Source organism: Phyllobates terribilis, unplaced genomic scaffold, assembly GCF_046119375.1.
Source record: "Phyllobates terribilis strain yellow unplaced genomic scaffold, ASM4611937v1 Scaffold_5__5_contigs__length_657084704, whole genome shotgun sequence".
Lineage (NCBI taxonomy): Eukaryota > Metazoa > Chordata > Amphibia > Anura > Dendrobatidae > Phyllobates > Phyllobates terribilis.
In genome coordinates this window covers 538,196,141-538,340,319 of record NW_027362765.1, presented here as the reverse complement: position 1 = coordinate 538,340,319, position 144,179 = coordinate 538,196,141, and positions in this window count along the sequence as shown.

The following is a 144,179-nucleotide window of genomic DNA, read 5'->3' as shown; positions in this document are numbered from 1 at the left end:
CTCTTAAAGGTGAATTTATACATGTAACACAGGGTTATTGGTATATAAATATGTAAATTGACTTTATCCCATAAAGGGGTGCATTCAATTGCTGTGTTAATATTTAATATCTTCTTTATAGATCCATGAAGTACAATTCCAAGAATATTGTCCATCTACTATATTCACATTTCATACCGCACGTAATTAAGCTGGTAGAAATATCTGTGGAAAAAATGGACGGAGAAGCACCCTTCTCACTCAGACTTCAGAAGACATTGTCTTTTTATTCTCACTCTCTTTCAACCTCAAATCAGGTCATTTAAAGGAGTTTCTAAGAATTACAAAATTCTTTCATTTACTCATACCAGGCAGACACTTAGTATATATAGAACTAGAAGCGAAAGACCATCATCTTAATCAGGAGATTCAGGACTATTTTATCCGCATTAGATAATGGCAGCTTAAACCATACTAATATCTTGTCTTACTTTGCTAAATAACCATATAGTGTTAAGTGATACAATACTTGTTTCCCCAATATGAAAATTATCCCTGAATTTTCCAAGTTATCTTTTTCTAGTAAAATCTGTAAATCTCCCGATGCATGTCTAATGTTTTAATAAATTGGTAATAAAACCCATTTACTGTAGTTGATATCCAAACCAGAGTGCACTCTGAAAGCCCTAATCATATTCATGGTCCCCAGGAGGCATTTCCCAGTCTCTGTCAAAACTATAGAGTATTATCTGCAATGAGACTTTTTGGGGGGTGGTGTGGAGGCAAATTAATTTAGTTACTAAATCCCTATCAATTTAGTCCCATAATTTAAGCTATTTTCTTATATACTTGTTTTAAAAATTCCCTACCGTTCCGTAACTACACTATCTAACAACTAATGTATTTTTTTTTCTATTTCTGGCCTGGTTACGATTCATTTGAGTATTACCAGTACATGCTGGGATGCTCAAACGAAGCATCATCAGGGGACAAAGGCTGCATTCACTGTAGCTAGAAAAAATGCCTAATCTAATTGTGGTACATCTACTGCAGTGCTGAAGCACATTGAAAATGGGAGTGGTAGTCTCAGTCTATGAATAATAATCCAAAGATTCAAGTGCTAGGGAGGTGCTGGACCTGCAGAGTCAGTGTGACTGAATTGATTGATCTGGGATGTACTATGGTAACAGCACCTTAATAGCAGCATTTTTTTCTTCCTCACACACTGAGACAAGGAGGGCAGTTGAATACCCCTCTGTTCTAATTTTGCTACTAAACAAAAATCCTTAAACTAAAGTTTGTGTGTCACAGATAATGTTCCTCTTGGATTGTGATTGTGTGTCACTTGGACATTAATAAGGTTGTGTTAGCGCTGAAGAGCTCAAAGAGGTCCAATGCAAAAGTAGGAAACCTCCGAGTGATATACATGCATTTTCCGGGCAATCAGAGGCTTTTGTGAAATGCAACTCACAGCTAATTTATTTGCAGTGAATACAATTTTGAGGGGTAATTTGGTGAAGCTGGAGAATTCCAATTTCAAATAATTTGCTCATCTCTAGAAATCAGTAGACAGCAGATTCCACAAAATCTTTCCCTATAAAAATGAGTAATGCAATGTGGCCACAATATTACACTGCAGCTCATAGAAGACATAAGGCTCTCAATGCAGAATTCTGATGATTTCCAGGGTAATAGAAACACCACCAATGTCACCAGTAATGATGGGTGACATAGGCTCTGCCTGTACCCGGGTTTTACTATATTTTATATTAATAGTTACCTGGCCTCGTGACCACAACAACCTCCATCAGGTGTGCCTCCTCTAGCATGTCCCGACGTCTCCGGACCTCATGCAAGCAACTGTAACACAGAGAAATTTCTTTATATAAACTGATACAGAAGATAATATTCAGTTACTAACCAGAATATGCCCCTTCACCTTCCCCACTACAAAGGGTAAGATATAAAATTACAGAGTATACCAGTCCTAGTATATATTACATCATAACCCAGCACCAGGCAGCTACTGATTATATCACAGCCCACACAGCCCTGTAGTATTGCCTGGATGCTGTGGTTACTGCTCCCCCTGTAGGTCAGACAGTAGAGTGTATTTTTATTTATTTATTTTATTAACTTATATAGCGCCATTAATTCCTCAGCACTTTACAGCTTAATTCCTCATCACTGTCCCCATTAGAGCTCACAATCTATATTCCTTGTGTCTTTGGAATATAAGAGGAAACCCAGACTACCCAGAGAAAACCCACACAAACACAGGGAGGATATACAAACTCCTTGTAGCTGTTGTCCTTGGTGGGATTTGAACCCAGGACCCCAGCGCTGCAAGACTACAGTGCTAACCCCTGAGCCACCCTGCTGCCCATTTATATGAAAAGAGAATAATGTGATATGCAGAGGAGAATATGGAAACTCACCAGCAGATCCAGATCCCGACCAAGAAGGTAAACATTATCATGAGACACACGGGCTGAGCATAGCGACGAATGACTGGTAATAAAGAAACAAGATGCCGGTTATTAATTACTATCACAAACAGAATATTCTAGAAGACATTGTCAGGATAAGGGACATCACATTATATACAGTATATATATATATATATATATATATATATATATATATACTGTATATGTATATATATATATATATATATATATATATATATATATACAGCGGGTACGGAAAGTATTCAGACCCCTTTAAATTTCTCACTATTTGTTTCATTGCAGCCATTTGGTAAATTCTAAAAAGTTCATTTCTTTTTCTCATTAAAGTACACTCTGCACCCCATCTTGATTAAAAAGAAAACAGAAATGTTAGCAGAAGACAGAAATGTAGATATTTTTGCAAATTTTTTAAAATTTATTAAAAAAGAAAAACTGAAATATAACATGGTCATAAGTATTCAGACCCTTTGCTCAGTATTGAGTAGAAGCCCCCTTTTGAGCTAGTACAGCCATGAGTCTTATTGGGAATGATGCCACAAGTTTTTCACACCTGGATTTGAGGATCCTCTGCCATTGTTCCTTGCAGATCCTCTCCAGTTCCGTCAGGTTGGATGGTGAACGTTGGTGGACAGCCATTTTCAGGTCTCTCCAGAGATGCTCAATTGAGTTTAGGTCAGGGATTTGGCTGGGCCAGTCAAGAATGGTCATAGAGTTGTTCTGAAGCCACTCCTTTGTTATTTTAGCTGCGTGCTTAGGGTCATTGTCTTGTTGGAAGGTGAACTTTCAACCAAGTCTGAGGTCCAGAGCACTCGGAAAGAGGTTTTCATCCAGGATATCTCTGTACTTGGCCCCATTCATGTTTCCTTCATGCAACCAGTCGTCCTGTACCTGCAGCTGAAAAACACCCCCATAGCATGATGCTGCCATCACCATGTTTCACTGTTGGGATTGTATTAGGCAGGTGATGAGCAGTGCCTGGTTTTCTCCACACATACCGCTTAGAATTATCACCAACAAGTTCTATCTTCATCTCATCTGACCAGAAAATCTTATTTCTCATAGTCTGGGAGTCCTTCATGTGTTTTTGAGCAAACTCTATGCAGGCTTTCATATGTCTTGCACTGAGGAGAGGTTTCCGTCAGGCCACTCTGCCATAAAGGCCCAATTGGTGGAGGGCTGCAGTTATAGTTGACTTTGTGCAACTTTCTCCAATCTCCCTACTGCATCTCTGGAGCTCAGCCACAGTGATCTTGGGGTTCTTCTTTACCTCTCTCACCAAGGCTCTTCTCCCACGATTGCTCAGTTTGGCTGGATGGCCAGGTCTAGGAAGACATCTGGTGGTCCCAAACTTCTTCCATGTAAGGATTATGGAGGCCACTGTGCTCTTAGGAACCTTGAGTAATGCAGAAATTCTTTTGTAACCTTGGCCAGATCTGTGTCTCCTATAAATTTAATTACACACAACTTGACTCCAGTGAAGGAGTAGAACCATCTCAAGGAGGATCACAAGGAAATGGACAGCACGTGACTTAAATATGAGTGTCTGAGCAAAGGGTCTGAATAATTATGACCATGTGATATTTCAGTTTTTCTTTTTTAATAAATTTGCAAAAATTTCTACATTTCTGTTTTTTTTCAGTCAAGATGGGATGCAGAATGTACTTTAATGAGAAAAAAATTAACTTTTTAGAATTTACCAAAAGTCTGCAATGAAACAAAGAGTGAAAAATTTAAAGGGGTCTGAATACTTTCCGAACCCACTGTATATAACTGCAGGCAGGACCTGGTATAGGATGATGGGAGTAGAATTAGGAGATGAAGAAACTGACTACTCACTGTTATTATCGTCGCTGATTCTCAAGTTCAGTCTGGGGAATATGGCAGCCAATGATCTCTGGGAAACCGCTGTTCATAAGAGAAAGAAGGAAAATGAAGTCATGAAACCCATGATAGCAGCAAGTGACCCCAATACTGTAACATGAGGGGGATAGAAGACTCTTTATAACTGAACCTTAGAAACTCACAGAGTCCCCACTGATAATGTCCATTACCTGCTTATATCATTGGAACTTCGTCAGCTAGAGATGAGCAAATCAATAAAAATATAGAAGAAGTCTCTGCATTTCTATATTGTCCAAAATTAACCCTCAAAAGATTTGGCGCCCCAACACATAGAACACTGGGCCCAGCGTTGTGATGTCACGCAGCATCAGAACTCTATAGTGTAGGGGCGGGGCTGCTGAACGCTGCTGATGTCATCAGAGACACCACCTGCCTGATGGACAGTATATCGGAATATAATATGTACAGTGGGATTCTACCTCCATTTACCTCTATGAAAAGCCATATAAACATTAAATACATTGTATAATCAGCTGAGAGTAAATGTTCTCCTATAAATAATATTCAGGATCTAAATATGTTCAAAATGTCTCACTGATTAATATCCTCATATATCTTTATAATGATCGAAGCTGAGTTTTCTGATACGGAGCTCACCATGACTGCATAGCCATAGAGGTAAATGTCACAATTCTGTCTGCCACCACTAGAGAAGATGGGAACTACTACAAACCTGTATACACTCAAATCAATAGTAGTCAGTATTCAGTGAGCTCCCTTTAGTGGTGGTTTCAGACATTCACATTTTTTTATATAAAGGGAATTATTAGATTATAGAATAATAGCTAATTTCTTTGTACTGCAGCACCATTCCTGCCCATGGGCCGTGTCTGGTATTGCAGTTCAATGACTTTCAAGTGAATGACGATAAAATACACTATCACATACATCTGTTCTATAACCAAAACCGATGTACATATAAGAAAAAAATACAACATATAATCCTCATTTATCAATGTCTCTTACCCTCTGGTGTTTCATCAGGCCTCCCTTCTACACAATAGAAAATAATTGTGAACAGCACTAGAGCAACGCTCTGCAAATCCATTTTCTCCAACATCAAACCCTCAAAAGACTCCATTGTCCTTCAGCGCATAGAACACTGAACTCAGCATTGTGATGTCACACAGCATCAGAACTGCCAGCTGTGCTGATGTCATCAGTGATGTCGTCTGAATAAGGAGCAGTAGATGGAGCAATGATATTTAGAGGGAACATGTCATATGGTTTATACGTCCTGAACTGCCGCCAGTAGGGTATAAGTCATGAGACAGGCATCACCAATGTGTTACTATAATCCTAAATGCCCCAACAGATTGTAGAATAAAGACTTTTGAAGCTTTGTCGCTGGCTATGCATATTCACTTGCTGCACCTGGGAGGTGCTGGGGACAGGAACAGTCTCTCTTCCCAACCGGGGAATGCTATCCTGTAACCAGTCTGATTCATAGGCTGATCATTTACCAACTGTACATCATTCTTCTCCTAGTGCTTGTCACCGAGTGGATCCTTTTGGCTACACTGTATTAACCCCTTCGCAACCCTGGGATTTTCCGTTTTTGCATTTTCGTTTTTTGCTCCCCTTGTTCTCAGAGCCATAGCGTTTTTAGTTTTTGGTCAATATGGCCGTGTGAGGTCTTATTTTTTGCGGGACGAGTTCTACTTTTGAACGATATTACTGGTTTTGCCATATCGCGTACGGGAAAAAAATTCCAAGTGCGGAGAAATTGCAAAAAAAGTGCAATGCCAAAGATGTTTTTTTCTTATTTTTTTTACCACGTTCACTGAATGCTAAAACTGACCTGCCATTCTTATTCTACAGGTCATTACGAGTTGTAAGCACCAAATATGTATAGGTTCTTTTTTATTTAAGTGGCGAAAAAAAAATCCAAAGTTTGCTAAAAAAAAAAAAAAAAAAAAAAAAAATGGCGCCATTTTCCAAGACCCTTAGCGTCTCCATTTTTCGGGATCTGGGGCTGGGTGAGGGCTTATTTTTTGCGTGCTGAGCTAAAGTTTTTTATACCATTTTGGGGTAGATCCGATGTTCTGATCGCCCGTTATTGCATTTTATTGCAATGTTGCAGCGACCAAAAAACATAATTCTGGCGTTTAGAATTTTTTTCTCGTTACGCCGTTTACCGATAGGGCTAATTCTTTTTTTATATTGATAGATCAGGCGATTTTGAACGTGGCGATACCAAATATGTATATCTGTTTTTTTTTTTATTATTTTATTTCGAATGGGGCGAAAGGGGGGTGATTTAAACTTTTATATCTTTTTAATTTTTTTTAACATTTTTAAAAACATTTTTTTTCACTTTTTGCATGCTTCTATAGTCTCCATAGGAGACTAGAAGCAGCAACTGTCCGATCGCCTCTGCTACATAGAGGTGATGAGCAGAACACCTCTATGTAGCAGAAATGCTCCTGTGCTATGAGCGCCGACCACTAGGTGGCACTCATAGCGATCAGCACATGACAACCATGGGGGTCTGCTGCAGACCCAGGGTTGTCCTGACTATGCATCGGTGACCCGCTATCACGTGACGGGGTCACTGATAGATGAGGTAAGTGACGCGCTTCCGGCGCGGCGATGTTAAATGATGCTGTCTGAGATTGACAGCGGCAATTAACATGTTAACACCCACGGGTGGATCGCGATTCCACCCGCAGCTGTTGTGGGCACATGTCAGCTGTAATAATCAGCTGACATGTGCCCGGTTCAGTGTGGGCTCAGCGCGGGAGCCCGCGCTGAACAGGGGGTGACAGCCACAGACTGTAAAGGGGTTAATAATATGGAATATCTTGTCACGTGGCCCCTAGAGCTGATCCCTGATCACCCAGATGTTGTAGATGGCCACACATAGGACACCTATAATATATATATAGTGCTGTGCAAAATGTTTAGTTGTGGAAGAAATGCTGCAAAGTAAGATAGATTTCACATACAGAAGTGTTAATAGTTTATTTGTATTAATTAACAAAATGCAAAGTGAATAAAAAAAAGATAAATCTACATGAGATCAATATTTGGTGCGTGACCACCCTTGGCCTTCAAAATAGCAGAAATTTTTCTAGGACCACTTATACAAAGTCAGGGACTTGCTAGGATTATAGTCAGGTGTACGAGTAATCAATTGTAGCAAACAGGCGATAATGATTATTATTTTCACATGTAATGGACCCAGTCATTACATTTGTAGAATCTGCTGAGTTTTGGGGTGCCAGTTAATATTAATTAACAAGAACTACTAGATCATTAAAAGGGGATATATTACAAAATAGAATATTTACAATAACATACATAAGAGAAAGCTAACTAAGGGAAAAGGTACAATGAAAGGGAAAAAGTAATAGGAAAAGGTGGTAGAAGATGGGAAGTGGGAAGCATGGCAAACTAGGTGTGCTACCTTTATATCAGTCACACAGTCAGACATAGCCCATACATTGGCCATCTTCTACCACCCTCTTCTATTACCTTTTCCACTTCATTGTACCCTTGCCCCTCAGTTAGGTTTCCCTTATGCATGTTATTGTAAACATCCTATTTGTAATAAATCCCATTTTCAATATCTAATAGCTGTTGTTAATTAATATTAACTGGCACCCCAAAACTCAACAGATTCTACATTTGGTACCCTCAGATGGGACTATGATTAAATTCCACAGAAAATGCACAAGAAATTAATCTGGCTTCCTGTATCCGTTGTTTCACATCTCGTATCTTGATGGTATGGTGTGGTATATGGGGCAAAAAGATAGTGGGGCCATTCTTCATCAATGGAAACCTTAATGCCACTAGATATCTGAAATTGCTAGATGATGATGTGTTGCCCTCTTTATGCACTGAAGATGGCACGTTCCCTGAGTTTTTCCAACAAGATGGTGCACCACCACATTATGGGTGTCAGGTCCGAGCATTCCTACACAAACAGTTTCCAGGAAAGTGGATTGGTTGTCGTGGGCCAGTTGATTGACCACCAAGGTCTCCCGATCTGACCCCCTTAGATTTTTATCTTTGGGGTCATTTGAAGGCAATTGTCTATGCTGTGAAGATACGAGATGTGCAGCATCTGAAACAATGGATACTGGAAGCCTGTGCTAGCATTTCTTCTGTGGTGTTGCTATCAGTGTGTCAAGAGTGGGAGAAGAGGGTTGCATTGACAATCCAACACAATGGGCAGCACTTTGAACACATTTTATAAGTGGTCATAAACTTGTAAAAAAAACTCATGAAAAAATAAAGTTACGTTAAAACCAAGCACACCATTGTTTTTCTTATGAAATTCTCAATAAGTTTGATGTGTCACATGACCCTCTTCCCACTGAAAAAAATAAAGTTGAATCAAAAATGGCCAACTTCAAAATGGCCACCATGGTCACCACCTATCTAGAAAAGTTTTCCCCCTCCCATATACTAATGTGCCACAAACAGGAAGTTGATATCACCAACCATTCCCATTTAATTTAGGTGTATCCATATAAATGGCCCACCCTGTATAATAATAAGTTAAATATAAAGTACTCAGTAAGAAATTGAAAAAAGAAAATTTAAGCAATGAGATTTCAGTGTTGCTTAAGATGAAGGAATTGGTTGAAACGAAAGTAGCAAATTGGTGGAAGCAAAGGCTACAAATTAAGGAGGATATAAACAAAATTGAAAATTCTGTTGTTAAAAAAATCTGAATACAACTAGTGAAATGGATGGTTTACCTTCACATGTGGATGAATTAGCTGTGAGAAATGAGAAGTTGGAAGAACAATTGAAGGAGTGTAGACTGAGTGTCACTTCACATGCAAATCAGGTTTGTTCTTTAGAACTGAAGACTAGTCAAATGGAGAAGTTAATTGCAACACTTGACAACTGAATGAAGCTAAGTGTCAACCATATAACAACATACACAGTATCTTAAATCAAAGAAATGCAGTCTTGAGACAGTGAATGTATGTACTCTTTCTAATCAGGATATAAGGGATGTCAGTTGTAGTTCTCCATTGATTGATAGTGCCCGATTACTCACTATTTCTGAAAAGCTTCATCTGTGTCAACTTCTTGGATGGTAACACAGGTAGTTGACTGAAAGTAAGTGCAGGCCTGCTGGTCTGGGAACCCTACTGCTACAGGCAACTCACATGAAGGGACCCAATCAGGAGTCTCCACATTTCCAAAAATTAGAGGCAGACGCCATCAAAGTGGCATCAATTTCACTAGAGTAGAAATAGTATAATAGGGACCGACTCCTCTTCCACTACAGGCAACCCAGCAGGTGAAAAAACCCAATCAGGAGTCTCCATATTTCCAAAAATTAGAGCCAGACTCCATCAAAGTGACATCAATTTCACTAGAGTAGAAATAGTATAATGGGGCAGTGACACCCCTTCCACTACAGCCAACCCAGCAGATGGAGACCCAATCAAGAGTCTCCACATTTCCAATAATTAGGGGCAGATGCCAGCAAAGTGGCATCAATTTCACCAGAGTAGAACTAATATAATTGTGACCGACTCCTCTTCCACTACAGCCAACCCAGTAGATGGAGACCCAGTCAGGAGTCTCCATATTTCCAAAAATTAGGGCCAGACACAATCAAAGTGGCATCAATTTCACTAGAGTAGAAATAGTATAATTGGGATCAACATCTCTTCCACTACAGCCAATCCAGCAGATGTAGACCCAATCAGGAGTCTCCACATTTCCAAAAATTAGGGCCAGACACCACGAAAGTGGCATCATTTTCTCCAGAGTAGAACTAGTATAATGGGGCACTGATACCACTCCATCAGATTAATTGCTATTAGTGAGTAGTGTTGAGCCACCCCCGTAGTGTTCGAGTTCGGTTCGGTTCGTCGAACACCCGTGTGTTCGCCGAACTGTTCGTCGAACTGTTCGTCGAACACCTTCGAACACCGTTAAAACCAATGGCAGGCAAACAAAAACACATAGAAACACATAGAAAACACCTTCAAAGGTGTCCAAAAGCTGACAAACTGCTCAGAAGACACAACTAACACATGGAAAAGTGACAAGTACATATAGTCATGCGAAAAGAAAAGAGGTGGAGGAGTAAAAGGAGGGGGAGACACAGATATAGGCATGTCATGCCCTTCTAAAATCCAAAAAGTGAGAAGCCGACACGTTCAGTCCGCTCCTGCCCGTGCCACCTCCGTGTCGCCGGGTTTGTGCCAGAGCCGCGGTGAACCCTGACGGCCAGCCCCCCTCTCCCAATACTGGTGCCTGTCCGCTGGTGGGTCGAGCGAGCCCCCCTGTGGTGGAGGCAGCTCTAAGCTTTTTAATTTAAAATGTCTCTCTAATTTGAATGAATACACTTTAAATCCATTTACAAGGATCTATTGGAGGGCAAGTCTCATGCCAGCAGCCGCGTAATTCCAGCTCCAGTAGCGTCCACTAAAGCAGCTGCAGTTAAAAAGCTTTTATAAGGATCGAGCTCGGCTGTCCACCGCAAGGCATCCTACTGCCAGTCCCAGCCCCTATGCCTTGGGGTGCCTCCTGATGCTCTTCACTGAGTATCCCGTGGTCCCGAAGCATTTCCTTTGAAAAAATTAAGTGTCCAAACTACAGGTGGTGTAGCTTGCTTAACAGCCGGGATAATCCGCTGACTAGCAGACACTGCTACTAGGCACAAAGTATTTCCTGGGCTAGATGCAGTTAAAAATTTGTAATTAGATACTCTCGTTGGATGCTGAGAAAGCATTCCATAGAGTCTCCTGGCACGCCATATATGATTCTCTTAAAAAGCTTGGGGTAGGGGTCTAGGGGACCCTTTTATAGCCAAAATCACGGCTCTGTATCACAATACGTCACCTAGGCTGAAGATAAATGGAACTGTAGCACCCTGAGGGCTCGGTTGCTACAGAGGTATTGCACCTCACCCAGAGGTGTGATATCTCACTCTCAGGTAAGGATGGAGTGTGGATCAGGACCCGACACCTGCATGCATTACACCACATTGCCGTGGGGCAGGCCGACCAATATGCCTCTGAGATGGGCACGACAGTCCCTGTCCCTGGCTGGAGTGGGGGGAGGGAACACTGAGGAAGGGGAACCCTGTAGTGCAGGAGCAGGGAGGAAGCAGTTCCTGGGTGCATTGAGAAGGGAGTATAAAAGGTGGGCACCATCTTAGTTCAGTGCAGAGAAGTCTGAGCAGAAGTGGCAGGGAGCAGGGGCTCTGCATGAGTTCTGCTCCGGAGGCGGGCCTAGTAACAGAGGCCCAGGCCTGGAAGAGGGAGAAGGAAGGAAGAGGAGCGGAGAAGGCTCCAGGAACGAGGAATGAAGGGATCCCAGGGGTGCGGACGGGCGAGTCGCCACCGCACGCCCGAATTCACCTGCGTGGAGGGGTCAGGCCAAAGGGGGAGACCGGTCCCCGAAACTAGTGGAGGCAGGAAACGACCTTCAGCTAGAAACCGGAGGCTGTGACATTTTATGTGGCGCAGCCCCTCGCTACACCCGCTAGGAAGGCACCACATAGGGTCAGGGAAACTGGCGCCAAGTTTACCAAGAGGAGGCCCGAGGCAGCCGGACAGAAGGGTTGGTAAGAAAGGCCAGACAAAGGACATACAAAGGGGGTCCTGTGAAGCGCTCCAAAGTTATCTGGGAGTTGTCTGAGCCCCTCACCTGGTGAGCACAGTACGACGTGGGCAGCCGTTACCTGCAGACATGGTCTGGATAATAAGAACTGTGAGTAAAGGCCCTGGACTGCATCACTGACTCCGTGTCGTTACTGCTGCTGCCCTGCACCATCACCCTCATCCTCCGCATACACTGCCCTGAGGCTATACTCCTCCCGTGGGGAGTTATGCTACGCTCTGCTGCACCCACAACACCAGCCTCAGCGGTCTGCCCTGCAGCGGCGGTTCACTCTGACCACAATCCACGGGTGGCGTAGTCGGACATTTAAACATCAAAACCACATAAATAGTTCCGCCACTGGTTTGACCACCCTGAGCCACGGAACCGGGTCGCCGCCACGAAGACTACAACCACCAGCATCCACCAAAAAGGGTCCGGCTCCGGGTGTCCCAAGGCCCAGGGGGTGCATCAGAACATTTTCATCACCTTTCACAATCACCAATGGGACAAGGCAGGGATGTCCTCTGTCCCCTCTCTTATACATCCTAGTGACAGAGCACCTGCTCTCATCAATTCGCCATAACCCCAATATTAGGTGGATTGAGGTGGGAGGCACCGAGTACAAGTGCTCTCTATTTGCTGATGATGTCCTAGTATATATCACTCAATCACATATATCCATCCATGCTGTTATGGCTGAAATAGATCACTTTGTTACATGGTCAAATTTTAAAATCAATGCAGCGAAGTCTGAGGCCCTCGATGTCTCCCTCCCCAAATCCATATAGGATTCCATCCAGTCCAACTTTCCCTTTGCCTGGCCCTCACAGGGTATCAAATACTTAGGAATTCCTATTCATAGAGACCTCTCCCATCTATGTTATCTTAATTTTGGTCCCTTTATTGAACAACTCCATACAGACCACGGTTGGCAAGTTAGAACTGTAAGATTCACTACGTGAACCACTGGTGTTTTGTGGAAAAGCACATGTACACTGTGTTCCAAATTATTATGCAAAAAGTGTTTAGGAGTGATAAGGGAAGAATTTGTTTGTTTGTCAGTTAAACTCATTGATGGTGATGTGTGTCAGGGCTCTTTATATCACTGTAAGCAATTGCAGACACCTGTGCTAATTAGTTTGGCAGGTGTGTCCAATGAAAGGCAAGACTACTTAAGAAGGCTGTCTCACATTATTAAGCAGCCTACATTTTCTGCCAAAATGGGAAAGAAAAAGGATGTGTCAGCTGCTGAGAAGCAACAAATTGTGGAGTGTTTAGGTCAAGGCATGACTACAATCAACATTGTGCGAAGATCAGGATGAAGTGTCTTGGCAATCAAGAAGTATGTAGCTGATTCACAGTACACACGTGTGCGTGCTGATAAGGGCAAATTGAGGACTCTTTCCTACAGGCAATTACGTCAGGTTAAAAGAGCAGCGGCAAAAAAGCCTTGTCATAGCAGCAGACAAGTTTTTGAAGCTGCTGGTGCCTCCAACGTCCCCCGGACAACAAGATGCAGGGTCCTTCAGAGGTTTGCAGCTGTGCATACGCCATCCTGTCGACCTCCTCTATCCACTTCACACAAGCAGAAACGGCTCCAGTGGGCCAAACATTACATGAAGACTGATTTCAAAACTGTTTTGTTCACGGATGAGTGCCGTGCAGCGCTCGATGGTCCAGATGGATGGAGTGGAGGATGGCTGGTTGATGGACACCCCACGCAAACACGGCTACAGCGCCAACAAGGAGGAGGTGGAGTAATGTTTTGGGCTGGAATCATGGGGAGAGAGATTGTCGGCCCCTTTAGGATCCCTGAAGGCGCTAAAGATGAACTCCATAATGTATGTGGATTTTCTCAAACAGCACTTCCTGCCATGGTTCAAGAAGAAGAACCGTGTATTTCACAGCAAGATCATTTTTTTGCATGATAATGCACAATCTCATGCTGCACATAAAACATCTGCATCTCTGGCTGATATGGGCATAAAAGGGGACAAACTTATGGTGTGACCCCCATGCTCCCCTGACCTCTACCCCATTCAGAACCTCTGGAGCATCATCAAAAGGAGTGTCTATGATGGCGGGAGGCAGTTCACATCTAAGCAACAGCTCTGGGAGGGTATTCTGTCCTCATGCAAAACAATTGAAGCAGAAACCATCCAAAACCTGACAAATTCAATGGACGAGAGAGTTCAGAAGCTCCTTTCGAACAAGGGGTCCTATGTGAAAATGTAACATCACCTAGAATAAAGTTTTGAGTTGAAAACTGTTTGATTTCAGTTTCTAATAACCTGCTAATGCTTATAATTTCAAAAATGACCATTTTTTTGGTCTTTATTAAAATGAAAAGGTTGATCGAAAAGTTTGGGGGATCTAAGAGTGTGGCAACCCAGTAGTCATGATTACTTCGAATTCTGACAATATGAGGGTCATGTTGCAGGTAGTGCAGCAAGAAGGCACTTATGTGTCTTGCGCATCTCGGAGCCCCAAAATTATTTTCCGGGCTAGATGCAGCTAAAAATTATTATTAATTCGAAAGCTGGTGGAGCTTAGTATAGATGGCCTAATAGGATCAGTGCTGCACACTGCTATAAAGCCCAAATTATTTTCCAGTCAAGATACAGATAAACATGATTAGTAATTTTAAATCTGGTGGAGCTTATTATAGATGGCCTAATAGAATCAGTGCTGCACACTGCTACAAAGCCCAAATTATTTTCCAGCCAAGATACAGATAAACATGATTAGTAATTTGAAAGCTTAAAACGGTTGGTAGGGTGATTTTAACCAATCATCAAGCTTTTACTCTCCCCAGGATGACACAGGGGTAGAAAAGTCGTTTCGGATCCATGAGTTGTTCATCTTTATGAACGTGAGTCTGTCTACATTATCAGTGGAGAGCCGCGTGCGCTTATCTGTCAGCACACCACCAGCATCGCTGAACACACGTTCAGACAGAACGCTGGCTGCGGGGCATGACAAGATCTCCAAGGCGTAAGTGGCTAGCTCCGGCCATTTATCCAGATTGGAAGCCCAAAAAGAGCAAGGGTCCAGTGACACAGTCATGGCTTCAATGTTTACTTGGAGATACTCCTGTACCATCGTCTCTAGGCGTTGACTATGTGTCAGACTTCTTGTCTCCTGTGGCCTTGCAAAGGATGGGCTAAAAAAGTGGTGAAATGATTCCGCAAAATTGATGTTACCAGCAGATACTGTGGTTCTGTTACGGTTTGAGTGCTGAACACTTGACGGTCCCACGGTTGGCAAGTTGGAACTGTGAGATTCACTACGTGCACCACTGGTGTTTTGTGGAAAAGCACATGTAAGATTCTGCAACAGTCTCTGCTGATACTCCTGCATGCGTGCATCCCTTTCTATGGCAGGAATAATTTCTGCAAATTTACTTTTGTACCGGGGATCTAACAGTGTGGCAACCCAGTAGTCAGGATTATTTCTAATTCTCACAATTCGAGGGTCATGTTGCAGGTAGTGCAGCAAGAAGGCACTCATGTGTGTTGCGCATCCAGGAGCACCAAGTCCCTGTTGTGTTGGTGGCGAGGTAACAATCATGCTTCCTTCCTCTGTCCTCTCCCCCCAACCTCGCACAACAGAAATGTGATCAAGGTCTCCCTCATCTGATGAGTCTTCCATCAGTTCGTCCTCCACTTCTTCCTGGGCTCCTGCACCTTCCTCACTAGTTTGGCTGCTACCATGCGCCCTGGTAAAACCATCTCCCCCACCCTCACATGCCTGCCGCCTTGGTGCTGCCGACCGTCTGGACCTTGCAGATGTTAGCCCTTCCGCATACAACTCCTCCTCCTCTACTTCCTACACATCCTCTTGTGCCACCACCTGACTCCGAATTCTGTTTAACATGTGCTCCAGCATGTAAATCACCAGAATAGTCATGCTGATAATGGCATCGTCAGCACTAAACATCTTCGTCGCCATTTCAAAACTGTGCAGAAGGGTGCATAGGTCCCTGATCTGAGACCACTCCTCCAGCGTGATTTGCCCCACCTCTGGATCTCGTTGGCCCAGGCTATACGTCAGAACGTATTGCACCAGGGCTTGTCGGTGCTGCCACAGTCGCTGCAACATGTGCAGAGTTGAATTCCACCAGGTAGGCACATCGCATTTTAGCCGGTGAAGTGGCAGGCCCAACGACTTCTGTAGAGATGTAAGTCGCTGAGCTGCGGGATGCGAACGGCGGAAGTGAGCACACAGCGACCGTGCCCTCTGCAGAAGGCCATCTAGTCTGGGATAGTGGGCTAAAAATTGCTGGACAACCAGGTTCAACACGTGAGCCATACAAGGCACGTGTGTGACATTGCCCCGGCGAAGGGCCGCACCCAGGTTTGCAGCATTGTCGCACACGGCCTTCCCTGGTTTCAGGTCCAGTGGAGACAACCATTAATGAAATTGGTTCTCCAGAGCTGACCACAACTCCTCAGCTGTGTGACTCACATTTCCCAGACATTTCAAAGTAAAAACCGCCTGATGACATTGAGCCCTACTGCCAGCATAGTAAGGAGGTGTGCAGGATCCCTTCTGCGCAGTTAGAAAGCTTGTGGCATGACCAGACAGGCTTTGGGTGCAGGTGGAAGACCGAGAGGAGGTTGAGGAGGCAGAAGCAGTGGAGGAACTTTGACATAAAGAGGATTGACGCACAACTCGTGGTGACGGCAAGACTTGGACAGCAGCCCCTTGTCCTGCTGTCACCATAGTTACCCAGTGCCCAGTCAGCGACATGTAACGCCCCTGTCCATGCCTACTCGTCCAAGTGTCTGTGGTGAAATGCACCCTGTCACACACAGAGTTTCTCAAAGAAGCGGTGATGTTGTGTGCGACATGCTGGTGGAGCGCAGGCACACCTTTCTTTGAGAAGTAGTGCCGACTGGGCATCTGGTACTGGGGCACTGCGACGGACATAAGGTCTCGAAAATCCTCTGTGTCCACCAGGCGGAAAGGCAGCATTTCTGTAGCCAAGAGCTTGCAGATGGTGAAATTCAACCTCTTAGCTTTCTCATGGCTAGGAGGAAATGGTCTTTTACTTGTCCACATCTGAGGGACCGAGGGCTGGCTATTGTGCTTAGACGGGGTTGATAAGGGTGTCCCCGGCAAACTGCCGGTCTGTGAGGAAGATGCAGGCGGACATGTTAGGTTGCCTTGATCCAAAGGTGGTGCTATCGATGTCGGACAGCGCTCAACACCAGCTGGTGTTACCACCTCCAAAGAAAATGATGACCTGCCAATCACACTGACTGTTGCGGGTAAAGAGGTGGCAGGTCTGCGCCCCAAAACAGGTGTGACTGCTGTCCCCCCAGTCACAGAGGATGAAGAGGCCGCGGATGCACAAGATATGGCAGACGGCGGTTGGCCCGGCCGGCTAGGCCGCATTGTAGCACACTGAGCTTCCCACTGCAACTTATGCTTCATGTCCATGTGCCGGTTCATGCATGAAGTACTCAAACTATGTATTTTTTGGCCTCTACTTAGCTTTTGCTGACAAATGTTACAGATAACACGAGTTGGGTCATCTTTATCGATCTGAAAAAATGCCCAGCCTATGCAAGGCTTAGCACCCATGCGACCTGAAGAGCCACCACGACTTGTGGTGAGAGGCAGAGTTGTGTTTGAGGATGCAGTTGTTGACGTGCTTCCAGTACTACGTCTCTGTCCAGGAAGGCGCAACCTGACCTCGTCGTCACTAGCATCTTCCTCCACCTCCTCTGCTGACCTCATCTCTTGGCTGACTGTGGGTTGACAGTAAGTGGGATCTCCGACCTCATCATCATCACCCTGTGCGTTATTACACCCGTCGTCCTCAGAGCCAACCTGTTCCTGCCCTGACAAAAGACTAAAGTTGTCGCTCCAATCAGGTATTTGAGTCTCATCATCGTCTTCCTCATTGTCTCCACCAACAGGAGTTACAGTTTGGGAATGAGGGTCTACATTATGGTCAGAACCTTCTGCGTCTGGTCCTGGATCCGACTCATAAAGATTCTGGGCATCAGTGCAGATCATTTCCTCGTCTGGATTCACAGAAGCGCTGGAGTCGACCTCTGATTCCCAGGCTATAGTATGAGTAAACAGCTCTGCAGACTCAACCATCTGTTCTACCTCATACTCAGACGGGCAGCTGGAGATTTGGGAGCTGTGAGGAAGCAAGTGCGATTGGGGTGACACCTTTGAGGACTGGAGTATTTGTGATATTGAAGTTGATGTGGAGGAGAGCCCACTTAAAGGAGCACTTGATATCCGTTGAAGCACCTGCTGTTTTTGTGCCTCATCTGGAATTTGTAGCGATTGGCGTGGCCGTAAGAAAGGGATCTTATCACATTGTCCGCTAAAAGAAGTAGACATTTTAGTTTGGCTGGAAGATGGTCTTTCTTCTGCAGATGTTACTGTTGCTTTAACACCTACCCCACGGACACAACCTTTTTTCCCCTTCCCAACACGCCTATTCCCCTTTCCACCAGCAGCAGGCCTTTTTCCACTCATTTTGGTGGTTAACTAATTCACAACTCTGGAGTTGTTTGCACAAAAAAACAATGGATGGGAACCGAGCAGAGCTGAGTGGCCAAACTGTGGTATTAGGCCAAAACTATTGGCTGGGTTAGATGCAGAAAAAAATTATATTCAATTTGCAACCTGATGGAGGTCAGTATAGATGGACTAATAGAACAAGTCCCACACACAGCTAGAAGCCCAAATATTTTTTCAGAGGTAGATGCAGAAAAATTTTTTATTCAGTTTGCAACCTGATGGAGGTCTGTATAGATGGATTAATAGAACAAGTCCCACACACAGCTACAAGCCCAATTTTTTTTTCAGAGGTAGATGTAGAAAAAGAATATATTCAGTTTGCAACCTGATGGAGGTCAGTATAGATGGACTAATAGAGAAAGTCCCACACACTGCTAGAAGGCCAAATATTTTTTCAGAGCTAGATGCAGACAAAAAATTATTTTGAATTTGCAACCTGATGGAGGTCAGTATAGGTGGACTAATAGAACAAGTCCCACACACTGCTAGAAGGCCAAATATTTTTTCAGAGCTAGATGCAGAAAAAAATTATATTCAGTTTGCAACCTGATGGAGGTCTGTATAGATGGATTAATAGAACAAGTCCCACACACAGCTAGAAGCCCAAATATTTTTTCAGAGGTAGATGCAGAAAAAAATTGTATTCAGTTTGCAACCTGATGGAGGTCAGTATAGATGGACTAATAGAACAAGTCCTACACACAGCTAGAAGCCCAAATATTTTTTCAGAGGTAGATGCAGAAAAAATATATATTCAGTTTGCAACCTGATGGAGGTCAGTATAGATGGACTAATTGATAAAGTCCCACACACTGCTAGAAGGCCAAATATTTTTTCAGAGCTAGATGAAGACAAAAAATTATTTTGAATTTGTAGCGTGATGGAGGTCAGTATAGATGGACTAATAGAGAAAGTCCCACACACTGCTAGAAGCCCAATATTTTTTCAGAGGTAGATGCAGAAAAAAAATATATTCAGTTTGCAACCTGATGGAGGTCAGTATAGATGGACTAATAGAGAAAGTCCCACACACTGCTAGAAGGCCAAATATTTTTTCAGAGCTAGATGCAGATAAAAATTATTTTTAATTTGCAACCTGATGGAGGTCAGTGTAGATGGACTAATAGAGAAAGTCCCACACACTGCTAGAAGGCCAAATATTTTTTCAGAGCTAGATGCAGAAAAAAATTATATTCAGTTTGCAACCTGATGGAGGTCAGTATAGATGGACTAATTGAACAAGTCCCACACACAGCTAGAAGCCCAAATATTTTTTCAGAGGTAGATGCAGAAAAAAATTATATTCAGTTTGCAACCTGATGGAGGTCTGTATAGGTGGATTAATAGAACAAGTCCCACACACAGCTAGAAGCCCAAATATTTTTTCAGAGGTAGATGCAGAAAAAAATTATATTCAGTTTGCAACCTGATGGAGGTCTGTATAGATGGATTAATAGAACAAGTCCCACACACAGCTAGAAGCCCAATATTTTTTCAGAGGTAGATGCAAAAAAAAAATATATTCAGTTTGCAACCTGATGGAGGTCAGTATAGATGGACTAATAGAGAAAGTCACACACACTGCTAGAAGGCCAAATATTTTTTCAGAGCTAGATGCAGACAAAAAATTATTTTTAATTTGCAACCTGATGGAGGTCAGTATAGATGGACTAATAGAGAAAGTCCCACACACTGCTAGAAGGCCAAATATTTTTTCAGAGCTAGATGCAGATATAAACTATTTTTAATTTGCAACCTGATGGAGGTCAGTATAGATGGACTAATAGAGAAAGTCCCACACACTGCTAGAAGGCCAAATATTTTTTCAGAGCTAGATGCAGAAAAAAATTATATTTAGTTTGCAACCTGATGGAGGTCAGTATAGATGGACTAATAGAACAAGTCCCACACACAGCTAGAAGCCCAAATATATTTTCAGAGGTAGATGCAGAAAAAAATTATATTCAGTTTGCAACCTGATGGAGGTCTGTATTGATGGATTAATAGAACAAGTCCCACACACAGCTAGAAGCCCAATATTTTTTCAGAGGTAGATGCAAAAAAAAATATATTCAGTTTGCAACCTGATGGAGGTCAGTATAGATGGACTAATAGAGAAAGTCCCACACACTGCTAGAAGGCCAAATATTTTTTCAGAGCTAGATGCAGACAAAAAATTATTTTTAATTTGCAACCTGATGGAGGTCAGTATAGATGGACTAATAGAGAAAGTCCCACACACTGCTAGAAGGCCAAATATTTTTTCAGAGCTAGATGCAGAAAACAATTATATTCAGTTTGCAACCTGATGGAGGTCAGTATAGATGGACTAATAGATCAAGTCCCACACACAGCTAGAAGGCCAAATATTTTTTCAGAGGTAGATGCAGATAAAAATTATTTTTAATTTGCAGCCTGATGGAGGTCAGTATAGATTAACTAATAGAGAAAGTCCCACACACTGCTAGAAGGCCAAATATTTTTTCAGAGCTAGATGCAGACAAAAAATTATTTTGAATTTGCAACCTGATGGAGGTCAGTATAGATGGACTAATAGAGTAAGTCCCACACACTGCTAGAAGGCCAAATATTTTTTCAGAGCTAGATGCAGAGAAAAAAATATTTTTAATTTGCAACCTGATGGAGGTCAGTATAGATGGACTAATAGAGAAAGTCCCACACACTGCTAGAAGGCCAAATATTTTTTCAGAGCTAGATGCAGATAAAAATTATTTTTAATTTGCAACCTGATGGAGGTCAGTATAGATGGACTAATAGAACAAGTCCCACACACAGCTAGAAGCCCAAATATTTTTTCAGAGGTAGATGCAGATAAAAATTATTTTTAATTTGCAACCTGATGGAGGTCATTATAGATGGACTAATAGAGAAAGTCCCACACACTGCTAGAAGGCCAAATATTTTTTCAGAGCTAGATGCAGACAAAAAATTATTTTTAATTTGCAACCTGATGGAGGTCAGTATAGATGGACTAATAGAGAAAGTCCCACACACTGCTAGAAGGCCAAATATTTTTTCAGAGCTAGATGCAGAAAACAATTATATTCAGTTTGCAACCTGATGGAGGTCAGTATAGATGGACTAATAGATCAAGTCCCACACACAGCTAGAAGGCCAAATATTTTTTCAGAGGTAGATGCAGATAAAAATTATTTTTAATTTGCAGCCTGATGGAGGTCAGTATAGATTAACTAATAGAGAAAGTCCCACACACTGCTAGAAGACTAAATATTTTTTCAGAGCTAGATGCAGACAAAAAATTATTTTGAATTTGCAACCTGATGGAGGTCAGTATAGATGGACTAATAGAGTAAGTCCCACACACTGCTAGAAGGCCAAATATTTTTTCAGAGCTAGATGCAGACAAAAAAATATTTTTAATTTGCAACCTGATGGAGGTCAGTATAGATGGACTAATAGAGAAAGTCCCACACACTGCTAGAAGGCCAAATATTTTTTCAGAGCTAGATGCAGATAAAAATTATTTTTAATTTGCAATCTGATGGAGGTCAGTATAGATGGACTAATAGAACAAGTCCCACACACAGCTAGAAGCCCAAATATTTTTTCAGAGGTAGATGCAGATAAAAATTATTTTTAATTTGCAACCTGATGGAGGTCATTATAGATGGACTAATAGAGAAAGTCCCACACACTGCTAGAAGGCCAAATATTTTTTCAGAGCTAGATGCAGACAAAAAATTATTTTGAATTTGCAACCTGATGGAGGTCAGTATAGATGGACTAATAGAACAAGTCCCACACACTGCTAGAAGCCCAAATATTTTTTCAGAGCTAGATGCAGAAAAAAATTATATTCAATTTGCAACCTGATGGAGGTCAGTATAGATGGACTAATAGAATGATGCTATGCCCAAAAGATTTTACTTCACTAGGTGCAGTAAAAAAATTGGTATTCTATACACAGGTGGTATATCTTGCAACACAGATAGGCTACTCCACTGACTAACACACTCTGCAATAGGCCAAGAAGGATTAGCTTTGCTAGATTCAGCCAAATGCTGTGAAAAAAACTTGCACAGCACTGGCACAGACCTGCCTGGCAAAAACTGATAGGAACTGATGTAACCTAAGTCCTGAAAAGGACTGCAATTACAATTAGTCTTTACTCCCACAATCTATCTATTTAAGAGCACAGACCTGCCTGATAAAAGTCTTGGAAATGCTGTAACCTAGTCCTTAAAAGGACTGCAATCACAACTATTCCCTACTCCCAAGCTATCTGTAGATTTGTGCGAAAATTGGCTTGAAATTAACAAGGTATAGCGCACACAGCAACAGCGGTGCCGTCTAACACGCAGCTGCAGCAGTGAGAAAATGGTGGCGACGGGGAAAATGGCTTGGTCTTATAGGGCAAGGACATGTGACATACACTGCCAATGACACATGCCCTTGCTTGTGTGAAAAAAAGCACTTCGCTCCGTGTGTGCGCTGCTGATAGGCTGACAGATTGCACCTCCCCACTGTAAATGCGGGAAAGAGAAAAAAAAATGGAGATCTTCATTATTCCTGCAGAGATCCATCCCCTGCCCCTCCCCCACCCCGCTGTACACTCAAACTGCGTATTAACATTAATTTTCATCATTACTGAGAAAAAATCCAGTTATGATTTTGGTGCACGAACAGTTATCGAACATAACCTCGAACAGCCGAATTTTTCTCAAATCGTTCGTGTTCGCCGAACGGCTCGAACACCGCCCAAAACAGCTCGAATTTGAGATTGGCGAACAGTTCGAGTCGAACAACGCTCATCTCTATTAGTGAGGTCCAGACAGAGACACCAGGGCACATTTCAGCATAGAACTCTGTTGTTCGCTGCTTACACTGTGTGCAGAATTATTAGGCAAATGAGTATTTTGATCACATGATACTTTTTATACATGTTGTCCTACTCCAAGCTAGATATTCTTGAGAGTCACCTACCAATTAAGTAAATCTGGTGATGTGCATCTCTGTAATAAGGAGGAGCGTTGACTAATGACATCAACACCCTATATAAGGTGTGCTTAATTATTATGCAACTTCCTTTCCTTTGGCAAAATGGGTCAGAAGAGAGATTTGACGGGCTCTGAAAAGTCCAAAATTGTGAGATGTCTTGCAGAGGGATGCAGCAGTCTTGAAATTTCCAAATTTTTGAAGCGTGATAACCGAACAATCAAGCGTTTCATGGCAAATAACCAACAGGGTCGCAAGAAGCTTGTTTGCCAAAAAAGGCGCAAAATACCTGCCCATGAATTGAGGAAAATCAAGCGTGATGCTGCCAAGATGCCATTCGCCACCAGTTTTGCCATATTTCAGAGCTGCATCGTTACTGGAGTATCAAAGAGCACAAGGTGTGCGATGCTCAGGGACATGGCCAAGGTAAGGAAGGCTGAAAAACGACCACCTTTGAACAAGAAACATAAGATAAAACGTCAAGAATGGGCCAAAAAATATCTTAAGACTGATTTTTCAAAGATTTTATGGACTGATGAAATGAGAGACTCTTGATGGGCCAGATGGATGGGCCAGAGGCTAGATCAGTAAAGGGCAGAGAGCTCCACTCCGACTCAGACGCCAGCAAGGTGGAGGTGGGGTACTGGTATGGGCTGGTATCATCAAAGATGAACTTGTGGGACCTTTTCAGGTTGAGGATGGAGTGAAGCTCAACTCCCAGACCTACTGCCAGTTTCTGGAAGACAACTTCTTCAAGCAGTGGTACAGGAAGAAGTCGGTATCGTTCAAGAAAAACATGATTTTCATGCAGGACAATGCTCCATCACATGCATCCAACTACTCCACAGTGTGGCTGGCCAGTAAACGTCTAAAAGAAGAAAAAATAATGACATGGCCCCCTTGTTCACCTGATCTGAACCCCATAGAGAACCTGTGGTCCATCATTAAATGTGAGATCTACAGGGAGGGAAACAGTACACCTCTCGGAACAGTGTCTGAGAGGCTATGGTGGCTGCTGCACTCAATGTTGATCGAAAACAGATCAAGCAACTGACAGAATCTATGGATGGAAGGCTGTTGAGTGTCATCATAAAGAAAGGTGGCTATATTGATCAGTAATTTTTTTGGTTTTTGTTTTTCCATGTCAGAAATGTTTATTTCTAAATTTTGGGCACTGATATTGGTTTACCTGGTGAAAATAAACAAGTGAGATGGGATTATATTTGGTTTTTATTAAGTTGCCTAATAATTCTGCACAGTAATAGTTACCTGCTCAAACAGATATCCTCCTAAGATAGCCAAATCTAAAAAAAAACCCACTCCAACTTCCAAAAATATTAAGCTTGGATATTTATGAGTCTTTTCGGTTGATTGAGAACATAGTTGTTGATCAATAATAAAAATAATCCTCTAAAATACAACTTGCCTAATAATTAGTGTTGAGCCACCCCCGTAGTGTTCGAGTTCGGTTCGGTTCGTCGAACACCCGTGTGTTCGCCGAACTGTTCGTCGAACTGTTCGTCGAACACCTTCGAACACCGTTAAAACCAATGGCAGGCAAACAAAAACACATAGAAACACATAGAAAACACCTTCAAAGGTGTCCAAAAGCTGACAAACTCCTCAGAAGACACAACTAACACATGGAAAAGTGACAAGTACATATAGTCATGCGAAAAGAAAAGAGGTGGAGGAGTAAAAGGAGGGGGAGACACAGATATAGGCATGTCATGCCCTTCTAAAATCCAAAAAGTGAGAAGCCGACACGTTCAGTCCGCTCCTGCCCGTGCCACCTCCGTGTCGCCGGGTTTGTGCCAGAGCCGCGGTGAACCCTGACGGCCAGCCCCTCTCTCCCAATACTGGTGCCTGTCCGCTGGTGGGTCGAGCGAGCCCCCCTGTGGTGGAGGCAGCTCTAAGCTTTTTAATTTAAATTGTCTCTCTAAATTGAATGAATACACTTTAAATCCATTTACAAGGATCTATTGGAGGGCAAGTCTCATGCCAGCAGCAGCGTAATTCCAGCTCCAGTAGCGTCCACTAAAGCTGCTGCAGTTAAAAAGCTTTTATAAGGATCGAGCTCGGCTGTCCACCGCAAGGCATCCTAGTGCCAGTCCCAGCCCCTATGCCTTGGGGTGCCTCCTGATGCTCTTCACTGAGTATCCCGTGGTCCCGAAGCATTTCCTTTGAAAAAATTAAGTGTCCAAACTACAGGTGGTGTAGCTTGCTTAACAGCCGGGATAATCCGCTGACTAGCAGACACTGCTACTAGGCACAAAGTATTTCCTGGGCTAGATGGAGTTAAAAATTTGTAATTAGATACTCTCGTTGGATGCTGAGAAAGCATTCCATAGAGTCTCCTGGCACGCCATATATGATTCTCTTAAAAAGCTTGGGGTAGGGGTCTAGGGGACCCTTTTATAGCCAAAATCACGGCCCTGTATCACAATACGTCACCTAGGCTGAAGATAAATGGAACTGTAGCACCCTGAGGGCTCGGTTGCTACAGAGGTATTGCACCTCACCCAGAGGTGTGATATCTCACTCTCAGGTAAGGATGGAGTGTGGATCAGGACCCGACACCTGCATGCATTACACCACATTGCCGTGGGGCAGGGCGACCAATATGCCTCTGAGATGGGCACGACAGTCCCTGTCCCTGGCTGGAGTGGGGGGAGGGAACACTGAGGAAGGGGAACCCTGTAGTGCAGGAGCAGGGAGGAAGCAGTTCCTGGGTGCATTGAGAAGGGAGTATAAAAGGTGGGCACCATCTTAGTTCAGTGCAGAGAAGTCTGAGCAGAAGTGGCAGGGAGCAGGGGCTCTGCATGAACTCTGCTCCGGAGGCGGGCCTAGTAACAGAGGCCCATGCCTGGAAGAGGGAGAAGGAAGGAAGAGGAGCGGAGAAGGCTCCAGGAACGAGGAATGAAGGGATCCCAGGGGTGCGGACGGGCGAGTCGCCACCGCACGCCCGAATCCACCTGCGTGGAGGGGTCAGGCCAAAGGGGGAGACCGGTCCCCGAAACTAGTGGAGGCAGGAAACGACCCTCAGCTAGAAACCGGAGGCTGTGACAGTTTATGTGGCGCAGCCCCTCGCTACACCCGCTAGGAAGGCACCACATAGGGTCAGGGAAACTGGCGCCAAGTTTACCAAGAGGAGGCCCGAGGCAGCCGGACAGAAGGGTTGGTAAGAAAGGCCAGACAAAGGACACTCAAAGGGGGTCCTGTGAAGCGCTCCAAAGTTATCTGGGAGTTGTCTGAGCCCCTCACCTGGTGAGCACAGTACGACGTGGGCAGCCGTTACCTGCAGACGTGGTCTGGATAATAAGAACTGTGAGTAAAGGCCCTGGACTGCATCACTGACTCCGTGTCGTTACTGCTGCTGCCCTGCACCATCACCTCCATCCTCCGCATACACTGCCCTGAGGCTATACTCCTCCCGTGGGGAGTTATGCTACGCTCTGCTGCACCCACAACACCAGCCTCAGCGGTCTGCCCTGCAGCGGCGGTTCACTCTGACCGCAATCCATGCGTGGCGTAGTCGGACATTTAAACATCAAAACCACATAAATAGTTCCGCCACTGGTTTGACCACCCTGAGCCACGGAATCGGGTCGCCGCCACGAAGACTACAACCACCAGCATCCACCAAAAAGGGTCCGACTCCGGGTGTCCCAAAGCCCAGGGGGTGCATCAGAACATTTTCATCACCTTTCACAATCACCAATGGGACAAGGCAGGGATGTCCTCTGTCCCCTCTCTTATACATCCTAGTGACGGAGCACCTGCTCTCATCAATTCGCCATAACCCCAATATTAGGTGGATTGAGGTGGGAGACAGCGAGTACAAGTGCTCTCTATTTGCTGATGATGTCCTAGTATATATCACTCAATCACATATATCCATCCATGCTGTTATGGCTGAAATAGATCACTTTGTTACATGGTCAAATTTTAAAATCAATGCAGCGAAGTCTGAGGCCCTCGATGTCTCCCTCCCCAAATCCATATAGGATTCCATCCAGTCCAACTTTCCCTTTGCCTGGCCCTCACAGGGTATCAAATACTTAGGAATTCCTATTCATAGAGACCTCTCCCATCTATGTTATCTTAATTTTGGGTCCTTTATTGAACAACTCCATACAGACCACGGTTGGCAAGTTAGAACGGTAAGATTCACTACGTGAACCACTGGTGTTTTGTGGAAAAGCACATGTACACTGTGTTCCAAATTATTATGCAAAAAGTGTTTAGGAGTGATAAGGGAAGAATTTGTTTGTTTGTCAGTTAAACTCATTGATGGTGATGTGTGTCAGGGCTCTTTATATCACTGTAAGCAATTGCAGACACCTGTGCTAATTAGTTTGGCAGGTGTGTCCAATGAAAGGCAAGACTACTTAAGAAGGCTGTCTCACATTATTAAGCAGCCTACATTTTCTGCCAAAATGGGAAAGAAAAAGGATGTGTCGGCTGCTGAGAAGCAACAAATTGTGGAGTGTTTAGGTCAAGGCATGACTACAATCAACATTGTGCGATGATCAGGATGAAGTGTCTTGGCAATCAAGAAGTATGTAGCTGATTCACAGTACACACGTGTGCGTGCTGATAAGGGCAAATTGAGGACTCTTTCCTACAGGCAATTATGTCAGGTTAAAAGAGCAGCGGCAAAAAAGCCTTGTCATAGCAGCAGACAAGTTTTTGAAGCTGCTGGTGCCTCCAACGTCCCCCGAACAACAAGATGCAGGGTCCTTCAGAGGTTTGCAGCTGTGCATACGCCATCCTGTCGACCTCCTCTATCCACTTCACACAAGCAGAAACGGCTCCAGTGGGCCAAACATTACATGAAGACTGATTTCAAAACTGTTTTGTTCACGGATGAGTGCCGTGCAGCGCTCGATGGTCCAGATGGATGGAGTGGAGGATGGCTGGTTGATGGACACCCCACGCAAACACGGCTACAGCGCCAACAAGGAGGAGGTGGAGTAATGTTTTGGGCTGGAATCATGGGGAGAGAGATTGTCGGCCCCTTTAGGATCCCTGAAGGCGCTAAAGATGAACTCCATAATGTATGTGGATTTTCTCAAACAGCACTTCCTGCCATGGTTCAAGAAGAAGAACCGTGTATTTCACAGCAAGATCATTTTTTGCATGATAATGCACCATCTCATGCTGCACATAAAACATCTGCATCTCTGGCTGATGTGGGCATAAAAGGGGACAAACTTATGGTGTGACCCCCATGCTCCCCTGACCTCTACCCCATTCAGAACCTCTGGAGCATCATCAAAAGGAGTGTCTATGATGGCGGCAGGCAGTTCACATCTAAGCAACAGCTCTGGGAGGGTATTCTGTCCTCATGCAAAACAATTGAAGCAGAAACCATCCAAAACCTGACAAATTCAATGGACGAGAGAGTTCAGAAGCTCCTTTCGAACAAGGGGTCCTATGTGAAAATGTAACATCACCTAGAATAAAGTTTTGAGTTGAAAACTGTTTGATTTCAGTTTCTAATAACCTGCTAATGCTTATAATTTCAAAAATGACCATTTTTTTGGTCTTTATTAAAATGAAAAGGTTGATCGAAAAGTTTGGGGGATCTAAGAGTGTGGCAACCCAGTAGTCATGATTACTTCGAATTCTGACAATATGAGGGTCATGTTGCAGGTAGTGCAGCAAGAAGGCACTTATGTGTCTTGCGCATCTCGGAGCCCCAAAATTATTTTCCGGGCTAGATGCAGCTAAAAATTATTATTAATTTTAAATCTGGTGGAGCTTAGTATAGATGGCCTAATAGGATCAGTGCTGCACACTGCTACAAAGCCCAAATTATTTGCCAGTCAAGATACAGATAAACATGATTAGTAATTTTAAATCTGGTGGAGCTTATTATAGATGGCCTAATAGAATCAGTGCTGCACACTGCTACAAAGCCCGAATTATTTTCCAGCCAAGATACAGATAAACATGATTAGTAATTTGAAAGCTTAAAACGGTTGGTAGGGTGATTTTAACCAATCATCAAGCTTTTACTCTCCCCAGGATGACACAGGGGTAGAAAAGTCGTTTCGGATCCATGATTTGTTCATCTTTATGAACGTGAGTCTGTCTACATTATCAGTGAAGAGCCGCGTGCGCTTATCTGTCAGCACACCACCAGCAGCGCTGAACACACGTTCAGACAGAACGCTGGCTGCGGGGCATGACAAGATCTCCAAGGCGTAAGTGGCTAGCTCCGGCCATTTATCCAGATTGGAAGCCCAAAAAGAGCAAGGGTCCAGTGACACAGTCATGGCTTCAATGTTTACTTGGAGATACTCCTGTACCATCGTCTCTAGGCGTTGACTATGTGTCAGACTTCTTGTCTCCTGTGGCCTTGCAAAGGATGGGCTAAAAAAGTGGTGAAATGATTCCGCAAAATTGATGTTACCAGCAGATACTGTGGTTCTGTTACGGTTTGAGTGCTGAACACTTGACGGTCCCACGGTTGGCAAGTTGGAACTGTGAGATTCACTACGTGCACCACTGGTGTTTTGTGGAAAAGCACATGTAAGATTCTGCAACAGTCTCTGCTGATACTCCTGCATGCGTGCATCCCTTTCTATGGCAGGAATAATTTCTGCAAATTTACTTTTGCACCGGGGATCTAACAGTGTGGCAACCCAGTAGTCAGGATTATTTCTAATTCTCACAATTCGAGGGTCATGTTGCAGGTAGTGCAGCAAGAAGGCACTCATGTGTGTTGCGCATCCAGGAGCACCAAGTCCCTGTTGTGTTGGTGGCGAGGTAACAATCATGCTTCCTTCCTCTGTCCTCTCCCCCCAACCTCGCACAACAGAAATGTGATCAAGGTCTCCCTCATCTGATGAGTCTTCCATCAGTTCGTCCTCCACTTCTTCCTGGGATCCTGCACCTTCCTCACTAGTTTGGCTGCTCCCATGCGCCCTGGTAAAACCATCTCCCCCACCCTCACATGCCTGCTGCCTTGGTGCTGCCGACCGTCTGGACCTTGCAGATGTTAGCCCTTCCGCATACAACTCTCCTCCTCTACTTCCTCCACCTCCTCTTGTGCCACCACCTGACTCCGAATTCTGTTTAACATGTGCTCCAGTATGTAAATCACCGGAATAGTCATGCTGATAATGGCATCGTCAGCACTAAACATCTTCGTTGCCATTTCAAAACTGTGCAGAAGGGTGCATAGGTCCCTGATCTGAGACCACTCCTCCAGCGTGATTTGCCCCACCTCTGGATCTCGTTGGCCCAGGCCATACGTCAGAACGTATTGCACCAGGGCTTGTCGGTGCTGCCACAGTCGCTGCAACATGTGCAGAGTTGAATTCGACCAGGTAGGCACATCGCATTTTAGCCGGTGAAGTGGCAGGCCCAACGACTTCTGTAGAGATGTAAGTCACTGAGCTGCGGGATGCGAATGGCGGAAGTGAGCACACAGCGACCGTGCCCTCTGCAGAAGGCCATCTAGTCTGGGATAGTGGGCTAAAAATTGCTGGACAACCAGGTTCAACACGTGAGCCATACAAGGCACGTGTGTGACATTGCCCCGGCGAAGGGCCGCACCCAGGTTTGCAGCATTGTCGCACACGGCCTTCCCTGGTTTCAGGTCCAGTGGAGACAACCATTCATGAAATTGGTTCTCCAGAGCTGACCACAACTCCTCAGCTGTGTGACTCACATTTCCCAGACATTTCAAAGTAAAAACTGCCTGATGACGTTGAGCCCTACTGCCAGCATAGTAAGGAGGTGTGCAGGATCCCTTCTGCGCAGTTAGAAAGCTTGTGGCATGACCAGACAGGCTTTGGGTGCAGGTGGAAGACCGAGAGGAGGTTGAGGAGGCAGAAGCAGTGGAGGAACTTTGACATAAAGAGGATTGACGCACAACTCGTGGGGACGGCAAGACTTGGACAGCAGCCCCTTGTCCTGCTGTCACCATAGTTACCCAGTGCCCAGTCAGCGACATGTAACGCCCCTGTCCATGCCTACTCGTCCAAGTGTCTGTGGTGAAATGCACCCTGTCACACACAGAGTTTCTCAAAGAAGCGGTGATGTTGTGTGCGACATGCTGGTGGAGCGCAGGCACACCTTTCTTTGAGAAATAGTGCCGACTGGGCATCTGGTACTGGGGCACTGCGACAGACATAAGGTCTCGAAAATCCTCTGTGTCCACCAGGCGGAAAGGCAGCATTTCTGTAGCCAAGAGCTTGCAGATGGTGAAATTCAACCTCTTAGCTTTCTCATGGCTAGGAGGAAATGGTCTTTTACTTGTCCACATCTGAGGGACCGAGGGCTGGCTATTGTGCTTAGACGTGGTTGATAAGGGTGTTCCCGGCAAACTGCCGGTCTGTGAGGAAGATGCAGGCGGACATGTTAGGTTGCCTTGATCCAAAGGTGGTGCTATCGATGTCGGACAGCGCTCAACACCAACTGGTGTTACTACCTCCAAAGAAAATGATGACCTGCCAATCACGCTGGCTGTTGCGGGTAAAGAGGTGGCAGGTCTGCGCCCCAAAACAGGTGTGACTGCTGTCCCCCCAGTCACAGAGGATGAAGAGGCCGCGGATGCACAAGATATGGCAGACGGTGGTTGGCCCGGCCGGCTAGGCCGCATTGTAGCACACTGAGCTTCCCACTGCAACTTATGCTTCATGTCCATGTGCCGGTTCATGCATGAAGTACTCAAACTATGTATTTTTTGGCCTCTACTTAGCTTTTGCTGACAAATGTTACAGATAACACGAGTTGGGTCATCTTTATCGATCTGAAAAAATGCCCAGGCTATGCAAGGCTTAGCACCCATGCGACCTGAAGAGCCACCACGACTTGTGGTGAGAGGCAGAGTTGTGTTTGAGGATGCAGTTGTTGACGTGCTTCCAGTACTACGTCTCTGTCCAGGAAGGCGCAACCTGACCTCGTCGTCACTAGCATCTTCCTCCACCTCCTCTGCTGACCTCATCTCTTGGCTGACTGTGGGTTGACAGTAAGTGGGATCTCCAACCTCATCATCATCACCCTGTGCGTTATCACACCCGTCGTCCTCAGAGCCAACCTGTTCCTGCCCTGACAAAAAACTAAAGTTGTCGCTCCAATCAGGTATTTGAGTCTCATCATCGTCTTCCTCATTGTCTCCACCAACAGGAGTTACAGTTTGGGAATGAGGGTCTACATTATGGTCAGAACCTTCTGCGTCTGGTCCTGGATCCGATTCATAAAGATAATGGGCATCAGTGCAGATCATTTCCTCGTCTGGATTCACAGAAGCGCTGGAGTCGACCTCTGATTCCAAGGCTATAGTATGAGTAAACAGCTCTGCAGACTCAACCATCTGTTCTTCCTCATACTCAGATGGGCAGCTGGAGATTTGGGAGCTGTGAGGAAGCAAGTGCGATTGGGGTGACACCTTTGAGGACTGGAGTATTTGTGATGTTGAAGTTGATGTGGAGGAGAGCCCACTTAAAGGAGCACTTGATATCCGTTGAAGCACATGCTGTTTTTGTGCCTCATCTGGAATTTGTAGCGATAGGCGTGGCCGTAAGAAAGGGATCTTATCACATTGTCCGCTAAAAGAAGTAGACATTTTAGTTTGGCTGGAAGATGGTCTTTCTTCTGCAGATGTTACTGTTGCTTTAACACCTACCCCACGGACACAACCTTTTTTCCCCTTCCCAACACGCCTATTCCCCTTTCTACCAGCAGCAGGCCTTTTTCCACTCATTTTGGTGGTTAACTAATTCACAACTCTGGAGTTGTTTGCACAAAAAAACAATGGATGGTAACCGAGCAGAGCTGAGTGGCCAAACTGTGGTATTAGGTCAAAACTATTGGCTGGGTTAGATGCAGAAAAAAATTATATTCAATTTGCAACCTGATGGAGGTCAGTATAGATGGACTAATAGAACAAGTCCCACACACAGCTAGAAGCCCAAATATTTTTTCAGAGGTAGATGCAGAAAAAAATTGTATTCAGTTTGCAACCTGATGGAGGTTAGTATAGATGGACTAATAGAACAAGTCCTACACACAGCTAGAAGCCCAAATATTTTTACAGAGGTAGATGCAGAAAAAAAATATATTCAGTTTGCAACCTGATGGAGGTCAGTATAGATGGACTAATAGAGAAGGTCCCACACACTGCTAGAAGGCCAAATATTTTTTCAGAGCTAGATGCAGACAAAAAATTATTTTTAATTTGCAACCTGATGGAGGTCAGTATAGATGGACTAATAGAGAAAGTCCCACACACTGCTAGAAGGCCAAATATTTTTTCAGAGCTAGATGCAGAAAAAAATTATATTCAGTTTGCAACCTGATGGAGGTCAGTATAGATGGACTAATAGAACAAGTCCCACACACAGCTAGAAGGCCAAATATTTTTTCAGAGGTAGATGCAGATAAAAATTATTTTTAATTTGCAGCCTGATGGAGGTCAGTATAGATGGACTAATAGAGAAAGTCCCACACACTGCTAGAAGGCCAAATATTTTTTCAGAGCTAGATGCAGACAAAAAATTATTTTGAATTTGCAACCTGATGGAGGTCAGTATAGATGGACTAATAGAGAAAGTCCCACACACTGCTAGAAGGCCAAATATTTTTTCAGAGCTAGATGCAGATATAAATTATTTTTAATTTGCAACCTGATGGAGGTCAGTATAGATGGACTAATAGAGAAAGTCCCACACACTGCTAGAAGGCCAAATATTTTTTCAGAGCTAGATGCAGATAAAAATTATTTTTAATTTGCAACCTGATGGAGGTCAGTATAGATGGACTAATAGAGAAAGTCACACACACTGCTAGAAGGCCAAATATTTTTTCAGAGCTAGATGCAGAAAAAAATTATATTCAGTTTGCAACCTGATGGAGGTCAGTATAGATGGACTAATAGAACAAGTCCCACACACAGCTAGAAGCCCAAATATTTTTTCAGAGGTAGATCCAGATAAAAATTATTTTTAATTTGCAACCTGATGGAGGTCAGTATAGATGGACTAATAGAGAAAGTCCCACACACTGCTAGAAGGCCAAATATTTTTTCAGAGCTAGATGCAGACAAAAAATTATTTTGAATTTGCAGCGTGATGGAGGTCAGTATAGATGGACTAATAGAGAAAGTCCCACACACTGCTAGAAGCCCAATATTTTTTCAGAGGTAGATGCAGAAAAAAAATATATTCAGTTTGCAACCTGATGGAGGTCAGTATAGATGGACTAATAGAGAAAGTCCCACACACTGCTAGAAGGCCAAATATTTTTTCAGAGCTAGATGCAGAAAAAAATTCTATTCAGTTTGCAACCTGATGGAGGTCAGTATAGATGGACTAATAGAACAAGTCCCACACACAGCTAGAAGCCCAAATATTTTTTCAGAGGTAGATGCAGAAAAAAAATATATTCAGTTTGCAACCTGATGGAGGTCTGTATAGATGGATTAATAGAACAAGTCCCACACACAGCTAGAAGCCCAGATATTTTTTCAGAGGTAGATGCAGAAAAAAATTATATTCAGTTTGCAACCTGATGGAGGTCTGTATAGATGGATTAATAGAACAAGTCCCACACACAGCTAGAAGCGCAATATTTTTTCAGAGGTAGATGCAGAAAAAAAATATATTCAGTTTGCAACCTTATGGAGGTCAGTATAGATGGACTAATAGAGAAAGTCCCACACACTGCTAGAAGGCCAAATATTTTTTCAGAGCTAGATGCAGACAAAAAATTATTTTTAATTTGCAACCTGATGGAGGTCAGTATAGATGGACTAATAGAGAAAGTCCCACACACTGCTAGAAGGCCAAATATTTTTTCAGAGCTAGATGCAGACAAAAAATTATTTTGAATTTGCAGCGTGATGGAGGTCAGTATAGATGGACTAATAGAGAAAGTCCCACACACTGCTAGAAGCCCAATATTTTTTCAGAGGTAGATGCAGAAAAAAAATATATTCAGTTTGCAACCTGATGGAGGTCAGTATAGATGGACTAATAGAACAAGTCCCACACACAGCTAGAAGCCCAAATATTTTTTCAGAGGTAGATGCAGAAAAAAAATATATTCAGTTTGCAACCTGATGGAGGTCTGTATAGATGGATTAATAGAACAAGTCCCACACACAGCTAGAAGCCCAAATATTTTTTCAGAGGTAGATGCAGAAAAAAATTATATTCAGTTTGCAACCTGATGGAGGTCTGTATAGATGGATTAATAGAACAAGTCTCACACATAGCTAGAAGCGCAATATTTTTTCAGAGGTAGATGCAGAAAAAATATATATTCAGTTTGCAACCTGATGGAGGTCAGTATAGATGGACTAATAGAGAAAGTCCCACACACTGCTAGAAGGCCAAATATTTTTTCAGAGCTAGATGCAGACAAAAAATTATTTTTAATTTGCAACCTGATGGAGGTCAGTATAGATGGACTAATAGAGAAAGTCCCACACACTGCTAGAAGGCCATATATTTTTTCAGAGCTAGATGCAGATATAAATTATTTGTAAATTGCAACCTGATGGAGGTCAGTATAGATGGACTAATAGAGAAAGTCCCACACACTGCTAGAAGGCCAAATATTTTTTCAGAGCTAGATGCAGAAAAAAATTATATTCAGTTTGCAACCTGATGGAGGTCAGTATAGATGGACTAATAGAACAAGTCCCACACACTGCTAGGAGCCCAAATATTTTTTCAGAGCTAGATGCAGAAAAAAATTATATTCAATTTGCAACCTGATGGAGGTCAGTATAGATGGACTAATAGAATGATGCTATGCCCAAAAGATTTTACTTCACTAGGTGCAGTAAAAAAATTGGTATTCTATACACAGGTGGTATATCTTGCAACACAGATAGGCTACTCCACTGACTAACACACTCTGCAATAGGCCAAAAAGGAATAGCTTTGCTAGATTCAGCCAAATGCTGTGAAAAAAACTTGCACAGCACTGGCACAGACCTGCCTGGCAAAAACTGATAGGAACTGATGTAACCTAGTCCTGAAAAGGACTGCAATTACAATTAGTCTTTACTCCCACAATCTATCTATTTAAGAGCACAGACCTGCCTGATAAAAGTCGTAGGAAATGCTGTAACCTAGTCCTTAAAAGGACTGCAATCACAACTATTCCCTACTCCCAAGCTATCTGTAGATTTTTGCGAAAATTGGCTTGAAATTAACAAGGTATAGCGCACACAGCAACAGCGGTGCCGTCTAACACGCAGCTGCAGCAGTGAGAAAATGGTGGCGACGGGGAAAATGGCTTGGTCTTATAGGGCAAGGACATGTGACATACACTGCCAATGACACATGCCCTTGCTTGTGTGAAAAAAAGCACTTCGCTCCGTGTGTGCGCTGCTGATAGGCTGACAGATTGCACCTCCCCACTGTAAATGCGGGAAAGAGAAAAAAAAATGGAGATCTTCATTATTCCTGCAGAGATCCATCCCCTGCCCCTCCCCCCACCCCGCTGTACACTCAAACTGCGTATTAACATTAATTTTCATCATTACTGAGAAAAAATCCAGTTATGATTTTGGTGCACGAACAGTTATCGAACATAACCTCGAACAGCCGAATTTTTCTCAAATCGTTCGTGTTCGCCGAACGGCTCGAACACCGCCCAAAACAGCTCGAATTTGAGATTGGCGAACAGTTCGAGTCGAACAACGCTCATCTCTACTAATAATTCTGCACACAGTGTATACAGGCCTCATCCACAGTAAAATTCTAATTTCTTCTGTTACTAACATGATACATACAGCAAGCCACATCTCAGCTTGAAATTTTTTGGCGCATATATTCTGCTGTATCCAGGGCACCACAGTAAAAAATCTAATTTTTTGTTACTGATATCATGCTCCAACCACACTATCTGAGCAACATGAGTGGGAAAAAGCGAGGTCATGGTGGAAGAGGGAATAGGCTTGGTGTTCAAGGTGTATGTGGGGTAGGTGGTAATGTTAGTGAAAGCTGTAGTGAACCAATACCGTCACATCCTATCCAAAGACAACTGACAACTTCTTTTACTGGACAGGCTACTTCACTCCCTTTTTTGGCAGCCGTACAGCGGTACACCTTGTAGATGAGGGCCAGAAAGAACATGTACTACACTACATGAAACAGGCCATATTTCAGCTTTTAATTCTTTGGTGCTGATATTCTTCTCCATACATGGGTTGACATGATAAAATCTAAATGTGTTGTCTTACTACTGTGCTACATAAAGCAGGCTACATTTCAGATTTTAATTCTTTGATGCTGGTATTCTGCTCCATCCAGGGGTTCACATTACTAAATCTCAATATTTGCTGCTACTACAGTACTACAGAAACTAGGCCACATTTGAGCTTTTAATTCTTTAGTGCTGATATTCTTCTCCATATAGGGGTTCATATGATAAATAGTGTTGAACCACCCCCGTAGTGTTCGAGTTCGGTTCTGTTTGTCGAGCGGTACGTCGAACACCGTTAAAACCAATGGCAGGCAAACAAAAACACATAGAAACATATAGAAAACACATAAAAAACACCTTCAAAGGTGTCCAAAAGCTGACAAACTGCTCAGAAGACACAACTAACACATGGAAAAGTGACAAGTACATATAGTCATGCGAAAAGAAAAGAGGTGGAGGAGTAAAAGGAGGAGGAGACACAGATATAGGCATGTCATGCCCTTCTAAAATTAAGAAAGGCTGGAGTAAAAATCTAAAATCAGCCTACCAACACCCAAACGTTGTGACAAGAAAATTAAAAAAAGAAATATCTTTAGGTAGAATGGCGGTTCCATTCAGAACACTTTCCTTACAAGACATAGTGGTATCCCCGTTGGAAGTCGTGCCAAAAACGGAACCCAATACATTCGGAATAATCCACCATTTGTCATATCCAAGGGGCAGGTCAGTAAACGACAACATCGACGCGGAACCAAGTACAGTAGTATATACTGTACCTCCTTTGACAAGGCAATCAGGTGGGTCAAGAAGTTGGGAAGGGGCACCCTAAAGGCCAAAACAGACACTACCTGTGCCTCCGATTAGTGTCCGCCTATTGGGCTGCTTCTGGGAAGGAGCATACTATATAGATCAATGTTTGCCCATGGGGTGCTCCATATCCTGCTCACTATTTGAGGCGTTTAGTTGCTTCCTCGAATGGGTCGTCATGGACGTTTCTAAGGGGGCACATATTATCCATTACCTCGACGACTTCTTATGCCTGGGCCCAAAAGATTCGCCACAGTGTGAATACACACGGTAGTCCACCTGTGAGAAGGAGAGAGCTGGAGGGAGAGCGGACACCACAGAGCCGAGGGGTTAGATGGAGAATGGAAGAAGTAAAGAGGGCGAGGGAGGTAAGGGAGTAGGGTGGAAGGCCGACCTGAACTCCCCCACGTTCCTGCTGGGCAGGGAACAGCCCTGGGAAGAAAAGCCGCTTGCACATCCCATTGAGGTTACGGGCGCGAGCGGGCAGAGGGACTACGCTGGAGTGCGAAGCCGACACGGCCAGGCCGTTCCTGCTCGTGCGACCTCCGTGTCACCGGGTTTGTGCCAGAGCCACGGTGGACCCTGATGGCCAGCCCCCCTCTCCCAATACTGGTGCCTGTCCGCTGGTGGGTCGAGACCCCCCGCAGTGGAGGCAGGTCTAAGCTCTGTAATTTAAATTGGCTCTGTAATTTGAATGAGTACACTTTAAATCCTTTTACAAGGATCTATTGGAGGGCAAGTCTGGTGCCAGCAGCCACGGTAATTCCAGCTCCAGTAGCGTCCACTAAAGCAGCTGCAGTTAAAAAGCTTTTATAAGGATCGAGCTTGGGGGTCCTCCGCAAGGCGTGCTACCGCTAGTCCCAGGCCCTTTGCCTTGGGGCGCCTCCCCAATGCTCTTGACTGAGTGTCCCGGGGGCCCGAAGCGTTTTCTTTGAAAAAATTAAGTGTCCAAAGCACAGGTGGTGTAGCTTGCTTAAGAGCTGGGCTACTCTGCTGACTAGCAGACACTGCTACTAGGCCCAAAATATTGCCTGGGCTAGATGCAGTTAAAAATTTGTAATTAGATCTACAGGCGGTATAACTTGCTTAACAGCTGGGCTACTCCGCTGACTAGCAGACACTGCAACTAGGTCCAAAGTATTGCCTGGGCTAGATGCAGTTAAAACTTTGTAATTAGATCTACAGGCGGTGTAGCTTGCTTAACAGCTGGGCAACTCCGCTGACTAGCAGACACTGCTACTAGGCCCAAAGTATTGCCTGGGCTAGATGCAGTTAAAAATTTGTAATTAGATCTACAGGCGGTGTAGCTTGCTTAACAGCTGGGCTACTCCGCTGACTAGCAGACACTGCTACTAGGCCCAAAGTATTGCCTGGGCTAGATGCAGTTAAAAATTTGTAATTAGATCTACAGGGGGTGTAGCTTGCTTAACAGCTGGGCTACTCCGCTGACTAGCAGACACTGCTACTAGGCCCAAAGTATTGCCTGGGCTAGATGCAGTTAAAAATTGTTATTAGATACAAAGGCAGTGTAGCTTACTTCAGATGGGCTACTCCGCTGACTACGAGATACTGCTACTAGCCTAAAATGATTGGCTGGGTTAGATGCAGTAAAAAATTGTTATTAGATACTAGAGATGAGCGTTGTTCTACTCGAACTGTTCGCCAATCTCAAATTCGAGCTGTTTTGGGCGGTGTTCGAGCCGGTCGGCGAACACGAACAATTTGAGAAAAATTCGGCTGTTCGAGGTTATGTTCGATAACTGTTCGTGCACCAAAATCATAACTGGATTTTTTCTCAGTAATGATGAAAATTAATGTTAATACGCAGTTTGAGTGTACAGCGGGGCGGGGGGAGGGGCAGGGGATGGATCTCTGCAGGAACAATGAAGATCTCCATTTTTTTTTCTCTTTCCCGCATTTGCAGTGGGGAGGTGCAATCTGTCAGCCTATCAGCAGTGCACACACGGAGCGAAGTGCTTTTTTTCACACAAGCAAGGGCATGTGTCATTGGCAGTGTATGTCACATGTCCTTGCCCTATAAGACCAAGCCATTTTCCCCGTCGCCACCATTTTCTCACTGCTGCAGCTGCGTGTTAGACGGCACCGCTGTTGCTGTGTGCGCTATACCTTGTTAATTTCAAGCCAATTTTCGCACAAATATACAGATAGCTTGGGAGTAGGGAATAGTTGTGATTGCAGTCCTTTTAAGGACTAGGTTACAGCATTTCCTACGACTTTTATCAGGCAGGTCTGTGCTCTTAAATAGATAGATTGTGGGAGTAAAGACTAATTGTAATTGGAGTCCTTTTCAGGACTAGGTTACATCAGTTCCTATCAGTTTTTGCCAGGCAGGTCTGTGCCAGTGCTGTGCAAGTTTTTTTCACAGCATTTGGCTGAATCTAGCAAAGCTAATCCTTTTTGGCCTATTGCAGAGTGTGTTAGTCAGTGGAGTAGCCTATCTGTGTTGCAAGATATACCACCTGTGTATAGAATACCAATTTTTTTACTGCACCTAGTGAAGTAAAATCTTTTGGGCATAGCATCATTCTATTAGTCCATCTATACTGACCTCCATCAGGTTGCAAACTGAATATAATTTTTTTCTGCATCTAGCTCTGAAAAAATATTTGGGCTTCTAGCAGTGTGTGGGGCTTGGTCTATTAGTCCATCTATACTGACCTCCATCAGGTTGCAAATTAAAAATAATTTTTTTCTTCATTTATCTCTGAAAAAATATTTGGGCTTCTAGCAGCGTGTGGGACTTGTTCTATTAGTCCATCTATACTGACCTCCATCAGGTTGCAAATTAAAAATAATTTTTTTCTGCATCTAGCTCTGAAAAAATATTTGGGCTTCTAGCAGTGTGTGGGACTTGGTCTATTAGTCCATCTATACTGACCTCCATCAGGTTGCAAATTAAAAATAATTTTTTTCTGCATCTAGCTCTGAAAAAATATTTGGGCTTCTAGCAGTGTGTGGGACTTGGTCTATTAGTCCATCTATACTGACCTCCATCAGGTTGCAAATTAAAAATAATTTTTTTCTTCATTTATCTCTGAAAAAATATTTGGGCTTCTAGCAGCGTGTGGGACTTGTTCTATTAGTCCATCTATACTGACCTCCATCAGGTTGCAAATTAAAAATAATTTTTTTCTGCATCTAGCTCTGAAAAAATATTTGGACTTCTAGCAGTGTGTGGGACTTGGTCTATTAGTCCATCTATACTGACCTCCATCAGGTTGCAAATTAAAAATAATTTTTTTCTGCATCTAGCTCTGAAAAAATATTTGGGCTTCTAGCAGTGTGTGGGACTTGGTCTATTAGTCCATCTATACTGACCTCCATCAGGTTGCAAATTAAAAATAATTTTTTTCTTCATTTAGCTCTGAAAAAATATTTCGGCTTCTAGCAGTGTGTGGGACTTGTTCTATTAGTCCTTCTATACTGACGTCCAGCAGGTTGCAAATTGAATATAATTTTTTTCTGCATCTAGCTCTGAAAAAATATTTGGGCTTCTAGCGGTGTGTGGTACTTGGTCTATTAGTCCATCTATACTGACCTCCATCAGGTTGCAAATTAAAAATAATTTTTTTCTGCATCTAACCCAGCCAATAGTTTTGGCCTAATACCACAGTTTGGCCACTCAGCTCTGCTCGGTTACCATCCATTGTTTTTTTGTGCAAACAACTCCAGAGTTGTGAATTAGTTAACCACCAAAATGAGTGGAAAAAGGCCTGCTGCTGGTGGAAAGGGGAATAGGCGTGTTGGGAAGGGGAAAAAAGGTTGTGTCCGTGGGGTAGGTGCAGAAGAAAGACCATCTTCCAGCCAAACTAAAATGTCTACTTCTTTTAGCGGACAATGTGATAAGATCCCTTTCTTACGGCCACGCCAATCGCTACAAATTCCAGATGAGGCACAAAAACAGCAGGTGCTTCAACGGATATCAAGTGCTCCTTTAAGTGGGCTCTCCTCCACATCAACTTCAACATCACAAATACTCCAGTCCTCAAAGGTGTCACCCAAATCGCACTTGCTTCCTCACAGCTCCCAAATCTTCAGCTGCCCGTCTGAGTATGAGGTAGAACAGATGGTTGAGTCTGCAGAGCTGTTTACTCATACTATAGCCTGGGAATCAGAGGTCGACTCCAGCGCTTCTGTGAATCCAGACGAGGAAATGATCTGCACTGATGCCCAGAATCTTTATGAGTCGGATCCAGGACCAGACGCAGAAGGTTCTGACCATAATGTAGACCCTCATTCCCAAACTGTAACTCCTGTTGGTGGAGACAATGAGGAAGACGATGATAAGACTCAAATACCTGATTGGAGCGACAACTTTAGTTTTTTGTCAGGGCAGGAACAGGTTGGCTCTGAGGACGACGGGTGTGATAACGCACAGGGTGATGATGATGAGGTCGGAGATCCCACTTACTGTCAACCCACAGTCAGCCAAGAGATGAGGTCAGCAGAGGAGGTGGAGGAAGATGCTAGTGACGACGAGGTCAGGTTGCGCCTTCCTGGACAGAGACGTAGTACTGGAAGCACGTCAACAACTGCATCCTCAAACACAACTCTGCCTCTCACCACAAGTCGTGGTGGCTCTTCAGGTCGCATGGGTGCTAAGCCTTGCATAGCCTGGGCATTTTTTCAGATCGATAAAGATGACCCAACTCGTGTTATCTGTAACATTTGTCAGCAAAAGCTAAGTAGAGGCCAAAAAATACATAGTTTGAGTACTTCATGCATGAACCGGCACATGGACATGAAGCATAAGTTGCAGTGGGAAACTCAGTGTGCTACAATGCGATCTAGCCGGCCGGGCCAACCACCGTCTGCCATATCTTGTGCATCCGCGGCCTCTTCATCCTCTGTGACTGGGGGGACAGCAGTCACACCTGTTTTGGGGCGCAGACCTGCCACCTCTTTACCCGCAACAGCCAGCGTGATTGGCAGGTCATCATTTTCTTTGGAGGTGGTAACACCAGCTGGTCTTGAGCGCTGTCCGACATCGATAGCACCACCTTTGGATCAAGGCAACCTAACATGTCCGCCTGCATCTTCCTCACAGACTGGCAGTTTGCCGGGGACACCCTTAACAACCCCGTCTAAGCACAATAGCCAGCCCTCGGTCCCTCAGATGTGGACAAGTAAAAGACCATTTCCTCCTAGCCATGAGAAAGCTAAGAGGTTGAATTTCACCATCTGCAAGCTCTTGGCTACAGAAATGCTGCCTTTCCGCCTGGTGGACACAGAGGATTTTCGAGACCTTATGTCCGTCACAGTGCCCCAGTACCAGATGCCCAGTCGGCACTACTTCTCAAAGAAAGGTGTGCCTGCGCTCCACCAGCATGTCGCACACAACATCACCGCTTCTTTGAGAAACTCTGTGTGTGACAGGGTGCATTTCACCACAGACACTTGGACGAGTAGGTATGGACAGGGGCGTTACATGTCGCTGACTGGGCACTGGGTAACTATGGTGACAGCAGGACAAGGGGCTGCTGTCCAAGTCTTGCCGTCCCCACGAGTTGTGCGTCAATCCTCTTTATGTCAAAGTTCCTCCACTGCTTCTGCCTCCTCAACCTCCTCTCGGTCTTCCACCTGCACCCAAAGCCTGTCTGGTCATGCCACAAGCTTTCTAACTGCGCAGAAGGGATCCTGCACACCTCCTTACTATGCTGGCAGTAGGGCTCAACGTCATCAGGCGGTTTTTACATTGAAATGTCTGGGAAATGTGAGTCACACAGCTGAGGAGTTGTGGTCAGCTCTGGAGAACCAATTTCATGAATGGTTGTCTCCACTGGACCTGAAACCAGGGAAGGCCGTGTGCGACAATGCTGCAAACCTGGGTGCGGCCCTTCGCCGGGGCAATGTCACACACGTGCCTTGTATGGCTCACGTGTTGAACCTGGTTGTCCAGCAATTTTTAGCCCACTATCCCAGACTAGATGGCCTTCTGCAGAGGGCACGGTCGCTGTGTGCTCACTTCCGCCGTTCGCATCCCGCAGCTCAGCGACTTACATCTCTACAGAAGTCGTTGGGCCTGCCACTTCACCGGCTAAAATGCGATGTGCCTACCCGGTGGAATTCAACTCTGCACATGTTGCAGCGACTGTGGCAGCACCGACAAGCCCTGGTGCAATACGTTCTGACGTATAGCCTGGGCCAACGAGATTCAGAGGTGGGGCAAATCACGCTGGAGGAGTGGTCTCAGATCAGGGACCTATGCACCCTTCTGCACAGTTTTGAAATGGCGACGAAGATGTTTAGTGCTGACGATGCCATTATCAGCATGACTATTCCGGTGATTTACATGCTGGAGCACATGTTAAACAGAATTCGGAGTCAGGTGGTGGCACAAGAGGAGGTGGAGGAAGTAGAGGAGGAGAAGTTGTATGCGGAAGGGCTAACATCTGCAAGGTCCAGACGGTCGGCAGCACCAAGGCGGCAGGCATGTGAGGGTGGGGGAGATGATTTTACCAGGGCGCATGGTAGCAGCCAAACTAGTGAGGAAGGTGCAGGAGCCCAGGAAGAAGTGGAGGACGAACTGATGGAAGACTCATCAGATGAGGGAGACCTTGATCACATTTCTGTTGTGCGAGGTTGGGGGGAGAGGACAGAGGAAGGAAGCATGATTGTTACCTCGCCACCAACACAACAGGGACTTGGTGCTCCTGGATGCGCAACACACATGAGTGCCTTCTTGCTGCACTACCTGCAACATGACCCTCGAATTGTGAGAATTAGAAATAATCCTGACTACTGGGTTGCCACACTGTTAGATCCCCGGTACAAAAGTAAATTTGCAGAAATTATTCCTGCCATAGAAAGGGATGCACGCATGCAGGAGTATCAGCAGAGACTGTTGCAGAATCTTACATGTGCTTTTCCACAAAATACCAGTGGTGCACGTAGTGAATCTCACAGTTCCAACTTGCCAACCTTGGGACCGTCAAGTGTTCAGCACTCAAACCGTAACAGAACCACAGTATCTGCTGGTAACATCAATTTTGCGGAATCATTTCACCACTTTTTTAGCCCATCCTTTGCAAGGCCACAGGAGACAAGAAGTCTGACACATAGTCAACGCCTAGAGACGATGGTACAGGAGTATCTCCAAGTAAACATTGAAGCCACGACTGTGTCACTGGACCCTTGCTCTTTTTGGGCTTCCAATCTGGATAAATGGCCGGAGCTAGCCACTTACGCCTTGGAGATCTTGTCATGCCCCGCAGCCAGCGTTCTGTCTGAACGTGTGTTCAGCGCTGCTGGTGGTGTGCTGACAGATAAGCGCACGCGGCTCTCCACTGATAATGTAGACAGACTCACGTTCATAAAGATGAACAAATCATGGATCCGAAACGACTTTTCTACCCCTGTGTCATCCTGGGGAGAGTAAAAGCTTGATGATTGGTTAAAATCACCCTACCAACCGTTTTAAGCTTTCAAATTACTAATCATGTTTATCTGTATCTTGACTGGAAAATAATTTGGGCTTTGTAGCAGTGTGCAGCACTGATCCTATTAGGCCATCTATAATAAGCTTCACCAGATTTAAAATTAAAAATAATTTTTAGCTGCATCTAGCCCGGAAAATAATTTTGGGGCTCCGAGATGCGCAAGACACATAAGTGCCTTCTTGCTGCACTACCTGCAGCATGACCCTCATATTGTCAGAATTCGAAGTAATCATGACTACTGGGTTGCCACACTCTTAGATCCCCCAAACTTTTCAATCAACCTTTTCATTTTAATAAAGACCAAAAAAAAAGGTCATTTTTGAAATTATAAGCATTAGCAGGTTGTTAGAAACTGAAATCAAACAGTTTTCAACTCAAAACTTTATTCTAGGTGATGTTACATTTTTACATAGGACCCCTTGTTCGAAAGGAGCTTCTGAACTCTCTCGTCCATTGAATTTGTCAGGTTTTGGATGGTTTCTGCTTCAATTGTTTTGCATGAGGACAGAATACCCTCCCAGAGCTGTTGCTTAGATGTGAACTGCCTCCCGCCATCATAGACACTCCTTTTAATGATGCTCCAAAGGTTCTGAATGGGGTAGAGGTCAGGGGAGCATGGGGGTCACACCATAAGTTTGTCCCCTTTTATGCCCATATCAGCCAGAGATGCAGATGTTTTATGTGCAGCATGAGATGGTGCATTATCATGCAGAAAAATGATCTTGCTGTGAAATACACGGTTCTTCTTCTTGAACCATGGCAGGAAGTGCTGTTTGAGAAAATCCACATACATTATGGAGTTCATCTTTAGCGCCTTCAGGGATCCTAAAGGGGCCGACAATCTCTCTCCCCATGATTCCAGCCCAAAACATTACTCCACCTCCTCCTTGTTGGCGCTGTAGCCGTGTTTGCGTGGGGTGTCCATCAACCAGCCATCCTCCACTCCATTCATCTGGACCATCGAGCGCTGCACGGCACTCATCCGTGAACAAAACAGTTTTGAAATCAGTCTTCATGTAATGTTTGGCCCACTGGAGCCGTTTCTGCTTGTGTGAAGTGGATAGAGGAGGTCGACAGGATGGCGTATGCACAGCTGCAAACCTCTGAAGGACCCTGCATCTTGTTGTTCGGGGGACGTTGGAGGCACAAGCAGCTTCAAAAACTTGTCTGCTGCTATGACAAGGCTTTTTTGCCGCTGCTCTTTCAACCTGACGTAATTGCCTGTAGGAAAGAGTCCTCAATTTGCCCTTATCAGCACGCACACGTGTGTACTGTGAATCAGCTACATACTTCTTGATTGCCAAGACACTTCATCCTGATCATCACACAATGTTGATTGTAGTCATGCCTTGACCTAAACACTCCACAATTTGTTGCTTCTCAGCAGCCGACACATCCTTTTTCTTTCCCATTTTGGCAGAAAATGTAGGCTGCTTAATAATGTGAGAGAGCCTTCTTAAGTAGTCTTGCCTTTCATTGGACACACCTGCCAAACTAATTAGCACAGGTGTCTGCAATTGCTTACAGTGATATAAAGAGCCCTGACACACATCACCATCAATGAGTTTAACTGACAAACAAACAAATTCTTCCCTTATCACTCCTAAACACTTTTTGCATAATAATTTGGAACGCGGTGTACATGTGCTTTTCCACAAAACACCAGTGGTTCACGTAGTGAATCTTACAGTTCTAACTTGCCAACCGTGGTCTGTATGGAATTGTTCAATAAAGGGCCCAAAATTAAGATAACATAGATGGGAGAGGTCTCTATGAATAGGAATTCCTAAGTATTTGATACCCTGTGAGGGCCAGGCAAAGGGAAAGTTGGACTGGATGGAATCCTATATGGATTTAGGGAGGGAGACATCGAGGGCCTCAGACTTCGCTGCATTGATTTTAAAATTTTACCATGTAACAAAGTGATCTATTTCAGCCATAACAGCAGGGATGGATATATGTGATTGAGTGATATATACTAGGACATCATCAGCAAATAGAGAGCACTTGTACTCGGTGCCTCCCACCTCAATCCACCTAATATTGGGGTTATGGCGAATTGATGAGAGCAGGTGCTCCGTCACTAGGATGTATAAGAGAGGGGACAGAGGACATCCCTGCCTTGTCCCATTGGTGATTGTGAAAGGTGATGAAAATGTTCTGACGCACCCCCTGGGCCTTGGGACACCCGGAGCCGGACCCTTTTTGGTGGATGCTGGTGGTTGTAGTCTTCGTGGCGGCGATCCGGTTCCGTGGCTCAGGGCGGTCAAACCAGTGGCGGAACTATTTATGTGGTTTTGATGTTTAAATGTCCGACTACGCCACCCGTGGATTGCGGTCAGAGTGAACCGCCGCTACAGGGCAGACCGCTAAGGCTGGTGTTGTGGGTGCAGCAGAGCGTAGCATAACTCCCCACGGGAGGAGTATAGCCTCAGGGCAGTGTATGCGGAGGATGGGGGTGATGGTGCAGGGCAGCAGCAGTAACGACACGGAGTCAGTGATGCAGTTCAGGGCCTTTACTCACAGTTCTTATTATCCAGACCACGTCTGCAGGTAACGGCTGCCCACGTCGTACTGTGCTCACCAGGTGAGGGGCTCAGACAACTCCCAGATAACTTTGGAGCGCTTCACAGGACCCCCTTTGTGTGTCCTTTGTCTGGCCTTTCTTACCAACACTTCTGTCCGGCTGCCTCGGGCCTCCTCTTGGTAAACTTGGCGCCAGTTTCCCTGACCCTATGTGGTGCCTTCCTAGCGGGTGGAGCAAGGGGCTGCGCCACATAAAATATCAGAGCCTCCGGTTTCTAGCTGAGGGTCGTTTCCTGCCTCCACTAGTTTCAGGGACCGGTCTCCCCCTTTGGCCTGACCCCTCCACGCAGGTGGATTCGGGCGTGCGGTGGCGACTCGCCCGTCCGCACCCCTGGGATCCCTTCATTCCTCGTTCCTGGAGCCTTCTCCGCTCCTCTTCCTTCCTTCTCCCTCTTGCAGGCCTGGGCCTCTGTTACTAGGCCCGCCTCCGGAGCAGAGCTCATGCAGAGCCCCTGCTCCGTGCCACTTCTGCTCAGACTTCTCTGCACTGAACTAAGATGGTGCCCACCTTTTATACTCCCTTCTCAATGCACCCAGGAACTGCTTCCTCCCTGCTCCTGCACTGCAGGGTTCCCCTTCCTCAGTGTTCCCTCCCCCCACTCCAGCCAGGGACAGGGACTGTCGTGCCCATCTCAGGGGCATATTGGTCGCCCTGCCCCACGGCAATGTGGTGTAATGCATGCAGGTGTCGGGTCCTGATCCACACTCCATCCTTATCTGAGAGTGAGATATCACACCTCTGGGTGAGGTGCAATACGTCTGTAGCAACCGATCCCTCGGTGCTACAGTTCCATTTATCTTCAGCCTAGGTGACGTATTGTGATACAGGGCCGTGATTTTGGCTATAAAAGGGTCCCCTAGACCCCTACCCCAAGCTTTTTAAGAGAATCATATATGGCGTGCCAGGAGACTCTATGGAATGCTTTCTCAGCATCCAACGAGAGTATCTACTTACAAATTTTTAACTGCATCAAGCCCAGGAAATACTTTGTGCCTAGTAGCAGTGTCTGCTAGTCAGCGGATTATCCCGGCTGTTAAGCAAGCTACACCACCTGTAGTTTGGACACTTAATTTTTTCAAAGGAAATGCTTCGGGACCACGGGATACTTAGTGAAGAGCATCAGGAGGCACCCCAAGGCATAGGGGCTGGGACTGGCACTAGGATGCCTTGCGGTGGACAGCCGAGCTCGATCCTTATAAAAGCTTTTTAACTGCAGCAGCTTTAGTGGACGCTACTGGAGCTGGAATTACGCGGCTGCTGGCATGAGACTTGCCCTCCAATAGATCCTTGTAAATGGATTTAAAGTGTATTCATTCAAATTAGAGGGACAATTTAAATTAAAAAGCTTAGAGCTGCCTCCACCACAGGGGGGCTCTCTCGACCCACCAGCGGACAGGCACCAGTATTGGGAGAGGGGGGCTGGCCGTCAGGGTTCACCGCGGCTCTGGCACAAACCCGGCGACACGGAGGTGGCACGGGCAGGAGCGGACTGGCCGTCTCGGCTTCTCACTTTTTGGATTTTAGAAGGGCATGACATGCCTATATCTGTGTCTCCCCCTCCTTTTACTCCTCCACCTCTTTTCTTTTCGCATGACTATATGTACTTGTCACTTTTCCATGTGTTAGTTGTGTCTTCTGAGCAGTTTGTCAGCTTTTGGACACCTTTGAAGGTGTTTTCTATGTGTTTCTATGTGTTTTTGTTTGCCTGCCATTGGTTTTAACGGTGTTCGAAGGTGTTCGACGAACAGTTCGACGAACAGTTCGGCGAACACACGGGTGTTCGACGAACCGAACCGAACTCGAACACTACGGGGGTGGCTCAACACTATTAGATACACAGGCAGTGTATCTTGCTTCACAGCTGGGCTACTACACTGACTAGCAGACACTGAAGCTTTGGAGCAGACCTCTGATTCCCAGGCTATAGTATGAGTAAACAGTTCTGCATACTCAACCATCTGTGTTACCCCATACTCAGATGGGCAGCTTGAGACTTGGGAGCTGTGAGGAAGCAAGTGCGATTGGGGTGACACCTCTGAGGACTGGAGTATTTGTGATGTTGAAGTTGAGGTGGAGGAGAGCCCACTTGAAGGAGCACTTGATATCCGTTGAAGCACCTACTGTTTTTGTGCCTCATCTGGAATTTGTAGTGATGGGCGAGTCCATAAGAAAGGGATCATATCACATTGTCCACGAAAAGAAGTAGACATCTTATTTTGGCTGGAAGATGGTCTTTCTTCTGCAGATGTTACTGTTGCTTTACCACCTACCCCACGGACACAACCTTTTTTTCCCTTTCCAACACGCCTATTCCCCTTTCCACCAGCAGCAGGCCTTTTGCCACTCATTTTGGGGTTATGGCGAATTGATGAGAGCAGGTACTCCGTCACTAGGATGTATAAGAGAGGGGACAGAGGACATCCCTGCCTTGTCCCATTGGTGATTGTGAAAGGTGATGAAAATGTTCTGACGCACCCCCTGGGCCTTGGGACACCCGGAGCCGGACCCTTTTTGGTGGATGCTGGTGGTTGTAGTCTTCGTGGCGGCGATCCGGTTCCGTGGCTCAGGGCGGTCAAACCAGTGGCGGAACTATTTATGTGGTTTTGATGTTTAAATGTCCGACTACGCCACCCGTGGATTGCGGTCAGAGTGAACCGCCGCTACAGGGCAGACCGCTAAGGCTGGTGTTGTGGGTGCAGCAGAGCGTAGCATAACTCCCCACGGGAGGAGTATAGCCTCAGGGCAGTGTATGCGGAGGATGGGGGTGATGGTGCAGGGCAGCAGCAGTAACGACACGGAGTCAGTGATGCAGTTCAGGGCCTTTACTCACAGTTCTTATTATCCAGACCACGTCTGCAGGTAACGGCTGCCCACGTCGTACTGTGCTCACCAGGTGAGGGGCTCAGACAACTCCCAGATAACTTTGGAGCGCTTCACAGGACCCCCTTTGTGTGTCCTTTGTCTGGCCTTTCTTACCAACACTTCTGTCCGGCTGCCTCGGGCCTCCTCTTGGTAAACTTGGCGCCAGTTTCCCTGACCCTATGTGGTGCCTTCCTAGCGGGTGGAGCAAGGGGCTGCGCCACATAAAATATCAGAGCCTCCGGTTTCTAGCTGAGGGTCGTTTCCTGCCTCCACTAGTTTCAGGGACCGGTCTCCCCCTTTGGCCTGACCCCTCCACGCAGGTGGATTCGGGCGTGCGGTGGCGACTCGCCCGTCCGCACCCCTGGGATCCCTTCATTCCTCGTTCCTGGAGCCTTCTCCGCTCCTCTTCCTTCCTTCTCCCTCTTGCAGGCCTGGGCCTCTGTTACTAGGCCCGCCTCCGGAGCAGAGCTCATGCAGAGCCCCTGCTCCCTGCCACTTCTGCTCAGACTTCTCTGCACTGAACTAAGATGGTGCCCACCTTTTATACTCCCTTCTCAATGCACCCAGGAACTGCTTCCTCCCTGCTCCTGCACTGCAGGGTTCCCCTTCCTCAGTGTTCCCTCCCCCCACTCCAGCCAGGGACAGGGACTGTCGTGCCCATCTCAGGGGCATATTGGTCGCCCTGCCCCATGGCAATGTGGTGTAATGCATGCAGGTGTTGGGTCCTGATCCACACTCCATCCTTATCTGAGAGTGAGATATCACACCTCTGGGTGAGGTGCAATACGTCTGTAGCAACCGATCCCTCGGTGCTACAGTTCCATTTATCTTCAGCCTAGGTGACGTATTGTGATACAGGGCCGTGATTTTGGCTATAAAAGGGTCCCCTAGACCCCTACCCCAAGCTTTTTAAGAGAATCATATATGGCGTGCCAGGAGACTCTATGGAATGCTTTCTCAGCATCCAACGAGAGTATCTACTTACAAATTTTTAACTGCATCTAGCCCAGGAAATACTTTGTGCCTAGTAGCAGTGTCTGCTAGTCAGCGGATTATCCCGGCTGTTAAGCAAGCTACACCACCTGTAGTTTGGACACTTAATTTTTTCAAAGGAAATGCTTCGGGACCACGGGATACTTAGTGAAGAGCATCAGGAGGCACCCCAAGGCATAGGGGCTGGGACTGGCACTAGGATGCCTTGCAGTGGACAGCCGAGCTCGATCCTTATAAAAGCTTTTTAACTGCAGCAGCTTTAGTGGACGCTACTGGAGCTGGAATTACGCGGCTGCTGGCATGAGACTTGCCCTCCAATAGATCCTTGTAAATGGATTTAAAGTGTATTCATTCAAATTAGAGGGACAATTTAAATTAAAAAGCTTAGAGTTGCCTCCACCACAGGGGGGCTCTCTCGACCCACCAGCGGACAGGCACCAGTATTGGGAGAGGGGGGCTGGCCGTCAGGGTTCACCGCGGCTCTGGCACAAACCCGGCGACACGGAGGTGGCACGGGCAGGAGCGGACTGGCCGTCTCGGCTTCTCACTTTTTGGATTTTAGAAGGGCATGACATGCCTATATCTGTGTCTCCCCCTCCTTTTACTCCTCCACCTCTTTTGGTGGTTAACTAATTGGCAACTCTGTAGTTATTTGCACAAAAAACGATGGATGGAAACCGAGCAGAGCTGAGTGGCCAAACTGTGGTACTAGCCCAAAAGGATTGGCTGGGTTAGATGCAGTAAAACTATTTTATTAGATACACAGGCGGTGTAGCTTGCTTCACAGCTGGGCTACTCCAATGACTACGAGACACTGCTACTAGGCCCAAAAGAATTTCCGGGGTTATATGCAGTAAAAAATTTGAATTAGATACACAGGCGGTGTAGCTTCCTTCACAGGTGGGCTACTCCGCTGACTACAAGATACTACTACTATGCCCAAAAGGATTTACTGGGTTAGATGCAGTAAAAAATTGTTATTAGATACACAGGTGGTGTAGCTTGCTTCAGATAGGCTACTCCACTGACTACCAGACACTGCTACTAGGCCCAAAAGGATTTCCTGGGTTAGATGCAGTAAAAAATTAGAATTAGATACACAGGTGGTGTAGCTTCCTTCACAGGTGGGCTACTCCGCTGACTACCAGACACTGCTACTAGGCCCAAAAAGATTTCCTGGGTTAGATGCAGTAAAAAATTAGAATCACACTGTGTTCAAAATTATTATACAAATAATATTTTCTCAGATTTTCCCAAATTACCTATATGAATTGCAGTCATTGTAATTTTCCCGTCAAATAACTATTAGAGTACAATTGAAAGGATTTTGTACAAACTGCCTATGATAACAGTATATTTTTTAAAAAATAAAAAACTCAAACTTCACTCAAAATGCATGTTCCAAATTATTATGCACAGCAGTTTTTCAACCTTTTCATTTTAATACAGAACAAAAAAATTGTCATTTTTGAAATTATAAGCATTAGCAGGTTATTACAAACTGAAATCAAACAGTTTTCAACTCAAAACTTTATTCTAGGTGATGTTACATTTGCACATAGGACCGCTTGTTCGAAAGGAGCTTCTGAACTCTCTCGTCTATTGAATTTGTCAGGTTTTGGATGGTTTCTGCTCCAATTGTTTTGCATGAGGACAGAATACCCCACCAGAGCTGTTGCTTAGATGTGAACTGCCTCCCGCCATCATAGACACTCCTTTTGATGATGCTCCAGAGGTTCTCAATGGGGTTGAGGTCAGGGGAGCATGGGTGCCACACCATAAGTTTGTCCCCTTTTATGCCCATAGCAGCCAGAGATGCAGATGTGTTATGTGCAGCTTGAGACGGGGCATTATCATGCATGAAAATTATCTTGCTGCGGAATGCACGGTTCTCCTTCTTGAACCATGAAAGGAAGTGCTGTTTGAGAAACTCAACATACATTATAGAGTTCATCTTTACCCCTTCAGGGATCCTAAAAGGGCCGACAATTTCTCTCCCCATGATTCCAGTCCAAAACATTACTCCACCTCCTCCTTGTTAGCGCCGTAGCCGTGTTTGCATGGGGTGTCCATCAACCAGCCATCCTCCACTCCATCCATCTGGACCATGAAGATCATTTCAAGCATGATAATTAGAGATGAGCGGTGTTCGACTCGAACTGTTCGCCAATCTCAAATTCGAGCTGTTTTGGGCGGTGTTCGAGCCGTTCGGCGAACACGAACGATTTGAAAAAAATTCGGCTATTCGAGGTTATGTTCGATAACTGTTCGTGCACCAAAATCATAACTGGATTTTTTCTCAGTAATGCTGAAAATTAATGTTAATACGCAGTTTGAGTGTACAGCGGGGCGGGGGGAGGGGCAGGGGCTGGATCTCTGCAGGAATAATGAAGATCTCCATTTTTTTTTCTCTTTCCCGCATGTACAGTGGGGAGGTGCAGTCTGTGAGCCTATCAGCAGCGCACACACTGAGCGAAGTGCTTTTTTTCACACAAGCAAGGGCATGTGTCATTGGCAGTGTATGTCACATGTCCTTGCCCTATAAGACCCAGCCATTTTCCCCGTCGCCACCATTTTCTCACTGCTGCAGCTGCATGTTAGACGGCACCGCTGTTGCTGTGTGCGCTATACTTTGTTAATTTCAAGCCAATTTTCGCAAAAATCTACAGATAGCTTGGGAGTAGGGAAGAGTTGTGATTGCAGTCCTTTTAAGGACTAGGTTACATCATTTCATACGACTTTTATCAGGCAGGTCTGTGCTATTAAAAAGATAGGTTGGGCGTAAAGACTAATTGTAATTGAAGTCCTTTTCAGGGCTAGGTTACATCAGTTTCAATCACTTTTTGCCAGGCAGGTCTGTGCCAGTGCTGTGCACGTTTTTTTCACAGCATTTGGCTAAATCTAGCAAAGCAAATCCTTTTTGGCCTATTGCAGAGTGTGTTAGTCAGTGAAGTATCCTATCTGTGTTGCAAGCTACACCACCTGTGTATAGAATACAAATTTTTTTACTGCACCTAGTAAAGTAAAACCTTTTGGGCATAGCATAATTCTATTAGTCCATCTATACTAACCTCCACCAGGTTGCAAATTCAATATAATTTTTTTCTGCATTGAGCTCTGAAAAAATATTTAGGCTTCCAGCAGTGTGTGGGACTTGTTCTATTAGTCCATCTATACTAACCTCCATCAGGTTGCAAATTCAATATAATTTTTTTCTGTATCTAGCTCTGAAAAAATATTTCAGCTTGTAGCAGTGTGTGGGACTTGTTCTATTAGTCCATCTATATTAACCTCCATCAGGTTGCAAATTCAATATAATTTTTTTCTGCATCTAGCTCTGAAAAAATATTTAGGCTTCTAGCAGTGTGTGGGACTTGTTCTATTAGTCCATCTATACTAACCTCCATCAGGTTGCAAATTCAATATAATTTTTTTCTGCATCTAGCTCTGAAAAAATATTTCAGCTTGTAGCAGTGTGTGGGACTTGTTCTATTAGTCCATCTATACTGACCTCCATCAGGTTGCAAATTCAATATACTTTTTTTCTGCATCTAGCTCTGAAAAAAAATTTAGGCTTCTAGCAGTGTGTGGGACTTGTTCTATTAGTCCATCTATACTAACCTCCATCAGGTTGCAAATTCAATATAATTTTTTTCTGCTTCTAGCTCTGAAAAAATATTACAGCTTGTAGCAGTGTGTGGGACTTGTTCTATTAGTCCATCTATACTGATCTCCATCAGGTTGCAAATTCAATATAATTTTTTTCTGCATCTAGCTCTGAAAAAAATATTTCAGCTTGTAGCAGTGTGTGGGACTTGTTCTATTAGTCCATCTATACTAACCTCCATCAGGCTGCAAATTCAATATAATTTTTTTCTGCATCTATCCCAGCCAATACTTTTGGCCTAATACCACAGTTTGGCCACTCAGCTCTGCTCGGTTCCCATCCATTGTTTTTTTGTGCAAACAACTCCAGAGTTGTGAATTAGTTAACCACCAAAATGAGTGGAAAAAGGCCTGCTGCTGGTGGAAAGGGGAATAGGCGTGTTGGGAAGGGGAAAAAAGGTTGTGTCCGTGGGGTAGGTGTTAAAGCAACAGTAACATGTGCAGAAGAAAGACCATCTTCCAGCCAAACTAAAATGTCTACTTCTTTTAGCGGACAATGTGATAAGATCCCTTTCTTACGGCCAAGCCAATCGCTACAAATTCCAGATGAGGCACAAAAACAGCAGGTGCTTCAATGGATAACAAGTGCTCCTTTAATTGGGCTCTCCTCCACCTCAACTTCAACATCACAAATACTCCAGTCCTCAGAGGTGTCACTCTAATCGCAGAAGGTTCTGACCATAATGTAGACCCTCGTTCCCAAACTGTAACTCCTGTTGGTGGAGACAATGAGGAAGACGATGATGAGACTCAAATACCTGATTGGAGCGACAACTTTAGTTTTTTGTCAGGGCAGGAACAGGTTGGGTCTGAGGACGACGGGTGTGAAAACACACAGGGTGATGATGATGAGGTTGGAGATCCCACTTACTGTCAACCCACAGTCAGCCAAGAGATGAGGTCAGCAGAGGAGGTGGAGGAGGATGCTAGTGACGACGAGGTCAGGTTGCGCCTTCCTGGACAGAGACGTAGTACTAGAAGCACGTCAACAACTGCATCCTCAAACACAACTCTGCCTCTGACCCCAAGTCGTGGTGGCTCTTCAGATCGCATGGGTGCTAAGCCTTGCATAGCCTGGGCATTTTTTCAGATCGATAAAGATGACCCAACTCGTGTTATCTGTAACATTTGTCAGCAAAAGCTAAGTAGAGGCCAAAAAATACATAGTTTGAGTGCTTCATGCATGAACCGGCACATGGACATGAAGCATAAGTTGCAGTGGGAAGCTCACTGTGCTACAATGCGGCCTAGCGGGCCGGGCCAACCACCGTCTGCCACATCTTGTGCATCCGCGGCCTCTTCATCCTCTGTGACTGGGGGGACAGCAGTCACACCTGTTTTGGGACGCAGACCTGCCACCTCTTTACCCGCAACAGCCAGTGTGATTGGCAGGTCATCATTTTCTTTGGAGGTGGTAACACCAGCTGGTGTTGAGCGCTGTCCGACATTGATAGCATCACCTTTGGATCAAGGCAACATAACATGTCCGCCTGCATCTTCCTCACAGACCGGCAGTTTGCCGGGGACACCCTTCTCAACCCTGTCTAAGCACAACAGCCAGCCCTCGGTCCCTCAGATGTGGACAAATAAAAGACCATTTCCTCCTAGCCATGAGAAAGCTAAGAGGTTGAATTTCACCATCTGCAAGCTCTTGGCTACAGAAATGCTGCCTTTCCGCCTGGTGGACACAGAGGATTTTCGAGACCTTATGTCCGTCGCAGTGCCCCAGTACCAGATGCCCAGTCGGCACTACTTCTCAAAGAAAGGTGTGCCTGCGCTCCACCAGCATGTCGCACACAACATCACCGCTTCTTTGAGAAACTCTGTGTGTGACAGGGTGCATTTCACCACAGACACTTGGACGAGTAGGCATGGACAGGGGCGTTACATGTCGCTGACTGGGCACTGGGTAACTATGGTGACAGCAGGACAAGGGGCTGCTGTCCAAGTCTTGCTGTCCCCACGAGTTGTGCGTCAATCCACTTTATCTCAAAGTTCCTCCACTGCTTCTGCCTCCTCAACCTCCTCTCCGTCCTCCACCTGCACCCAAAGCCTGTCTGGTCATGCCACAAGCTTTCTAACTGCGCAGAAGGGATCCTGCACACCTCCTTACTATGCTGGCAGCAGGGCTCAATGTCATCAGGCGGTTTTTACTTTGAAATATCTGGGAAATGTGAGTCACACAGCTGAGGAGTTGTGGTCAGCTCTGGAGAACCAGTTTCATGAATGGTTGTCTCCACTGGCCGTGTGCGACAATGCTGCAAACCTGGGTGCGGCCCTTCGCCGGGGCAATGTCACACACGTGCCTTGTATGGCTCACGTGTTGAACCTGGTTGTCCAGCAATTTTTAGCCCACTATCCCGGACTAGATGGCCTTCTGCAGAGGGCACGGTCGCTGTGTGCTCACTTCCGCCGTTCGCATCCCGCAGCTCAGTGACTTACATCTCTACAGAAGTCGTTGGGCCTGCCACTTCACTGGCTAAAATGCGATGTGCCTACCCAGTGGAATTCAACTCTGCACATGTTGCAGCGACAGTGGCAGCACCGACAAGCCCTGGTGCAATACGTTCTGACGTATAGCCTGGGCCAACGAGATCCAGAGGTGGGGCAAATGACGCTGGAGGAGTGGTCTCAGATCAGGCACCTATGCACCCTTCTGCACAGTTTTGAAATGGCGACGAAGATGTTTAGTGCTGACGATGCCATTATCAGCATGACTATTCCGGTGATGTACATGCTGGAGCACATGTTAAACAGAATTCGGAGTCAGGTGGTGGCACAAGAGGAGGTGGAGGAAGTAGAAGAGGAGGAGTTGTATGCGGAAGGGCTAACATCTGCAAGGTCCAGACGGTCGGCAGCACCAAGGCGGCAGGCATTTGAGGGTGGGGGAGATGGTTTTACCAGGGCGCATGGTAGCAGCCAAACTAGTGAGGAAGGTACAGGAGCCCAGGAAGAAGTGGAGGACGAACTGATGGAAGACTCATCAGATGAGGGAGACCTTGATCACATTTCTGTTGTGCGAGGTTGGGGGGAGAGGACAGACGAGGGAAGGATGATTGTTACCTCGCCACCAACACAACAGGGACTTGGTGCTCCTGGATGCGCAAGACACATGAGTGCCTTCTTGCTGCACTACCTGCAACATGACCCTCAAATTGTGAGAATTAGAAATAATCCTGACTACTCTGTTGCCACACTGTTAGATCCCCGGTACAAAAGTAAATTTGCAGAAATTATTCCTGCCATAGAAAGGGATGCACGCATGCAGGAGTATCAGCAGAGACTGTTGCAGAATCTTACATGTGCTTTTCCACAAAACACCAGTGGTGCATGTAGTGAATCTCACAGTTCCAACTTGCCAACCGTGGGACCGTCGAGTGTTCTGCACTCAAACCGTAACAGAAACACAGTATCTGCTGGTAACATCAATTTTACGGAATCATTTCACCACTTTTTTAGCCCATCCTTTGCAAGGCCACAAGAGACAAGAAGTCTGACACATAGTCAACGCCTAGAGACGATGGTACAGGAGTATCTCCAATTAATCATTGAAGCCATGACTGTGTCGCTAGACACTTGCTCTTTTTGGGCTTCCAATCTGGATAAATGGCCGGAGCTCGCCACTTATGCCTTGGAGATCTTGTCATGCCTGGCAGCCAGCGTTCTGTCTGAACGTGGGTTCAGCACTGCTGGTGGTGTGCTGACAGATAAGCGCACGCGGCTCTCCACTGATAATGTAGACAGACTCACGTTCATAAAGATGAACAAATCATGGATCCGAAACGACTTTTCTACCCCTGTGTCATCCTGGGGAGAGTAAAAGCTTGATGATTTGTTAAAATCACCTCACCAACCGTTTTAAGCTTTCAAATTACTAATCATGTTTATCTGTATCTTGGCTGGAAAATAATTTGGGCTTTATAGCAGTGTGCAGTACTGATTCTATTAGGCAATCTATACTAAGCTCCACCAGATTTAAAATTACTAATCATGTTTATCTGTATCTTGGCTGGAAAATAATTTGGGCTTTGTAGCAGTGTGCAGTACTGATTCTATTAGGCCATCTATACTAAGCTCCACCAGATTTAAAATTACTAATCATGTTTATCTGTATCTTGACTGGAAAATAATTTGGGCTTTGTAGCAGTGTACAGTACTGATTCTATTAGGCCATGTATACTAAGCTCCACCAGATTTAAAATTAATAATAATTTTTAGCTGCATCTAGCCCGGAAAATAATTTTGGGTCTCCTAGATGCGCAAGATACATGAGTGCCTTCTTGCTGCACTACCTGCAACATGACCCTCAGATTGTCAGAATTCGAAGTAATCCTGACTACTGGGCTGCCACACTCTTAGATCCCCCACACTCTTCGATCAACCTTTTCATTTTAATAAAGAACAAAAAAATGGTCATTTTTGAAATTATAAGCATTAGCAGGTTATTACAAACTGAAATCAAACAGTTTTCAACTCAAAACTTTAGTCTACGTGATGTTACATTTGCACATAGGACCCCTTGTTCGAAAGGAGCTTCTGAACTCTCTCATCCATTGAATTTGTCAGGTTTTGGATGGTTTCTGCTTCAATTGTTTTGCATGAGGACAGAATACCCTCCCAGAGCAGTTGCTTAGATGTGAACTGCCTCCCGCCATCATAGACACTCCTTTTGATGATGCTCCATTGGTTCCGAATGGGGTTGAGGTCAGGGGAGCATGGGGGTCACATCATAAGTTTGTCCCCTTTTATGCCCATATCAGCCAGAGATGCAGATGTGTTATATGCAGCATGAGACGGTGAATTATCATGCATGAAAATTATCTTGCTGTGGAATACACGGTTCTTCTTCTTGAACCATGGCAGGAAGTGCTGTTTGAGAAACTCCACATACATTATGGAGTTCATCTTTACCCCTTCATGGATCCTAAAGGGGCCGACAATCTCTCTCCCCTGAATCCAGCCCAAAACATTACTCCACCTCCTCCTTGTTGGCGCTGTAGCCATGTTTGCGTGGGGTGTCGATCAACCAGCCATCCTCCACTCCATCCATCTGGACCATTGAGCGTTGCACGGCACTCATCGGTGAACAAAACAGTTTTGAAGTCAGTCTTCATGTATTGTTTGGCCCACTGGAGCTGTTTCTGCTTGTGTGCAGTGGATAGAGGAGGTCGACAGGATGGCTTACGCACAGCTGCAAACCTCTGAAGGAATCTGCATCTTGTTGTTCTTCCGGGGACGTTGGAGGCACAAGCAGCTTCAAAAACTTGTCTGCTGCTATGACAAGGCTTTTTTGCCGCTGCTCTTTTAACCTGACGTAATTGCCTCTAGGAAAAAGTCCTCAATTTTACCTTATCAGCACGCACACGTGTGTACTGTGAATCAGCTACATACTTCTTGATTGCCAAGACACTTCATCCTGATCATCGCACAATGTTGATTGTAGTCATGCCTTGACCTAAACACTCCACAATTTGTTGCTTCTCAGCAGCCAACACATCCTTTTTCTTTCCCATTTTGGCAGAAAATGTAGGCTTCTTAATAATGTGGGACAGCCTTCTTAAGTAGTCTTGCCTTTCATTGGACACACCTGCCAAACTAATTAGCACAGGTGTCTGCAATTGCTTACAGTGATATAAAGAGCCCTGACACACATCACCATCAATGAGTTTAACTGAAAAACAAACAAATTCTTCCCTTATCACTCCTAAACACTTTTTTCATAATAATTTGGAACACAGTGTACATGTGCTTTTCCACAAAACACCAGTGGTTCACGTATTGAATCTTACAGTTCTAACTTGCCAACCGTTGTCCGTATGGAGTTGTTCAATAAAGGGCCCAAAATGAAGATAACATAGACGGGAGAGGTCTCTATGAATAGGAATTCCTAAGTATTTGATACCCTGTGAGGGCCAGGCAAAAGGAAAGTTGGACTGGATTGAATCCTGTATGGATTTGGGGAGGGAGATGTCGAGGGCCACAGACTTCGCTGCATTGATTTTTAAATTTGACCATGTAACAAAGTGATCTATTTCAGCCATAACAGCATGGATGGATATATGTGATTGAGTGATATATACTAGGGCATCATCAGCAAATGCAGAGCACTTGTACTCGGTGCCTCCCACCTCAATCCACCTAATATTGGGGTTATGGCGAATTGATGAGAGCAGGTGCTCCGTCACTAGGATGTATAAGAGAGGGGACATCCCTGCCTTGTCCCATTGGTGATTATGAAAGGTGATGAAAATGTTCTGACGCGCCCCCTGGGCCTTGGGACACCCGGAGTCGGACCCTTTTTGGTGGATGCTGGTGGTTGTAGTCTCCGTGGCGGCGACCCGGTTCCGTGGCTCAGGGCGGTCAAACCAGTGGCGGAACTATTTATGTGGCTTTGGTGTTTAAATGTCCGACTACGCCACCCGTGGATTGCGGTCAGAGTGAACCGCCGCTGCAGGGCAGACCGCTGAGGCTGGTGTTGTGGGTGCAGCAGAGCGTAGCATAACTCCCCACGGGAGGAGTATAGCCTCAGGGCAGTGTATGCGGAGAATGGGGCTGATGGTGCAGGGCAGCAGAAGTAACGACACGGAGTCAGTGATGCAGTCCAGTGCCTTTACTCACAGTTCTTATTATACAGACCACTTCTGCAGGTAACGGCTGCCCACGTCATACTGTGCTCACCAGGTGAGGGGCTCAGACAACTCCCAGATAACTTTGGAGCGCTTCACAGGACCCCCTTTGTGTGTCCTTTGTCTGGCCTTTCTTACCAATGCTTCTGTCCGGCTGCCTCGGGCCTCCTCTTGGTAAACTTGGCGCCAGTTTCCCTGACCCTATGTGGTGCCTTCCTAGCGGGTGTAGCGAGGGGCTGCGCCACATAAAATGTCACAGCCTCCAGTTTCTATCTGAGGGTCGTTTCCCGCCTCCACTAGTTTAGGGGACCGGTCTCCCCCTTTGGCCTGACCCCTCCACGCAGGTGGATTCGGGCGTGCGGTGGCGACTCGCCCGTCCGCACCCCTGGGATCCCTTCATTCCTCGTTCCTGGAGCCTTCTCTGCTCCTCTTCCTTTCTTCTCGTTCTTCCAGGCCTGGGCCTCTGTTTCTCGGCCCGCCTCCGGAGCAGAGCTCATGCAGAGCCCCTGCTCCCTGTCACTTCTGCTCAGACTTCTCTGCACTGAACTAAGATGGTGCCCACCTTTTATACTCCCTTCTCAATGCACCCAGGAACTGCTTCCTCCCTGCTCCTGCACTACCGGGTTACCCTTCCTCGGTGTTCCCTCCCCCCACTCCAGCGAGGGACAGGGACTGTCGTGCCCATCTCCAGGGCATATTGGTCGCCCTGCCCCACGGCAATGTGGTGTAATGCATGCAGGTGTCGGGGTCCTGATCCTCACTCCATCCTTACCTGAGAGTGAGATATCACATCTCTGGGTGAGGTGCAATACCTCTGTAGCAACTGAGCCCTCGGGGTGCTACAGTTCCATTTATCTTCAGCCTAGGTGACATATTGCGATACAGGGCCGTGATTTTGGCTATAAAAGGGTCCCCTAGACCCCTACCCCAAGCTTTTTAAGAGAATAATATATGGCGTGCCAGGAGACTCTATGGAATGCTTTCTCAGCATCCAACGAGAGTATCTAATTACAAATTTTAACTGCATCTAGTCAAGGAAATACTTTGTGCCTAGTAGCAGTGTCTGCTAGTCAGCGGATTATCCCAGCTGTTAAGCAAGCTACATCACCTGTAGTTTGGACACTTAATTTTTTCAAAGGAAATGCTTCGGGACCCCGGGATACTCAGTGAAGAGCATCAGGAGGCACCCGAAGGCATAGGGGCTGGGACTGGCGGTAGGACGCTTGCGGTGGACCGCCGAGCTCGATCCTTATAAAAGCTTTCTAACTGCAGCAGCATTAGTGGACGCTACTGGAGCTGGAATTTCGCGGCTGCTGGCATGAGACTTGCCCTCCAATAGATCCTTGTAAAAGGATTTAAAGTTTATTCATTCAAATTAGAGAGACAATTTAAATTAAAAAGCTTAGACCTGCCTCCACCACAGGGGGGCTCGCTTGACCCACCAGCGGAGAGGCACCAGTATTGGGAGAGGGGGGCTGGCCGTCAGGGTCCACCGCAGCTCTGGCACAAAGCCGGCGACACGGAGGTCGCACGGGCAGGAACGGACTGGCCGTGTCGGCTTCGCACTTTTTTGGTTTTAGAAGGGCATGACATGCCTATATCTGTGTCTCCCCCTCCTTTAACTCCTCCACCTCTTTTCTTTTCGCATGACTATATGTACTTGTCACTTTTTTATGTGTTAGTTGTGTCTTCTGAGCAGTTTGTTAGCTTTTGGACACCTTTGAAGGTGTTTTCTATGTGTTTCTATGTGTTTTTGTTTGCCTGCCATTGGTTTTAACAGTGTTCGAAGGTGTTCGACGAACAGTTCGACGAACAGTTCGGCGAACATACGGGTGTTCGACGAACCGAATCGAACTCGAACACTACGGGGGTGGCTCAACACTAATGATAATGCCCCGTCTCATGCTGCACATAACACATCTGCATCTCTGGCTGATATGGGCATAAAAGGGTATAAACTTATGGTGTGACCCCCATGCTCCCCTGACCTCAACCCCATTGAGAACCTCTGGAGCATCATCAAAAGGAGTGTCTATGATGGCGGGAGGCAGTTCACATCTAAGCAAGAGCTCTGGGAGGGTATTCTGTCCTCATGCAAAACAATTGAAGCAGAAACCATCCAAAACCTGACAAATTCAATGGACGAGAGAGTTCAGAAGCTCCTTTCGAACAAGGGGTCCTATGTGCAAATGTAACATCACCTAGAATAAAGTTTTGAGTTGAAAACTGTTTGATTTCAGTTTGTAATAACCTGCTAATGCTTATAATTTCAAAAATGACCATTTTTTTTATTCTTTATTAAAATGAAAAGGTTGAAAACTCTGCTGTGCATAATAATTTGAAACATGCATTTTGAGTGCAGTTTGAGTTTTTTATTTTTTTTTTAATATACTGTTATCATAGGCAGTTTGTACAAAAACCTTTCAATTCTACTCTAATAGTTATTTGACTGGAAAATTACAATGACTGAAATTCATATAGGTAATTTGGGAAAATCTGAGAAAATATTATTTGCATAATAATTTGGAACACAGTGTAGATACACAGGCGGTGTAGCTTCCTTCACAGGTGAGCTACTCCGATGACTACCAGACACTGCTACTAGGCCCAAAAAGTTTTCCTGGGTTAGATGCAGTAAAAAATTAGAATTAGATACACAGGCGTTGTAGCTTCCTTCACAGGTGGGCTACTCCGCTGACTACCAGACACTGCTACTAGGCCCAAAAAGATTTCCTGGGTTAGATGTGTAGCACCCTGAGGATTCGGCTGCTACAGGGGTATTGCACCTCAACCCAGAGGTGTGATATTCCACTCCCGGGTAAGGATGGAGTGTGGATCTGAGCTCGGTAGGCTGCATGCACTACACACATCCCATTTCCGAGGAGCAGACCGACGGTACTCCCACTTAGAAATGTGCAGGTACGACCGAGTCTGTTCCTGGCTGGAGTGGGAGGGGGGTGGTACATCCCAAGTAGTGTAGGGGCAGATAGGGGGAGCAGCCTGGGTAAAGATAGGAGCTCATTGGGTGCTGGTCACCTGAGCTCACACATAGAGGGAGTATATAAGGTGGGCACCATCTAAGATCAGGGTCAGTCTTTGCAGAGGAGTCAGTCTGCCACAATCGGTCAGTCTGTCAGAGTCAGGAAGAGGAGCAGAGAAGCCCCAGAGAGAGAGAGAGGAGAAAGCAAGAAAGACCCAGAGGGGGAAACAGAAAAGGAACTCTGAGAACCCAAAGTCCATCAGCGGGTGAAGAGTTGGCAAAAGGGTACCGGATCCCAAGCTGGTGGGGGCAAAAGCACACCCTAGCCAGAGACCGGAGGCCGTGGGCAGCGTCTGCCACGGCCACCCACCACATCCACCCCGAAGGCATACCACGTGGAGGGTCAGGGAACCCAAGGCCAAGGGTGTCCCAACAGAAGGCCCGAGGGAGCTGGACCTGGGTGGATCACTAGTGGGGACGGCCAGAGGAAAGGACAGAAGGAGAGCTCAGGGTCACGCTCCGGACTTGTTTGGGGGTTGGCTGGATCCAGGACCTGGTGGACGCAGCACGGCTCGGGTGGTCACTTGAAGCTGGAGTGACCGGAACATCAGCAGTGAGTAAATACCCTAAACTGCACAACCCGACTCTGTCTTCCTTTAACATCTATGCTGCACCACCACAACCCCCATCCTCTGCACCTGACCCCCTGAGGCTATACCCCACCCGTTGGGGGTTATACCACCAAAAGCTGCACCTACACCATCAGCCTCAGCGGACCCTGCTGCAGCGGCGGCCATAGTGACCGCAATACAACGGGTGGCGTAGTCGACAATAAAGAACTTAATAACATCTGTAGGACTGCCACATACAACTGAGTTTGACACCCTGGGCACGGACCGGGTCACAGCCACTCGGAAGACTACAACTCCCATCTGATCCGGCTCCGGATATTCCCCCTAAAGAATATGGCCCAGGGGGCGCGTCAACTTTGGCGTAGTCGGCAGGATTACGTGCCCGCAACACCCGGGTACTGCGTGCCTGAAGAAAAGAACGAGTTTACCTCAAAAAGAAGTCTCCTGCCGGTTCCGGAGGGTCCCCGCCATCGGACTCCATCACAGGTCGATTCCCGCCGGTTGTCCGCCATTAACAGCTTTTTCCCGCCATCTGCAGAGTTTCCCGCCACTGGGAGACGATTCCCGCCATTTCCAAAGGTTTCCCGCCTTGGAAGAGCGGACGCCATTATGGGCGTGCCAGAGGATGGCAAGAGGCCACCTCCCATCGTGGGCCAGGACCGAAAATGGCGCCAAAAGTGGAAACCGCCCCCACCAACAGAGACTGTGATGCTAGAGGTGTCTGTCAGCGTGAAAGAACAGCCCCTGGAGCTGACAATCACCAAGTGGCCCCGGGACCGCCCTCGAGGGGGGAGGAGACGAAAGGAGAGAACAAAGATGGGTGTCGCTTGGAGGAGTCGAGAGCGAGCGCACCCGGAGGCAAGAAGCCTGGAGAAGAATATCGGAGGAGCTTACCCGGAGATGGCGAGAAAGCAGAGCAGCACCGGCCCGCTGGCCAGGAGCCTGCTGGAGACAACAGAAGAGGGAGAGCAGAGCAGCACCGGCCCGTTGGTCAGGAGCCTGCTGGAGACAACTGAAGGAGAGCAGAGCAGCACCGACCCGTTGGTCAGGAGCCTGCTGGAAACAACGACCCCACTAGGCCTAGTGGAGGTCCTAGCACAGCTCCCCCGAGACCGGGAGTGTGCACAGACCGCTCTGGAGGGCCTCGCAAGGAGGATGGCCCGGGTGCAGCGAGAGACGTTGGCGGAGTGGAGCCGTGAGATGGCCCAGCAGACCGAGACCTGTCAGCGGAGCACGCCACCCGAGACGAGGAAACAGACCGCCTCTGAGGATGGCGCGGGAGGATTGAAGGCCGGAGACGGCGCCGAGAAGGGAGCCGAACGAGTGGAGGCAGGTAAAGGGGACGTCTATACCCCAAACCGGGAAACCGCGTACCTGCCCCAGCTCCCCGTCGCAGAGCCCGAAGTCTATCCTGCCGTGCCCGTCGCTGCAACGTCACCGCCGCAGACTAGGCCTCAAACGGGAGCCGCGACCCCTGTGACGTCACACGCCTCGACCCCGGGCGTGACCAAGCAGGAAGTACCACCAGCCTGGTCGCAAGGCCTAGTACCCCCGGGCGCCGCAATACCAACAGCGCCCCCTACCTCCGCGGAGCCCCCGGCCTGGTCGCAGGGCCAAGTAGCCCAGGGCGCCGCCGTCCTTACGGTGCCCTTCACCTTCCAGATACCCCAGGCCTGGCCGCAAGGCCCGGGCAACCCAGGCGCTAACACCACCGCGTCCATAAGACCAAAAGTGCCGCATCTGGGAGAGGACCTGTTTGCCCAGCATACGTGCCCGAACGGGTCTGAAGCCAAAGGTAACCATAAAGAAAGAGCAGGAGGACGCCGTCGTTAAGTACAGCAGAGTAGAAGCTGTATATAGTTGCCCGTCGGGGCACCGTGAACTGAAACTGTTACTGTTGCTAATGTAGTCCCCGTTGGGACCAGCATGTGTGAACTGTTACCCGTAATTCCCTAAATCCCACTGACCGAGGACTGAGAGCGGTCATTCCTCCCTAATACTTGGCCGAGGACTGAGAGCGGCCACTACCCCTGTATATAGTTGCGCGTCCTAAAGCGCCCCTACCGGTTTTATAGGAAAACCATTTTTCCAGAGAGACTGTCGCACTTTACCCGGTCACAAGTTGCACAGTGACCGGAGGAGGAGCCAGAGGCGACGAGAAAGTTTTATATGAAAAGTTTTATTAATATATATATATGATGTTTTATATGTTTATGCAAAAATTTGTATGTTTTTGGTGTTTTGTTCTTACAGCCCGAGGACGTGCTGTGATTTACCAGGGGGGAATGTAGCACCCTGAGGATTCGGCTGCTACAGGGGTATTGCACCTCAACCCAGAGGTGTGATATTCCACTCCCGGGTAAGGATGGAGTGTGGATCTGAGCTCGGTAGGCTGCATGCACTACACACATCCCATTTCCGAGGAGCAGACCGACGGTACTCCCACTTAGAAATGTGCAGGTACGACCGAGTCTGTTCCTGGCTGGAGTGGGAGGGGGGTGGTACATCCCAAGTAGTGTAGGGGCAGATAGGGGGAGCAGCCTGGGTAAAGATAGGAGCTCATTGGGTGCTGGTCACCTGAGCTCACACATAGAGGGAGTATATAAGGTGGGCACCATCTAAGATCAGGGTCAGTCTTTGCAGAGGAGTCAGTCTGCCACAATCGGTCAGTCTGTCAGAGTCAGGAAGAGGAGCAGAGAAGCCCCAGAGAGAGAGAGAGGAGAAAGCAAGAAAGACCCAGAGGGGGAAACAGAAAAGGAACTCTGAGAACCCAAAGTCCATCAGCGGGTGAAGAGTTGGCAAAAGGGTACCGGATCCCAAGCTGGTGGGGGCAAAAGCACACCCTAGCCAGAGACCGGAGGCCGTGGGCAGCGTCTGCCACGGCCACCCACCACATCCACCCCGAAGGCATACCACGTGGAGGGTCAGGGAACCCAAGGCCAAGGGTGTCCCAACAGAAGGCCCGAGGGAGCTGGACCTGGGTGGATCACTAGTGGGGACGGCCAGAGGAAAGGACAGAAGGAGAGCTCAGGGTCACGCTCCGGACTTGTTTGGGGGTTGGCTGGATCCAGGACCTGGTGGACGCAGCACGGCTCGGGTGGTCACTTGAAGCTGGAGTGACCGGAACATCAGCAGTGAGTAAATACCCTAAACTGCACAACCCGACTCTGTCTTCCTTTAACATCTATGCTGCACCACCACAACCCCCATCCTCTGCACCTGACCCCCTGAGGCTATACCCCACCCGTTGGGGGTTATACCACCAAAAGCTGCACCTACACCATCAGCCTCAGCGGACCCTGCTGCAGCGGCGGCCATAGTGACCGCAATACAACGGGTGGCGTAGTCGACAATAAAGAACTTAATAACATCTGTAGGACTGCCACATACAACTGAGTTTGACACCCTGGGCACGGACCGTGTCACAGCCACTCGGAAGACTACAACTCCCATCTGATCCAGCTCCGGATATTCCCCCTAAAGAATATGGCCCAGGGGGCGCGTCAGATGCAGTAAAAAATTAGAATTAGATACACAGGCGGTGTAGCTTACTTCACAGGGGGGCTACTCCGCTGACTACCAGACACTGCTTCTAGGCCCAAAAAGATTTCCTGGGTTAGATGCAGTAAAAAATTAGAATTAGATACACAGGCGGTGTAGCTTCCTTCACAGGTGGGCTACTCCGCTGACTACCAGACACTGCTACTAGGCCCAAAAAGATTTCCTGGGTTAGATGCAGTAAAAAATTTGAATTAGATACACAGGCAATGTAGCTTCCTTCACAGGTGGGCTACTCCGCTGACTACCAGACACTGCTACTAGGCCCAAAAAGATTTCCTGGGTTAGATGCAGTAAAAAATTAGAATTAGATAAACAGGCAGTGTAGCTTCCTTCACAGATGGGCTACTCCGCTGACTACCAGACACTGCTACAGACCCAAAAGGATTGGCTGAGCTGCATTTCGCCAAATGCTGTGAAAAACACTTGCACAGCACTGGCACAGACCTGCCTGGCAAAAAGTGCTATGAACTGCTGCAACCTAGCCCTCAAAAGGGCTGCAATTAGAACTAGTCCCTACTCCCTAAACCTATCTCTCTATATAACTGGAAATTCGCTCGCAATTCACACAGTTATACTTTATAGCGCCCACAGCAGCAGCGGTGCCATCTAACACTCAGCTGCAGCAGTGAGAAAATGGTGGCGACAGGGAAAATGGCAGGGTCTTATAGGGCAAGGACATGTGACATACACATCCAATGACACATGCCCTTGCTTGTGTGAAAAAAAAGCACTTCGCTGCGTGTGTGCGCTGCTGATAGGCTGACAGACTGCACTGCCCCACTGCCCCTCTACCCGACCACTCTACACTGAAACTGTCTATTAACATTGATTAACAGTATTACTGTGAAAAAATCCAGTTACGCTTTTGGTGCACGAACAGTTATCGAACATAACCTCGAACAGCAAAATTTTTTGCAAATCGTTCGAGTTCGTCGAACAGCTCGAACACCGCCCAAAACAGCTCGAATTTGAGATTGGCGAACAGTTCGAGTCGAACACCGCTCATCTCTAATAATAAAATCTAAATTTGCTGTATTATTACTGTGCTACATGAAGCAGACCACATTTCAGCTTTTAATTATTTGGTGGTGATATTCTTCTCAATAGAGGGGTTGACATGATAAAATCTAAATTTGTTCTGTTACTACCATGTTACAGAAAGTGGGCCACATCTGAGGTTGTAATTCTTTTGCGCTGAGATTCTGCTGTATCCAAGGCTCGTCCACAGTAACAAATCTAATTTTTTCTGTTACTACCATGCTACATAAAGCAGGCCACATTTTATCTTTTAATTATTCTGTGCTAGTATTGTGCTCCAGCCAGGAGTTAACATTTCAATATAAATTCTTTGTGCTAATAGTGTGGTCCAAAAAACAGGCCACATTTCAGCAGATAAATATTTTGCGCTAATATCGTGCTCCATCCAGGGGTCCAAATTTCAGAATGTAAATTGGTTGTGCTAATAGCGTGGTCCTGAAACCATGCCAAGCATTTACGCATTGGACAGGGCTTGGAGCAGCATTTCTAGCTTAAACTTTGATCAGTAACTGGTGGATGAGTAAAAGTTGTAGGCCTGGTGCTCTAAGAGCTCTGCCAATTCAGGCAACACACATAAAGGAGACCAAATATTTACAATAATTATGGGCAGATACCACTAAAGTGGCATCAATTTCTATTTATTTGTTTATTTTACTTCTTTATATAGCACCAATAATTCCACAATGTTTTACAGACATTTACAGACATTAGTGGCACTGTCCCCATTGGGGTTGCCAATCTAAATTTCCCATCATTATGTCTTTGGAGTATGGGAAGAAAAATGAGTACCAGGAAGAAACCATCGCAAATACGGGGAGAACATAGAAACTCCTTGCAGATGTTGTCCTTGGTGTGGTTGGAACCCAGGACCCCAGCACTGCAAGGCTGCTAATGTTTTTGCATTGATGACTCAATGTTCCCGTGGTTGGAAGTCTATCACTGTGATGCACACTGTGTGCCTCACTGCTGGCTTGGGAAAAAACACTCTCAGGATTGTCTTCAAGCATGTTTTGATACTACACCATGGGCGCGTCCCTTTCCAGGAAAGGGAAGCAACTGGCAAAATTTACTTTTGTACCATGGATTGAACAGAGTGGCAACCCAGTAGTCAGCACTATTTCTAATCCTAACAATACAGGCAACAATCATGTTGCAGATAGTGCTGCAAGAAGGCACTCATGTGTCGGTCTCTTTCATGAGGTCCAAGTTGATAGTTTGTTGGTGGCAGGATAACACTCAAACTTGCTTCCTCCATCCCATCCTGGCAACCACGGACAACAGAGAGAGAATCAATATCCTCTTCATTTCCTAAATGTTGCACGTCCATCACCTCTTCCTCCTCGTCCTTCTCCATTTGTTCCTCCCATGGCAACCACCTGTGCGACGACAGACCGAAACTTAGAGATATTGTTAAACCTTCCTCATCCTCCTCTGCTTCCTCCTCTTCCCCTGGGACTACCACCTCCTCCAGAAGACTATTCAAAGTGTGCTCCAGCATGTAGATGACCAGAATAGTGATGGTGATGATGGCATTGTCAGCGCTAACCATCTTAGTAGCCATTTCGAAAATGTGCAGAAGGGTGCAAAGGTCGTTCATCTGTGTCCACTTCGCAAGTGTGATTTGTACCACGTCCATTTTTCGTTTGCCCAGGCAAACATTAGATGCTGTTTCAGGGCTCGTCGCTGCTGCCACAATCACTGCAAAATGTGCAGAGTTGAATTACACCATGTCAGCACATCGCATATCAGCCAGTTAACCACTAAGCTGAAAGATCTCTGAGCCATCAAAAGCCAGTCTCCTACAAACATCTGTGACGTAGTCTCCCGGTATTTACCTGAGCGCAACCTCCGATCCTCACAAGATCTCCTTCACTATTTCCCTCTTATCTCCTCTTCCCACAATCGTATACAAGATTTGTCCTGTGCATCTCCCCTACTCTGGAACTCTCTACCCCAACACATCAGACTGTTGACAGTAAAAACCTTCGAAAGGAACCTGAAGACCCACCTCTTCCGACAAGCGTACAACCTGCAGTAACCATCGCTCCACCATACCGCTGCACGATCAGCTCTACCCTCACCTACTGTATCCTCACCCATCCCTTGACTGTGAGCCCTCGCAGGCAGAGTACTCTGTCCTCCTGTACCAGTCAGTGACCCCTTTTCACACGTAAAGCGCCATGGAATAAATGGCATTATAATAATAAATAATAATAATAATTATACTAATAATTTGTACGGTGGGTCAATTGATGGCACTTTTCCTGGTATCTGCCCCTAATTTGAGCAGTTTTAGAAGCTTTTGGGTCACTTTGATGGTGTTGTGTATGCGTTTCATTTTGAATGCAATGGAATTCGGATATGTTCGATGAACTGTTCGATGAATTGTTCAGAGAACATCGGATAGTTCGCCGATCTGAAACAAATCGAACCTTGAGTGATGATAAGTGATAAGGCATATTTATTCTTTGGGTCGGTGCGATAACAGATTTATATATTTTTTGGTTTTGCTGCTATCTGCTAGCAGTGAAAAGTCACAGGTAAAAATGCTTATATATATATATATATATATTTATATATATATATATATATATATATATATATATATATATATATATATATACATATATATATATATATATATATATATATATATAAAAATTATTTTGTAGCCATATTCTGAGTGCTGTAACGTTTATATTTTTTGGTGAAAAGAGCTGTATGAGGGCTTATTTTTTGCAAGACAAGTTGGAGATGTATTTGGTAACATTTTTGGGAACATAACTTTTTTAATCGCTTTTTAATCAGATTTTTCAGACACAAAATGAACAAAGTCCAGCAATTCAGTTATTGTTTTTACTTTTTATTTTTTGCGCAGTTCATTTTACAGCAAAAGTAATAAGACCGATTTGTTCGTCGGGTCAGTACGATAACATCGATACTAGATTTATATAGGTTTTTTTTGTGCTTTGCAGCTTTTACAGACTGAAAACAATATTTTCCAAAAATGTATTTGTTTTTGCATCACTATATTCTGAGTTGTAACTGTTTTAATTTTTTGCCGAATGAGTCATATTAGGGCTTGTTGGCTTTTGTTGGATGGTTTAGTGTTTTCATTTATACCATTACTTTCTACATGTGACTTTTTGATCGCTTTTTATTATTTTATGTATTAGTAAGAAGAAAAAGCGACATTTTTGGTGTGTTTTTTATTTATTTATTTATTTTTTTAGGGTTTTTGCGTACTGAATAAATAACGTGCCAGTTTTATAGATCGGGTTGTTCCCGACGTGATGATACCAAATATGTGTACTTTTTTTGTTTAGTTTTTTGTTATCACAAAGGCTGCGTGGCAAAACGGCACATGATTTTTTTTCGTGATTTTTGTGAGCGTTTTTTTTTAGGAATAAGGCCCCTTAATGACCGCCATTAAAAGATGTTTTGCAGTCGATAAGGGGTTAAATTCAGGTAACTTGGTAGGAGCAGCTAAACTGCGCTCCTGGTCAATATAACCAAGAAAGGAGTTATGGTTGTGTAAGAAAGACTTGGCACTCGCTTCTTCACATAGACATTTTATTGTTCATAGAAATTCCTGATTCAAAACTTTTCGGTCCGTAAGACCTTCATCAGTCGTCTGGGAGTTGATTACACTGCAGCAGGCAGCACTGGAAAGGTGTCTGCAGTATCCACTGCTCAGACAAGTGGCCACTGGAATCTGGAATTTCTATGAACAATAAAGTATTTCAGTCTATGTGAAGAAGCGAGTGCCAAGTCTTTCTTACACTGTTTAAAGGATTGGGGTCCTACTTGTGCACTGAAGTATACCTGGAAGTGCAGTGTTCATTATCATAAGGGTTATGGTTGGGCTAGGGTTAGGGCTAGGGCTAGGGTTAGGGTTGGGCTAGGGTTGTATTAGGTTTGGGGTTAGGGTTGTGTTGGGGTTGGGATATTTTCAGAAAAAAAAATGATGACTACATGGTGATTAATGCTGAGCGCAAGTGTTCGCTACTTGAGTTTGTATTCGGTGCTCGGGTATGCATCAAGTATCGCGGGTGTTCAAGTGACATGCTCGAGTCTTCACCCCATATGTTTTGCAGCTGTTATACAGCCAAAAAAAACTTGCGGGGATTTCCTGCCATACACGAGCAATCCCCGCATGTTTTTTTTGGGTGTCTAACAACCGTGAAACATTGCGGGGTGGGGACTAGAGCATGTCACTTGAGCACCCGCGATACTTGGTGCATACCTCAGTACCCGATGCAAACTCAAGTAGTGAGCACTTGCACTCAAGACTAATGACAACTTATTCAATATGATGACCTAATGTTACCAAATTCTGTGTCGTACTTCTGGGTTCAAAATGTTCTCTATACCCCTTGATAAAATCCTTGAGGGGTGTAGTTTCCAAAATGGAGCCACTTGTGGGGGTTTCCACTGTTTAGGCACATCAGGGGCTCCCCAAACGCAACATGGCGTCCGCTAATTATTCAAGCAAATTTTACATTCAAAAAGTGAAATGGTGCTCCTTCCCTTCCGAACCCTGTTGTGCAGCTTACTCAGGAGAAAATGCAAAACAAATTGCATGGTGCAATTTCTCCTGTTACCCTTATTAAAATGCAAAATTGGAGGCTGAAATACATTTTTGTTGGAAAAATGGGAACATTTTATTTTTACGGCTCAATGTTATAAACCTCTGTGAAGCACCTGGGGGTTCAGGGTGCTCACCACACATCGAGATAAGTTTCCTGAGGGGTCTAGTTTCCAAAATGGGATCACTTGTTGGGGGTTTCCACTGTTTAGGCACATCATGGGCTCCGCAAATGCAACATGGCGTCCGCTAATTATTTAAGCAAACTCTGCATTCAAAAAGTCAAATCACGCTCCTTTCCTTCTGAACCCTGCCCTGTGCCCAAACAGTGGTTTTACCCCACATATGGGGTATCAAAATTGCTCAGGAAGAATTGCACAACAAATGTGGGGTCCATTTTTTCTTGTTGCCCTTGGGATAATTAAAAAATTGGGGTCTAAAGTAACATTTTTGTGAAAAAAGTTAAATGTTCATTTCTTTCTTACACATTCCAAAAATTCCTGTGAAGGACCTGAAGGGTTAATAAACTTCTTGAATGTGATTTTGAGCACCTTGAGGGGTGTAGTTTTTAGAATGGTGTTACTAATGGTGTCACTTTTGAGCATTTTCTTTCATAAAGGCCCCTCAAAGTCACTTCAAATGTAATGTGGTCTCTAAAAAAATGGTTTTGTAAATTTTGACATAGGATTATATCTTGAATATTTTTCACACCTCTTTCACTCCTTTCTTCCATTGCTCAGTTATAGAACAATGGAGGAAACTTTTTCAATCTTCACTTCAAAAATTGAACCAAAAATATTGAGCTGGGCAAAATTTGAAAACTAAGATTCTTTAATATGATAGAAATATCTAAGCTCCAGACCTAATATTTTAGCTGTGGAATACATTTAAATCTCAATGTATTACACAAATACATGCAGTAAGAAAAACCCTACCCATTTGCCATATTAAAGGGATACCATCAGCTAATTCATGTTGCGTGAACCACTGGGAACATAACCAGCGGTTATCTGCATTATTGCAGCTGTGTATATTTTACTCTGAAATGCTGAGGTCTCAGAGAAAACATACTTTGAAAATCAGCTTGGATGACTAGTCCGAGGCAAGTTCCCGGCAGCTTCTTCCCACACTGCACCCTAAGACATAAAGGTTTCTCCTTAAAAGCACGCATAGATCTTTCCCTATATACACGCATAGGGAGAGGCCTGTCATTCAAGGGGAGAAGCTGCCAGGGGCCTGCCTCAAGCCAGTCATATGAGTTGTAAAGTTACCGGCTGGCTTTTCAAAACATGCTTTCTCTGAAATGCAACAGTGTTTCAAAGTAAAATGTACATGGCTACAATTTCAAAGCCAGTGTCTGATTCATGTGTTCTGAACCATGGTCCGTTGGGTAAATGGTTTCGAGAACACCCCTATATTAGATAAAATGTAGAGCTGATCTGTAACAATGGCTTTCACTCTGACAGATCTGGCAAGTCAAAGCATTACATAGTGCTGCAAAGTAAGAATGCTTTAAAAATTGGAAGCTCAGCTGAGCTCAGTGGCTGATGCCATCTATATCGGTAGAGCCTCTGAGCTCAGTGATTGGCTGCAGCAGTTTATGTAGCTGCTGCAGCCAATCAACAGAGACCAGGTAAGCATTTGAGACACAGCTCTAGACCTGGGGATTATCAGAAAATCTCAGGGTTTTTTTACACATACAGTTGCATGTAAAAATTTGGGCACCCCTGGTCAAAATTGCTGTTATTGTGAATAGGTAAGCAAGTTGAAGATGAAATGATCTCTAAAAAGCCTAAAGTTAGAGATAACGCATTTTCTTTGTGTTTTAGGCAAAAAATATATAGAAACATATTGTCATTTTTTAGATTTTTTAGAAAATGTGCAATGCAAAAGTTTGGGCACCCTTGGAGATTTGTATGCTGAGATAATATTGACCATGGTTACAGACGTTAATTACCTTGTTAGGGTTATGGTTTGTTCATTATCATCATTAGGAAAAGCCAGGTGATGACTTGTGCCAAAAAACAGCAGCCATGGGTTCTTCAAAGCAGTTGTGTAGCACCATGAAATTGAAAATGGTGGAGGCCCACAAAGCTGGCTAAGGCTATAAGAAGATAGCAAAGCGTTGTCAAGTAACAGGAACAGTGGAGGTCAAGATAAGGTCTAGAAGAGTAAGCAAAATTTCAGTGAGAGCTGCTCATAGGATTGCTAAAGAGGCAAATCAGAACCCTTGCTTCACTGCAAAAGACCTTCAGAAAGATTTAGCAGACTCTGGAGTTGTGGTACAGTGTTCTTCTGTTCAAAGACACCTGCACAAATATGGCCTTCATGGAAGAGTCATCAGAAGAAAACTTCTGCGTCCTCACCATAAAATTCAGCCTGATGCATTTTGGAAACATGTCCTGTGGACCAATGACGTTAAAATAGAACTCTTTGGCCACGATGATCAAAGGTATGTGTGGAGAAGAAAAAGAGCAAAGAATTTCAGGAAAAGAACATCTCGCCAACTATTAAACATGGGGATGGATCAATCATGTTTTGGGGTTGTGTTGCAGTCAATGGCACAGGGAACATTTCACATGTAGATGGAAGAATGTATTCAGTGAATTTTCAACAAATTCTTGATGCAAACATAACATCATCTGTAAAAAAGTACAAAAGAGGATGGCTTTTACAAATGGATAATGATCCTAAACACAGGTCAAAATCCACAATAGACTACCTCAGAAGGCGCAAGTTGAAGATTTTATCATAGCCCTCACAGTCCCCTGATCTGAACATCATTCAAAATCTGTGGCTAGACCTCAAAATAGCAGTGCATGCAAGACAACTCAGGAATCTCACAGAACTGGAAGAATTTTCCAAGCAAGAATGGATGAAAATCCCTCAAACAAAAATTGACAGACTTTTGGCTGGTTACAAAAAGCGTTTACATGCTGTGACACTTTCAAAAGTGGGTGCTACTAGGTACTAAACATGCAGGGTGCCCAAACTTTTGCATCAGCCCATGTAAAAGATGAAAAAATATATAGTTTTGCCTAAAATACAAAGGAAATGTGTCATCTTTAAGGCTGTGTGCCCACTATGCGTTTCCCCGCGGCAATTCCACCACAGAAACGCTTAAAAAACGCTTGGTAGAAGGTCTGCAATGTTCCCCAATGATAATCCGCATGTGTTGTGCACATGCTGCGGAAATTTCCACTGCGGATTATCATTGTGGAAAAATCCGCAGCACTACCAATTATGTTGCGGAATCGCGGCGTTTTTGCCGCCATTTACTTGCATTGATTCTCTTAATGACTACATGTGCACATGCGGATATTAAGCGATTCAATGTGCGGATGGTACCCGGATCTGGAGAAGAGGAGACTCTCCTCCAGACCCGGGTACCATAGTACCTGTAAAAAAATAATTTAAAATAAAAAAAAATCTTATACTCACCTTCCAATGGCCCTCGGTCTCCATGCAATGCAGGTTGCATGGATTTATATAGTGTAACCAAGTTGTCAAGCACTTTTCCAAGTGAAGCTAAAATCGCTTGGAAAGCGCTTGACAACCCGCATGCGAAATCGCATGTGCAAAACGCGTGACAAACGCTTGTCCCTGGCTGAAAAAATGCATGTAAAATCCGCATGCATTTTTTCTGCCAGGGAGATGCAGAAACGCTCAGGAAAAATTCGGAGCATTTCTGCATCGTGGGCACATAGCCTAACTTTAGGCCTTTTAGAGATTATTACATCTTTAACTTGATTAACTGTTCACAATAACAGTAATTTTGACTAGGGGTGCCCAAACTTTTACATGCCAATATAACTGAGCCTGTGATCATACGTTTTTGAAAGGATTCAAGCTCTTTAAACAAAGCCAATGACTTAGTGAATCAATTCACCTTCTTATTAGCAAACTTCGCGCATCCTCTTAGCTTGATTTTTAACATTCAATTACCAAGAGAAAACGGTGCCTGAATTGAATCCTTAGGGTGCTTTCACATTGTGTTCTGTGTCCCCATTAGGGCATACAGTATGTCCGAAATTCTCGGCAAAATGGGGTCCGGAAGCATGTGACGATGGGGACTTGAGTGTCCGCCTACTGGTGGTGGACACTCAGACTCTGACGTCGCAGACTGCATCTCAGTGTCTGCCTACTGTAGGCAGACACTCCTGAAAAAATTGCATTGAAGAGCTTACAGTCTATTTGCCCCATCAGTGCATGTGTCCAGAGCCTGTTTTGCCGGGGATTCCGGGCGTAGGCCCTGACGGGGACACAGAATGCAATGTGAATGCACCCCAAGTCCTGCACATCCGCCCAGCAAGTGCAAATGCACACAGTGTTGGTGCGAGCTCACTCTCACCAATCTCTCCTGTCTGCATCAGCCGCTAGCTACTGTGTGATCCTATGTACAGTGAATGCTGTCAATCAAGGCAAGGGCAAGTGCGCAGCATGCTAATTAGGTGGGTGGAACTGTGCACTGAGCACCAAAGAGCCCTCATTTGCATATGCAATAAAACTTTTTTTTGTGTACAACTAAAGAAGTTAAATCTAAACTGTTATATATGTTTATGTTAGAATTTCCATGGCCTGGAAAAGCTTGAAATATTAACATGGGTCAGACACACTCAAGGATATCTACCTGGATTCTCCAGATGGAAATTCCACTGCTAATTACAGTATGAGCAACACCACACACATTGGTAATAAACTGGAGCAAAATTTGTCATTCACAATATGTCAATTAATTCTGCGGAGTACTGCTGCAAATTGCAACCATTGCAATACAGATTTCATCTGCAGTATTTATGCAGCTTAATCCATGTGATTTGGTTTGGACTTTGATACTGTGTGAATGAACCCCAAGTGGACTTAACTTGCAAGAGTTTTCCTAAAATGTGAAAAATCTGCATAACAAAAGGTAATGTGATACTTTAAAAAATGACCATGCAAGTCCTGTTAAAATCCCCTCTCCAGCACTAATGCTATGATAGTGTAGCGCCCCGAGGGTTCAGTTACTACAGAGGTATTGCATCTCACCCAGAGGTGTGATATCTCACTTCCAGGTAAGGATGGAGTGTGGCTCAGGACCCTAACACCCACATGCACTACACCACATTTCCGGGGGACAGGGCGACAATGCTCCCAGGAGTGAGCACAACTGCCCCTGTCCCTGGCTGGAGTGGGGGGAGGGAACACCTAGAAAGGGGGAACCCGGTAGTGTGTGGATGGGGAGAGTAGATTCTGGGTGCACTGACAAGTAGGAGCATATAAGGTGGGCACCATCTTAGAGTCAAGGGAAGAAGTAGAGAGAGCAGAGTGAGAGGAGAGTGGGAGCAGGGGCTCTGTGCGAGCTCTGCTCCCTGGGCAGGCTGAGTCACAAGGCCTGGGCCTGGAAGAGAAGAAAGGAGAGGAGAGGAACGGAGGAGGCTCCAGGAGTGGAGTGAAGGGACCCCAGGGGTGCGGATCGGCCAGTCGCCACCGTACGCCCGCCGCTACCAGAGTAGGGGGGTCAGGCCAAGAAAGGGAACCGGATCCCTCATCCAGTGGAGGAGAGCAACTACCCTCAGCTAGTAACCAGAGGCCGTGGCATTGCACGTGTTACGGCCCCTCACTACACCCGTTAGGAAGGCACCATATAGGACCCAGGGAAACGGAACATACGTTTGCCAGCCAAGGCCCGAGGCAGCTGGACAGAAACGTGGTCAATTGTGGGGTACGACGGGCCAGAGAAAGGACACACGAAGGAGGTCCTGAAAAGCAATCCAAAGGTACCTGGGAGTTGGCCGAGCCCCTCACCTGGTAAGCACAGTACGACGTGGGCAGCCATTACCTGCAGAAGTGGCTTGGAGTGTAAAACTGTGCGTAAAGACCCTGGACTGCATCACTGGACTCTGAGTCATTACTGTTGCTCCCGCGCACCATCACCCCCACCATCTGCACTCACTGCCCTGAGGCTATACTCCTCCCATGGGGAGTTGTACTACCCTCTGCTGCGCACACAACATCAGCCTCGGCGGTCTGCCCCGCAGCGGCGGTTCTCAGTGACCGCAATCCACGGGTGGCATAGTCGGACATTTAAACATTAAAAACCAAACAAACAGATCCGACACTGGTTTGACCACCCTGAGCAATGGGACCGGGTCGCCGCCATGGAGAGTACAAACCCCCAGCATTACACAGAGACCCGGCTCCGGGTATTCCCCCACACACGGCCCAGGGGGCGCGTCAATAGTCCTCAAAATATTTGCGTCCTTCCATTGTGACTGCGGCTGACAATTACTGGCCTCAGCTGTTTTATGCCTTACAAAAATCTAAGGCACCATTAGAGTGATGGCACTGGAGTTAAGGGGGATTTAAAATGTGAGTAAGGCTATGTTCACACACGTTGGGTTTTTCAGCGTATTTTGCTGCAGATTTTTATGCAAATTTTCATCTGCGTTTTGCAGTACCAGCAACGTCTATGAGAAACCAGAATTCTCTGTTCACACATCTTTTTTTTTTTGTTTGTTTGCTTCTTATTTTGTGCCTTGGTTGGATTTTTGGAAAATAGAGCATGTAACTTCTTTCAGCGTTTTTTCAGCATTTTTTCACCCATAGGAGATAATGGGTGATGAAAAACATGCTGAAAAACTGCAGGTAAATTTTTTCAGCATTTTTTCAGCGTTTTTTCAGCGTTTTTGATGACAAAATATAATGGGGTTCTTTTTTTTCACAGACCTTTATGTACATGCATGAATAGAGACAGAAGGACAGTGAAAAAAACGTTGAAAAAACGCATCAAAAAACAGCAAAACCTGCGTTTTTGACGCAGCTGATTTCCTGCCAGAGATCAGTATTGCTGCAGATTTCTGACATAAAAAACACAACACATGGGAACATAGCCTATGTGTACAGTCAGACTGCCATATTACCCGCGCGAGGATTGCAACACAATCCTTGGACTGGCCGTCGGCTCTCCTGACCTAAGCGTGACAGCTGCATAGAGATACTTCATGCTGTCGTGCTCAGGTCATGAGAGGTGCTGGCCAGTCTGAGGATTGCGATGCAATTCTTACCCGAGTAATATGGCAGTCTGACTACACCCAAAGGCTACGGCCCCACTATCAGTATTTGGTCAGTATTCGGTCAGTATTTTTTCTCAGTAGTGGGAGCCAAAACCAGGTGAGGAACAATCAGAGAAAAGGTATAATAGAAACAAGTCACCAATTCTGCATTTATCACCCACTCCAGGCTTTGGCTCCCACTCCTGATAAAATATACTGACCAAATACTGATAGCGGGGCCATGGCCTAAGGCTAAGTTCCCACGATGAGTATTTGGTGAGTTTTTGATGTTGCTGATTTTCTGCAGCATTTCTGTAACAATTAGCTAAATTAGTTTTGAGTTTCTTATTTATGTGCGTTTTTATCTTCATATTTTTTCTCCTTTTGGTTAGTCATGTATTAAATAAAACTTTTTGGCTTTGGATACTGCATGTTATTTAGCTTTGAAAACTTTATTGATTAAGTCATGTGCGGATTCCATGCCTTTTTTGGCAGCTTCCACTGAAAAACAAATATAGGTTTTTTACATGTGAATTTATCTCATCTCACTCAAGTCTATGGATAAAATCAGGAAATAAAAATCGAATATTTACTGCAAGATGACATGTTGCGGATTTGAAAAATGCACCGCAGGTTAATTTATGCTTTAAAAAGAAAAAAACACAGTGGGCATGAGATTTCTCTAAGGCCACGTGCACAAGTTGAGTATTTGGTCAGTATTATACCTCAGTATTTGTAAGCCAAAACCAGGAGTGGAACAATCAGAGGAAAGTATAATAGAAATACCAAATTCTTAAGTGTGCACGTGGCCTAGGACGCCGCATTATTTACACACACAAACACATGCAGCATAAAACACGCACCAAATAACTGTCATGGTAACTTAGTCTCGTGGCTATTTTTTATATTATAGCTAAGCTACTGCAATGTCCTGCACATGGGGTAAGCGATATAACGAATCAGAAGAACTATACTACATTTCTAATTTGAGGTATTCACTAATATTATTATTATTACTGCTACTACATATTGGGATAGAATCTTAGATATGGGAATACCCCTTTACGCTGTGTATGGGAGAGGGTGCCAAACTGAATATTTACCCTAGGTGCAGGAAGACCTAGATCTGCCTATGGGATACTAACCCTTTACATAACTGAACTGCATCAGACTATATCTAATAAGGTACAGAAATATACTTATACTCCATTGTCAGTCCTAAGATCTCCATCTTGTGGGACTCAAGGTCAGTTAAATTTGTCAGATGAATGATTAGGGAATTATAGCCAGAACCAAAAATATATGTTCCATTTTTGGCTGAAGGTTAATAATCACTGTAGTATTTTCTTTAATTTAACCATGTTTTTTTTAAGGTTTTGTCCTAAATGTATGGATATCCTGTTGGTTCTAAGTAGAATAAGAAGGAAGTTCATAACCATAATGTGACATTTAACATTCAATATCTGTACTACAAAATTTTCAAAATGCTTTGAATCTAACTTATAATATTGTTAATACTAGAAACAAATTATTTTAACAACAATCAAAACTGGTTTTAATAGATTGTTAGATAAAAGAGGCATATTAGCAACTGTGATGAGATCTGAGTAGTTTGCTCTCTGGGAGCTGACAGAACGCTGCCATTCTCAGCAGCTGCACAATTCTATGTTGACAGACTGATGAATAGAGTGGCAATTAGGGAAAGGAACATATTTTTCCCACTCTTTGTACTCTCTTCCCTAGATCAGCAAGACAGCACTAGAACTGTAGCATTTCAGAAACGATATGGACAGCATACCATTAAGCTAATGATATGCTGAGTCAAGGGGAATATTTAATTCTTTAGATGTATTTACTTTTATATCATTGTAGAAAGTGTTATTTTATGGTTCCCTTTATTCAGAATTATTTTCATATGTTGTCATTATGTTTATTTTGTATTTGACAGTATTAAGAGTTTTCAGCAATATTTTCTGTTTTATATTCCCAATGAGGTGTTTTAGTGAAAGGATTATACAAACATTATACACAAAGAGCAATTTGTATAGTTGTAGAGTTCTGTAACTCTCTACCATTCCCACATTTACGCATCTTTATTTATAGCATTTTTCGATTAGAAATCATATATCTAGAATAATGAAATATCTGAAAAAATGATTTGGTGACTGAACAGAAAGATAGATTTATTTAAACAGTTGCGCAGGGGATATGATTTTGTGGAACTTATTAAAATATAATTATTACATGTTCTTCTCCTGTAATTGATAGAACAGACTTTCTAACAGACTAAAAGGCATTACTGTCCTCCAAATGGCTGCTGATAAAGGAGCATGTGTACAGTGTCCATTTTAGGGCATGATCAGATATCAAAGTCAAACATCAGAATGATGTCAGTTTGAGGCTAAATACCCTGTCTGAGAACTGATTTTGATATATGACTTTGATAAGTGACTTTGACAAGTGACTTTTACAACTGTAATAATAATAATATAAAAAGGCACTGTTCGCTTATGGCACTTGAACCCAAAACTCTATGTCTAGAAGCCAGTGTAATGACTATTGAGCTATAAACTCAGTTGAAGAAATCTAGGTGTTCTATTTGGTTATGTGATTTTCAGTGCAAATTGTCTGAAACTCATTGGGACTTTCACAAATACCTTCTCCAAGCCAAATTCAAATGATGTGTGATTTTGACATGTGAGTCTGATATGTGACTTTCTTAAAACATCAGAATCACCCTGAGTATTTTCATGGTTAATCTCCTAAAACAAGAAAAGCTACCAGTCACTATCACTTGACCCTATGGCTGAATGGTTAGGTTTCAGGTTCACAGAGTGGATTGTTTGGGTTCAAATCCCCACAACAGAAGAATTTTTTTTTTTTATTATGCTGTAAAAGTCACTTATCAAAGATATGTGAGTTTGACAACTTACTCTGACACCTAACTTATTGTTTGCTTATTATATATTACTACCTAAATAGTCAAATAATGAACCTATAGTTTAATGGTAAGGCATCTGTGTCACACATAATTTTGATTTGAAAGGATAATAATAATAATAATAAAAAGTCCATGTTCACTGCTGGGGCTTGAACCCAAAACTCTATGACTAGAAGCCAGTGCACTTACCATTGAGTTATACACTCAGTTGAAGAAACCTAGGCGTTCTATTTGGTTATGTGATTTTCAGTGCAAACCTGTCTGAAACTCATTGGGACTTATGCACAGACTATAAGAAAGCCAAATTCAAATGATGTGTGATTTTGATGTGAGAGTTTTCTTTTTCTTTGTCCACTGACCACATTTTCTCAATGGGATTGAGATCTGGTGAGTTTCCTGGCCAGGGACCCAAAATTTCAATGTCTTGTTCACCGAGTTATCAGTTTTTCCCTGTGACATGGTGCTCCAATCATGATCGAAAAAGCATTGTTCATCACCAAAATGTTACTGGATGGTTGGGAAAAATGCTCTTGGAGGATGTTTGGATCCCATTCTTTAGTCACGGCAATGTTCCTAGGCAAAATTGTGAGTGAGCCCACTCTCTTGGATTATTATTATTATTATTAATAATTATTATTATAGCGCCATTCATTCCATGGAGCTTTACATGTGAAAGGGATATACATGGCACAAACAATTACAATAAATTTTGAACAATAAAAGATGGCGACTGGTACAGGAGGAGCAAGGACCCTGCCCGCGAGGGCTCACAATCTACAGGGGATGGGTGAGGATACAGTAGGTGAGGGTAGAGCTGGTCGTGCAGTAAATTGTGGAGCGAGGGTTACTGCAAGTTGTAGGCTTGTCGGAAGAGGAGGGTCTTCAGGTTCTTTTTGAAGGTTTCAATGCTAGGCGAGAGTCTGATGTGTTGGGGTAGAGAGTTCCAGAGTAGGGGGGATGCACGGGAGAAATTTTGTATACGATTGTGGGAAGTGGAGATAAGAGGGGAGTAGAGAAGGAGATCTTGTGAGGATCGGAGGTTGCGTGTAGGTAAGTACCGGCAGACTAGGTCACAAATGTATGGGGGAGACAGATTGTGGATGGCTTTGTATGCCATGGTTAGGGTTGTGAACTGGAGTCTCTGGGCAATGGGGAGCCAGTGAAGGGATTGACAGAGGAGAGGCCAGGGAATAGCGGGGGGGCAGGTGGATTAGTCAGGCAGCAGAGTTTAGGATAGATTGGAGGGGTGCGAGAGTGGTAGAAGGGAGGCCACAGAGCTTAAGGTTGCAGTTGTCAAGGCTGGAGATGATGAGGGCGTGAACTAGTGTTTTTGCAGATTCGTGGTTGAGGAATGTGCGGATCCGGGAGATATTTTTCAGTTGGAGTAGGTAGGAAGAGGAAAAGGCTTGGATATGTAGTTTAAAGGAGAGGTTAGAGTCCAGGGTTACCCCGAGGCAGTGTGCTTGCAGGACTGGGGAGAGGTTGCAGCCATTGACTTTGATGGATAGGTCATTTGGGGGGGTTGAGTGAGACAGTGGAAAGACGATGAATTCAGTTTTGGCCATGATAAGTTTTAGAAATCTGTCAGAGAAGAAGGATGAGATAGCGGACTGACATTGTGGAATATTAATTAGTAGGTAGGAGATATTGGGTCCAGAGAGGTAGATCTGTGTGTCATCAGCATAGAGGTGATGCTGAAAGCCATGGGACTCTGTGAGCTGTCCCAGCCGAAAGTGTAGATGGAGAAGAACAGGGGTCCTAGGACTGAACCTTGTGGGACACAGACATATAGGGAGCGAGATGAGGAGGTGGTGTGTGAGTGGGAGACACTGAATGTCCTGTCTATTTAGTATGAGGAGATCCAAGATAGGGCCAAGTCTTTGATGCCAAGAAAAGAGAGAGTCTGTAGTAAGAGGGAATGGTCCACTGTGTCGAAGGCAGATGACAGGTCCAGAAGAAGAAGGACAGAGTAGCATCGCTTGGATTTGGCACTTAGCAGGTCATTGGTGACTTTAGTCAGGGCAGTTTCAGTGGAGTGATGCGGTCAGAAGCCAGATTGGAGGCGTTCAAAGAGGGAGCAGGAGGAGAGGTGAGAGGACAGTTCAGAATGGATGTGTTTTTCCAGTAGTTTTGAGGCGTAAGGGAGAAGTGATATGGGGCGATAGCTAGACAGAGAGGATGGATCAAGGGAGCGTTTTTTGAGGATGGCTGTGATCGAGGCATGTTTGAAGCATGAGGGGAAGACACCAGTTGTTAGTAACAGGTTGAAAATGTGGGTTCGGGTTGGGATGAAGACTGTGGTGAGATTAGGGATGAGGTGGGATGGGATTGGGTCAAGTTCGCAGGTGGTGAGGTGTGATTTGGAGAGTAAAGAGGAGAGGTGATGGTCCATAATGGTGAAGAAGCTGGGTTTGGAGGAGGATGGTTGAGTGGTTATGAGGAGGGGCTGTGGGTACTTTAGGTAAAAGCTTAGTCTGATGTTTCAATCTTCTGCTTGAGGAAAGAGGCAAAGTCTTCAGCTGAGATGAGAGGAGAGGGAGGAGGCGCTGGGGGACAGAGGAGAGAATTGAACGTTTTGAATAGCTGTTTAGGGTTGTGAGACAGGGAGGATATGAGAGATGAGAAGTATGTTTGTTTTGCTGTAGTAAGTCTGGACTTGGAGGTAGTGAGGGACTGTTTGAATGCAATGAATTGCTCATTGGAGTAGGACCTTTTTCATTTCCGCTTAGCAACCCTCGAGGCCCTTCACAGTTCTTTAGTCAGGTTGGTGTGCCAGGTTGAGTGGGCTAGCTGTGGTATGTGTGAGGGGGGCGACCGAATTGAGAGCTACACCTGTTGTGGTGTTTTATAAAGTGGCAGCAGTATTTGCATTGTGCAATGAACTTATGCCTGTGAGAGGGAGAAGGGATTCAGAGAGTGAGTGTAGGTCAACGTGTTTGATATTTCTGCGAGGGTGTGCAAGTTTGTGGAGTGGGGCTTGTGCACCTGGAGAGGAGAGGGATGAGAATGTGAGTAGGTTGGATTAAAAACAACCCCACACATGAATGTTCTCAGGATGCTTTAATGTTGGCACATGAGACAGAAGACTTATGGTAGGGCTTATCTTTTCTTCTTTTGGACAATCATTGTTTCTGATGTCCCAGACAGTCTGAAGGGGGCTTCATAAGAGAAAATAGCCCCGACGCCTACCTCGAGGTTCCCAGGGGCAAGGGGACTCGTGTGGAGAGGTTCTTTAACAATCAACTGCCCCGAGGTACTAGGCCCAAGTTGACCCTAGCAGCCCTTGATTTGAGCTTTCTGGTTGTCACCACTGACTCGCTGTCATTTCCTGCACTTGACACTAGCTCTCAGTTGCCCCCCCCCTCAACTGGTCTGGCAGTTACAGTTAACCCTACCTAGGCTAAAACTGCAGCCCCAGAGGGTTCTACCTGCGGAAACACACATTTAACCCCTTAGAGTGTCAGGAAGCATACCATCGCCTCCACCACTCTTACATAAGGACAACACTGTAAATGTTGAGTCCTTGCATAAACTTTATGTATTTGTCAGCAACAGCGATAAGCGAACGTGCTCGTCACTGCTCGGTACTAGCCAAGCATCACAGTGCTCGACAAGCTCAGCGAGTATTTCCAGGTTGCTTGGGCGGGAACTCGGGTTCCCTCCCTGCATGTTTGGCGCTCTTTAGAGAGCCAGTGAACATGCAGGGATTGCCTGCCACGCACTGTAATGCCATAGTCATGTTTTTTTGTGGGCATTAAAGTGATTGGCTGGCCGCACAGCATCATCAGGTCTATATATGACCTGACGCTTCTATGCTCGTCACAGTCTACCCCGGAAACAGGCAGAGTAGGGAGAGGTGCTGCTGAGTCAGGGAGAGATTTGCTTGTTTATAGTTAGTATAGATATTCCACAAAGTATATATATATATATATATATATATATATATATATATATATATATATATATTCACCTGAACTAACAGTCCTTCTGAGGACTAATCCAGTTGCATATATTCAGTGGTGATAGCAGGAGTTAGGCAGGCAGGGTATGTGGCAGACTGAAGTGCATATAGTGCAAGAGGGTACATTGAACATCCTGTTAGTATAGGCATTCCACAACATACAGTGGGGAAAAAAAATATTTAGTCAGCCACCAATTGTGCAAGTTCTCCCACTTAAAAAAATGAGAGAGGTCTGTAACTGACATCATAGGTAGACCTCAACTATGAGAGACAAAATGAGAAAACAAATCCTGAAAATCACATTGTCTCATTTGGAAAGAATTTTTTTTCAAATTTTGGTGGAAAATAAGTATACGGTCAATTACAAAAGTTCATCTCAATACTTTGCTATATATCCTTTATTGGCAATGACAGAGGTCAAACATTTTCTGTAAGTCTTCACAAGGTTGGCACACACTGTTGCTGGTATGTTGGCCCATTCCTCCATGTAGATCTCCTACAGAGCAGTGATGTTTTATGGCTGTCGCTGGGCAACACGGACTTTCAAATCCCTCCTAAATTTTTCTATAGTGTTTAGATCTGGAGACTGGCTAGGTCACTCCAGGACCTTGAAATGCTTCTTACGAAGCCACTCCTTCGTTGCCCTAGTGGTGTGCTTGGAATCATTGTCATGCTGAAAGACCCAGCCACGTTTCATCTTCAATGCCCTTGCTGATGGAAGGAGGTTTGCACTCAAAATCTCACGATACATGGCCCCATTCATTCTTTCATGTACAAGGAACAGTCGTCCTGGTTCCTTGGCAGAGAAACAGTCCCAAAGCATGATGTTGCCACCCCCATGCTTCACAGTAGGCATGGTGTTCTTTGGATGCAACTCAGCATTCTTTCTCCTCCCAACACGACAAGTTGTGTTTCTACCAAACAGTTCTACTTTGGTTTCATCTGACCATATGACATTCTCCCAATACTCTTCTGGATCATCCAAATGCTTTCTAGCAAACTTCAGACGGGCCCGGACATGTAATGGCTTAAGCAGAGGGACACGTCTGGAACTGCAGGATCTGAGTCCCTGGCGGAGTAGTGTGCTACTGATGGTAGCTTTTGTATCGTTGGTCCCAACTCTCTGCAGGTCATTCACTAGGTCCCCCCGTGTGGTTCTGGAATTTTTGCTCACCGTTCTTGAGATCATTTTGACCCCACCAGGTGAAATCTTGTGTGGAGCCCCCGATAGAGGGAGATTATCAGTGGTCTTGTATGTCTTCCAATCTCTAATTATTGCTCCCAAAGTTGATTTCTTCACACCAAGCTGCTTGCCTATTGCAGATTCAGTCTTACCAGCCTGGTGCAGGGCTACAATTTTGTTTCTGGTGTCCTTCGATAGCTCTTTGGTCTTCACCATAGTGGAGTTTGGAGTGTGACTGTTTGAGGTGGCGGACAGGTGTCTTTTATACTGCTAACAAGTTCAAACAGGTGCCAGTACTACAGGTAATGAGTAGAGGACAGAGGAGCCTCTTAAGAAGTTACAGGTCTGTGAGAGCCAGAAATCTTGCTTGTTTGTAATTGACCAAATACTTATTTTCCACCAAAATTTGAAAAAAAATTCTTTCCAAACCAGACAATGTGATTTTCAGGATTTGTTTTCTCATTTGTTTCTCATAGTTGAGGTCAACCTATGATGTCAATTACAGGCCTCTCTCATCTTTTTAAGTGGGAGAACTTGCACAATTGGTGGCTGACTAAATACTTTTTTTCCCCACTGTATATATCCATCTGAACTAACAATTCTTCTGAGGACTAATTCAGCTGCATATAATCTGTGTTAGGTAGGAGTTAGGCAGGCAGACAGTGCATATAGCACAGGAAGGTCCATTGAGCGTCCTGCCTGCTGCTGTAATAATTACAGATATTTGTAGACATAGCCCCAGATATCAGGGGTCAGGGCAAATTTTTTTTTATCTAAAATCTGGTTATTTGCTTAAAAAGCAATCCAGAGTACACAATTTTTCTGCTCCATTTACTTGTTAGCACTGCAGAATACAGCCAGATCTATTTCAGCATTAAAAATCCAGAAATTTGAACTGAACGTGGAAAATATTGACCTCTTTTTCCCTTCTGTTGTAGTGTGTCGGTCAAGCTATTCACACTAGGTGTCTGTGAAGAATAGTATTAGCAATTACAGACCAGCTATTTAAAACCGTGGTTCTGTCAGACATATCAGCTATAAGGGGGGTTCCAAAATCAGCCATTTCTTCCATTTTCATTTTGCTGCAGTGTGTCAGTCAAGCTATTCACACTAGGTCTCTGTGTATAATAATATTTGTAAATTAGAGGCCTGCTATTTAAAATTGTGGTTCTCTGTCAGATGCGTTCCAAATTCAGCCATTTCTCGTGAACGTGGTAAATATTGTCCTCCATTTAAAATGGGCAAGGTGCGTGGCAAAGGATGAGGAAGTGGACGTGATGGTGATGATGCATGCAGAGGACAAGGCCGAGGACGTGGCCGTGGGCAAGCTGAAATTGTGCCACAACAAACACCCACATCTTGTCGCTCGACCTTACTGTCCCAATTACTAGGGGACAGCAGTACACCACTATTGAACCCAGAGCAGTGTCAAAATGTTCTTGGTTCCAGTCATTTTGACACCACCATCACCATCCTGTCTTCCACACGGTCAAGTTTCAATAGCCGTGAGTCTGGACCGCATATTCCTTACCCTGATCCTCCTTACTCCCACCATGCCGAGTGCCCGGAGACAACTGATCCCACACTTGGACACTCAGAAGAGCTGTTCACTTTTCCATTTGTAGATTCGGGCCTCTCGCCCGGCCAGCTTCAAGCGAGTCAAGAGAAGAACGCCTCGCAGGTCCATGCTTCTACTAGCAGTTCAGTCTCTCTGCCCTTATCCATATGTATGTCACTTGACAAATGGTAAGGTTTTAATATTAGAGTTAGGACTGTCCCATAAGGGTTGCCGTGACGTGGCGGGGTGGCTTTTACATTATTTTGATCAAAATTATGTTAACTAAATACCATTTATTATTTATCATTATTTTTATGCACTGTGCGATTTCTCCATTTACTTCCAGTTATTTTGGTATTTTGCTTGTCTTTGGTTTTTCTCTGTCTAGTGGCCTTATGTGAACATGCATTTACATTTTGCATGCACATCATTTTATGTTTCAGTTCAGACTCCCAGGTTTTTCTTTTTTTTTAAGAGAAGAACGCGTGTAGCGATGCCCAAATATTGGAGCAGCCATGGTCACACGAAGGCAATGGTGGGAAAGTGTAATTACTATCGCAAGAGGTGGATGATGATGATGCTGAGACACAATTGCCAGAAAGTCAAGAAGAGGACCAGGGTGCGGAAGTGGAAGACGAGGTGGTAGATGATATAGTAACCCAACTCGACAGGGGAACATACAGAGAGAGGACAGCAGCACACAGGGGGAGGGAGACATAGCACCACAATAGGCAGGAAGAAGCAGTGTGGTGGCCGCAGACACAAGGTGGGAAAGTGTTCCTCGTAACGCCAACATAATGGAAGTTGCCAGTACAACTGTTGTCTTCCCGAGTCTCTTTATTTTTTTAAAGACTCTGCAGATAATCCCAAACAGGCCATTTGCACCACCTGCCAGGCGAGCATCAGCAGGGGTAGCAAAACAAGCAGCCTGACCACCACCAGCATGATCAGGCACATGGCAGCAAAACACCCGACAAAGTGGGCCGAACTCTAGGGTCCAAAAGCAGTGTCTGTGGGTGGCACCACTGCTTCTTCTTCTGTTGTGCGTGCACGCCAATGCCCTGCCCATGGCGCATACGAAGATGCCTCCCGCCCTGCACATGTCGTTGCACACTCTCAACTTGCACCATCAGCAAGCACTTCAATGTCCTTGTCCCAGTGCAGCCTTCAGTTGTACATTTTGCAAATGCTTGCGCTCAAAATGTTAATTTTTAGGCTCGTGGAGACGGAAGCTTTCCGCAACCTGATGGCGGTGGCCGTCCCTTGGTACTCAGTCCCCAGCAGCCACTACTTCTCACGGTGTGTTATCCCCGCATTACACGAGCACGTGTCCCACAACACTAGCTATGCCCTCAACAACGCAGTTACTGGGAAAGTCCACTTAACCACAGACACGTGGACAAGTGCTTGTGGGAAGAGACAGTACATCTCGCTGATGGCACACTGGGTTAATATAGTGGAAGCCTGAATCCAGTCGGACCATGGGACGGAACACGTCCTCCCGACGCCAATGATTGCGGGCCCTGGGTCAATGAGGGTTGCCCACATTCTACAGCTCCTGCACCTCCTTCTCCGCCTCCTCTTCAGCCTCCATCTCCGAAATGACCACGTCAGTCGCAAGCTGGAAGCACTGCAGCACTGCCTCGACCAAGCGGCAACAGGCTGTGCTGAAGCTAATATGCTTAGGTGACAAACCGCACAACGCTGAAGAGTTGTGGGCAGCTCTGAAAGAGCAGGCAGATCTATGGCTGACCCTACAGCCAGGCATGGTCGTGTGTGACAATGGCTGGAACCTGGTGGCGGCTCTGAGGCGAGCTCACACTCGTACTATGCCTGGCCCATGAGCTTAACCTCATTTGATGGATCTTCTTGTCAAAGTACGCCGCCTGGGTGCCCATTTTAGAAAGTCAGCTACAGCTTCCGCCACCCTTGCCATGCTTCAGGAGCATTTGCAGCTTCCAGCTCACTGAATGAGCTGCGATGTCCCCACGCATTGGAACTCTACATTGCAGATGTTGGGAAGGATTAGTGAGCAGAAGAGGGCAGTTGTTGAGTAGAGATGAGCGGTGTTCGACTAGAACTGTTCGCCAATCTCAAATTCGAGCTGTTTTGGGCGGTGTTCGAGTTGTTCGACGAACCCGAACGATTTGCAAAAAATTCGGCTGTTCGAGGTTATGTTCGATAACTGTTCGTGCACCAAAAGCATGTCCTGCATGTCTGGCGCTATTTAGAGCACCAATCATGCAGGGATTGTCTGCCACTCACTGTAATGCCACAGCCATGGTGGTTGTGGCATTACAGTGATTGCCCAAATCGATGGGAACAGTGCCAACAGTGAAACATGAAAAGCCGGCAATTCAGCAGCGGCATACACCGGTACCCGACAATTTAGAACCGAAAGAATAGAGCTTCACACATAGATTAGATAGATATAAACATGTCAGCCACATATATACGAAGTACAGTGAAAGTGCTGCTTACTGTACTTGTCATTTAGCGTAAAGGATTTATCAAAAAAAATAATAGTGTTTTCATGCACCGTCTCTTTAAGAAAGCCGGCCGGCAATTCAGCATCTGTACCCGACAATTTATAACAGACAGAATAGAGCTTCACACATAGATTAGATAGATATAAACATGTCAGCCACATATATACGAAGTACAGTGAAAGTGCTGCTTACTGTACTTGTCATTTAGTGTAAAGGATTTATCAAAAAAAATAATAGTGTTTTCATGCACCGTCTCTTTAAAAAAGCCGGCCGGCAATTCAGCAGCGGTACCCGACAATTTATAACAGACAGAATAGAGCTTCACAAATAGATTAGATAGATAGAAACATGTCAGTCACATATATATGAAGTACAGTGATAGTGTTGGTTACTGTACTTGTCATTTAGTATTAAAATAAAGGATTTATTATTAAAAAAATTGGCGTGGGGTTCCCCTTAATTTTAGGCTCTAGCGGAGGTTAAGCAGACGGCTGGGGCAGATGTTTGAAGCCTGGGAAGGGGGTAATACCCACGGAGCTTCCCAGGCTACTAATATCAGCCCCCAGCTGAATACATAGCCTTTACTAGCTATTAAAATGGGGGACCCCCCAAAAAAAATGACGTGGGGTCCCCCCTAATTTAATAGCTAGCAATGGCTAGGCAGACAGCTGGGGGCTGATATTAATAGCCCAGGAAGGGAGCCATGAATATTGGCCCCCTCCCAGGCTAGAAACACCAGCCGTCAGCCGCCCCAGAAATGGCGCATTCATAGGATGCGCCAATTCTGGCACTTAGCCTCGCTCTTCCACGCTGCCCTGGTGCGGTGGCAGGGGGTAATAGGGTTGGGGTTGATGTCAGCTTATAATGCCAGCTGACATCAAGCCCAGGTTAGTAATGGAGAGGCGTCTATAAGACACCCCCATTACTAACCCCATAGTCAAAGTTAAAAAAAACACAAACACCCAGAATAAAGTCCTTTAATTGAAATAAAGACACAATCCTTTATTGTTCTAAATTAAACCATACTTACAGTCACGCCCATTCCAGCTGAAGCCAACGATCTCCTGCAATAAAAGAAAAATAATAAAGCAACCTCATCCTTACCTTTCCATGGTTCCCACGACAGCTTCAGCTCTGCTACATCGAGATGACAGGCTGGACCGCAGCAGAACGCTGCCATCCAGCCTCTCATCCCGCAGACACTGAGAAGCGCAGGCTTGCTTGCGCTGCTCAGCGTCTCTCTGTGACGACATCCAGATGAGCCGAGTTCATGTCCAATGAACTCGGCTCACCTCATGCACGTCACTGACAGCGTGGGAAAATTCTCACGCTGAAGCGGTGAGTGCAGGAGAATTCTCCCACGCTGTCAGTGACGTGCATAAGGTGAGCTCATGTCCAATGAACTCAGCTCACCTCCTGCACGTCACTGACAGCGTGGGAGAATTCTCCTGCACTCAGCGCTTCAGCGTGAGAATTCTCCCACGCTGAAGCGCTGAGTGCAGGAGAATTTTCCCACGCTGTCAGTGACGTGCATAAGGTGAGCTCATGTCCAATGAACTCAGCTCACCTCCTGCACGTCACTGACAGCGTGGGAGAATTCTCCTGCACTCAGCGCTTCAGTGTGAGAATTCTCCCACGCTGTCAGTGACGTGCATGAGGTGAGCCGAGTTCATTGGACATTAACTCGGCTCATCTGGATGCCCTCACAGAGAGACACTGTGGAGCGCAAGCAAGCCTGCGCTTCTCAGTGTCTGCGGGATGACAGGCTGGATGGCAGCGTTCTGCTGCGATCCAGCCTGTCATCTCGATGTAGCAGAGCTGAAGCTGTCATGGGAACCATGGAAAGGTAAGGATGATGTTGCTTTATTATTTTTCTTTTATTTCAGGAGATCGTTGGCTTCAGCTGGAATGGGCGTGATGGTAAGTATGGTTTAATTTAGAACAATAAAGAATTGTGTGTTTATTTCAATTAAAGGACTTTTTTCTGGGTGTTGTGTTTTTTTTAAATACTTTACTAGAAATTCATGGTGGTCATGTCTAATATTGGCGTGAACCCATGAATTTCGGGCTTAGGGCCAGCTGATAATGCCAAGCTGGCCCTAACCCCTTTATTACCCAGTGAGCCACCGCATCAGGGCCCTGGATGAGTTGGGTACAGCGCCAGAAGATGGCGCTTCTATGAACGCGCCATTTTCCGGGGTGGCTGCGGACTGCAATTTGCAGCGGGGGTGGCCCAGAAAGCTTGGGCCTCCCTGCGCTGCGGATTCCAGCCCCCAGCTGCCTAGTTGTACCTGGCTGGACACAAAAACAGGGCGAAGATCCACGTCAATTTTCTTTAAATTATTTCATGAAATAATTAAGAAAAAAAGGGCTTCCCTATATTGTTGTGTCCGGCCAGGTACAAATAGGCAGCTGGTGGTTGGGGGCAGCCCGTTCCTGCCTGCTGTACCTGGCTGGACACAAATATAGTGCGAAGCCCCACGTCAATTTTTTTTAAATTATTTCATGAATTTCCTGAAATAATTTAAAAAAATTGAAGTGGGGCTTCGCACTATATTTGTGTCCAGCCAGGTATAGCAGGCAGGAACGGGCTGCCCCCATCCACCAGCTGCCTATTTGTACCTGGCCGGACACAACAATATAGGGAAGCCCTTTTTTTCTTAATTATTTCATGAATTTCATGAAATAATTAAAAAAAATTGAAGTGGGGCTTCGCACTATATTTGTGTCCAGCCAGGTACAGCAGGCAGGAACGGGCTGCCCCCATCCACCAGCTGCCTATTTGTACCTGGCCGGACACAACAATATAGGGAAGCCCTTTTTTTCTTAATTATTTCATGAATTTCATGAAATAATTAAAAAAAATTGAAGTGGGGCTTCGCACTATATTTGTGTCGAGCCAGGTACAGCAGGCAGGAACGGGCTGCCCCCAACCACCAGCTGCCTATTTGTACCTGGCCGGACACAACAATATAGGGAAGGCCTTTTTTTCTTAATTATTTCATGAATTTCATGAAATAATTAAAAAAAAAGTACGTGGGGCTTCGCCCTATTTTTGTGTCCAGCCAGGTACAACTAGGCAGCTGGGGGCTGGAATCTGCAGCGCAGGGAGGCCCAAGCTTTCTGGGCCCCCCCCCGCTACAAATTGCAGTCCGCAGCCACCCCGGAAAATGGCGCGTTCATAGAAGCGCCATCTTCTGGCGCTGTACCCAACTCATCCAGGGCCCTGGTGCGGTGGCTCACTGGGTAATAAAGGGGTTAGGGCCAGCTTGGTATTATCAGCTGGCCCCAAGCCCAAAATTCATGGGGTCACGCCAGTATTAGACATGACCGCCATGAATTTCTAGTAAAGTATTTAAAAAAAACACAACACCCAGAATAAAGTCCTTTAATTGAAATAAAGACACAATTCTTTATTGTTCTAAATTAAACCATACTTACCATCACACCCATTCCAGCTGAAGCCAACGATCTCCTGCAATAAAAGAAAAATAATAAACCAACCTCATCCTTACCTTTCCATGGTTCCCACGACAGCTTCAGCTCTGCTACATCGAGATGACTGGCTGGACCGCAGCAGAACGCTGCCATCCAGTCTGTCATCCCGCAGACACTGAGAAGCGCAGGCATGCTTGCGCTCCTCACTGTCTCGCTGTGACGGCATCCAGATGAGCCGAGGTCATGTCCAATGAACTCGGCTCACCTCATGCACGTCACTGACAGCGTGGGAAAATTCTCACGCTGAAGTGCTGAGTGCAGGAGAATTCTCCCACGCTGTCAGTGATGTGCATGAGGTGAGCTCATGTCCAATGAACTCAGCTCACCTCCTGCACGTCACTGACAGCGTGGGAAAATTCTCCTGCAATCAGCGCTTCAGCGTGAGAATTTTCCCACGCTGTCAGTGACGTGCATGAGGTGAGCCGAGTTCATTGGACATGAACTCGGCTCATCTGGATGTCGTCACAGAGAGACGCTGAGCAGCGCAAGCAAGCCTGCGCTTCTCAGTGTCTGCGGGATGACAGGCTGGATGGCAGCGTTCTGCTGCGGTCCAGCCTGTTATCTCGATGTAGCAGAGCTGAAGCTGTCGTGGGAACCATGGAAAGGTAAGGATGAGGTTGCTTTATTATTTTTCTTTTATTGCAGGAGATCGTTGGCTTCAGCTGGAATGGGCGTGATGGTAAGTATGGTTTAATTTAGAACAATAAAGAATTGTGTCTTTATTTCAATTAAAGGACTTTATTCTGGGTGTTTGTGTTTTTTTTAACTTTGACTATGGGGTTAGTAATGGGGGTGTCTTATAGACGCCTCTCCATTACTAACCTGGGCTTGATGTCAGCTGGCATTATAAGCTGACATCAACCCCAACCCTATTACCCCCTGCCACCGCACCAGGGCAGCGTGGAAGAGCGAGGCTAAGTGCCAGAATTGGCGCATCCTATGAATGCGCCATTTCTGGGGCGGCTGACGGCTGGTGTTTCTAGCCTGGGAGGGGGCCAATATTCATGGCTCCCTTCCTGGGCTATTAATATCAGCCCCCAGCTGTCTGCCTAGCCTTTGCTAGCTATTAAATTAGGGGGGACCCCACGTCATTTTTTTTGGGGGGTCCCCCATTTTAATAGCTAGTAAAGGCTATGTATTCAGCTGGGGGCTGATATTAGTAGCCTGGGAAGCTCCGTGGGTATTACCCCCTTCCCAGGCTTCAAACATCTGCCCCAGCCGTCTGCTTAACCTCCGCTAGAGCCTAAAATTAAGGGGAACCCCACGCCAATTTTTTTAATAATAAATCCTTTATTTTAATACTAAATGACAAGTACAGTAACCAACACTATCACTGTACTTCATATATATGTGACTGACATGTTTCTATCTATCTAATCTATGTGTGATGCTCTATCTTTCTGTTCTAAATTGTCGGGTACCGCTGCTGAATTGCCGGCCGGCTTTTTTAAAGAGACGGTGCATGAAAACACCATTATTTTTTTTAATAAATCCTTTACACTAAATGACAAGTGCAGTAACCAACACTGTCACTGTGCTTCTTATATGTGTGACTGACATGTTTCTATCTATCTAATCTATGTGTGATGCTCTATTCCTTCTTGTCTAAATTGTCGGGTACCGGTGTATGCCGCTGCTGAATTTGCCGGCCGGCTTTTTTAAAGAGAGTGTCTTCTGAGCAGTTTGTCAGCTTTTGGACACCTTTGCAGTTGTTTTCTATGTGTTTCTATGTGTTTTTGTTTGCCTGCCATTGGTTTTAACGGTGTTCGACGGTGTTCTAAGGTGTTCGACGAACAGTTCGACGAACAGTTCCTCGAACATCCCGGTGTTCGACGAACCGAACCGAACCCGAACACTACGGGGGTGGCTCAACACTATTGTTGAGTACCAGCATCAACAAGTCCGTCGGTATTCAGTTCAGACTCCACACATAAGACCTCAGGAGTGCACATGGATGTCAGACATATGTACCATCCTCCAAAACTTTGAAGACTCAACCAAGATGGTGAGCGGTGATTACGCCATAATTAGCGTCACCATCCCGCTTCTCTGTCTTCTGAAACGCTCTCTGCTCACAATTAAAGAGAATGTATTGCTGGCAGAGCACAATGAGATTGAGCAAGGAACCAAACAGGGTGATTCCACACAGCCCAGCCTTATCTCATCCCAATGTGGATTGGGTGACAATGAGGAAGAGGAGGAGGAGGAAGAACAGGAGCTAGTTTCCTGTGCTATAGACAGTACTAGCTGCACAACTGTGATACCGTCTGTTCAGCGTGGATGGCCTGAGGACAGGGAGGAGGAGAAAGAGGTGGAGGATGAGGAGGAGAGCATGGTCATTCGTCCTCTTGGTGAGGACATGGAAGTCTTGCCTCTTTGCAGCCTGGCATACATGGTTGAGTTTATGTTACGCTGCCTTTCCAGTGACCCTCGCATTGTCCAAATATTGGGTGACAGTCATTACTGGTTGGTGCCACTTTTAGACCCGTGCTACAAGGAGAACTTTCTGTCTCTTATTCCCACACAGGACAGGCCTAATAAAATGGTACAGTACTAGAAGGCCCTTGTTGCAGAATTATTTAAAAATTTCCCATCTGAAAACGCTGGCGGCAGAGGTCACAGTTCATTGGACAACCAAGGCGTACAGACGAGAGAGACACAAATGCAATCCAGCAGAGGCAGAAAACACTGTCAAAGTTCTGGGACAGTTTTCTCAGACCCTCCCATCGCACAGGCACTGAGGCGCGGGATACTCTCCCAAGGAGGTAAAAGTTTCGGAAGATGGTGAGGGAGTACCTCGCCGACAGTACCAGCATCCTCCGTGATTCCTCTGTGCCTTATCATTATTGGCAATTGGCATGAACTGACTCTCTCCAACCTTGGAGGTCCTAGCCTGCCCTGCTTCTAGCATTTTGACGGAGCAGGTTTTTAGTGCCGCCGGTGGAATTATAACCGATAGGCGCATCCGCGTGTCAACTGAAAATGCTGTCAGGCTTACTCTTATAAAAATGAACAAGGGCTTGAATGGGCAAGACTTCTCAACTCCACTGAATGATAGCAGCGTAGCATAAACTCAAATACAGATTCCTTTTTTTGGGAAGTCTAACTCTATTCCCATGCACCTTTGTCTTCACATCCAGACATGGGTATAAGCTTCCTGATTTTGGCTATTTGCTCTTGTCTGCCTCCTTCTACTCATCCTCCACATCTTCTGCCATATCACCACCATATCTACCATATCACCATTAGAGATGAGCGTTGTTCTACTCGAACTGTTCGCCAATCTCAAATTCGAGCTGTTTTGGGCGGTGTTCGAGCCGTTCGGCGAACACGAACAATTTGAGAAAAATTCGGCTGTTCGAGGTTATGTTCGATAACTGTTCGTGCACCAAAATCATAACTGGATTTTTTCTCAGTAATGATGAAAATTAATGTTAATACGCAGTTTGAGTGTACAGCGGGGTGGGGGGAGGGGCAGGGGATGGATCTCTGCAGGAACAATGAAGATCTCCATTTTTTTTTCTCTTTCCCGCATTTACAGTGGGGAGGTGCAATCTGTCAGCCTATCAGCAGCGCACACACGGAGCGAAGTGCTTTTTTTCACACAAGCAAGGGCATGTGTCATTGGCAGTGTATGTCACATGTCCTTGCCCTATAAGACCAAGCCATTTTCCCCGTCGCCACCATTTTCTCACTGCTGCAGCTGCGTGTTAGACGGCACCGCTGTTGCTGTGTGCGCTATACCTTGTTAATTTCAAGCCAATTTTCGCACAAATATACAGATAGCTTGGGAGTAGGGAATAGTTGTGATTGCAGTCCTTTTAAGGACTAGGTTACAGCATTTCCTACGACTTTTATCAGGGAGGTCTGTGCTCTTAAATAGATCGGTTGTGGGAGTAAAGACTAATTGTAATTGCAGTCCTTTTCAGGACTAGGTTACATGAGTTCCTATCAGTTTTTGCCAGGCAGGTCTGTGCCAGTGCTGTGCAAGTTTTTTTCACAGCATTTGGCTGAATCTAGCAAAGCTAATCCTTTTTGGCCTATTGCAGAGTGTGTTAGTCAGTGGAGTAGCCTATCTGTGTTGCAAGATATACCACCTGTGTATAGAATACCAATTTTTTTACTGCACCTAGTGAAGTAAAATCTTTTGGGCATAGCATCATTCTATTAGTCCATCTATACTGACCTCCATCAGGTTGCAAATTAAAACTAATTTTTATCTGCATCTACAGTACCTCTGAAAAAATATTTGGGCTTCTAGCAGTGTGTGGGACTTGTTCTATTAGTCCATCTATACTGACCTCCATCAGGTTGCAAACTGAATATATTTTTTTCTGCATCTACCTCTGAAAAAATATTGGGCTTCTAGCTTTGTGTGGGTCTTGTTCTATTAATCCATCTATACTGACCTCCATCAGGTTGCAAACTGAATATATTTTTTTCTGCATCTACCTCTGAAAAAATATTTGGCCTTCTAGTAGTGTGTCGGACTTTCTCTATTAGTCCATCTATACTGACCTCCATCAGGTTGCAAATTAAAACTAATTTTTATCTGCATCTACAGTACCTCTGAAAAAATATTTGGGCTTCTAGCAGTGTGTGGGACTTGTTCTATTAGTCCATCTATACTGACCTCCATCAGGTTGCAAACTGAATATATTTTTTTCTGCATCTACCTCTGAAAAAATATTGGGCTTCTAGCTGTGTGTGGGTCTTGTTCTATTAATCCATCTATACTGACCTCCATCAGGTTGCAAACTGAATATATTTTTTTCTGCATCTACCTCTGAAAAAATATTTGGCCTTCTAGTAGTGTGTCGGACTTTCTCTATTAGTCCATCTATACTGACCTCCATCAGGTTGCAAATTAAAACTAATTTTTATCTGCATCTACAGTACCTCTGAAAAAATATTTGGGCTTCTAGCAGTGTGTGGGACTTGTTCTATTAGTCCATCTATACTGACCTCCATCAGGTTGCAAACTGAATATAGTTTTTTCTGCATCTACCTCTGAAAAAATATTGGGCTTCTAGCTGTGTGTGGGTCTTGTTCTATTAATCCATCTATACTGACCTCCATCAGGTTGCAAACTGAATATATTTTTTTCTGCATCTATCTCTGAAAAAATATTTGGCCTTCTAGTAGTGTGTCGGACTTTCTCTATTAGTCCATCTATACTGACCTCCATCAGGTTGCAAATTAAAACTAATTTTTATCTGCATCTACAGTACCTCTGAAAAAATATTTGGGCTTCTAGCAGTGTGTGGGACTTGTTCTATTAGTCCATCTATACTGACCTCCATCAGGTTGCAAACTGAATATATTTTTTTCTGCATCTACCTCTGAAAAAATATTGGGCTTCTAGCTGTGTGTGGGTCTGGTTCTATTAATCCATCTATACTGACCTCCATCAGGTTGCAAACTGAATATATTTTTTTCTGCATCTACCTCTGAAAAAATTTAAATAATATATCTAACCCAGCCAATAGTTTTGGCCTAATACCACAGTTTGGCCACTCAGCTCTGCTCGGTTACCATCCATTGTTTTTTTGTGCAAACAACTCCAGAGTTGTGAATTAGTTAACCACCAAAATGAGTGGAAAAAGGCCTGCTGCTGGTGGAAAGGGGAATAGGCGTGTTGGGAAGGGGAAAAAAGGTTGTGTCCGTGGGGTAGGTGTTAAAGCAACAGTAACATCTGCAGAAGAAAGACCATTTTCCAGCCAAACTAAAATGTCTACTTCTTTTAGCGGACAATGTGATAAGATCCCTTTCTTACGGCCATGCCAATCGCTACAAATTCCAGATGAGGCACAAAAACAGCAGGTGCTTCAACGGATATCAAGTGCTCCTTTAAGTGGGCTCTCCTCCACATCAACTTCAACATCACAAATACTCCAGTCCTCAAAGGTGTCACCCAAATCGCACTTGCTTCCTCACAGCTCCCAAATCTCCAGCTGCCCGTCTGACTATGAGGTAGAACAGATGGTTGAGTCTGCAGAGCTGTTTACTCATACTATAGCCTGGGAATCAGAGGTCGACTCCAGCGCTTCTGTGAATCCAGACGAGGAAATGATCTGCACTGATGCCCAGAATCTTTATGAGTCGGATCCAGGACCAGACGCAGAAGGTTCTGACCATAATGTAGACCCTCATTCCCAAACTGTAACTCCTGTTGGTGGAGACAATGAGGAAGACGATGATAAGACTCAAATACCTGATTGGAGCGACAACTTTAGTTTTTTGTCAGGGCAGGAACAGGTTGGCTCTGAGGACGACGGGTGTGATAACGCACAGGGTGATGATGATGAGGTTGGAGATCCCACTTACTGTCAACCCACAGTCAGCCAAGAGATGAGGTCAGCAGAGGAGGTGGAGGAAGATGCTAGTGACGACGAGGTCAGGTTGCGCCTTCCTGGACAGAGACGTAGTACTGGAAGCACGTCAACAACTGCTTCCTCAAACACAACTCTGCCTCTCACCACAAGTCGTGGTGGCTCTTCAGGTCGCATGGGTGCTAAGCCTTGCATAGCCTGGGCATTTTTTCAGATCGATAAAGATGACCCAACTCGTGTTATCTGTAACGTTTGTCAGCAAAAGCTAAGTAGAGGCCAAAAAATACATAGTTTGAGTACTTCATGCATGAACCGGCACATGGACATGAAGCATAAGTTGCAGTGGGAAGCTCAGTGTGCTACAATGCGGCCTAGCCGGCCGGGCCAACCACCGTCTGCCATATCTTGTGCATCCGCGGCCTCTTCATCCTCTGTGACTGGGGGGACAGCAGTCACACCTGTTTTGGGGCGCAGACCTGCCACCTCTTTACCCGCAACAGCCAGCGTGATTGGCAGGTCATCATTTTCTTTGGAGGTGGTAACACCAGCTGGTGTTGAGCGCTGTCCGACATCGATAGCACCACCTTTGGATCAAGGCAACCTAACATGTCCGCCTGCATCTTCCTCACAGACCGGCAGTTTGCCGGGGACACCCTTATCAACCCCGTCTAAGCACAATAGCCAGCCCTCGGTCCCTCAGATGTGGACAAGTAAAAGACCATTTCCTCCTAGCCATGAGAAAGCTAAGAGGTTGAATTTCACCATCTGCAAGCTCTTGGCTACAGAAATGCTGCCTTTCCGCCTGGTGGACACAGAGGATTTTCGAGACCTTATGTCCGTCGCAGTGCCCCAGTACCAGATGCCCAGTCGGCACTACTTCTCAAAGAAAGGTGTGCCTGCGCTCCACCAGCATGTCGCACACAACATCACCGCTTCTTTGAGAAACTCTGTGTGTGACAGGGTGCATTTCACCACAGACACTTGGACGAGTAGGCATGGACAGGGGCGTTACATGTCGCTGACTGGGCACTGGGTAACTATGGTGACAGCAGGACAAGGGGCTGCTGTCCAAGTCTTGCCGTCCCCACGAGTTGTGCGTCAATCCTCTTTATGTCAAAGTTCCTCCACTGCTTCTGCCTCCTCAACCTCCTCTCGGTCTTCCACCTGCACCCAAAGCCTGTCTGGTCATGCCACAAGCTTTCTAACTGCGCAGAAGGGATCCTGCACACCTCCTTACTATGCTGGCAGTAGGGCTCAACGTCATCAGGCGGTTTTTACATTGAAATGTCTGGGAAATGTGAGTCACACAGCTGAGGAGTTGTGGTCAGCTCTGGAGAACCAATTTCATGAATGGTTGTCTCCACTGGACCTGAAACCAGGGAAGGCCGTGTGCGACAATGCTGCAAACCTGGGTGCGGCCCTTCGCCGGGGCAATGTCACACACGTGCCTTGTATGGCTCACGTGTTGAACCTGGTTGTCCAGCAATTTTTAGCCCACTATCCCAGACTAGATGGCCTTCTGCAGAGGGCACGGTCGCTGTGTGCTCACTTCCGCCGTTCGCATCCCGCAGCTCAGCGACTTACATCTCTACAGAAGTCGTTGGGCCTGCCACTTCACCGGCTAAAATGCGATGTGCCTACCCGGTGGAATTCAACTCTGCACATGTTGCAGCGACTGTGGCAGCACCGACAAGCCCTGGTGCAATACGTTCTGACGTATAGCCTGGGCCAACGAGATTCAGAGGTGGGGCAAATCACGCTGGAGGAGTGGTCTCAGATCAGGGACCTATGCACCCTTCTGCACAGTTTTGAAATGGCGACGAAGATGTTTAGTGCTGACGATGCCATTATCAGCATGACTATTCCGGTGATTTACATGCTGGAGCACATGTTAAACAGAATTCGGAGTCAGGTGGTGGCACAAGAGGAGGTGGAGGAAGTAGAGGAGGAGGAGTTGTATGCGGAAGGGCTAACATCTGCAAGGTCCAGAAGGTCGGCAGCACCAAGGCGGCAGGCATGTGAGGGTGGGGGAGATGGTTTTACCAGGGCGCATGGTAGCAGCCAAACTAGTGAGGAAGGTGCAGGAGCCCAGGAAGAAGTGGAGGACGAACTGATGGAAGACTCATCAGATGAGGGAGACCTTGATCACATTTCTGTTGTGCGAGGTTGGGGGGAGAGGACAGAGGAAGGAAGCATGATTGTTACCTCGCCACCAACACAACAGGGACTTGGTGCTCCTGGATGCGCAACACACATGAGTGCCTTCTTGCTGCACTACCTGCAACATGACCCTCGAATTGTGAGAATTAGAAATAATCCTGACTACTGGGTTGCCACACTGTTAGATCCCCGGTACAAAAGTAAATTTGCAGAAATTATTCCTGCCATAGAAAGGGATGCACGCATGCAGGAGTATCAGCAGAGACTGTTGCAGAATCTTACATGTGCTTTTCCACAAAATACCAGTGGTGCACGTAGTGAATCTCACAGTTCCAACTTGCCAACCGTGGGACCGTCAAGTGTTCAGCACTCAAACCGTAACAGAACCACAGTATCTGCTGGTAACATCAATTTTGCGGAATCATTTCACCACTTTTTTAGCCCATCCTTTGCAAGGCCACAGGAGACAAGAAGTCTGACACATAGTCAACGCCTAGAGACGATGGTACAGGAGTATCTCCAAGTAAACATTGAAGCCACGACTGTGTCACTGGACCCTTGCTCTTTTTGGGCTTCCAATCTGGATAAATGGCCGGAGCTAGCCACTTACGCCTTGGAGATCTTGTCATGCCCCGCAGCCAGCGTTCTGTCTGAACGTGTGTTCAGCGCTGCTGGTGGTGTGCTGACAGATAAGCGCACGCGGCTCTCCACTGATAATGTAGACAGACTCACGTTCATAAAGATGAACAAATCATGGATCCGAAACGACTTTTCTACCCCTGTGTCATCCTGGGGAGAGTAAAAGCTTGATGATTGGTTAAAATCACCCTACCAACCGTTTTAAGCTTTCAAATTACTAATCATGTTTATCTGTATCTTGACTGGAAAATAATTTGGGCTTTGTAGCAGTGTGCAGCACTGATCCTATTAGGCCATCTATAATAAGCTCCACCAGATTTAAAATTAAAAATAATTTTTAGCTGCATCTAGCCCGGAAAATAATTTTGGGGCTCCGAGATGCGCAAGACACATAAGTGCCTTCTTGCTGCACTACCTGCAGCATGACCCTCATATTGTCAGAATTCGAAGTAATCATGACTACTGGGTTGCCACACTCTTAGATCCCCCAAACTTTTCGATCAACCTTTTCGTTTTAATAAAGACCAAAAAAATGGTCATTTTTGAAATTATAAGCATTAGCAGGTTGTTAGAAACTGAAATCAAACAGTTTTCAACTCAAAACTTTATTCTAGGTGATGTTACATTTTCACATAGGACCCCTTGTTCGAAAGGAGCTTCTGAACTCTCTCGTCCATTGAATTTGTCAGGTTTTGGATGGTTTCTGCTTCAATTGTTTTGCATGAGGACAGAATACCCTCCCAGAGCTGTTGCTTAGATGTGAACTGCCTCCCGCCATCATAGACACTCCTTTTAATGATGCTCCAAAGGTTCTGAATGGGGTAGAGGTCAGGGGAGCATGGGGGTCACACCATAAGTTTGTCCCCTTTTATGCCCATATCAGCCAGAGATGCAGATGTTTTATGTGCAGCATGAGATGGTGCATTATCATGCAGAAAAATGATCTTGCTGTGAAATACACGGTTCTTCTTCTTGAACCATGGCAGGAAGTGCTGTTTGAGAAAATCCACATACATTATGGAGTTCATCTTTAGCGCCTTCAGGGATCCTAAAGGGGCCGACAATCTCTCTCCCCATGATTCCAGCCCAAAACATTACTCCACCTCCTCCTTGTTGGCGCTGTAGCCGTGTTTGCGTGGGGTGTCCATCAACCAGCCATCCTCCACTCCATCCATCTGGACCATCGAGCGCTGCACGGCACTCATCCGTGAACAAAACAGTTTTGAAACCAGTCTTCATGTAATGTTTGGCCCACTGGAGCCGTTTCTGCTTGTGTGAAGTGGATAGAGGAGGTCGACAGGATGGCGTATGCACAGCTGCAAACCTCTGAAGGACCCTGCATCTTGTTGTTCGGGGGACGTTGGAGGCACAAGCAGCTTCAAAAACTTGTCTGCTGCTATGACAAGGCTTTTTTGCCGCTGCTCTTTCAACCTGACGTAATTGCCTGTAGGAAAGAGTCCTCAATTTGCCCTTATCAGCACGCACACGTGTGTACTGTGAATCAGCTACATACTTCTTGATTGCCAAGACACTTCATCCTGATCATCGCACAATGTTGATTGTAGTCATGCCTTGACCTAAACACTCCACAATTTGTTGCTTCTCAGCAGCCGACACATCCTTTTTCTTTCCCATTTTGGCAGAAAATGTAGGCTGCTTAATAATGTGAGAGAGCCTTCTTAAGTAGTCTTGCCTTTCATTGGACACACCTGCCAAACTAATTAGCACAGGTGTCTGCAATTGCTTACAGTGATATAAAGAGCCCTGACACACATCACCATCAATGAGTTTAACTGACAAACAAACAAATTCTTCCCTTATCACTCCTAAACACTTTTTGCATAATAATTTGGAACGCGGTGTACATGTGCTTTTCCACAAAACACCAGCGGTTCACGTAGTGAATCTTACAGTTCTAACTTGCCAACCGTGGTCTGTATGGAATTGTTCAATAAAGGGCCCAAAATTAAGATAACATAGATGGGAGAGGTCTCTATGAATAGGAATTCCTAAGTATTTGATACCCTGTGAGGGCCAGGCAAAGGGAAAGTTGGACTGGATGGAATCCTATATGGATTTGGGGAGGGAGACATCGAGGGCCTCAGACTTCGCTGCATTGATTTTAAAATTTTACCATGTAACAAAGTGATCTATTTCAGCCATAACAGCATGGATGGATATATGTGATTGAGTGATATATACTAGGACACCATCAGCAAATAGAGAGCACTTGTACTCGGTGCCTCCCACCTCAATCCACCTAATATTGGGGTTATGGCGAATTGATGAGAGCAGGTGCTCCGTCACTAGGATGTATAAGAGAGGGGACAGAGGACATCCCTGCCTTGTCCCATTGGTGATTGTGAAAGGTGATGAAAATGTTCTGACGCACCCCCTGGGCCTTGGGACACCCGGAGCCGGACCCTTTTTGGTGGATGCTGGTGGTTGTAGTCTTCGTGGCGGCGACCCGGTTCCGTCGCTCAGGGCGGTCAAACCAGTGGCGGAACTATTTATGTGGTTTTGATGTTTAAATGTCCGACTACGCCACCCGTGGATTGCGGTCAGAGTGAACCGCCGCTACAGGGCAGACCGCTGAGGCTGGTGTTGTGGGTGCAGCAGAGCGTAGCATAACTCCCCACGGGAGGAGTATAGCCTCAGGGCAGTGTATGCGGAGGATGGGGGTGATGGTGCAGGGCAGCAGCAGTAACGACACGCAGTCAGTGATGCAGTCCAGGGCCTTTACTCACAGTTCTTATTATCCAGACCACGTCTGCAGGTAACGGCTGCCCACGTCGTACTGTGCTCACCAGGTGAGGGGCTCAGACAACTCCCAGATAACTTTGGAGCACTTCACAGGACCCCCTTTGTGTGTCCTTTGTCTGACCTTTCTTACCAACATTTCTGTCAGGCTGCCTCGGGCCTCCTCTTGGTAAACTTGGCGCCAGTTTCCCTGACCCTATGTGGTGCCTTCCTAGCGGGTGTAGCGAGGGGCTGCGCCACATAAAATGTCAGAGCCTCCGGTTTCTAGCTGAGGGTCGTTTCCTGCCTCCACTAGTTCGGGGACCGGTCTCCCCCTTTGGCCTGACCCCTCCACGCAGGTGGATTCGGGCGTGCGGTGGCGACTCGCCCGTCCGCACCCCTGGGATCCCTTCATTCCTCGTTCCTGGAGCCTTCTCCGCTCCTCTTCCTTCCTTCTCCCTCTTCCAGGCCTGGGCCTCTGTTACTAGGCCCGCCTCCGGAGCAGAGCTCATGCAGAGCCCCTGCTCCCTGCCACTTCTGCTCAGACTTCTCTGCACTGAACTAAGATGGTGCCCACCTTTTATACTCCCTTCTCAATGCACCCAGGAACTGCTTCCTCCCTGCTCCTGCACTACAGGGTACCCCTTCCTCAGTGTTCCCTCCCCCCACTCCAGCCAGGGACAGGGACTGTCGTGCCCATCTCAGGGGCATATTGGTCGCCCTGCCCCACGGCAATGTGGTGTAATGCATGCAGGTGTCGGGTCCTGATCCACACTCCATCCTTACCTGAGAGTGAGATATCACACCTCTGGGTGAGGTGCAATACGTCTGTAGCAACCGAGCCCTCAGGGTGCTACAGTTCCATTTATCTTCAGCCTAGGTGACGTATTGCGATACAGGGCCGTGATTTTGGCTATAAAAGGGTCCCCTAGACCCCTACCCCAAGCTTTTTAAGAGAATCATATATGGCGTGCCAGGAGACTCTATGGAATGCTTTCTCAGCATCCAACGAGAGTATCTAATTACAAATTTTTAACTGCATCTAGCCCAGGAAATACTTTGTGCCTAGTAGCAGTGTCTGCTAGTCAGCGGATTATCCCGGCTGTTAAGCAAGCTACACCACCTGTAGTTTAGACACTTAATTTTTTCAAAGGAAATGCTTCGGGACCATGGGATACTCAGTGAAGAGCATCAGGAGGCACCCCAAGGCATAGGGGCTGGGACTGGCAGTAGGATGCCTTGCGGTGGACAGCCGAGCTCGATCCTTATAAAAGCTTTTTAACTGCAGCAGCTTTAGTGGACGCTACTGGAGCTGGAATTACGCGGCTGCTGGCATGAGACTTGCCCTCCAATAGATCCTTGTAAATGGATTTAAAGTGTATTCATTCAAATTAGAGAGCCAATTTAAATTAAAAAGCTTAGAGCTGCCTCCACCACAGGGGGGCTCGCTCGACCCACCAGCGGACAGGCACCAGTATTGGGAGAGGGGGGCTGGCCATCAGGGTTCACCGCGGCTCTGGCACAAACCCGGCGACACGGAGGTGGCACGGGCAGGAGCGGACTGGCCGTGTCGGCTTCTCACTTTTTGGATTTTAGAAGGGCATGACATGCCTATATCTGTGTCTCCCCCTCCTTTTACTCCTCCACCTCTTTTATTTTCGCATGACTATATGTACTTGTCACTTTTCCATGTGTTAGTTGTGTCTTCTGAGCAGTTTGTCAGCTTTTGGACACCTTTGAAGGTGTTTTCTATGTGTTTCTATGTGTTTTTGTTTGCCTGCCATTGGTTTTAACGGTGTTCGAAGGTGTTCGACGAACAGTTCGACGAACAGTTCGGCGAACACACGGGTGTTCGACGAACCGAACCGAACTCGAACACTACGGGGGTGGCTCAACACTAATCACCATATCTACGTTTCTTGGAAGGGAAATTGGAGTTCCTCAAAAATTTTGGCAGCCATTGCATCCACTGCATAGGCAAACAGTATGGGAGACCCACTTCCAAATAATGGGAACATTGTTTTCAGGAGGCCCTCTGACCTCTACGTCTCTTGCAAGGGGCATTGTAGTTCCTCCAAATTTTTGCCAGCCAATGCATTCACTGCATAGGCAAACAGTATGGGAGACCCACTTCCTAATAATGGGAACATTGTTTTCAGGAGGCCCTCTGACCTCTACGTCTCTTGCAAGGGGCATTGTAGTTCCTCCAAATTGTTGGCAGGCATTGCATTCACTACATAGGCAAACAGTATGGGAGACCCACTTCCTAATAATGGGAACATTGTTTTCAGGAGGCCCTCCGACCTCTACATCTCTTGCAAGGGGCATTGGAGTTCCTCCAAATTTTAAGCAGCCATTGCATTCACTCCTTAGGCAAACAGTATGGGAGACCCACTCATTTTTAATGGGAACATGTCATACTCGTTACTGTAGCCCAGCTCTATGTGTTTTTAAATTGTTAGTGCGGTTTTTCCTAATTTTTGGCAGCTGTTGGACTCACTGCATACACTATAACTGTATAGCAGACCCTCTCCTTTCTAATGGGAACATGTCATTACTGTGGCCCAGCTCTAAGTGTCTTTAAATTGTTAGTGGGGTTTTTCACAAATTTTGGCAGCCCTTGCAGTCACAACATGTGCATTACCACTATAGGAGACCCACTCCTTTATAATGGCAACATTTTTTTTTACTAAGACCTTCCTCTATGTCTCTTCAAAGGAGTATTGGGTTGCATACAAATTTTTGGCAGCCCTTGCAGTCACTGCATACGCAATAACAGTACAGGAGAACCACTCTTTAATAAAGGGAACAACAAAGCATAGCCGACTGCTGGTGCTTTAAGAATAGTAAGGCTGTAAAAATAGTGTTTGTGACTTTCACAATCTCTCCTTCATAAATGAAACAGGATGTGTCTGATGATGTTTCACACACCACATGGCCAGATAAGGTTGTAAAATGTTAAAATGACATTTCCCGGTGAATGCATTTGTCACGGTTGAAAGTAATGCAAAAATGCATCAAAAACGCTACGTGTGAACATAGCCCAAGGTGTGGATAAGCATTTTTGTTTTTGGTGATTTATTTTTCCTTACATACAAGTCATTACCTTGGAAAGGATATTCCTTAACATATTTCACAGGAAAATCCATTTTGGTTTCATTTTTGTATGTTTTATTGTGAGTCCGTAAAAGTGGCATAATACCTCTGACAACATTGTTGACAGCAGTTACCTGGGAGTCAGAAATGCTTCCAGGGGTCTTCCCCATGCTTTTCCCATGCAATTTGAGCACTGTTCCCATCGATTTGGGCAATTTTTAGGCCCTCTGCAGACCGCCGGGGGGGGCGCCAGAAAAATGCTCAAGTTTCGCATAGACTTACATTGGGCTCGTTACTCGGACCGAGCACTCGAACATTACAATTTGCTTGACCTGTGCAACGAGCACCCGAGCATTTTAGTGCTCGCTTATCACTAATCAGCAAAAGTATAAAATCTTACGAAATGCTGATAATTGTATTTCAATAACCATAGAAACATATGACTAACAGATCTAAAAACACTGAAGCAGCAAACTTTGTGAAAACGCAAATTTGTGTCAGTTTCAAAACTTTTGGGCAAAACTGTAAGTTTCGAACTCCCACCCATTGCTTTTAAATACTATTGATCAAGAAATTCAAGCCATATATAATATGCATAAGTATATTTGTATACAGTTAATATTCTTTGCACTTCTATGGTCCAAGTTACATCTGAGGCCATTTTCAATGATTAGGATACCACAATCAGCCACCATGAAGCATATTGTATTTCTCCATAATCGTGTTCTTGAACTACAAGCCCAGTGACTAAATCCAATAGATGGAAGAGTGCTCTTGAACCAAATTTAAGGCTCTTAATTCCTTACAAAAGCGCTTTCACTTTTCACATTGACTGATTTCACAGACCAGTGGATCACAATAGAAGTCTTTTCAATAGGTCTCTGCTTTTTATTTCATTTTTTTTCTTTACTGTAGGAGCTTAGTAATAAGCTTTCTATAATTTGCAGACCTAAGCAATGCGCTTCACAAGAAATATTCTCTCTCCTATTTTACAGCCTGTGCTGTGAACCCATTATGGCTCTGAAAATGAGTTGAATTTACAGGCAAATTTACTCTCACTCCTATTTCGGCCTCAAAAGATATCAGAAATATCTTTCAATGTTTTATTAACTGTGGTGAAATATGCTTAGCAGAAAAAAAGCTGATGGCGGATTTTTTGAGACAAATATGGCAGAATTTAATTTGTAAGTTTTAGTATATAAAATTCTTGTAGAAATGTCAAAGGGTGGGGGAAAAACTTTGTTACATATAGAGCTGTTTTAGTCATGAGTTTAAACAAAAGCTTAATATATGAATTTTGCAATGAATGGCCCACCACACAGTCTTGACTGTCTTGTGATGTTCATAAAGTATATGTTTTGAAGTGCTATGTAGAAATGAGAGGCTCTTTTAAAATTCAAATTTACCAGCATTGCCTAAATTTCCCCAACAATTCAATTTGTGGTATATTTTCTGCCAGTTTCAAAACTGCAGTGCCTCTAATTGCACTGAAAAGACATGTAATGAATCCCTTTTAAGCTCTTTAACACAATCACAAAAATAGTATAGAGATTACCTTTTTGCAGTTCATCAAGACAAAATAAAATTGTGTTATTAAGGTATTGTACAGAATACCATAGATCAATCATTTCAGTCACACGGACTATGCAGGTCCTGCACATCCCTATCACTTGAATGCTTGTATTATTATTCACAGACTGAGACTACCACTTCCACTCTCTAAGTTTTCAGCGCTGCAGTAGTACACCACAATAAAATTTAGGCCTTTATATTGCCTATGTCTAGTGATGAGCCATGCTCTTTGACATCCTATGCCAAGGCTGTAAAATCCTAAAATGAGCACTGCTTTCCTTGCTCTCGTCTTTTATTGTCCCTGTGATTGTCTCCCTTAATTTGCTGCACTAGACGAATTGATCTGATAACTGCAAAGTGACTCACCCCCTGGGGCCGTGGGGTACTCTGTAGCCGGGCCAGTCCTTTTTGGGGTAGTCACGGTGGCAGTGACCCAGTCTATGGCCCAGGGCAGTCACTGTGAAAAGCCAATTGGGGAATAGAGATTAGTGACGTCACCCGTGGTATGCGGCTATAGGTGGCCGCCGCTGCTATTCAGATCCACTGGGGCTGTTGGTGACGTAGCAAAGATGGTTCTGCTCTCCACGGGTAGAGCTAGGCCTCAGGGCAGTTAAATAAGGGATTTGAGTTGTTAGTGTTGTAGTGCAAGGCAGGTGACACAATAATTAAGTAAAGGACACAGTGGGGAGCAGTCTTCAGGCTTTACTCACAGTTCTTAGGCAGTTCCAGGTTACCGCTGCAGCCGGTTATAACCACCTATGTCGTCATGTGTCCTCTGGGGAAGTGATCCAGCCAACTCTCAGATAACTTGGGTGCACTTGAACGGGACCCCTTTCTTGTGTACCTTCCCGGGTCATCTCTCTGTGCTGGCTCTCGCCCTCCTGCTCTGCGCCTCACACACAGTGTCCCGAGCCAGTAGCCACTGGCCTTGTTGGGCGACGTCCTGTCTGTCCCCTTTGTCCTATATGGCCACCTTTTCAGAGATTGTGTGTGGATTTTGGCTACGGCACATGAAGATACCGCAACCTCCGGTTTGCTAGCTGAGTCTTGAAGTACTCCACTAGTCTGGGGCCGGTCCCTACTGCGACCTGATCCCTTCATGGTCAGCATGAACTCAGGCGCACGGGTGGACTCCGCACTTCCCGTGCCCCTAGGATCCTTTCTCTCTCTGGAGCCCTTCTCACTGCTCCGGTCCTCTCTCCTCACTCTCCTACTGGGCCCCTTTGACTAGGCCCCCTCGCTGTCTGGACCTTACTCCACACGATCCTCCCTTGCTCCCCTGAGCAGAACTGACTGAACTGACTTCTAGATGTTTTTACCCTGCTATTTATACTCTCCCTTCAGTGCTCCCCTAAACTACTTCCTCCACCCACCTCCTCTACTTAGTTCCATCCTCCTGACAGGGACCAAGACTGTGCTCTCCCTTAGGAGCTATCTGGACCTTCCCTAATGGAATGGTGTAGTGTTGGATGTGAGTGGTTGGGTCCCGGGTAGTGCTCCCTCCTTACCTGAGAGTGGGGTACCACACCTCTGGATGAGATGCAGTACCTCTGTGGCAACTGGACCCGCAGGGGAGCCACATTAGCAATATGGGGAAGCCAGCACAGCTGCGTCTGACATCATGAGCCCACTCATTGTGCCCACTGTTTGAATTCACCAGGAGCTATGAATTTCATGTGATTCAAATCAAAATTGATTCACAGCAAATTGATCCACTTATCTCTAGTGATAAACAATAGGCCCAGTTCTGAAAAATTGGGAAACTGTAATGTTAAATTAGTGGCCTACGATTTGTGATGTTGATGAAATTGCTTTGCTGAGTATGAAAAAAAAAGATGCTTGAGGCCAATTTTTACTATGTTGAAGTAAAAGTTTTCTTGTACGCCAAACATCTAACCTAGAAGATTGTGATACTATATGCTTATGTACCTCAAGTTGTCACAATATGTTAATATGTAAACCCATATATGTATACACAAGCCCAGATTTAAGTAAACACACACAAACATAAAAACATTGGTCAGTATAAATAAGTACACCCCAACAGATTTGTCAGAAAATCTTTAATTTTGCTTTAAGGATCAACATTTTCTATGGGATATAGTGTTGAGCGAACATGCTCGACACTGCTCGGTACTCGCCCGAGCATCACGCTACTCGGGATGTTCGGCGAGCACCGAGCATTTCCGGGTTACTCGGGCGGGAGCTCGGGTCTCCGCCCTGCATGTTTGGCGCTCTTTACAGAGCCAATGAACATGCAGGGATTGCCAGCCAGTCACTGTAATGCCGCAGCCATGTTGTTTGTGGGCATTACAGTGATTGGCTGGCCGCACAGCGTCACCTCGAGTATTTAAAACCGGGCGCCGCCATCTTGGACACAGTCGCTCCGGATCAGACAGTGTAGGGACAGCGCTGCTGATTTAGGGAGAGATATATCCTGCAAAATAGTTAGTGTAGGGTCTGTAAAGGCTGCCAGATCAAACAAACAGTCCTTCTCAGGACTAATATCCATCCCAGGTATATCAGGCAGGCAGGCAGGCAGGCTGTATAGGAGACGCAGTGGTTATACCAGCAAACGCTGCATTACAGTCCTGTGTGCAGCTCCTGTTGCTGAAATTACTGGACTTAGCTCCAGGTCCCGGGGGCCAGGAAAAATCCTTTTTTTCTATCTAAATCCTCTTTTTTTTTTTCTCCTTCACAATGTACAAATACCCATCTTATTAACCTTTTGGTGCCCCCCCCCCCCAAAATAAAAGTGTGCCTCTGATTTTTCAGACACAAATATATCTGTTGAAAATAGTCTGGTGTAGGCCCGAGAAATACAAGTGTGGTTTTGCAGTGCCACGGTACAAACCTCTGTATTGTCCACTTTTGGGCCATTTGTATCTAAAAAAAACAGTTTGAGTGTGTCGCACACTGTTCAGCCGCAAATATATATATATATTTTAAAAAGCCTGGTATACACCAGTAAATTATTACTGTGGTTTTGATGTTCCACGGTAAAACATCTCTATTATCCTGTTTTTGGCATTTTTTGCTGTATAAAAATAATAATAGTGTCTCCCTGATTTTTCAGACACAAATATATCTGTTGAAAATAGTCTGGTGTAGGCCAGAGAGACAGAAGTGTGCTTTTGCTGTTCCACGGTAAAAAATCTCTATTATCCTGCTTTTTGCATTTTTTGCTGTAAAAAAAAAAAAAAATAGTGTCTCCCTGATTTTTCAGACACAAATATATCTGTTGAAAATAATCTGGTGTAGGCCCGAGAAATACAAGTGTGGTTTTGCAGTTCCACGGTACAAACCTCTGTATTATCCACTTTTGGGCCATTTGTATCTAAAAAAAACAGTTTGAGTGTGTCGCTCACTGTTCAGCCGCAAATATATATATATTTTAAAAAGCCTGGTATACACCAGTAAATTATTACTGTGGTTTTGATGTTCCACGGTAAAACATCTCTATTATCCTGTTTTTGGCATTTTTTGCTGTATAAAAATAATAATAGTGTCTCCCTGATTTTTCAGACACAAATATATCTGTTGAAAATAGTCTGGTGTAGGCCAGAGAGACAGAAGTGTGCTTTTGCTGTTCCACGGTAAAAAATCTCTATTGTCCTGCTTTTTGCATTTTTTGCTGTAAAAAAAAAAAAATAGTGTCTCCCTGATTTTTCAGACACAAATATATCTGTTGAAAATAATCTGGTGTAGGCCCGAGAAATACAAGTGTGGTTTTGCAGTTACACGGTACAAACCTCTGTATTATCCACTTTTGGGCCATTTGTATCTAAAAAAAACAGTTTGAGTGTGTCGCTCACTGTTCAGCCGCAAATATATATATATTTTAAAAAGCCTGGTATACACCAGTAAATTATTACTGTGGTTTTGATGTTCCACGGTAAAACATCTCTATTATCCTCTTTTTGGCATTTTTTGCGGTATAAAAATAATGATAGTGTCTCCCTGATTTTTCAGACACAAATATATCTGTTGAAAATAGTCTGGTGTAGGCCCGACATCCCAGTGTGGTTTCGCAGTTCCACGGGTCAAATCGCTGTACTATCCAGTTTTGGGCCTTTGGTATCTAAAAAAAAAGCAGTTTGAGTGTGTCGTTCACTGTTCAGCCGCAAATATCTCTATTTAAAAAAGTGTGGTATACCCCAGTAAACAATAACTGTGGTTTTCCTCTTCCACGGTTCTAATCTACTCTTTATTACCCTTTTTCCATTGATAGTGCAAGTGTAAGCTATTTTACTTCATTTACAATGGGCAAGGCGCGTGTCAAGGGACGTGGAAGTGGACGTTCTGGTGATGGTTCGTGCAGAGGACGGGGCCGTGGCCAAGGTGAAAATGTGCCACAACCAACAGCCACATCTTCTCGCTACCACTTCTTGACCGAATTACTAGGGAAGCACAGAACAACACCAGTATGGAGAACTGATCAGTGTGAACAGGTTATTAATTGGATAGCAGACAATACTTCCAGTTACCTGGGCACCACCACCTCCGGTCTGTCTTCCACACGGTCAACTCTTAGTAGCCGTGAGTCTCGACCGCATACTCCTCCTCACCCTGATGCTCCTTCCTCCCACCATGCCGAGTGTCGTCAGACAGCAAGTGATCCCACACTTGGACACTCTGAAGAGCTGTTCACTGGTCCATTTCCATATTTGGGCCCCTCGCCTGATACGCTTGAAGTGGTGGAAGAGGAGATCCCATGTTGCGATGCCCAAATATTTGAACAGCCACGGCCACAGGAAGTCGACTTTGGCAATCTTTCACAAGAGGCGGACGATGACGAGACACAATTGCCAGGAAGTGAGGAGGAGGATCGTGGTGCACAAGTGGAAGAGGAGGAGGTGGTGGATGATCTAGTAACTGACCCAACGTGGAAGGAGGACATGCAGAGTGAGGCCAGCAGCACACAGGGGTAGGGAGGCAGAGTACCCCAACAGGCAGGAAGAAGCAGTGTGGTGGCCGCAGACAGAAGGCAGGCAACCGTACCCCGTAACACCAACACGAGGGACGTTGCCAGTACAAGCGGTAGGTCTTCCAGAGTCTGGAATTTTTTTAAAGACTCTGCTGATAACCCCAAAAAGGCCATATGTTCCACCTGCCATGCCAGCATCAGCAGGGGTGACAAAACTACCAGCCTGATCACCACCAGCATGATCAGGCACATGGCAGCAAAGCACCCGACTTTGTCCACGACCAGTGTCAGCGGGTGTCATCACTGCTTCTTCCGCTGTTGTGCGTGCAATAGAACCCCCTGTTGTGTGTGCAAGGCAATCCCCTGTCCATAGTGCATGCAAAGATGCCCCCTCCTCTCAGTCTTCACTTGTTATGGCAGTTTCTCAAGAAACAGCATTAACGTCCATGTCCACGTCCCACCGCAGCGTTCAATTGTCCATATCCCAGACCTTTGAACGAAAGCGGAAATTCACAGCAAACGCCCCTCAGGCCACAGTCCTAAACTCGCACATTTCACGACTGCTTGCGTTGGAAATGCTGCCTTTTAGGCTGGTGGAGACGGAATCCTTCCGCAATCTTATGGCGGTGGCCGTCCCTCGGTACTCGGTCCCCAGCCGACACTATTTTGCCCGGTGTGCCATCCCCGCACTACACAAGCATGTGTCCCAAAGCATCTGCCGTGCCTTCAACAACGCAGTTACTGGGAGAGTCCACCTGACAACGGACACGTGGACAAGTGCTTGTGGCCAGGGATGGTACATCTCTCTGACGGCACACTGGGTAAACATAGTGGAAGCCGGGACCCAGTCGGACCTTGAGACGGAACACATCCTCCCCACACCGAGGATTGCGGGCCCTATGTCAGTCAGAGTTGCCCCCACAGTGTACAGCTCCTGCGCATCCTCCTCCTCCTCATGTTTAGCCTCCATCTCAGATATCACCACATCAGTTACAAGCTGGAAGCATTGCAGTACTGCCTCCGCCAAGCGGCAACAGGCTGTGCTGAAACTCATAAGCTTAGGTGATAAACCTCACACTGCTTGTGAGTTGTGGACAGCTGTGAAAGAGCAGGCAGATCTGTGGCTGAGACCGCTGAACCTACATCCCGGCATGGTCGTGTGTGACAATGGCCGTAACCTGGTGGCGGCTCTGAGGCGAGGTGAGATCACACACGTACCATGCCTGGCTCATGTGCTTAACCTCGTGGTTCAGCGGTTTCTTAAATCGTACCCCGAGTTGCCAGATCTGCTCGTGAAAGTACGCCGCCTGTCAGCTCATTTTCGCAAGTCGGCTACAGCTTCCGCCGCCCTTGCTGTGTTGCAGCAGCGTTTGCAGCTTCCGGCACACCGACTGGTGTGTGATTTCCCCACACGTTGGAACTCTACCCTCCACATGTTGCAAAGGATTTGTGAGCAGAAGAGAGTTGTTGTGAAGTACCAGCTGCAACAAGGCCGTCGATATTCAGGTCAGACTCCACACATAAGACCTCAGGAGTGGACCTGGATGTCTGACATATGTACCATCCTGACAAACTTTGAGGAGGCCACCAAGATGGTGAGTGGCGATGACGCCATCATTAGTGTCCACATCCCACTTGTCTGTCTTTTGCAACGCTCTCTGCAGAGAATTAAAGAGGAGGCATTGCAGCCAGAGTATGATGAGATGGATCAAGAAGCCGTAGCGGGCGATTACACACAGCCCAGCCTCATCTCATCCCAACGTGCATTGGGGGACAATGAGGGAGAGGAGGAGGAGGAGGAGGAAGAACAGGAGCTGCTATCATGCGTTGTAGACGGTAGTACCTGTACAAGTGTCATACCGTCGGTTCAGCGTGGGTGGCCTGAGGACAGGAGGGAGGAGGAAGAGGAGGAGGAGAGCATGGTCAGTCGTCATCTTGGTGAGGACACGGAAATCTTGCCCGTTACCAGTCTGGCACGCATGGCTGACTTTATGTTACGCTGCCTTAACCGTGACCCTCGCGTTGTCAAAATGTTGGATGACAGTCATTACTGGTTGGTGACACTTGTAGACCCCCGCTACAAGGAGAACTTTCACTCTCTTATTCCTGAGGTGGAGAGGTCTACAAAAATGGGGCAATACCAGAAGGCCCTTGCTGCAGAACTCTTAAAAAAATTCCCATCTGAACACGCTAGCAGCAGAGGTCACAGTTCGTTGCCCAACCAAGGCGTACAGGCGAGAGAGATGCAACTCCAATCCAGCAGAGGCAGGGGAACACTGTCAACGTTCTTGGACAGTTTTCTGACACCCGCCCAGCTAACAGGCCCTGAGGCGCGGGGTACTCTCACAAGGAGTGGAAAGTTTCAAAAGATGGTGAGGGAGTACCTTGCCGATCGTACCAGCGTCCTCCGTGATTCCTCTGTACCTTTTAATTATTGGGTATCCAAGCTGGACACTTGGAATGAACTCGCTCTGTACGCCTTGGAGGTCCTGGCCTGCCCTGCCGCTAGCGTGTTATCGGAGCGTGTTTTTTGTGCCGCTGGGGGAATTATAACTGATAAGCGCACTCGCCTGTCAACTGACAATGCTGACAAGCTGACCCTTATCAAAATGAACAAGGGCTGGATTGGGTCAGACTTCTCATCACCACCAAATGACAGCAGAGTAACATAAAGTCAAATCCACTGTGTTATTTCGGGAGGTGTATTCACATGCACCGCTTCACACCCACACATGGGCATACGCTTCCTCGTTTCGGCTGTTTAATCTTCTTCTCCTTATCCTCAGCCTCCACCACCACTATACCACCAGGGTGCCAGCATTGCAAGTTCCTCCGTCCTAATTTTTGGCAGCTTTTGCTGGGAAAGCATAAGCAAATACCATGGGACACCCACTCCCCAATAATGGGACTTATGTTTGTAATATGCTGTACTGCATGGCTCTTGTAAGGGGCATTGCAAGTTGCTCCGTCCTAATTTTTGGCAGCTTTTGCTTGCAAGGCATAGGCAAATACTATGGGACACCCACTCCCCAATAATGGGACTTATATTTGTAATATGCTGTACTGCATGTGACGCGCCCCCTGGGCCGTGTGTACACGTGTGTGGGATACCCGCTGCCGAGTCTCTGGGGTCTGTAGTCTCCGTGGCGGTGACCCGATCCCGTGGCTCAGGCTGGTCAAACCAGTGGCAGTCTTTCTTAGGTTTTGAGGTTAATTGTCCGACTGCGCCACCCGTGGATTGCAATCAGGGAGTACCACCGCTGCGAGGCAGACCGCTGAGGCTGGTGTTGTGTGCGCAGCATAGAATGGGATAACTCCCCTCGGGAGGAGTATAGCCTCAGGGCAGTGAGTGTGGATGATGGGGGTGATGGTGCACGAACACAGCAGGAACGACTCAGAGTCTTTGCAGTGCAGTTCAGGGTCTTTACTGATGATTATAAGGTAGACCCTCCCGGGAGTACTGGCTAGCATAAGAGACCTGGTCAGTCTGTGAGCAAGCAGGAGTTCCCTTGGCCAGGTGGAGTTGTAGGCCTCCCCGTCTGTCTGCACTCTTCCTGGCTACCTTGCTGTAAGCGGGTAGAAGTAGCCCACGTCCCTGAGTGTACCGTGTAGTGCTCACCCGTATGGCTGGTGACTTGGGGCCTTCTGTTAGCCTCCGCTCCACGACGGCGGTGCTGGTCCCTTGCTTGTGACTGAGCTTCCGGGCTTCTATGGCCAGAGGACCTGAAATCCCCTGCCAGCTGGTTTCTGCTGCTGGATATATAAGTCCTCACAGCTTCGGACTCCTGTGTCCGGTTCCTATTGTCTTCTGCCAGGGCGAGCTCTGCTCAGCTTCCAGCCCCTGGTCTTTAGCTCCTACAGAGCTCCTTGCTGTTACTTTCCCTTGCTCTCACTCTGACTCTGACTGTTCTCTGACTCACTCAACCCCGCTTCAGATCCAGTTTATAAGGGCAGAAATCTCCCCTCCCAGGACTGGGGCAGGAGGATGTTGCATGTTTAAGGGATCCTGACCAGGAAACCTCCCACTTGCTCTCCGACGTAATATCTCTATTACTGTGGTGACCAGACCCCTGGGGTGCCACACATGGCTCTTGTAAGGGGCATTGCAGTTCCTCATAATTTTTGGAAAGCCTTCCATTCACTGCTTAGGCCAACAGTGCACGGGAGACCCAGTTGCTATAAATCGAAAAAAAGGTTTAGTTAAGGCCCTCTGACCTCCATGTCATTTCCAAGGGGCATTGGAGTGGCTCGAAATTTTTGGTAGGCATTGCACTCACTGTATGCCCTATAACTGTGTAGCCGAACCGCTCCTTTTGTTACAGAAACATATCCTACAAGACATATCTGGTTGACTGGCCTGATATTGATGTGAATGGTCCCTGTTCCTCCTGCTCTTTCTCCTTTGCCACCACCTCATCCATCATTTATCACCTGAAGCTTTGTTTTAATGGGAGTCATAGAACTGGGATAGTAGCAGGAAAACATCCAGCAATCCTCGGAGGAGGTAGGATATGCGCCAAAACGTGGACCACCTCAGGCCTAGCCGCTACTACATACATGTGCTTGCATTCCAAGAAAACAAAGCAGATGCTAATTCTATCATCATCATCATGCTCCTCATCTAGGCACTCTCAACTCCCCTGATGGAGAAGCCAGGGCCCACCGGAGGAGTCTGGTTCTCTGGTGGGCTCATCCAATGCTGCCCTAAAGCAGGCCAGGCTAAGAAAAGTGTGGGGGAAGGTGACAGGAGAAATCAGGGCGGCTGGGGACCGAGTATGGACACCTGGCCGCCACCTGGCGGCTGGGGACCGAGCGTGGACACCCGGCCGCCGGGCGGCTGGGGACAGAGTATGGATACCTCGCTGCCGAAGCGGCCATGAGGTAGTGGCCAGCTTCGGCCTCCTCCAAACTAAAAGGCCCCATTTCAAGTGAAAGCTAGCAGTATGGTATTGCAGCCTGCGGGTGGGTGGGTGGTTGGCTGCATATTTTCGCTTGCATTGCAAGGATTGGGGGAGGTACAATTGAACACTGCCCTGGGACAAGGACTTGCACGGGGATAGTTGCAAGTCTGCATCTTCTGATGCGGCAAGGATCACTTCTGATGGGCACACTTTTAGACAGTGACCTGGGGGTCAGAGATGCTTCCAGGGGTCTTCCCCGTGCTGATCCCTTGTCTTTTCAGCACTGTATGCATGTGTCACACAGCACATGGCCAGATAAGGTTGTAAAATGTTAAAATGACATTTCCCGGTGAACGCATTTGTCACGGTTGAAAGCAATACAAAAGTGAAAAAACGCATGAAAAATGCTACTTGTGAACATAGCCCAAGGTGTGGAGGAGTATTTTTGTTTTTGGTTATTTATTTTACCTTATACACAAGTTTTAACCCTGGAAAGGAAATTCCTTAACATATTTCACAGGAAAAACGTTTCAGTTTCGTTTTTGAACGTTTTATTGTGAGCCCGCAAAAGTGGCTTAATTCCTCTGACCACGTTGTTGACAGCAGTGACCTGGGGGTCAGAAATGCTTCCAGGGGCGATCCCCATGCTGCCCCCATGTCTTTTGAGAACTGTCACTATCGTTTTGGGCACTTTTTAGGCTTTCTACAGACTGCCGGGGGTGCTGCCGCAAAAATGCTCAGGTCTCTCATAGACTAACATTGGGCTCGTTGCTCGGGTCGAGCACCCGAGTATCACGGTAAGCTCGGCCCGAGCTTCGAGCACCTGAGCATTTTAGTGATCGCTCAACACTATCAGTCGTCATCTTGGTGAGGACACAGAAGTCTTGCCCGTTACCAGTCTGGCACCCATGGCTGACTTTATGTTACGCTGCCTTAACCGTGACCCTCGCGTTGTCAAAATGTTGGGTGACAGTCATTACTGGTTGATGACACTTTCAGACCCCCTCTACAAGGAGAACTTTCACTCTCTTATTCCTGAGTTGGAGAGGTCTACAAAAATGGGGCAGTACCAGAAGGCCCTTGCTGCAGAACTATTAAAAAAATTCCCATCTGAACACGGTAGCGGCAGAGGTCACAGTTCGCTGCCCAACCAAGGCATACAGGCGGAAGAGACGCAACTCCAATCCAGCAGAGTCAGGGGAACACTGTCAATGTTCTAGGACAATTTTCTGAGACCTGCCCAGCTTACAGGCCCTGAGGCGCAGGGTACTCTCACAAGGAGTGGAAAGTTTCAAAAGATGGTGAGGGAGTACCAGCGTCCTCCGTGATTCCTCTGTGCCTTTTAATTATTGGGTATCCAAGCTGGACACTTGGAATGAACTCACTCTGTATGCTTTGGAGTTCCTGGCCTGCCCTGCCGCTAGCGTGATATCGGAGCGTGTTTTTAGTGCCGCTGGGGGAATTATAACTGATAAGCGCACTCGCCTGTCAACTGACAATGCTGACAAGCTGACCCTTATCAAAATGAACAAGGGCTGGATTGGGCCAGACTTCTCATCACCACCAAAAGACAGCAGAGTAACATAAAGTCAAATCCACTGTGTTATTTCGGGAGGTGTATTCCCATGCATCGCTTCACACCCACACATGGGTTTACGCTTCCTCATTTCGGCTGTTTTTTGCTCTTCTCCTTATCCTCAGCCTTCACGACTACTATACCACCAGGGTGACCGTGGTCCATGTTGCCAGCATTGCAAGTTCCTCTGTCCTAATTTTTGGCAGCATTTGCTTGGAAGGCATAGGCAAAGACTATGGGAGACCCACTCCCCAATAATGGGAATAATGTTTTTAATAAGCTGTACTGCATGGCTCTTGTAAGGAACATTGCAAGTTCCCCCTTCCTAATTTTTGGCAGCTTTTGCTTGGAAGGCATAGGCAAAGACTATGGGAGACCCACTCCCCAATAATGGGAATAATGTTTTTAATATGCTGTACTGCATGGCTCTTGTAAGGGGCATTAAAATCGTCTTGTTAAGCTACTGTGACCTCAACGTCTCTTCCAAGGGTCGTTAATATTGTCTTTTTATTCCACTGCGACCTCCACCACTCTTCCAAGGGGCATTAAAAGCGTCTTGTTAAGCTACTGTGATCTCCACGTCTCTTCCACGGGGCATTGATATTGTCTTTTTATTCCACTGTAACCTCCACCACTCTTCCAAGGGGCATTAAAACTGTCTTGTTAAACCACTCTGAACTCCACGTCTCTTCCAAGGGGCATTAAAACCATCTTGTTAAGCTACTGTGACCTCCACATCTCTTCCAAGGGGCATTAAAACTGTCTTGTTAAACCACTCTGAACTCCACGTCTCTTCTAAGTAGCATTAAAACCGTCTTGTTAAACCACTCTGAACTCCACAGCTCTTCCAAGGGGCATTGACATGTTGTTTTTAATTACCTCTAACCTCCACGACTCTTGCAACGGGCATTGCATTTCCTCCTAATTTTTGTCAGCTTTTGCTTTTCAATGCATAGGCGAACACTAAGGGAGACCCACTCCCCAATAATGGGTAGAAGGTTTTTAATACGCTGTAATCCACGTCTGTTTCAAGGGGCATTGCAGTGCCTAATAATTTTTGGAAAGCCTTCCATTCCCTGCTTAGTAGTGTTGAGCCACCCCCGTAGTGTTCGAGTTCGGTTCGGTTCGTCGAACACCCGTGTGTTCGCCGAACTGTTCGTCGAACTGTTCGTCGAACACCTTCGAACACCGTTAAAACCAATGGCAGGCAAACAAAAACACATAGAAACACATAGAAAACACCTTCAAAGGTGTCCAAAAGCTGACAAACTGCTCAGAAGACATAACTAACACATGGAAAAGTGACAAGTACATATAGTCATGCGAAAATAAAAGAGGTGGAGGAGTAAAAGGAGGGGGAGACACAGATATAGGCATGTCATGCCCTTCTAAAATCCAAAAAGTGAGAAGCCGACACGGCCAGTCCGCTCCTGCCCGTGCCACCTCCGTGTCGCCGGGTTTGTGCCAGAGCCGCGGTGAACCCTGATGGCCAGCCCCCCTCTCCCAATACTGGTGCCTGTCCGCTGGTGGGTCGAGCGAGCCCCCCTGTGGTGGAGGCAGCTCTAAGCTTTTTAATTTAAATTGTCTCTCTAATTTGAATAAATACACTTTAAATCCATTTACAAGGATCTATTGGAGGGCAAGTCTCATGCCAGCAGCCGCGCAATTCCAGCTCCAGTAGCGTCCACTAAAGCTGCTGCAGTTAAAAAGCTTTTATAAGGATCGAGCTCGGCTGTCCACCGCAAGGCATCCTACTGCCAGTCCGAGCCCCTATGCCTTGGGGTGCCTCCTGATGCTCTTCACTGAGTATCCCGTGGTCCCGAAGCATTTCCTTTGAAAAAATTAAGTGTCCAAACTACAGGTGGTGTAGCTTGCTTAACAGCCGGGATAATCCGCTGACTAGCAGACACTGCTACTAGGCACAAAGTATTTCCTGGGCTAGATGCAGTTAAAAATTTGTAATTAGATACTCTCGTTGGATGCTGAGAAAGCATTCCATAGAGTCTCCTGGAACGCCATATATGATTCTCTTAAAAAGCTTGGGGTAGGGGTCTAGGGGACCGTTTTATAGCCAAAATCACGGCCCTGTATCGCAATACGTCACCTAGGCTGAAGATAAATGGAACTGTAGCACCCTGAGGGCTCGGTTGCTACAGAGGTATTGCACCTCACCCAGAGGTGTGATATCTCACTCTCAGGTAAGGATGTAGTGTGGATCAGGACCCGACACCTGCATGCATTACACCACATTGCCGTGGGGCAGGGGGACCAATATGCCCCTGAGATGGGCACGACAGTCCCTGTTCCTGGCTGGAGTGGGGGGAGGGAACACTGAGGAAGGGGAACCCTGTAGTGCAGGAGCAGGGAGGAAGCAGTTCCTGGGTGCATTGAGAAGGGAGTATAAAAGGTGGGCACCATCTTAGTTCAGTGCAGAGAAGTCTGAGCAGAAGTGGCAGGGAGCAGGGGCTCTGCATGAGCTCTGCTCCGGAGGCGGGCCTAGTAACAGAGGCCCAGGCCTGGAAGAGGGAGAAGGAAGGAAGAGGAGCGGAGAAGGCTCCAGGAACGAGGAATGAAGGGATCCCAGGGGTGCGGACGGGCGAGTCGCCACCGCACGCCCGAATCCACCTGCGTGGAGGGGTCAGGCCAAAGGGGGAGACCGGTCCCCGAACTAGTGGAGGCAGGAAACGACCCTCAGCTAGAAACCGGAGGCTCTGACATTTTATGTGGCGCAGCCCCTCGCTACACCCGCTAGGAAGGCACCACATAGGGTCAGGGAAACTGGCGCCAAGTTTACCAAGAGGAGGCCCGAGGCAGCCGGACAGAAGTGTTGGTAAGAAAGGCCATACAAAGGACACACAAAGGGGGTCCTGTGAAGTGCTCCAAAGTTATCTGGGAGTTGTCTGAGCCCCTCACCTGGTGAGCACAGTACGACGTGGGCAGCCGTTACCTGCAGACGTGGTCTGGATAATAAGAACTGTGAGTAAAGGCCCTGAACTGCATCACTGACTCCGTGTCGTTACTGCTGCTGCCCTGCACCATCACCCCCATCCTCCGCATACACTGCCCTGAGGCTATACTCCTCCCGTGGGGAGTTATGCTACGCTCTGCTGCACCCACAACACCAGCCTCAGCGGTCTGCCCTGTAGCGGCGGTTCACTCTGACCGCAATCCACGGGTGGCGTAGTCGTACATTTAAACATCAAAACCACATAAATAGTTCCGCCACTGGTTTGACCGCCCTGAGCCACGGAACCGAGTCGCCGCCACAAAGACTACAACCACCAGCATCCACCAAAAAGGGTCCGGCTCCGGGTGTCCCAAGGCCCAGGGGTTGCGTCAGAACATTTTCATCACCTTTCACAATCACCAATGGGACAAGGCAGGGATGTCCTCTGTCCCCTCTCTTATACATCCTAGTGACGGAGCACCTGCTCTCATCAATTCGCCATAACCCCAATATTAGGTGGATTGAGGTGGGAGGCACCGAGTACAAGTGCTCTCTATTTGCTGATGATGTCCTAGTATATATCACTCAATCACATATATCCATCCATGCTGTTATGGCTGAAATAGATCACTTTGTTACATGGTCAAATTTTAAAATCAATGCAGCGAAGTCTGAGGCCCTCGATGTCTCCCTCCCCAAATCCATATAGGATTCCATCCAGTCCAACTTTCCCTTTGCCTGGCCCTCACAGGGTATCAAATACTTAGGAATTCCTATTCATAGAGACCTCTCCCATCTATGTTATCTTAATTTTGGGCCCCTTATTGAACAACTCCATACAGACCGGCAAGTTAGAACTGTAAGATTCACTACGTGAACCGCTGGTGTTTTGTGGAAAAGCACATGTACACTGCGTTCCAAATTATTATGCAAAAAGTGTTTAGGAGTGATAAGGGAAGAATTTGTTTGTTTGTCAGTTAAACTCATTGATGGTGATGTGTGTCAGGGCTCTTTATATCACTGTAAGCAATTGCAGACACCTGTGCTAATTAGTTTGGCAGGTGTGTCCAATGAAAGGCAAGACTACTTAAGAAGGCTCTCTCACATTATTAAGCAGCCTACATTTTCTGCCAAAATGGGAAAGAAAAAGGATGTGTCGGCTGCTGAGAAGCAACAAATTGTGGAGTGTTTAGGTCAAGGCATGACTACAATCAACATTGTGCGATGATCAGGATGAAGTGTCTTGGCAATCAAGAAGTATGTAGCTGATTCACAGTACACACGCGTGCGTGCTGATAAGGGCAAATTGAGGACTCTTTCCTACAGGCAATTACGTCAGGTTGAAAGAGCAGCGGCAAAAAAGCCTTGTCATAGCAGCAGACAAGTTTTTGAAGCTGCTTGTGCCTCAAACGTCCCCCGAACAACAAGATGCAGGGTCCTTCAGAGGTTTGCAGCTGTGCATACGCCATCCTGTCGACCTCCTCTATCCACTTCACACAAGCAGAAACGGCTCCAGTGGGCCAAACATTACATGAAGACTGATTTCAAAACAGTTTTGTTCACGGATGAGTGCCGTGCAGCGCTCGATGGCCCAGATGGATGGAGTGGAGGATGGCTGGTTGATGGACACCCCACGCAAACACGGCTACAGCGCCAACAAGGAGGAGGTGGAGTAATGTTTTGGGCTGGAATCATGGGGAGAGAGATTGTCGGCCCCTTTAGGATCCCTGAAGGCGCTAAAGATGAACTCCATAATGTATGTGGATTTTCTCAAACAGCACTTCCTGCCATGGTTCAAGAAGAAGAACCGTGTATTTCACAGCAAGATCATTTTTCTGCATGATAATGCACCATCTCATGCTGCACATAAAACATCTGCATCTCTGGCTGATATGGGCATAAAAGGGGACAAACTTATGGTGTGACCCCCATGCTCCCCTGACCTCTACCCCATTCAGAACCTTTGGAGCATCATTAAAAGGAGTGTCTATGATGGCGGGAGGCAGTTCACATCTAAGCAACAGCTCTGGGAGGGTATTCTGTCCTCATGCAAAACAATTGAAGCAGAAACCATCCAAAACCTGACAAATTCAATGGACGAGAGAGTTCAGAAGCTCCTTTCGAACAAGGGGTCCTATGTGAAAATGTAACATCACCTAGAATAAAGTTTTGAGTTGAAAACTGTTTGATTTCAGTTTCTAACAACCTGCTAATGCTTATAATTTCAAAAATGACAATTTTTTTTGTTTTTATTAAAATGAAAAGGTTGATCGAAAAGTTTGGGGGATCTAAGAGTGTGGCAACCCAGTAGTCATGATTACTTCGAATTCTGACAATATGAGGGTCATGCTGCAGGTAGTGCAGCAAGAAGGCACTTATGTGTCTTGCGCATCTCGGAGCCCCAAAATTATTTTCCGGGCTAGATGCAGCTAAAAATTATTTTTAATTTTAAATCTGGTGAAGCTTTAGTATAGATGGCCTAATAGGATCAGTGCTGCACACTGCTACAAAGCCCAAATTATTTTCCAGCCAAGATACAGATAAACATGATTAGTAATTTGAAAGCTTAAAACGGTTGGTAGGGTGATTTTAACCAATCATCAAGCTTTTACTCTCCCCAGGATGACACAGGGGTAGAAAAGTCGTTTCGGATCCATGATTTGTTCATCTTTATGAACGTGAGTCTGTCTACATTATCAGTGGAGAGCCGCGTGCGCTTATCTGTCAGCACACCATTCAGCAGCGCTGAACACACGTTCAGACAGAACGCTGGCTGCGGGGCATGACAAGATCTCCAAGGCGTAAGTGGCTAGCTCCGGCCATTTATCCAGATTGGAAGCCCAAAAAGAGCAAGGGTCCAGTGACACAGTCGTGGCTTCAATGTTTACTTGGAGATACTCCTGTACCATCGTCTCTAGGCGTTGACTATGTGTCAGACTTCTTGTCTCCTGTGGCCTTGCAAAGGATGGGCTAAAAAAGTGGTGAAATAATTCCGCAAAATTGATGTTACCAGCAGATACTGTGGTTCTGTTACGGTTTGAGTGCTGAACACTTGACGGTCCCACTGTTGGCAAGTTGGAACTGTGAGATTCACTACGTGCACCACTGGTATTTTGTGGAAAAGCACATGTAAGATTCTGCAACAGTCTCTGCTGATACTCCTGCATGCGTGCATCCCTTTCTATGGCAGGAATAATTTCTGCAAATTTACTTTTGTACCGGGGATCTAACAGTGTGGCAACCCAGTAGTCAGGATTATTTCTAATTCTCACAATTCGAGGGTCATGTTGCAGGTAGTGCAGCAAGAAGGCACTCATGTGTGTTGCGCATCCAGGAGCACCAAGTCCCTGTTGTGTTGGTGGCGAGGTAACAATCATGCTTCCTTCCTCTGTCCTCTCCCCCCAACCTCGCACAACAGAAATGTGATCAAGGTCTCCCTCATCTGATGAGTCTTCCATCAGTTCGTCCTCCACTTCTTCCTGGGCTCCTGCACCTTCCTCACTAGTTTGGCTGCTACCATGCGCCCTGGTAAAACCATCTCCCCCACCCTCACATGCCTGCCGCCTTGGTGCTGCCGACCGTCTGGACCTTGCAGATGTTAGCCCTTCCGCATACAACTCCTCCTCCTCTACTTCCTCCACCTCCTCTTGTGCCACCACCTGACTCCGAATTCTGTTTAACATGTGCTCCAGCATGTAAATCACCGGAATAGTCATGCTGATAATGGCATCGTCAGCACTAAACATCTTCGTCGCCATTTCAAAACTGTGCAGAAGGGTGCATAGGTCCCTGATCTGAGACCACTCCTCCAGCGTGATTTGCCCCACCTCTGAATCTCGTTGGCCCAGGCTATACGTCAGAATGTATTGCACCAGGGCTTGTCGGTGCTGCCACAGTCGCTGCAACATGTGCAGAGTTGAATTCCACCGGGTAGGCACATCGCATTTTAGCCGGTGAAGTGGCAGGCCCAACGACTTCTGTAGAGATGTAAGTCGCTGAGCTGCGGGATGCGAACGGCGGAAGTGAGCACACAGCGACCGTGCCCTCTGCAGAAGGCCATCTAGTCTGGGATAGTGGGCTAAAAATTGCTGGACAACCAGGTTCAACACGTGAGCCATACAAGGCACGTGTGTGACATTGCCCCGGCGAAGGGCCGCACCCAGGTTTGCAGCATTGTCGCACACGGCCTTCCCTGGTTTCAGGTCCAGTGGAGACAACCATTCATGAAATTGGTTCTCCAGAGCTGACCACAACTCCTCAGCTGTGTGACTCACATTTCCCAGACATTTCAATGTAAAAACCGCCTGATGACGTTGAGCCCTACTGCCAGCATAGTAAGGAGGTGTGCAGGATCCCTTCTGCGCAGTTAGAAAGCTTGTGGCATGACCAGACAGGCTTTGGGTGCAGATGGAAGACCGAGAGGAGGTTGAGGAGGCAGAAGCAGTGGAGGAACTTTGACATAAAGAGGATTGACGCACAACTCGTGGGGACGGCAAGACTTGGACAGCAGCCCCTTGTCCTGCTGTCACCATAGTTACCCAGTGCCCAGTCAGCGACATGTAACGCCCCTGTCCATGCCTACTCGTCCAAGTGTCTGTGGTGAAATGCACCCTGTCACACACAGAGTTTCTCAAAGAAGCGGTGATGTTGTGTGCGACATGCTGGTGGAGCGCAGGCACACCTTTCTTTGAGAAGTAGTGCCGACTGGGCATCTGGTACTGGGGCACTGCGACGGACATAAGGTCTCGAAAATCCTCTGTGTCCACCAGGCGGAAAGGCAGCATTTCTGTAGCCAAGAGCTTGCAGATGGTGAAATTCAACCTCTTAGCTTAAGTTGTCGCTCCAATCAGGTATTTGAGTCTTATCATCGTCTTCCTCATTGTCTCCACCAACAGGAGTTACAGTTTGGGAATGAGGGTCTACATTATGGTCAGAACCTTCTGCGTCTGGTCCTGGATCCGACTCATAAAGATTCTGGGCATCAGTGCAGATCATTTCCTCGTCTGGATTCACAGAAGCGCTGGAGTCGACCTCTGATTCCCAGGCTATAGTATGAGTAAACAGCTCTGCAGACTCAACCATCTGTTCTACCTCATACTCAGACGGGCAGCTGGAGATTTGGGAGCTGTGAGGAAGCAAGTGCGATTGGGGTGACACCTTTGAGGACTGGAGTATTTGTGATGTTGAAGTTGATGTGGAGGAGAGCCCACTTAAAGGAGCACTTGATATCCGTTGAAGCACCTGCAGTTTTTGTGCCTCATCTGGAATTTGTAGCGATTGGCGTGGCCGTAAGAAAGGGATCTTATCACATTGTCCGCTAAAAGAAGTAGACATTTTAGTTTGGCTGGAAGATGGTCTTTCTTCTGCAGATGTTACTGTTGCTTTAACACCTACCCCACGGACACAACCTTTTTTCCCCTTCCCAACACGCCTATTCCCCTTTCCACCAGCAGCAGGCATTTTTCCACTCATTTTGGTGGTTAACTAATTCACAACTCTGGAGTTGTTTGCACAAAAAAACAATGGATGGTAACCGAGCAGAGCTGAGTGGCCAAACTGTGGTATTAGGCCAAAACTATTGGCTGGGTTAGATGCAGAAAAAAATTATATTCAATTTGCAACCTGATGGAGGTCAGTATAGATGGACTAATACAACAAGTCCCACACACAGCTAGAAGCCCAATATTTTTTCAGAGGTAGATGCAGAAAAAAATATATTCAGTTTGCAACCTGATGGAGGTCAGTATAGATGGACTAATACAACAAGTCCCACACACAGCTAGAAGCCCAAATATTTTTTCAGAGGTACTGTAGATGCAGATAAAAATTATTTTTAATTTGCAACCTGATGGAGGTCAGTATAGATGGACTAATAGAGAAAGTCCGACACACTGCTAGAAGGCCAAATATTTTTTCAGAGCTAGATGCAGAAAAAAATTATATTCAGTTTGCAACCTGATGGAGGTCAGTATAGATGGACTAATAGAATGATGCTATGCCCAAAAGATTTTACTTCACTAGGTGCAGTAAAAAAATTGGTATTCTATACACAGGTGGTATATCTTGCAACACAGATAGGCTACTCCACTGACTAACACACTCTGCAATAGGCCAAAAAGGATTAGCTTTGCTAGATTCAGCCAAATGCTGTGAAAAAAACTTGCACAGCACTGGCACAGACCTGCCTGGCAAAAACTGATAGGAACTGATGTAACCTAGTTCTGAAAAGGACTCCAATTACAATTAGTCTTTACTCCCACAATCTATCTATTTAAGAGCACAGACCTGCCTGATAAAAGTCGTAGGAAATGCTGTAACCTAGTCCTTAAAAGGACTGCAATCACAACTATTCCCTACTCCCAAGCTATCTGTATATTTGTGCGAAAATTGGCTTGAAATTAACAAGGTATAGCGCACACAGCAACAGCGGTGCCGTCTAACACGCAGCTGCAGCAGTGAGAAAATGGTGGCGACGGGGAAAATGGCTTGGTCTTATAGGGCAAGGACATGTGACATACACTGCCAATGACACAAGCCCTTGCTTGTGTGAAAAAAAGCACTTCGCTCCGTGTGTGCGCTGCTGATAGGCTGACAGATTGCACCTCCCCACTGCAAATGCGGGAAAGAGAAAAAAAAATGGAGATCTTCATTGTTCCTGCAGAGATCCATCCCCTGCCCCTCCCCCCACCCCGCTGTACACTCAAACTGCGTATTAACATTAATTTTCATCATTACTGAGAAAAAAACCAGTTATGATTTTGGTGCACGAACAGTTATCGAACATAACCTCGAACAGCCGAATTTTTCTCAAATTGTTCGTGTTCGCCGAACGGCTCGAACACCGCCCAAAACAGCTCGAATTTGAGATTGGCGAACAGTTCGAGTAGAACAACGCTCATCTCTACTGCTTAGGCCAACAGTGTACAGGAGACCCAGTTGCTATAAATGGAAAAAACGGTTTAGTTAAGGCCCTCTGACCTCCATGTCACTTCCAAGGGGCATTGGAGTGCCTCGAAATTTTTGGTAGGCATTGCATTCACTGTATGCCTTATAACTGTGTAGCTGAACCGCTCCTTTTGGTACAGAAACATATCCTACAAGACATGTGTGGTTGGCTGGCCTGATATTGATGTGAATGGTCCCTGTTCCTCCTGCTCTTTCTCTTTTGCCACCACCTCATCCATCATTCATCACCTGAAGCTTTGTTTTAACGGGAGTCATAGAACTGGGATAGTAGCAGGAAAACATCCAGCAATCCTCGAAGGAGGTAGAATATGCGCCAAAACGCTGACCACCTCAGGCCTAGCTGCTACTACATACATGCGCTTGCATTCCAAGGAACAGAAAGCTAAGGAGGTGGATGGCCTCATGATCATGAATAATTTACTCGCTGTGTAGGAGGCCGACCACTGCTGCTGTCTACCTTCTGAACTTTGTGTTGAAGCCTGATTGACCCAGGACCCGCAATCCTCTATGTCTGGAGGACGTGTTGCATCCCAGTGTCCAACTGTGTCCCGGCTTCCACAATATTAACCCAGTGTGAAGGCGTCAGTGAGATGGACCATTCCTGGCCACATTCACTTGTCCACATGTTTGTGGTTAGGCTGTCCTTCCTACTAAATGCACTGGGGAGGGCACAGGTAATGTTTTGGTATGCGCGCTTGTGTATAAGGCGCACCGGGACAAATGGGGGCGGCTGGGGACCGTTTATGGACACCCGGCCACCCCCACATGGCTGGGGACTGTGTGTGGGCACCCGGCCGCGGGGCGGCTGGGGACCAAGCGTGGACACCCGGCCGCCGGGCGGCTGGGGACTGAGTATGAATACCAGGCTACCGACGCAGCCATGACGTGGTGGCCAGATTCCACCTCCACATGCCTAAAAGGCCCAATTTCAAGTGCAAGCAAGCTAGCAGTATGGTATTGCAGCCTGGGGGTGGGTGCGTGGCGGGCTGCATACTTGCGCTTGTATTGCAAGTTATGGGGGAGGTACAATTGAACACTGCCCTGGGACAAGGACTTGCACGGGGATAGTTGCAAGTCTGCAAGGATGCGGCAAGGATCACTTCTGATGGGCACACTTTTAGGCAGTGACCTGGGTGTCAGAGATGCTTCAGGGGTCTTCCCCATGCTGTTCCCATGTCTTTTTAGCACTGTATGCATGTGTCACACAGCACATGGCCAGATAAGGTTGTAAAATGTTAAAATGACATTTCCCGGTGAATGCATTTGTCACGGTTGAAAGCAATACAAACGTGCAAAAACGCATAAAAAATGCTACTTGTGAACATAGCCCAAGGTGTGGAGGAGTATTTTTGTTTTTGGTTATTTATTTTACCTTATACACAAGTCTTTACCCTGGGAAGGATGTTCCTTAACCCTTTTCCGACCTGGTCAGTAATAGTACGCACCAGGTCGGGAAGGCCGGTTCAGCGGGGGCTCCGGCGGTGAGCCCGCACTGAAGCGAGCACATGTCAGCTGATTATTGGAATCGCAATCCACCCGCGGCTGTTAACATGTTAAATCTCTGACAGTGGCATTTAACTCGCGCTTCCGGGAGTCCTAAGCCCCGCCCATCAGTGACCCCGTCACGTGATCGCGGGTCACCAATGGGTGGGCATGACAATTCAGGGTCTGCAGCAGACGCCTGTGGTTGTCATGTCTCAATTGCTATGAGCGCCACCTAGTGGTCAGCGCTCATAGCAAGTGAGCATTTCTCCTGCATACAAGCGATCTGCTCATCGCTTGTATGCAGTAGAAGCAATCAGACAACTGCTGCTTCTAGTCTCCTCTGGAGACTATAGAAGCAAGCAGAAAGTGTAAAAAAAAAGTTTTTAAAAAAATAAAAAAAATATATAAAAGTTTAAGTCACCCGTGGTATCGCCGCGTTCAGAATCGCCCGATCTATCAATATAAAAGAAGAATTAATACAATCAGTAAACGGCGTAACGAGAAAAAAAATTTAAATGCCAGAATTAAGTTTTTTTGGTCGCTACAGCTTTGCAATAAAATGCAATAACGGGCGATCAAAACATCGGATCTACTCCAAAATGGTATCAATAAAAACGTCAGCCCGGCACACAAAAAATAAGCCCTCACCTGGCCCCAGATCCCGAAAAATGGAGAAGCTAAGTGTCTCGGAAAATGGCGTCATTTTTTTTTGTTTTTTTAGCAAGCTTTGGATATTTTTTTCACCACTTAAATAAAAAAGAACCTATACATGTTTGGTGTCTATGAACTCGTAACGACCTGGAAAATAATGATGGCAGGTCAGTTTTAGCAATCTGTGAACGTGGTAAAAAAAGGACCCAAAAAACAACTGTAGAATTGCATTTTTTTTGCAGTTTCACTGCACTTGGAATTTTTTTCCCATTTTCCAGCACACGATATGGTAAAACCAGTGATGGTGTTTAAAAGCACAACTCGTCCCGCAAAAAATAAGCGCTCACATGGCCATATTGAACGAAAATTAAAAAAGTTCTGGCTCTGGGAAGAAGGGGAGCAAAACAGGAAAACACAAAAACAGAAAGACCCATGGTCGTTAAGGGGTTAACATATTTCACAGGAAAGCACTTTCACTTTCGTTTTTGAACGTTTTATTGTGAGCCTGTAAAAGTGGCTTAATACCTCTGACCACGTTGTTGACAGCAGTGACCTGGGGGTCAGAAATGCTTCCAGGGGCGATCCCCATGCTGTCCCCATGTCATTTGAGCACTGTCACTATCGTTTTGGGCACTTTTAAGGCTTTCTACAGACTGCCGGGGGAGCCGCCGTAAAAATGTTCGGGTCTCCCATAGACTAACATTGGGCTCGTTGCTCGGGTCGAGCACCCGAGTATCACAGTGAGCTCGGCCTGAGCTTCGAGCACCCGAGCATTTTAGTGCTCGCTCAACACTAATGGGATACCATGCTACACATATTCCCACAAATGTGGGCTGTTGGTTGCAAACAAGATTTGTTATTTTGCACACCCAAAAAATAAATTTTCCTAACAAATTAATTTAAGGCCATGTTGTAAAAGTGAGTACACCCCAATCAAAATCTTAAGAGAAAAGTTTAGAAAGTCTTTGCGAAAGTCTTACAGCTAAAGTTTAGACTACAAAATTCTAATTAATAAGAAATCAATCACAGGTAATTCTAATTATTCAGCTGAATATAAAAGGGCGTTAAATGAACAAACACAACTCCTTCCCATTTTATGCTGTCAGCAATGGCACCACATGGAAGAGAGATGTCACATTACCTAAGAAAGAAAATAATTTCTTTACACAAGAAAGGTGAAGGCGACAAGATGTTCAGCAAAGCTTTATTTATCAGTCAAAATATTGTTTGTCAAGAATTTCGCAGGTCACGCAGAACCACCCGCTGTGATCTCTGGAGCGAACAGCTCTCTGCTGCCCCCTATCATCCGGGCAATTACACGATAGGACGATGATCAACGGAGGAGGCCGCAGGCTGTTCGCACTAATAGGCTGGTTATCAAAAAGCTAACAGTGAGCATATGGTATATATACCTCCAGATTCCAACAAATGGAATATATGTATATACCACTGTACGATTACTGCTACCTCCACGATAACCTCAGAAAGATTATTACCTGCCACCACCAGTCATATTTTAATCAGGCTGACTGGAGGCCTGGTTGTGGTTCTGGTAGCGTGTGGCTTTGGGGCGCAGTTTACAAAACGAAAGGAACAGAACTATTCAATTTTATATTTAATCCAAAGGGAGGCAGTGTTTCCATAGTTTCTTTTGGAGACATCGAGTGTAGGCTAGTTATTGTAAATATAACCCCTGCAGGGAACCACAGTGTTACTTGAATCTAACATGCATCTCCTGTGGACAAAAGGGCTTTGTAGCGTCGGCGTCCCTGCCTCCTGCTAGGCAGGGACGCTGTTCCCCTCACCTCTCCGCTCCGTGCCAGGCGTCCTCCTCCCGCTCTGCTGGCAGCGCGCGCTGCTTCCCGGCCACTGGGCTTAGGGCGCGCGCGCGCGCTCCCCCTCTCTTAAAGGGGCCGCACGCGCCGTCCTAAGGAGTCCCTGGCCAATGGCCAGAGGACCTCACCATATATAAGGCACCTCCTCCAAAATGGAGGTGCCCGAGCAATGTTGTTGCATAGCCTATCACTCTGCTTCAGCCCTCAGGTCCCGTTACCAGATACCTGCCAGTTACCTGCCAGATTCATGCTTGATACCTGCCTGATACTTGTCTATCTACTTGCATTCCTGCGGTCCGACAGTCTGCCTACCAGCCCTGCCAGTCTGTCTATGGATCTGATTGCCCGCTCACCTGGGAGCGCTCATCTGCTACCTGCCTGCTAGCCTACCTGGAGGCTCTGCCGTCACGTGCTGTGACCACCTGCCTGTCCAGAGAATCTTACCCGCTCACCTGGGAGCGTCTGCCTGCTACCTGCCTGCTAGCCTACCTGGAGGCTCTGCCGTCACGTGCTGTGACCACCTGCCTGTCCAGAGACTCTTACCCGCTCACCTGGGAGCGTCCGCCTGCTACCTGCCTGCTAGCCTACCTGGAGGCTTAGCCATCACTTGCTGTGACCACCTGCCTGTCCAGAGACTCTTGCCCGCTCACCTGGGAGCGTCCACCTGCTACCCGCCTGCCAGCCTATCTGGAGGCTTAGCCGTCACTTGCCGTGACCACCCGCCTGTCAAGAGACTGTTCCCGTCACTTGCCGTGACCTCCTGCCCTTCTACCCAGAGACTGTCCCCGTCACTTGCCGTGACCTCCTGCCCTTCTACCCAGAGACTGTCCCCGTCACTTGCCGTGACCTCCTGCCCTTCTACCCAGAGACTGTCCCCGTCACTTGCCGTGACTACCTGCCCGCCTACCCTGGGAGCCACCCGCTTCCTTACAAGGACTGCCCCTTTGTATCGTTGCTCAGAGGTTCCACCTCCCAGACCCGTTACAGTTTGATCGGGCCATAGAACCCGGTGGCACCCAAGCTCCCTCGCTCTCGGACCTATGTCATGAACTGTCCCGTCAGAGGTCCCAACAGGAGTCCATCCTGAGTCATATGCAGAATGTCAACTCTCGCCTGGACACTCTGACTGCTCCACCAGCAACCACCGCTAGTGTCATGACTCGCAGCCCGGCAGCGCCGCTGCCCACCTATACCATGGCATCCTGCCCCGGACCCCGGCTTTCTGCACCTCATCGCTTCGGAGGCGACCCCGCTCAAGCTCGGGGCTTCATAAACCAGTGCACCCTGCACTTTGAACTCCTGTCCCACCAGTTTATCTCCGACCGGGCCAAAGTAGCCTTCATCATGTCCCATCTCACGGGGGAGGCACTGGCTTGGCTAAATCCTCTATGGGAGAGAGGAAACCCCCTGGTGTCCAACCTGCCAGCCTTTCTCACGGCTTTCCGGAAAGTCTTCGACGAACCCGGACGGAAGACCTCATCCGCATCATCTCTGCTACGCCTCCATCAAGGAAATCTCACAGTGAGCCAATATGCCATACGGTTCCGTACCCTTGCTTCGGAGCTGGCCTGGGATAACGACGCCCTGGTGTCTGTCTTTTGGGAGGGTCTGTCCGGCCGTATTAAAGATGAACTCGCCGGTCGGGACATTCCTACCACTCTCGACGACTTAATAACTCTTGCCACCCGGATTGACATCCGGTTCCAGGAACGCGCCAAAGAGGTCACCTGTGAGAGGAGGTTTCCACGTCTAGCCCCTACCTTTCAGAAATCCGTCACTTCTCCCGCTACTCCCCAGGCGCACTCGCCCGAGCCTATGCAGGTCGACCAGACCAAGATGGTCAAGACCCGTCAAGAGTTACGCCGAGCCGAGGGGAGCTGCTTCTACTGTGGCGGTAAGGAGCACCGGATCCGTTCCTGCCCGGAGAGGTCGGGAAACGCCTGTGTCTAGGATCGCTCAGAGAGGTCATCCTAGACAAGATTAAACCCTCTCCATCTCTGTTGCTGTCGGTCTCTATCATCTGCGGGGAGAACCGTTATTTTGAACTAGCCCAACTTGACTCTGGAGCTGCTGGAAATCTCATTTCTCAGTCCCTGGTAGAGAAATACCGCATTCCCACCAAACCTCTGGCTGTACCCTTATCTATCGCTGCCGTGGATGGGGGCCTCTTACCACATCCCATCCAACTCATCACCGAATCCATAACCATGCAGGTGGGAATGCTGCACTCTGAGAGCATCTTCTTTCATGTTCTGCCTGGACTCTCTCACGCCCTCTTGCTAGGCCTGCCTTGGCTTCAGAAACATGCACCCGTGCTTGATTGGCAGACCGGAGAAGTCCTTCGCTGGGGACAGGACTGCCATAAGACTTGTTTAGTTCCCGTCCATCCTGTCCGTCCTTCTCCTACCCCAGCCAATCTACCTGGTCTTCCGGTTCCCTTTTGGTCTTATGTGGACGTCTTTAATAAAAAGGAGGCAGAGACATTACCCCCTCATAGACCATACGACTGCCCAATCGACCTGATGCCCGGCGCTACTCCTCCCCGTGGGCATATTTACCCTTTGTCCGCTGCCGAGACCTGGTCCATGTCTGAATATATTGAGGAGAATCTGGCCCGGGGATTTATCCGGAAATCGACCTCCCTGGCGGGAGCAGGCTTCTTCTTCGTCAAAAAGAAGAACGGCTCACTCCGTCCCTGTATGGACTATGGAGGCCTTAACCAGATCACGGTGAAGAATAAATACCCCCTTCCGCTCATTCCGGAATTATTTGACCGTCTGAGGGGGGCTAGAATCTTCACCAAGCTGGACCTCCGTGGGGCGTATAACCTGGTCCGTATCCGTCAGGGGGATGAATGGAAGACGGCATTCAACACCCGGGACGGCCACTATGAATATCTGGTAATGCCCTTCGGTCTCTGTAACGCTCCCGCCGTCTTTCAAGAGTTGGTCAATGACATCTTCCGGGACCTTCTCTACTCCTGCGTAGTGGTGTACCTGGACGACATCTTGGTCTTCTCTCCGGATCTTCTCACTCACCGGAGGGATGTTTGTCAGGTCCTGCTCAGGCTCAGGCAGAACCACCTCTACGCTAAATATGAGAAGTGCCTCTTTGAGCAGACCTCACTTCCGTTCTTGGGCTACATAATCTCTCAGACCAGCCTACGAATGGATCCTGAGAAACTGTCTGCCATCCAGAAGTGGCCCCGACCAGAGGGGTTGAAGGCTATTCAGCGGTTCCTGGGCTTCGCCAACTACTACCGCCTCTTCATACCGCACTTCTCTTCCCGGACTGCTCCAATCTCTGCGCTCACCCGTAAGGGCACTAATCCCAGACAATGGCCGCCCGAAGCAGAGGAAGCCTTTCTTTCCTTAAAACAGGCTTTCTCTTCCGCCCCGGTGCTGCATCGTCCGGACGGCAACAAACAATTCTTCCTGGAAGTGGACGCCTCCTCCTCTGGAGCCGGAGTGGTACTTACCCAAAATCGTCTTCCGGAAGAATGGTAACTTGCGGCTTCTTCTCCAAACTCTTCTCCCCTTCTGAGCGCAATTATTCTATAGGAGACCGAGAGTTATTGGCCATTAAGCTGGCACTGGAGGAGTGGCGTTACCTGCTCGAGGGGGCTCTTCACCCGGTAATTATTTACACGGACCACAAGAACTTGGCTTACCTCCAGAGCGCCCAGAGACTTAACCCGCGCCAAGCCCGGTGGTCCTTGTTTTTTGCCCGCTTTGATTTCGTTCTTCATTTTTGCCCGGCAGACAAAAACATCAAAGCTGACGCCTTGTCCCAATCCTTCCTGGTGTCTGATCTAGAGGAGGAGCCTAAGCACATCATTGATCCCGCCAGAGTAATGCAGGTGGCCCCCGTGAATCTAAATCGTCTCCCTCCCGGTAAGACGTTCGTAACAGTACCTGATCGGAAGAAGATCCTACACTGGGGTCACTCGTCTAAGCTAGCTGGCCACGCCGGTCAGAAAAAGACCCTCCAGCTTATTACCCGGCATTACTGGTGGCCTACCCTGCACAAGGACGTAATAGACTTTGTTTCAGCCTGTGTGTCCTGCGCCCGCAACAAGGTTCCGAGACATCTGCCAGCCGGTCGCCTCCTTCCTCTTCCAGTACCTGCTGCCCCGTGGCAGCATATAGCTATGGACTTTATAACGGATCTCCCCATCTCTGCCGGTTGTACGGTCATTTTGGTGGTCGCTGACCGCTTTTCCAAGATGGCTCACTTCATTCCCCTGCCG